The sequence below is a fragment of the Falco punctatus genome (assembly GCF_963210335.1).
Source record: "Falco punctatus genome assembly, chromosome: 1".
NCBI classification, from domain to species: domain Eukaryota; kingdom Metazoa; phylum Chordata; class Aves; order Falconiformes; family Falconidae; genus Falco; species Falco punctatus.
This window is the reverse complement of record NC_137580.1, coordinates 45848478-45960257: the sequence shown is the minus strand read 5'-3', so window position 1 is coordinate 45960257 and position 111780 is coordinate 45848478. Positions and strand designations below refer to the sequence as shown.

General features: G+C 41.1%; 1 protein-coding gene across 2 annotated transcripts; it reads left to right on the top strand.

The window, feature by feature from the left end:
- Positions 1 to 34951: 34951 nt before the first annotated feature.
- On the top strand, positions 34952 to 108896 carry FAM53A (family with sequence similarity 53 member A). Of its 2 annotated transcripts, none has more exons than XM_080366852.1 (5): positions 34952 to 35068; positions 57084 to 57331; positions 64136 to 64190; positions 68881 to 69680; positions 107715 to 108896. In XM_080366852.1, exons 2-5 carry the CDS (start codon positions 57182 to 57184, stop codon positions 108036 to 108038), a joined length of 1329 nt encoding a protein of 442 aa, XP_080222978.1. In that variant the 5' UTR covers positions 34952 to 35068; positions 57084 to 57181; the 3' UTR covers positions 108039 to 108896. The 2 variants fall into 2 exon arrangements, with proteins under 2 accessions (XP_080222978.1, XP_080222977.1); XM_080366851.1 differs by having other exon boundaries at positions 68878 to 69680.
- Positions 108897 to 111780: the final 2884 nt, after the last annotated feature.

Sequence of the window (111780 nt, the reverse complement as noted above, 5' to 3'; positions counted from 1 at the left end):
CATTGCACTTGCATACATGACATCCCTGTTGTTGCTTTTCACTGTGCTGCACTCAGTTCCATCTGTGTTCCATCCTTCCATCTTTCAGAGCTATGCTGTGTCACTTCTGCTTCAGGGTGTAAGGTCCTGTGTTACTGTTCCTTTTATGTGCTAATTTGTCACCTGTTTTTTTTCCTCTGATGTGTTCCAGGAAGCTTACAGATAACTTAATTCTGCTGCCTTCGTTATACGCAAACCTTAGGTGCTGCTCAGCTTTTCAGGTGTATGCTGTTCAGCATGTGTGCTTACCCAGGAGCTAGGTATGTGTTGGTAAAACATTTCAGCCTAGAAATGTAGCTGGTCCATGTTCAGTAGCTGTTTGTGAGACAGGCTCAGATTTTTTTAATTTATCCTGAAGCAACCGGGAATCCACAGTAGTGTCTTTAATCCCATGAATTAGTCCCTTTTGCTTCAGCTACTTAGAGAACTTAGTTTTTATGGATTGCATTTAGCGGGAGTGCTTCTGTTCTCTTGAGCTTGGATGTTGTTTCAAAGGTACCAAACACTGAATTGGAAAAGAGCTTTTTTTGCACTAGAATAAAGCCCTCTGGAGGTTATGTGTGGGATAGCGTCAGTCATTCGGCTTCGCGTCTGGTAATAGCCTAATCTTAGGGAAAAATAACGTCGATATGCTCAGTTGTGCATAGCTGCATACAGTGGAGTTTGCTTCAGATGGAGCATTGGCATGTACCGCTGTCAAGATTTAGACTTATTAGGTTAAATTCCTTTAAAAATAAAAATGAACAGGTTGTTAACGTAGGCAGCAGAACCTGTCAACCCTGCTTTTTATAGATTTGTGCCTTCTGTTTTAAGTTTCTCTTACTCCCTTCACACCGAGTCCTGTCTTCTTTCAACATCCTTCATACCATGCCTGGCTAACTGACATTAGTGTCAGCTATGGCTAATTTAAAGCTCCATCTGTTTTGACTGGGTAGTTGGTATGCAAGTGCTGATAGGATAGCAAGCAGAACATTTAAGAGCTAAGCTGTCCCAACTTTTCCTTCACTTGGGCGTTAACTGGGTCTTCCTTTGTTTACTTAACCTGTTGTCACGTAAAATTTAACGGAACGTATATACCTTTTTGTTAAATACCTTGAAAGCTGGTTCAAAAATTAGAGGGGCAGAACAGATGTTTTGGAAAAGACAAGACAGTGCAACAATTTAAGCCTCTAAGTAAGCCAAGCTAAAACCACCTTTGTTCTGTGGATCCATTTTTAAGTCAAAAATACCATTCTAACAACATGTCGTTCATGCCTGTATTTACTGAAGCTGTTTTGGGGATTATCTGCTTTGTCGTGCTGCTAATGCAAATACAACCCCTGGTAGAGAGGCAAGGCATGCATAGAGCAACGGTGTACACTGGAGTATGGATCTATGTGGAAGTCTGCTGGGGGATCAGGCATTTCTTTATCAAAACTGGATGGGTAAAAAAGCCATTTTGAAATAATCTTGAACTTACTGGAAGTTCTTACTCATCTGTGTTTTCTTCTTCTACAGTTTCTCAAAATGTGAGAGGATTGGTGACTAACTCTGCAAGAATAACTTTTTAAGTGCTTCCTGATAAACAGGCGTAATTTTGGCAAAATATATAGATAGTTAAAGAGATTGAAGTTTGGGAAGTGTCAAAACCCCATTTTATTTTCAAAGAAAACAGCATAGTTAGGATGTAGTGCATATACTTGGATTGGTTAGAAGAGAAAGTGGTATTGCTGAGCAGAATTTATTCTATACATGTAGTATATAATTTTGTGGCATCTGGGTAGTACCTAAATGCAAAACATGCAAGGAATCAAGATCTAGCATCTGTCACTTCTGGTCCCTGCTGCATTTTTGGATTACCAGTGCTATTCATTCTTTGAGTTTGCCACTTACCTCTCTTGGATTGTGTTTGAGCACAAGAGCAAACTAATTTATCCAAGAAGTGCCAATTCATGCACTTGAGAAATAACTTAAAGTGGGAAGTTGGAACTTGTTTCGTGGATTAAACTGGGGTTCAGCTGTCTATGCTGGGAGCCTTCAAGCTATTCAAGTTTCTATTGAGAAAGTTCCTGGGAGGTACAGGAATGGCTCTAATTATTAGCCAAAACAACGTTGTCTTTTGTGTTTCTTTAGAAAGGGGCTATTCCATTTCTTCTGAAAAATGCTTTGTTTTCAGAAATATGAGTGCAATATAGAGATGAAGATTTGCGCCTGCTCTTTCAATCAGCTTTCATGTGCTAGAATCAAAGTAACTTTGCAGTACTGCAGAGGGCAGTAACAGTGCGTGTTTAATTACATGCACACAAAAGAGATCTCAGAGTTGCTTTACATTTATTGTAAATGCCAGGAATCTAATTATACTTACTGATTCTGACCTTAGGAGCAACTCACAGTTCCAATAAAACCCCTTCAAGTCTGTCATCTTTCACTGTTCTTTCCATTTCCAGTTTCACTTGATCTTAAGCCCATTATTACAGGGAATGGGAGATAATAGTAACTTAACAGCAGAAATGAGAAAAAATGGACTTCAGGGGGGTAAAAAGTCCTTCTGACAGATAGTACTAGCCTGCTTGCATTTAAAATCCTTAGTGCTATACAGCAGAATTATCTGAAAATGCTTATTTAAATTGCTTGATGAAGACACTTTTTTACTTTTGTAAAGAATAGAGAAAACTGATTTTTTTTTTTCCCCGACGATTTGAGATTTCCCAGGGAAGATTAATTTCAGGATTTTATCCACAGCTAACTACTTTCAGAATATTCCTGAACACTGAATCCATATTCTTTGACATTTGTCAGAACATGTTTGTCTCTTGCACCTACTGAATCAGCAGTGCTGTAAAAGCATTGCCGTCTGAATTAAAATTATACATTGTAGTTGGGAGTGTGGGATGGGAAATCAAAGCAGGGAATTAGCAGCAACTGAAAAGAGTATGTTGATCAGGTTATCCCATGTGGTACACCGAGGAAGGGCTGCCAGAAAAAGTAATCGAGAGAGTCAGTCCCATCTAGAGTCTGCTTGTAGCCTGAGTGACTGGACATTGTATGCAAGGACACGGTATAAGGAATGAAAGGATGTTCTGGTGGTCCTCTGCAGTTCAGCACTTACCTGGAATGAAAAAAGACATTGTAAGCCAGCCAGGCTTATCTGGAAGCAGACTCATGCCTCAGTATTCTGCTAGAATTTCTGGAACAGTGTACTCTAAAGATAAGACTAGTAAGAAAATACACAGTACTGACTAACAAAGAATGGCTTGAGGATGCTTAAACACATTTAATGCTAAGTCTAGCAAACTGGTTACCAAAATAATCAGTTACAATTTTTCTGACATTTGCCCATAAAACTCCTTATCCTCATTCTTATTGGACAAACTAAATTGGCAGGAACAATCTTTATGCTAGGCCAAGTATGGCAGGAAATGTAAAGCACAGAGCTGAGGCTTTGCCTGATTCTTTATCTGTTTGTAATGGCATTCTGACCCTTCTTTAGAATACCTATAGAGATGCATTCAGGCTTGGTCAGTTTCTCCTCATGATAGTAAACATAGACACATTAATTATTGAGATGAAAATATTTTATAATATTTTTTTTAAATCTGCTGAAATATTGACATAAGTGCTTCCAGTATTAGTGGATACCATTATTTATCTGAATAATAATCATGCCATAGATTAAGTGAGACCTAATGTGGTTTTATTGTCGGGAACTAAATAAAGGATGGCTGGGTGGAATCAGGGTTTGCAAATCATAATCTGGGCCGGTTGAAGTAGTTGTATTCAAGCAGGTGCTGAGTTCTTCAGGAACTGTCCAGAGTTGGGTAGGGACAAGCTTCTTATGAAGTGAAAAATTTCTATGTATGGATTTTTTATTTATTTATTTTTTATGAAAAAAGTGAAGATGTCACTCTGGGGAACATGGATTCAGATCCTTGCTACGCCTGCTGTGGAGAAGGCGGGCAAACCAAGGACTCGCATCCCTGCAGGCTCTGAACTGTTCTTCACTTGGGGACCTGGTTCTCCTTGTGATCAGCAAATATTCCTGAAGAACCTTCCTGTAAAAATGTCATGAAGTCTATGTTTTTACATCAGTAAGTAAATTAATTTTGGATTATGCTAAGATATTTCATCCAAAAAACTCCTAAGCAAATTAACATAAATTTTCAAGCTATAAATCTTGGCGAAGTGGATTTGAGTAATGTGGAGTAAGATACCCTTAGTCTTCCAGCACCAATCTGCTTCACTAGAACCACCGATAAGATTTAGGCCCTTTGCTGGAATTCAGCATAATTTATTTTTTTTTCCACATTAGTACAGTATTTTAAAAAGTTATGGAAACTCAATGTATGTGTCTAAAAACAGAGACACCTAAAAATGTGACTGCTTTCATTGACAAATGCAGTTTTTCTTGCTTTCATAGCCTCTCTTGGTTTGGTTTTGATGCATTCATAAAGAAGAAATAAAAAAAGAACTTTGTACAGATGTGTTTTACAAATTAAAATGGGTATTGATGGGGGGAAAAACACATTCCTATGGGTCAAATAAGTATGTCTGACTACTAACAACACAGTAGACCCCCTGTGTGAACTTCGTTGTAAATCAACTAATAATATATTAAAGCTGAGAAGAGTATTTTCTTTCAGAGTGTTACTGCTGTGAGTTCCACGTTTCCCAAGGATGCAGATGAAAAAGGGATGATCCCTTTAAGAGTTTGATAGGTTAAGTCAGGAAATTCATATCTCGCACACCAGGCAAAAAATATGCTAGCAACTGCTGGGAAAATGACAACTGCAGTGTGTGATCGGTTGTCAAATCAATGAGGCTTTTCTCTCCTTTTGGTGAGAATTTATTTGCAGGGGTTGGTGAGCTGAGAAAATAAGATTCCTGACCTAATGGTCACCCCCATTGGTATCTCATTGTGGAAAATACTCTCTGCTGCAGTCCATTCAAGTGATTGGCAATGACAGCTTGGATGGATATTGTCAGTTGACAGGGCTTTGCACTCTCTCTGTTTTAAAAACGATGCGAAAGATCCCTTCCCCAGTGTGCAGTGCCACAAGTTGAGTTTATGAATGAATGGATGAATGCATGCTTCTCTCCTGTCATCTGCAACAAAAAAAAATATTCCAATCCTATCCCTGAAATGATATGCTAAGTAAATTCACACACATGCATTTAACACTCAAATGGTGCCTGAAGGCAAGCTGAGCAAGTCCTTCCAAACACTGTGGCTGTATTTTTTTTGTAGTCATTAGGAATTTCATGGAAAATGTAAAACTGCCCATTTGGTATGGAAAATCTCCATGAAAAATGTGAAATTCCAGTGTTTCCAGCAAGGTTTTGCTGACAGCTCATGCATGGAGAATAGCCTGAAAGACATGCATGCAATTAAGGGATCCATATAGCCGAGCTGGAGAGAACAACACAGGCAGTGGGGGATGTGGCCTTTGCTAGGGCCAGCTGGTGTCTGCTCCTGGACTCGCTGAGGGCACCAGACCATTGAGAGAAGTGGGGCGAAAGGGGAAAAAAGAAAACACAGAAGCTTAGAGAAAATGAACCAAGTCTATCGGAGAAAATCCTGAAGCTCCTAGGTAACACTTTCCCTCCCCGCGCCTCCCCCTTTCTAGATGCTATTAGATGCAGTTCAGAGTGTGACAGAAGTTTCTTGTTTTCGCAGACCTGATAGTAATGATGCAATACCGAGTATGCAGAGGTACTGGGGAGCTTAGCCAGGGAGCCAGGTGCCAGGTGATGAAGATGAGAATGGTTTAGAGGGAGGGCATTTAAATTTTGCTCTGTAATCACATCAGGCACGTCACACTGCTGCTTGTTAGAGGCGTGAGCAGTTGAGGAGGTACTTTTGCGCTGTCTTGCCGTTTCTTTGCTGTGTTTCTGAATGCTTTAGCCCCATCAGGAAAAGCTCAACTGTTGTATTTATTCTAGAAGAGTGATTTCTGCACATCAGCTTGAAACACCGTTGTGCATGTTATTGAATATAGAGGGTAAAACTGAAAAGAGAACTGCAAAACCTTCCCTGCCTCCCCCCCGCCCCGTTTCCGTTGCAATAAAACAGCGTAACGCTGCAGGTAGCTGACTCCTCGCCTTGCCTATGGTCATTGATCTGAGAAACTGCAGCCCACCGACACCAGCCTGGCGCTGGAGCGCTTTTGCATTTTCACCTTAGCTATTGATTTAACCAGCGTTAAAGGGAAAGGGTTGAATAGATGGTGTGCGAGGGGTTGCAGGTTCGCCGAAGCAAACATTGGAGCGCAGAGAACTGCCTTGCAGTGCCTTTTGCTCTGAAAACATCCCCTGTAACACCACTTGGCGCGGTTGCTCCCATCTGATGGGGCAGGTATTTCACCCTATTTGACGGAGCAGGTAGGGAGAGAACTCCTCTGTGCGAAAGCGTGATGTAGTTGAAGTCAGCAGTGATCTGCACTCTTGGATGAGCAGGTCAGCGTAATGCCGTGCACAGAGGTGCTCGGATCTGAGGCAGTACAGCTGCATTATCCAGATACCCTACTGCAGTTCCTGATGCCGCTGAATTGTCCTTAGCTGGGGCGTCTCTGCTCCATGCTCCTTGCACTGCGGAGCCCAGGATTAAGTGATGCACCCCTAAGGCACAATGTAAAGGAGTGTACACACATGTAAAAGGATTGGGAATGAACCAGGAAGCAGGTTGCCTGATCCCCAGGCATAACACCCTGACTCACCTCTCATTTGGGGGCTACGGTGCGGTTTTCTCACAAAGCAGGCAGGGCTCGTTCTCACTGTTTTGCTCACACTAGTAGGAAATACTTCTTGTATACAGTGTTTGGGGGAGAAGGTGGGAAGTGGATGGGGTCACAAGAAAGGGGGAAAATGAAGCGTGGGTTATTGTTGTGGATGAACGTAGAACAGAGGTCTGCTCTGCAGACAGGAGAGATGACTTGAGGAGAGGCTGGCTGTGGAAAAATGATTTCTATGCTGCTTCTGAAGGATATTTAATAAAGGACAGTAAAACCATGCAGCCTCTGAAATTTCACAGCAAAATAGTCTCAGATAGTTGCCCTCTCATAGCTGCACCATCAAAGGAATTACATTTAAATGTTTTGTTTGGACTATTCCCCCTTCCCCCTCCCTTCCCAAATCCCCGAGCACTCACTCCCACACACACAGAATATATAAACCATGCGGCAGGAGTATAAGGGTCCTGTCACATGAGCTTTGCAATTGCAAAGAAAGAAGGTAAGAAGCTTTCACTGTATTCCAAGTTACTTTCGTTGCAATCTGAACAAAACTGTTTGCTCATTGACTTAACCAACTTTTTCCAGAAAAGCTTGGGCATCCTGTGAGGCAGCAGTGCTTTGTTTGTAGAGATCCGTTTGCTTTACCAGGCTGCCTGCAGCGCAGGAAAAATGGAAGCAAAGGGGACTCCTTGTTAGACCCCGTGGGCTAAGGCTTCAGTACGGCATATATCCTTCTTCTGGGTTTTGTGGAGTCATTTACTTCCACCTCTTCTGTTTTTCAGCTCCGCTGCTGTTTGTGTTCTTTTAAAGAGGGTATCTCATGTGGCCTGAGCACGACAGTCAGTGACGTGAGAATGCAAAGTGCAGAAGGCAAGAGCGCTTGGCAGCGTTAGGACAGAAATTAAAAGACCTACCAGGTATTTCTAGTAAAAGAGAATTATGTGCAATACGTGATGACTGTTTAAGAAGACGCTGGTTGCTGGAGAGGTCCTTGGGGAAGAAAGTAAATCCAGACTTACAGCCCCTTCTCCCCTGCACAGCAGTATCTCGGTTCATGCGCTTGCCCTGTGTTGCTGCTAGTTTGCAAGTGTTACAATGCAGCATGCCTGCTAGGTTAGCGTATTGCCTGGCAGGGAGTAGCATGCCTTTATTAATGTCACATTCCTCACATTTTGGAAGGTGGTATTTTTTTTTTGATCTCCGTGGCAATGTAGGACTGTGGTTAACTGTAGAATTAACTCATATTGTAGGTATTGTCAAGGATTTGAGTGCATTCACATACAAAACCCATGGAGTAAGGTGGTGGCTTATATACAAGTCAGCTGGGCCATTATCAGGGTTTGGCTGTGGATTAGCGCATCTCATCAGCTGAGTGTTTTATATTGATAAACAACTCGGTGCTATTTTGTGCTTTTTCTTGTTTCGCTTGCAGAAGACAAACCAGCTTCACAAGGCAAAATTCACTGTGCCTAAAGAAACCAACAGCTCTGTAGTTCTGTAATATTAATATTGCTTAAATACCTGATTTCTCCTCTTCCATGGGGAAAAAGCAGAATTGTACCAACCAGGGCCAAATAATGAGAAGCAGCATGCTTTCCTTCATCATTTACATGTACATGACTGGAATAGCTCCATACAAGACTAGTCTGGAGTAAAGGTTTTTTCGCTCTGTAGATAAAAATAATTGTTCTCAGAATAAGTCACTTATATTCTGGGACAGAGCCTGGATTCTTCTATAAAAAAGGCGTTTTTGCTGTTGCTGCAATAGCAACAGCCACAAATAGATCTGTCCAGAACCAGTTGCACCAGCCAAGCCTTCTTCCCTTGATTAGTGGGCAGAATGTGGGTGAAATGATAAGGAGGGCATGGCAAATTGAAAATAAAAATGATGCATTGTTCTATAATTCAGAGGCTTCACTTTCTGCATATGTGCCCTTCGTGCTGTTGTCTTTTCAGGGGAAAAATATTCTCATTCTCTTAAAATGCTGGTGGTCACTCAACCATGGTGAATGTACTTGAATCTTAAGATTTATGATCACAATCCTGTTATCTGCAGTGTCAGGATGATTATTCCAGCAGTCCTACGGGATCAACCTAAAAATTGTTGGACAAGAAAATTATTTGTCAGGAATTATAGCAAGAAGATGATTTGTTCTGAATTTGAAACAGACATAGTTATTTGCAGCTGCTCTGGCTGCCCCCCTCATCATTCCCATGCTGTCCAACAAGATGAGATACAGGTTCTTGTTTCTTCTGTCAGCACGTGTAGGCTGACTGGAAGAAACTGTTTATATTGTCACTTATTTTCTTCATTTCACATCTGCTAGTATGCAATAACTGCACCATATGTTAAATACAATTGAAATAGATGTTATCTCCTGTGTTCAGGGATTTAAACTCTCGTATTGGGGTGAGTATATTTAATGGAGCAGACATAAAATACTGAGAGGTCTCTTGTGTGTACAAATAGGGAGAAAAGTGTCTCTCTGCCATCAAAAGTTTACCACTGCCTGAGTTCTGATCTCTTTAATGAAACAAAAGACAAGCCTAGTGACAGCTCTCTTACCTGTTCCAGTATAATTTCTTAAAGCCTCTGTCAACTTTCTGCAACACTTTCTGAGCAAACAGAGACTGGCCTTCAGACCAATGGGGTATGAAAAATAATGACGTTTCTCTGGCAATAGACGGATCACTGTTACACTTCTAAAAATAATTTCATTAAGATTCCTCTTCTAGGCACCTTCCCCTCAGCTATGCCTAGACCTCATACTAGAAAATACTTCAGCACTTGTACAAACTTGACCTGGTAGCTAGTTCAATAGGCTTTGAGGACTGAAAGATACTCATATCAAAATGCTTTATAGATAACTTGTCTGATACAAGATCTGCTACAGTAAATGGAAATCTCCCACTGACTTGAAATGGCTCCCAGATTAGGTGTTTGGGGAGGCCACAAATGCCGCCTGTGACAGAGAAGTTATTAAAGCCATATTATCTGGGGTTTTCTGCCTCTGGTTGCTCATTCTCGGCCACAGAGGTGTGCTAATTGTGCCAGGCTTCTTTTCTTGTGGACTTGCTGAGTACGGTTGCTGAACACAGGGCCTTCGCCAGGCACCTGGCTGGCCCATGCAGGTGGTCAGGTTTGAATTCTAGCATCTGCAATTAGAATGTGCTTGTCTTTAGCATCTTCCACGAACAGCTAGGGGCAAGACGAGGGTGCCTGTGAAGCATCTTACAGCAATTACCAGAAGACTTTTGGAAAGCTCTGTGAGATCTCTGGGAGCTTGCTCCTCCATCCTTTGCAGCTATACCGTGTCATTAAAGAAATAGAGCAGAGCAGACGGGTTTTCTGTTCACGTTACACAACCACGAAGGACCATGTTGTGCTGAAGGTCACAGCCACTTGCAGATTGCTTACATAAGTCACAACCCAACAGAATTTACAACCTGTTAAGTTGTTCTTGCATTCTTACACTCTTTACTGATCCTTCTCATCTGGCTATCATTTACAACCACATCTGTTTTGTGGAGTGGGGTGGAGAGGTGAGTCAAATTCAACAGCTGAAACAAGGTCTAGATAATGCCCAACATCATTTAAGACTGGAAGAGACCTTGCCCAAGGTAGGATCAGCTTCACCCATTGCACAGCTAGACCTCTTCCTCACTCCAGATGTATCACTGAGGTTCTGAAACTTCTCCAGGGGATCATTTCCAGTACTTCAGTATCTTTACTGTTAAGAAAACTTTTTCTAAAGGTGTTCTTCTTTCTTGTGGCACTTCAATTACTTATCCTTCAATCCACCATGGGCATTGAACACTGTAAAACACTGTAAAGCACTTTATCATGTGGGAGTTGTACTGAGACCACTAACTCATCTAACAGATGCACCGAACAGACGACTTTGCACGTTGAGCCTGCAACCTATTTATTAACCTACTGCTGGTGCCTTGCCCCTTGCAGTTTCTGTGCGGTAAATATTATACAAGGAAATGTTTTTCTTCTTTTCTTGGTTTAGGCTCTTGCAAGTGTAGCAGTTCAAGGGCCATGGTTTAGGTTCTTGCCAGTGTAGCAGTTCAAGGGCCATGGTTTAGGTTCTTGCCAGTGTAGCAGTTCAAGAGTATTAAGGTTGTCAATGCTGCTGTGATTTAATGCCCACTTGTGATGCACCAGCCCCTCCCTGGTGCATCTCATCTCTTTTATAGGATAGCTTCCCTTATCCTGACCAAATGAGGTCTTACATGGCACCTTGTGCCTGGAAGAATTACATGTGGCCTTTCTTCTCCAGCTTGTGTGAGAAATTTTCAAGCCTGGAAGATCTGATGCAATTTGGTGTGAAGACTGGTGCTGCTTTGTTAATGGCAAGTGACTTTGGGGCTGTCATGCTAAGATCCTGCCCCTTGTAAATGGGAAAATATTTAAAAGACAGATAGAGATGAAGTTATGTATGATCAGATAACAATTCATGGCTGCTGTAAGGGAGGACCTCATTTTCTCCTACTCTTCCCCCTCTCCTTTCATCTCCAGCCAACCACATTGTCCAGCTACTTATTTTGTACCATCTCTAGTAGCTGCCATACCCCTTTGTAAGCCAAATAACTGGTAGATCAGCCAGTCGATTTAGCTCAATGAAGGTCACAAAAAGGCAGAGCCAGTGCAAAAATGGAGAAGGGCCAGGAGGCTGAGGTGCACTGGAGATGCACCAAAGATCTCTAGGTCGGGTGGAGCTGTGCCTGAAGGCAGAAGTTCTGTTATGTCAAAAGCAAATTTAACAGCTTGTCATGGCGAGGGAAAATCTTGCTCTTCTTCCTTCTGCTTCCAGCTGCGCCTTCCCTTCCTCTCCCTTGGGCCAGCTCTGGCACACGTTGAATCAACTCGTTAAGCTGGCAGAAAACCACACAGGGAGTAAAAAAAGTGTTTGCATCTCGAAAGGATCTCAGTCAACACAGCAAAGGGTCAACGTGAGGGAGGGGTGTGGAGAAAGGGGGAGGCTGATCCCTCAGTCTGTGTGAGCTGAGGGTACTGCAGTATGGACAAACCACGGGAGTCAGTCGCAAGGGTGAGTGGATGAGTGAAATCCAGGGAGTATTCTTCATCACCTTCCTCTGATCAAAGATGTAAGGAGCTGGTTACGAACATGAAGGTAGCATGTAGCCAGTATCCTGTCTTTGCTGGATGCTGGTAAAGAAGGTAAGGACAGACGTACATTCTGAGATTTCTCTGGCACACTCTCCTAGCTTCCAGCTATCTGTGGCTGGAAGGCTTCCTGAGTTAGAGATTATGCTTTTGTGTTTCATGGCCCTTGGCATGCCTTCCTTCTGAAAATGTATTTAATCGTGTCTTTGAATCCATGAAAACTTCGGCATGATAGTTTCAGATCCCTGGATGAAAAGAACCACAGTAATATAAAAACAGATCTAGCAGAAAACACCAGGATTTCTCCAGTAGGATGAAAAATTCATGTAAACAACAGTATCATTTTTTTTCCTGAAAAAAAAAACACTATAAAAAAAACCCGAACAAACCCCCAAATATTCAAATACTGGTAAAATTTATATACTTTTTGCAAAACCATTCCTCCGTTTTTCTCTTCTTCCTCTTAAATAATGAGAATTTTGTTACATTTACACTGCCTCTACACAGCCCTAGGGGTTTTGCCCATATTAGCAGTGACTCTGTTTCTCTTCCTGCCTTGAGTACTCGCAGCGGTGGAAATGTAGGAGCTGTGGCTGCTGCTGGAGGTCTGCGCAGTGTGGCGTGGCGCTGCCCAGAGCGTGTTTCACTGAGACAGCTTTGAACCAGCCAGCAGCCACCTACACCCAGAGTCCCGGTGCTTACCAACACAGGGGAAAGCCGGCTGGTATTACCGATATCAGCAAACATTTAGCAATTTCCCTAGCCTAGATGGGGCCCAGGGCCCAAGAGGTCTCAGTGTGGCCCGCCCAGCAGGCGGGTGGCTGCCGAGAAGCTTTCACTGTAGATTTCCACTTTCCCACTTGCGCCTTCCTGATGGAAAATCTTCTGTGTTACTTACTCTGTGGAATTGTACTGCAGCGAATGGCACCATTTGGAAGACACCTGGGTATCTTGATTTTCTTTTTACCTTTTCTCTTCAGGAAGACTGAACACCTGGTGAATAGCCAGGTGAACTTGCTAGCTGTGTGACAGCCCCGGTCTTTGGAACATGGGGGAAGCTGGCTTCAAATAAGAAATTTCTGTCTTGTTTTCCTTAAATAAAACAGAATAGTTTAGGTTGGCAGGGACTTAAGAAAACGATCAAGCCAAACCTCCTCCCCACTCAGAAGACAGGTAGCTCCAACGTCAGATCAGGCCAGCCAGGGTATTGTCTGATTTAGTGTTGAGTATCTCCACACCTGGAGACACCACCATTTCTCTGGCTCCCTGTTTAACTACTCTCATCATAGAATATATTTTCTTAATACCCACTGGAATTTCATTGATGCAGCTTGGATCTATTGACTCTCGTCCTCCCACTAGGCACCTGTGAGAGCAGTCTGGCTTAATGCTCCCCATAATCCCCAGCAGATATTGACAGCAGGTGACTTAGTCCTTCCCAATCGCTGCAAAGAGGGCAGAGCTGTGAAGCAGAAATGCTCCAGTCCTGTCCCTTCCCTCTTTCCTTTTTGGCACTGTTTTCATTGAATAGTGACTTTGCTTGGGACTTTGGATTGGTGTTCCTTGCACTTTTTTCCTTTTTTTTTGGCTCCAACTGACATCACAGGTTTTTTTAGGTGAGCTATACTCTACCTGGCTTCTTATTTAGCCCCCATGACCTGTGGTATGGAAACGCTGTTATGACTGTATTACTGCCTGCAGGGACACTGGCCGTGAAGTAAAGGCTTGAAACAGAGCTCCTGGGTTGGGCAAGAGGTACGAGGGCTCCACAATGCACTCCAGGGCAAGAGAGAGGCTTGCAGTGCTGGGTGTACATCGAAGGCTCCTGGCCATTTTTTTTTTGGTGGTTCCAGATCCCTGTCAAATGGCTGAGCTTGAGGCCAGGATCAAGGGCACGGACATATCAGCTCTGGTGAACTTTGCTGGGGTGGGACAAGGAGCTCCTGCTCCTGCTCATCTGCTTCTTGTTGTGTGGAAGGTCACGACATGTCCAGCGAGGGTTGTGTGCCAACCTTCCAACCAGCCTGCAAAGCCGGCAGGCTCCGTCCCCACCCTGTCCATGGCAGTTTGTGTGAAGGTGCTGGGCTGTGAGCTGAGCACCTGGGACGTGTGTTCCCCCCTGCCCACCTTCTGCCAGCTGAGCTGCCTGCCAGGAGCGAGCAGCGGGGAGCAGCAGCACTTTCAGCAGTATGTCCAGATCTGCTGGAGCTTGTCTGCTGAAACGAGTTTATCCGAATGCCTTGAAGAATCCTCTCTAAAGCATTAAGATGGAGACAGATTGCTTCTCTTCTGCAAGAAAGGAAAGTCAGGTCTTTCACCAGAGACAGCTGGGTTGGAGTGGAAGGCGTTCATTTCAAGTCATAACTTGGTCCCTGCAGGCGAACAAGCAGCAGAGCTCTGCTGAGTGAGAACTCCCTGGTGTGATTTGCATCGCTCTTTTCCGTATGTTCAGTAAAACCAGAGCAAACCTGTCCATGGGTGCTCCTTCCTTTGGTTTAGTTTCTCACCAGATTAAAGCAAACCAATAGGAGTCTGGTTTTAATATGGTGCAGGAGCGTCCACCCCTCCACTTGCTCTGGGGTTTGTAATAGTTTAATGAATTGGTTTAAATTAACATCTAGTTGAATGGGTGCAACTCTTTCATGTAGATGAGGCCTGAGGCTACCAGATAAACAAGGGGTGGGGTGAGAGGACCTTTAAATTCTTCAGAGCCCAACAGAAACCTGTATGAATGAACTGAAATCTATTTTTGTCTTTATTTTTCAAGCTTTTAAAAGAAACAGTAAAGTGGCTGGAACAACTCTTAGCAGAAAGACAGGGCCAGGGAGCGGGTGGACAAGAGTGCCAAGAGGTTACAGGCACAACTTGTGGAGCTTGTACCTGTTTTGTACCCCAAAGCTGGGGGAGCTGCCAGCAAGCTACACATGTGTAGCACACCAATGGGTGAAAAGAGGAAATAGAGGGGAAGGCTGCAGGGCTGAATCCCAATCCCGTTTAAAGTCAGTGGCAAAGCTCCACTGACTAAGGTTGGCCCTCAGCCCTGCATTCATTTGTTCCAAGGGTTTACTTGTGCAATTGTTAATCTGTGCTGATGAGCAGTAATTGCTACAGGAAAGGAAAAGTGAAGAGGAGGCAGGGGTGGCAGCACAAGGGCCATGGAATCCATCCTGACCCTGCCTGGACTCAGCATTTCACTGCACGGTTTCACTCCGTGCATTGCTGGAGGGGAGCATCCTCCTTGTGCCAATGCCACATCAAAGTGCAGTGTGTGGTGCAAGTTTTCAGCATCCCAGGGCAGCAGACAGTAACAGCCTGAGTTGCCTGTGAAATGAGCTGGGATATGGGACTACAGCTGGACAAAGGCTCATGTTCCTTTTGAAAGCGTTTGGGGAAATGTAAAATCTAATCAGTCATATGAAGTGATTCAGGAAACTCTTACTGTACGGAGAAAATGCATGTGACGGTCATACATGGGTTTTACATACCGGTGCTTCCCAACAAGGTGGTTCACATCAGCCCTGATTACAGATGGGGAAGCTGAAGCACAGAAGAAAAACAACTTGCCTGATGTCACGCGGGCAGTTAGAGGCATGGCAGGGACTGCTTCCCTTGTTGCTCTTGTAAGACAGAAATGACCTTCTGTCTTAGGCAGTAAATATCTAACTAATACAGATGCTTCTTTTTAATACCACAATATAAATAAAAAAGAATTTTAGTTTGCACCACAGACCAAGGTTGGTTTTTTTCTCTTCCAGGTGTAAACAACATGGTTCTGAGGTGGCTGGAGCACTGGGGTTTTTTCCTTGCTGTTTAGGCTACAGTGGGGCATTTATAATGACTCTTCCTAACAGATCTGTTCTCATTAATCCAATAATCTGGGAAGCATTTCACGTAACATTCCTTTTAAAGATAGTTGAAGAAACCGAAGATGAAGCATCAGTTGTCCATAGCCCTGTTAAATAATATCAGGATATGAGGATGTTTTTTTTAGAGGTCTCTTGAGCTCTAGCCAGTACTGCAATTGAAACTCCTCTTAAAAAAAAGAAATCAAGCAAGGCTGGTTATGAACACTCTGGGGAGGTTAATATTGTCTCATTTTGCTGCTCTCAGTGGCTCATATCCTTAATTTAAAGGAGATATAAATCTCATGTTTGTAAATGAACAAACATCTGTGGTGGTTACACTGATCCTCCTTGGTTTCTCTCCTCTTGTTCTGAAGCACCTAATGCTTGCAGCTGTTTAGAGGTAGTCCAGGAGACAAATACAGCACAGCTCTTCAGTCTGCAAGTCAGCATCCATGCCAAGACATGGCAATGTCTGTGGCAACTGAACCGACTATCTGGTGGGTCCACAGACAGGAGATCCTATCTCACACACTTACCTTCTCCAGCCTTATAAGCTGCTCTCCTTTCGATCTCTCGGGCAAGCCTTGTGTGCTCTCCGCAGTGCAGATCACAGTGATGCCTCAGCCATCACTGCTGGCTGCTGTTTTCAAGGCTGTTTCCCAAAGTTTCTAACTATGTTACTTGCCCTTTGCCCCAGGTGAAGGATGTGGGTGTAACAGGAGCCAGCTGTTATTATCACGGAGGGGTCAGCTGTAGTCTGGTAGTCTGTGACAGTGACATGTCTCCTGGCTGAGATGATGAGATTGTCCAGTGTCACCTCTAACTCCAGCAGCTAGCTGGGTTTCCTTGTTGAGGATCCTTCTCCATCTCTGGCTGTGGTCGGCCAGCGGCACAACTTACGTGGCTAGGGAGGTAGCACAGGACAACAGCAGCTGTTTTCCACTTTCAAACCTCCATCCCAAATGTGGAAAAGCTGGCAAGCTCCTCGCTTTTATGAATGCCTGAGACTGCGTAACTTCTAATCTTGGATATCTGGTGCATTTTCTTCTGCATATCTTCCCTTCCTCCCTCCAGCCAGCCAGACTTAACATCTGGACTTGAGTTGGGAAGATTACCAGTGTGCAAACCAGACAAGTAAGCACGCTGTCCCTTACTGGTGCTTACCCTTTTCTCTGAAAAATAACCCAAGCAGTGTTTGCTGCAAAGAGTAGGTAGCTAGTTTTGGTATCTAATGTGATTTCTCATCCAGCCTTCATTTCCAAACTGGAATGAAAATGTCAGCATTGCTTTAATTTGCACTGATAATCTTAGCAGCAAAAAGACTGGGCAGAACTTCTGCAGCTGTTAGTTCTAAGTGTTTTCAGACTTCAGGGTCTTCAGAGTAAACACCCAGGACAAGTTTTTCGCATGTTCTCTCTCACTCTCATTTCAAGCATTGAAAACATAATTAATACATAACTGATGAAAAAAACCCCAGAATTAAACACTACTAGCTCCGTATTAAACCTAGAACCTTCTGGTTTGCTCAGAAGAGATCTGCCCACTGAAGCAAATGTCCATAGTTACGTATCACACAGATTGGCAATTAATACTAAACAGCTATACAGAAGTGTACCAGAATTTAAAAATGTAAGTTTACTTACATTTTTTTACAAATCTTTACAGTCTGTTATTTACTTTTTGGCTTCTTGCAGGGTTATACATAGAATAAACATCTGCTAGATCAAGAGATTAAAGGGAACATTGAGTGAGGGTTCAACACTTCACCTATGAATCTCTAGGTTAAGTCCAGCCCAGATGATTGAGGTCTTCACGGCCACTCTAAAATATCAAAAACACTCACCTCTCATTATTTGCAGCAGGGATCACACACCACCTCACACAGCTGGGACCTGTTATTTTTGCCTGCTTCCAGTAAAGCTTAGCGATTTCAGTCTGGTTGGTGAGGAGGCGAAGTGCCTTGGACAAAAAGCCCAGCTACTCAGAGCCAGTTTGATCCTTAGGGCTGGCTGCTTCGGGAAAGGGCACGAGAACATGGCGATTGAGTTAGATTCCTACTGCTGTAACAACGTACAACTGTGTGGGACATCTGCTCTGCTCCAATATGGAGTAACTGGGCTATAACTCTTCGGACTCCCAGGCCTGGTGTTTCATAGCTTCCATCAGTGAGGCTGCTGCAGCTGGTTTATTTGGTTTATTTGGCAGTATTTCATAGAAGAGTAGAGAAAAGATCTTTTAATGATATTTCTGGGTAAAACAAAAGGGCAGGGCAGCAGGGATATTTGTGAGGGTAGAAAAATGAGACTGAATGGGCTTCCAACAGACATGGAGAGCAGGGCAAGGAGGAAGGTGACAGTCTTTTGGAAAACTGCAAGCTGGAGAAACAGTGTGATACTGGGTGCAGGTTCTGGACATCCTTGCAGAGGCTGCCCGCCTTTTATAAACTGGGAAAATGGTGGCGGTTCCCCTTTTACTGGAAACTTCATATTCTCTGGAGAGAGAACTGTGATTTATAAATATCCAGGAAAAGACCAAGGAGCCCACCCTGTCACTGCTGTCCAGCCTGGTGGCTCCAGCAGTGGACAGCCATGCCATCGTATCTCAGGAGCACGCAGTGCCTTCCACATGTCCCTTCCCTCTGTCACTATCAGACCTGCTAGGGCAAAACTGCTGCTCAACATCCTCACTGCTCCCCTCTCACCCCAGTTCCTGCAGGTCAGCTTCTGAAGGCCACATCCTTTTTTTCCTGCACGAAACTAGCAATATTAAGGATGGAGCCAGAGGTGGCTGCAGAGAAATGCTAATCTAATGAACGCTTCCGTGCACTACTGAAATGCTCTTTCCTGGTTGTCTGACTGCCTTTCACTCCCACCTCCTCCTGCTTTTGTGCAATAGGAACTGTTCTTCACCAAAGGCACTGACTAAAAATAAGCACTTCTCTTAGATACCTTGTTTTAAATCTTGTTATCCCAAACTGACTTGGGTTCTTCTTGCTCTTAAGAGTATGCACACCTGGTAAGGTTGACCCACTCAGTTATTGAGGTAGTCTTTTTATTATATACAACAGAACAATTCCGGAGCACTTTCAACAGTTCTGCAACAATTTCAGCAATTCTCAGTTACAAGCAAATAAAAAGCAACCAAATCTAGAGCTCAGGATGCCAAGTATGCTTAGCTTCCATTTGTTCCCCAATGCATTGTTTCCCTCTTTGTGCACCTCTTTCAAACCTTAGCTAATTCAGCAAAGGGTCATCTGCCTCTCCGTACAGTCTAAAATACTTCAGCGGACAGTGTTGTCTTCAGTCAGATGGTATCTCATTTTCAAGGTCCTTCGCTACAGTTGGAAAATGCAAATTAAAATGTGAAGACCTATAGGTGCTGTGGTACCTCCCTTTGCATTGAAGTCTGAGTGGTTTTGCAGCTTTTATTCCTTTTCGTGCCTTATCCTTCCTTGCTTAGCGACAGCTGAGGGGCAAAAATCAGTGCAATGCCCAACTACGTGCAAAGGAAGCTGGTGTGACTAGAGAGAGATAAAGGTTACGATCCATCCCTAGATGGATCCATCTCTGAATGGACAAAGATCCTCCCTTGCATAGTAAGTATGCAATGCATTAGCATACCAATGGCTCTCTGTCATTTAGTAACACCATTATAAAATATTTTTTCTATCACTTTTCCATTCATCCTAGCCTATTTTTCTGGCATCAGTCAGATGTTGTCTTTTAACTTCCCTGCTCTCACTGCCTCAATAAACAGAAGATATCAAGCCTTCCACTGTGTTTTTCAGTGTTTCAGAGTCAGTGTTAAATCATAACAGAGTTTATCATATAAGACTTTGCCCTCTGGTAGGTCCTAGGAGGTGGAAATGTTCCTTTCCTTGGTGACATCAATGTTGCTGTATGAAATAGGAGCAGATGTTGTTTTCTGGCCCAAAGGAAAGTGTCACAGCCTGGCTACATGTGGTATGTCTGTGGTGCAGTGGTCTTCTCTGGGCCCATGTGGGGGGCCTTGTAGGACTAAGACATCATACTTTGAGGTTCAAAGTGTCCAAAGCAATGAAATGGCTGTGCTGTATCCCATCAAGATGGTGTTTTCACAGTATGAAACTGAGGGTGTCTATGTTTGGTGAGCCCTGGCATGCAGCATGAGGAGGTGCCAGACATCCTTGAGGATGCAAAACCTGCTGAAATGATGCTGGAAGAGCATGGAGGGAGCCAGAGATGGCTCTGGACTCTCCATACTGCCTTTTAGGAATGCCTGCTATCCCCCAGGCCATGCCAGGCGTTCTCTGGGAAGGTCCTTATGGGCACAAGCTGCAGCTATACAACAACAGGGATTGGCCAGTTTAGCAGGGTGCACAGTTAATAGTCCAGAGCTTGAGTTTGATTCAGCTCTGGAATTAAACATACCTGATATATCTTCAGTATATTTGTGTATCTTTACATCAGTCAGGCAGACTTTATGTCCCTCCACATGTTCATGTGGGCTGATGCAGCAGTTATTTTCTGTGTTGTGGCTTTGGGTTGTTTTCATCACATGCAGCATTTTTGTTAGTGGCACAGACTGACCCCGAGCATGTGGCGAAACTGCTCATCTCAGATATTAGACATTTCTGTGGTCATCTTATGCTGAAAGAGAGGTCTGATTGGGGTGGGGGTGGGTACCTCCAGCTGCCCTAAAAATTGCTGGAGTTGTGAGGAATGGCAGTTCTGAGGACCGGGTCTGAAGAAATTATTGTTAAGCATTCTGCTGTGCAAGGGAAGAAAAAGGGAGGGGATGGGAAAAGTGAGATAAGGTTTGTCATTTAATCCTAAATACAGAATAGCCTCACCTTATATCTTTAAATCTGCATCAATTATAATGCCTTGTTCTCTTGCAAATTTCACTTCAAGATAAAGAATCATGCCTGGTTTGTTTGCCGTTCCTATAGCCAAAGACAAGCTTCACTTACCCCCCTTTTATTTTCAATGACTAAGACTGAAAGAGCTAAATTACATTTCCTCCCCCCTATGGAAACCTGATGAACCAGTGTGAACCTGCACCTGAGAACCCCCGGGAACACGAGGATTTGGCCACACAGATCGGACAGTTGGATGCATAATTGCATTCCGGGCACAAAGCCTGCTTGAATGTGTGTCTTTTATGAAGTGCGTGGGAGGCCAGCTCAAAAATTAGACCCCATTAAGGTGCCAGAAGGAGGAGAGTGGTGCAAAGGCTTTTGCAGTGCCTGTCTCTGCTGTGCTGGAGAGCATTAAGCTGCCCGTGTCAGAAGCCCTCTGAAAAATGTACCCTGAGCATCAACCCGGAACTCATAAGCAAGACGCAAAGCCTTGCTGTGGGCGCTGGTAGAGACCTGAATGAACTGTTATTTACGGAGCTGGCAGATAAGGCTGGTGCCAGGAGTAGAAGCAGAACCGGAGCTAAGGGAAAGAGCACCTGAGAGGGCACGAGGGGACCAGCAGAGCATGGGCAGAGCAGCAGGAATAGCTGAGGTGTGCTGGGAGCATGGATGCCCCGCAAGGGAGATGATGCTTCATTAAATGGGTTCAGCCAGAGATGGGGGTAAACCCAGGATTTTGGTCAAGACAGGGAAGTGGTGAAGAACAAGGACCCGCTGGCGCAATGGGATGAGTCTGGGAAGTGAGAATTTTGTTAGCTAAAAGGGTCATGATTTTTCAGTTTGTTGAAAGATTAAATTAGTGGCATGGCATTCACTCCAGATCTGTGTTTGAATTTTCCCAGGCTTCACAAAGTAGATGATTTGGAGCCTTTTTCTGGATGGGGGCCTCTTTACTATTCTACACATCTTTGCATGAATTGCTACAGATGATGAAACCCCTGCTTGTGGAGGGAGTAAGATCTGGGCCTCCCTTGGAAGTAAAGTAGCCACTTATGTTTCCCTGCCTCTTATCATCTTGGTCACTTAGTGAAGATGCATTGTAGCACCGGCACACAATTGCTTGTAGCTTGCATCAGTTGTGAAAAAGCGTAGTGCATTATAAACACGACATTTTAGTATTTTGAGTATCAAGACCTTTTCAATCACCTCCTCATTATATTTTGTAGTTGCAACCCAACTGAAGCACAATAAGCCAGTATAGTTAGTCTCCAATATATCTTACGGTGTTCACTTAGGATTTGTAACTCGGGTCTGTCCTTGGACTCTAAATCAGAACATGAGTGAAACGCATTGAATGATCCCATTAATATAAATAGCACTAAAGTTAAAAGCAGGGCTCTGTGAAAGGACTTTTGATACACTGGCTACTGTCGCCCTCGAGTCAGCAGGTGGCATTATAGAACAATCGGGAATCACCAAACCTTCGCCGCTTCCCGCTCGCAGCCCCAGACCTGAGCCTACAGGGGAATGAGCATGAAACCCGCCTGTTCACAACACACGAGAAGGCACAATGAGTAGTTGCCAATTAGGGCCGCGGCTATTGTCTGCTAAAGGTCAAGTATTGGCCTTGCTGAAATCTTTCAACACTGGCTCCAGCGAGATTGGAATTTAATATATTTTATACAGCTGAAAACTTGCTTGGCCTTACGCAGGGCAGAGCCAGCCTTTCCTCTCCCCTTCCCGCGTGTTCCCCAGCTGGCAATACGTGCTGGGAAACCTCCGCGAGGGAGGAACCTGGCTTTTTAATCTGCTACCACCTCCTTCCCTGTAGGTATTGTGGAAGAATTGAGTTGTTGGCAGGGCGGTAGAAAAGGAGGTGGTTTGGCAGCATGGGCAAGGGGAGGGTGTTTGGGACTGGGTTTGTTTTACCATCTCCCAAGAGATTTTCTTTGTAACTCTGGTGGTACATGTTTTTACAGCTTACTACTTTTAGTATCTGTCACTTGAAAAGAATAGATGGTCTAGATACAGGGGAAAAAAACATGTGCAAGCAGCAACACGTAGCCAACAAAAAGAAAACTTTCCCATGAAATACCCAGGTGATACAGATGTTGCAGGGTGCTTTAACGAACCACAGGTTGGGGAAAGACTCAAGACCTTCTGGATAGCTTCTGCATCCAGAAGCTGCAGATGAGAACCTTCAGGCTTCCTTGGGACCGATGCCAGATGATCCATCAGTTTAATGACCATGCCAAGACACTGTACCTTCCAGCAGCTGCAGCTGGCAAGGATCTCTTCCCAGGCTCCAAACCAGAAATTAGAAGTCCATGTTGGCCTATATCCCCGATGCTGTAATTGCTGCTGCATGGCAGCGTATTGCCCAGTGGGGTTCTCGGCAATGCAAGGGTTTCAACTTGCACAAAGGCAGAGGTGAAACCCCTCCCTCCGTTCCCATGAGGTACTGATGTTGCTGCTTTTGCCCCTCCATTTGTGGCCCACATTTATTAAAGGTGACTTTGCTTCCCAGGCCACAGTGATTAGTGACTGCAGTGTGCCTAAGAGCTCTGGGCTACAATGTCCTCTGGGGAGTGCAAGTTCAACTTGTAAGCCCCTGCACAAGAACGGACCTTTGTTTCCACCACGGGCACAATTAGGATGAGCTCAAAGTGGTCCTGGGGAGGACCTCAACCTTGCTTTAATTGCAGGTGACAACAGCCACAGGCTGCCACTGGGTGTTGCCCACATACTTCTGTAGTCACCGATGTGCTTGTGTGACTTTGTAAGGATGTTTTCCAGTGGACATTGGCATGGAGCTGGGCCACAGCCCAAGTAATTGGTTAAACCCATGGTTTTAACATGCTAATCCCCAAGTTTGAGCTACCTGCACTCTGCATGTGTGTGGTCTTGAAAACTTACCGGTCTACTTGAAAAAAAAAGAAAAACAAATTTATAACATTTGCCCATTTGCTGCCATGGTGATGAAGCAGTGTGGGACAAAAGAAAGATATTCTGGTTGCCCCAGGCCTGTGAACAAGCAGAATCAGAGAAGGCTGGTGAGAACGTGTTGTTAATTGTAACCGGAAACACAGTAGGGCCACCATCCCTGCAAAGTGTTCTTCAGACCCCCTTTCATGTCCTGCCGTAGCAAAATGACATCCTCTAAAAAGCTGGGTGACAAAAACCACTGACGGCTGGACTGCCATTGTACCAGGCTGGACTTTGGCCCATAAATCAAACCAAACAAAAGTCTAGCCTCGCTCCCTCAAGGTACTCATTTTTCTAACTTTATCGATAACCTGTCCTGAGCAGATCTTGAACGTTATCTCAGCGCTGCCAGGGCTCGAAGGGAGGCTGGGGGGGGAAGGCAGTGCTGCTGACTCCCGGAGATAACAGGTGGAATGCAACACTTGCTGCTTTTGTCTGCCCTAAGTTTTAGTTAAAGCTCTCAAATGCTGCTGTACTCTTTGCTGTCCCAGCCTGTAGACTTTGCTAGATAGTCTTGCCTTCTTGCCAGCCTGCACAAATGCATGCAAAAGAAATCTGAGGCAGTTCACAACTTCCAGGTCCTGACAGTATTGAAAAAAATGCATAAAACCCCTATAAAACCCCTTCCCCTATGCATTTTGTGGCAATATGGAGGCACATTGCTGCTTCCTGGGGATGGAATAAGGGCTCGGAAATTAATTGTAATTGTTGGTTCTCATTCTGTATGTGCACAGCATTTGGCATGAAAAGTGTCTGCATCTTCTGTAAATCCCTCTTCAATTATGTGGAAGTGACAGGTTTAATTTAAACCATGGCTGCTCCTAGCTAGCTTAAAAATAAAATAGCATAAAAATAGAACCACCCAAATCAGTCATAGTATGTTGGCCATGTTTGTGTTACATACGCATTTTTAAACTTGCTGCTATACAGATGGAAGTCTGAAGCCCACTGTCAGAGCTACCTAGTTAGTAAAGTTTCTAGAGACTGCTGGATCCATGTGCGCGTGGCTCTTCTGAAAAATTATTTTCCCTGTCTCATCCTGCATTCTTCTATTTCCAAGAGCCCAGAAGATGATGCAACCTTTAGATCAAGTCCATAATCATGAAAAATCTAGTACACTTGGTTCACGGCCATAAGGATGCCTAGGCACAGTATTTTTAGAGGCAGTGTTATATAGCTCTTGCTAAGTAAAATGGATTTTTCAAGCAGTGAAAGGGCAGTGGCTTAAAAATGTGTCCAAATTAAATGCGGTCTTATGGATGTAGCTTTAAATATGAAGCTGGTCGGTATGAAGATCGCAGGATCTGGCTTATAGTTGTCAGAGGTGGAAAAATACTTATCACATAAAGCTCTGCAAGGGCAGAATATAGTCCCTCCTAACAGAGGACTGGCTCTCATCTTTCATTGTTCTGTCTTCCATTAACTTGATCTTTGATATCGGTTCCTGTTAAAAATAACTGTAAACAGCGATGATGTTCTAGGCCTTTAACCGGTTGTACAACATAGCAAGATCCCTGCCACTAACAGACCATCTGAAAAAAAGATGCATATGAGAGTAATGTTTAAGAATATTAATAATATTCTTCAGGAAAGAAGACACAGCATTTTCATTTCCTGCAGGATCTGTCTGTCATGTCCGAAGCAAATAAAGGCTGCTGGAAATGTGGTTCACAACAGCCCTTTCAGGCTCAGGCCCAAGCATCCAAAGCCAAGCTAACGTTCCAGTTTAACAAATACAGGTGCTCAGTTCACCTATATTAGTAATTTGGTACCCATTCCACCAGGAAGTTCCTGACAGAAAAGGTACTTGCATAACAGATATTACAGAAACTGACTTTATAACAGGGTGTTGTCATGACTTTAGTTTAGCACTTTCAGACGGAGCTGCCCTGGAAATCCTTCCCAGAAAAGATCAGGCTGAGCCCAGGCTGACAGTGTTCAGATAGAATTGCAAAGTGCATCTTTTAATTCATAAAGTCTTCTGCTGATTTAACGGATAAATAAACCCACATAGGTAGTATTCTTCACGGCAGCAGGAACATCAGAAAAAAGCCAACAGTTTTACTTCAAGCTTTTATAGCCTAATAATTTTGTACAGTATGATAGGCTATATATAAAGGAAAGGTGTGGAACAATCAGGTTAGAGACTTAAATTGTATGTATTACGTATCCATTATTTATAGGCTTTTGCTAAAGCATTATTTAGTCCCATTCACAATCCCGAGTATTTGAAAGTTGAATGTAAAGCCTCTTACTGGAAAAAAGATGCAGAGAAGGAGATCTGCTTTAAATGCACTCTGAAGTACTGCTAGAGAGTTTTTATGAATAACAGATCATAGCACTTCCTATTGTTTTATATTTTGTCTTGCTTTAGAGACAAGAGTGATGTCATAACAGGGGGAAACTTGTCATGGACACACATTAATACCTGAACACAAGGAGAAGACCTTTGATAACAGATATTTGGATAAACAGATGGGTAATTCAATCAGGGGAGAAAATGCTGAATTAAAGACATTGTTAGAGTTCTGCATATGTCTCAGAAATTCTACCTCTGTTCAGAGAGACACATGCTAAACTGCAATAAAATTACTATGTCCAGCTCTGCAATTTCAATCATTCGTCCCATTTATAGGGGTCTTTTTGTCTTGAATTAGGCAAAATGTGAGCCCAACAGGAAATTAAGCAACCAAGCAAAATCAGGAAATTCACTCAAGTAGCTTAGCCAGTGGAATGCCACCGCTATCTTCAAACTAAAACTCCAAAGAGAAGAGGTTAAACTGCAGTCAGATTTATTTTCAAAGTAGCTAATGTGCTTTTAATTTGTACAGGGTTGGTAACCAGGAAAAAAAACAGGCAGAGCTTTGCATTGATGTTGTGACATTTGCTTTTATTTTTTTTCACATAAGGCTTTACCATACAGACATACATATCTATGTAATGAGTTTAAAAATGCACCATTTGTAAAAAAAATTAGAATGACAAAGTTGGAGATGCTTGTTATAAATTAAGTACGTGCTGGCTTTAGAACATTAAAAAAGAACTGAGACAGCAAACATATACTCAAAGATTGCACTTTTTCTTCAAAAAACATATTTGATGATAGCTGACGGGGGGAGAGGGAAATTCTAGCTGTTTACAGTGGCCTCTCTGCATCTGGGATCTACACATCCACGTGTGGAATATTTTAACTGATTTTTGTGGGGGCAAGCTACAATTTTTCGTTCACAGAAAACACCCTCCTCCCTGACCCCGAACCCTTAAAGCAATTTCTTGCTTGCAGAATACCATTATTATTTATCTACCAAAGTACCTAGGAGGTCTAATGATGGTCTAGGTCCCTGTTATGCCAGGCAGTGCACCAACACAGATTAAGTGTACAGTCCTCCTGAAGAACTGTCAAAGAAAGGACGAGGCAAGAGGAAAGAAGCAGGCTGCTACCAAAGTTAAGGGAAAAAGAGTATCTGTGTGGTGATCAGCCTGGTTAGCAGCATCTTCAGCACACCACTGGCAGGCTTTGTCAAGCTTCTGTAGATCTCGGAGTAAAGTCAGAGCTTGCAATGGGACATGAGAAGACATGATGATATAACTTTGTAGATGCCTAGAGGCAGTTTCTCCAAAGCCTGAAGACTGGCACAGGAGAAAGCCAAGAGGTGTCCATCGGTAGTCTAGTAAGAAGACAGAGGTTCCACAGCTGATCTTTGTTATGGATTCTGGTGGCCCTTATTGTGTTAGATACATTGCAATTTGAAATCACATTTTTCAATTGTGTTTGTAAATATGCGTTGCTGCTTAGCAATGCACTGTGCTCACCATTGATTTAAATTAAACCATGAGATGCTTCATTAGCTTCAAGAAGAAGCCGTGGAGCCTCTGTGGGTGCTAGGTTTGGGGCTGGAGGGCCTCACTGGTTCTTCCTGAACCCAGTACCTGTATCACAATCTTCCTGCTCACTTCCTCCTTTATGGGAGTAAGGCTTTGGGCACGGCCTTCAACGTACTTGTAACAATCTCAGTTCAGTATTAAAATAATGGCTATAATCAAATTGCCTGTCTTTAGCCAATAGTATTGAAGATGAGGGAGAAATTATTGCTGCCCCGCTTTCCTTTTCCCAACACATAGCCACCAAAGCATGTCATTTGTGCCTGTCCATGCATATCTGTATATGATGTAATACATTTAAAACCAGTTGGGCAGCTTCAACTGGATTTGGTAAAGGTTTAGAGGCCTTTTGGAGGTTGTACACAATTTATGGAATTATCCAACTGAATAGAAGACACCCTACAAGTGTTCCCACTGAAGAAAAAGCCACTTAACTAGCTCCTACAGTCTTAAGGCAACAAAGAATACAGAAAAAAAACCCAAACTTGTGAGGCTTTCTCCTACCCCAACTGCAGGAATATTCAGTCAGGACTTGCATCTTAGTCAGTCAGCCTTGAAACATCCAAAAGACACCAGGTTTCATTAAAACAGAGGGTTTTTTAAATTTACTAGCTCAAATATTATCACCTTTCTTCTTCAGAGACATCTTGGATGTCTCATAACTCAAAACACAGAACAGTTTAAGCGAGTGCTTTGAAGTGATGAGGAAACCCTTCTTTCTATAGGACTGATGGATGTCTCTTGCCATTTCCTTCCCAGTCAGGGGAGCAGGGACATGAAGGTTCATTTGTCTTTTTCTATCCTCTTCCTCTACAGCCAACAGCCTGTTTGACCTCCTGAATCATTTCGGCCATCATAAAAGCCTCAGGCAATGGTGATCATTTGTGTTTTCTGCTTGTGAAACACAAGTTAGTCTCCTGAGAATTAAAATGCTTTAATTTAATTGAAACTTCTGGATTTAATATACGAGCATCTTTGCTAAAGTTAAAGGCCTGAGGGAAGTAGAAGTGATCTTATGGTGCAGTTCATAGCATCTGGGGGGCTCAAGAGGCAGAAGCTGCTATTGCTTTATTGAAAGGTACATAGAGGTAGAATAGGCTATGAAGGGCTTTGAATGGAAAGATGGGGAGCATGTGGTTCATACAACAAAAATAAAGCCAGTGCAGAGTTAGAAGGAGAAGGCTAGCCTGTCTAAAGGATGTGGCTAGACAACCATTGCAACAGCAGCTTGAATGGATATGAATGAGACGAGATTGTATTAGTCAAGGAGAAAAGTGAGAGAAAGTTCTATTTGAGTCACAATGGGTTCGACCTGTCAGTTACTTGTCTGGGACAGGATTTCTGAGAGACAGGCTGCAATTTTAGTTTGAGCAGAGGAGGCAGGTCTGGGAGCATGAGTAGAAACATGGTATTTGAATTGCCTTCTGCAGGAGGAATTATCTAGAAATATAAGATGTAAAAGAAAACCTTTCAATACTTGAATATACCTGACGATTATTATGCACAAATCTATGTGAAGAATTAATCTTTAAAATCTTGGGTATATATCACTTTGCTCAGCTGAAAGGCAAATGAAAATTCATTCTTAAATACCTGTTTTGATTTGACGCCTAAAATAGTTCCTTCTTTATCTAACCACAGACAATTTAGGAATGAAATTCAGTGAAATACAGATATTACTGGTTTGCAACCACTTTGTTTTCCAGTAAAGTTTCATGTTTGAAAGACCTTTTTCTGGAAACCGGTAAAAGGTATTAAGGCCTGATACAGTGCCACTGCCCAATGCACATCTTCCACCACTTCTCAGCAAATTTCGAGGTAGAATAAAAGAAAAAAATATTTATGCAGGTATCAACAATTCTTACTCAAAGAAAGTATTTATCCATCGTGTTTCCACAGAAAAATTAGTTTCTTGTTCCCTCAGATTTCTGGAGAAGTAATAACAGAAAAGTACCAGAACAGTGCTAACTACTAACTCCTTAAAACAAAAACCCAAACCAAACCCAGCCAAAAACCCAAAAAACCCTCAACTCATAAAAAATGAGAAGCAGATGAAATGGCTTATACAGAAATTCTGTATTAAGGATGGTGAAACATAACAAGTGTGAGATGTTGTGCAGAGCATGCTTTAAGTAACAGTGCTTGTTAATCAAATTTATTTGTTAGTGATCTGTCTTCCCTATGCCTTGCATTGGAAACCACTAGAGGAGCTCTGTAAGCCCAGCCGTGGCAGAAAAAATGCAAACCACAGAACTCAAGCAGGCCTCATGGCTGCACCAGGATGCAGGTAACTGAAGCACCTTCACTGTCCCTGGCTTTTTCCAAGGAGAGACAAGCTAGGGAAACGTTCTGGGCTGAGAAAAGGCTCGCTTAGGAGGTAAGACGTTTGGTAAGGAGGGAAGTGTAGGGAAGGTCTAGGAGGGAAGTACTGTATATTGCAAAAAGAACAAGGCACTTGGAAACGTATGTAGGAAAGGCTAGAAACTTGAGTAGGCAGAAGATGCTTTGGCTGAACTCTTAGCAATTCAGAGTTCTCATGAGTGGGGCTGTTCCTAGGGGACCACAGTGAAAAGGAGAACAATGCTGTATTGGCTCAGCACTTGGAGCTTGATTTGCCCTTTTTGAAACCCTGTGGCTAAGTCATACCCTGAAAAATGAAGTATATCCTGGCCAGATGGCTCAGTTTAAGAAGAAGCAGGCAACTGTGTAGCTGGAATAGCAGGTAATGGAGGTGAAAGGCTGGGTGTAGGAAAAGTCAGCTGTGTACAGGGGGCATAGGATAGAGACACCCTTCCATGAAATCCAATAAAACCTGATCTGGTCATGATTAACTCAACATTTTCAAAATCCTTTTAAGAGCTCACAAAGAAAATAATGTCTAGCCAACTTGTAGTGGTATACGAGAGACCCCCTGACTCTAATATCCCAGGATGTCAGCCCTCTACTTGTTACAAATTTTGATGCTGAACACTGCTTTGCTTCTCCATTCCAGCTTATTTATTTAGCACACTTATGGCTTTATCTCATTTATAACAAGCCCTTGATCATAAGGAAAAGGACATTATACAGAAAACTTAAAATTTATCTGTTTGAGCAGCCTGAACAAGGTTTACATTAAAACCACCAACTGATACACAAAATTAGTGGCAGAACTTCCTCTTATGCCCAGAACCTGTATGCTCAGCTGTGAAACTGCTGAACAGAGAGAATGGAGAAGTGTGAAAAGCATTTTTGATGAGGCTCAGCCATGCTCAAACAAAAATATGCAGGGTATCACAGGACCCCTCAATACCTAGAGCAGTGTCTCCTGTACCCGCTCTATGGCAGACTCCAAAGTCAGTCCAGTTTCTTTCTTCACCTCCTTGCATGGGGACTGCCTGGGATGGGAGACGGAATCCACATTGCCCCCTTGCTCCCAAGGGCAAGTGCAAAGTGACCCTGAGGGAAACAGGATCAGTACAAGATTTTATATCTTTCTGACAGGCCTTCATAAATTTGTCTTTTAAAACAGAGGCCCCTTTTCCATCATACGTATTTTATGGGGAAACAGATGAAAGACTAACAGTGACTGCTACAAGAAGATAAATACTGAGACTTGCTATCCCAACTCACTTGTCTTGCTTCTGTAACATTACAAGAGTACCAGGGTGCGTAGGAAATACACCAACTTTTGGCTTACTAATGCTGTTCTAAGTAAAAAGTGATCAGTGTACACAGCAAAATACCTTTCCACCCATTTGAAATAGAGTTGGAAGCACTCATCTGAACCTTATGAGCAGCTGTGCACATTACAGACTGTCTGAACTATTTTTGCACTTCATTTCTTTAACAGCATCAAATAACTGCTGGGCTCCTTATCTACAAACAGTATGAAAATGTAACAGAAAAAAACAATGTGAAAAGTAACAAAAAAAGAACCGAGTTGTGTAATGTCCTCCGTTTCCCTTCTTGATCTTAGGTGGTAATTTGCCTAGATTGGCAGCAGCTTAGTAGTAACACACACATAGTGTAAAGGTCTATATTTTTGTGTGAGAGGTAAAGCCAGCGTGTCACTCATGCCTATCTACCCTGTTCTGACTACGAAGGGGGAAACATTTCCTTTCTTGAATAATTGGATCTAGGACATAGGTGTCGAGATGGGATTTAAGAGCAACTGCTATTTCTTTTTGCAAAATAGGGGTCAAGATGGACCAAACTGAACATATCACCTGTATATGCAGGGAAGTCTTGTGTATGCTTAGTCCAGTAGTTTAGGCACATAAAATCCCCCAAAAGGTATCTTAGAGCAATCATGCTATGCATCAGTTCCCCAAGTGAAAGCTTTCTCCTGAGGTTCATTCTGATTGCACCTATTTCATCCTGTGCTTTATTGTAAAGACAGCCTTGTGTCTCTCTTCAGGTTCGTTGGGGTTTTTTTGTTTTGTTTTGTTGGTTTTTTTTTTTTTTCCCCAATTCAGAAACCTGTCTATATTCAGGTCTTGCTGTTTTGCTCGAAACAGATGGCCCTTCCCGGAGACACACAGTTGAGTGAACAGTCACCGACCACTTTAACATGTGGTAGCATGTTTGTAATCAGATATTTAAAGTGCTAGACAACTACTACTGAACCTTGTCATGAGGAAAATGTAGGTCTGTGTTTACGAAGATCTGAATTATAAACTGGATCCCTGCCAGAGCTTTACTCTTGGGTATAAAATAAAAGATGACTAGTTGAATACTGAATGACATTGATTAAAGCTACCACCTGCCCTGTCTCAGATATGATCGCTCACTCCTGTCTCCCACCCCAGTCCCTTAGTGTTTGTTGACTGTTGTATGATTTGCCCATGTAGTAAGTTCGGGATGCAACCAGCTGATCATAGGAGGTACCACCTCTGTAACATCACTAGTTTAGGGCTCAGCTTCCTACCTGTTTTTGCACTACAGAGAGGTAAAGGCACCCCAAAAGAAGAGAGTATCAGCCACTGTCACAATGGAAAAAATCTGACGAAGTTGGAGAAAAGAATGGCAAGTGACAAAAGAAATCTGGGCAGAAATTATGGGGGAGCATTACATAAGAAGAGAAAGAAGATTTAAGAGTTATCTAATCCATAAGATAATTTAAGTGTTTACCCTAGGTGGAAACAGCCAGCCTATGGAAGTTGAACACAGAAGCTCTGACTGTTGGGGGAGGTGGCTGTAGCTCCTTTCACATGCCTCCCCCTTCGCTACAGCCATGGCTGTAAGTAAATAGTCGCAACCAAGAAACAATTCAGTTTCAGAAACACAAAGTTCTTTCTGGTTTTACCTTTACTTGCACTAGAAATACTGCAGGAGGCTGGAAGAAAGTATTGTAGCCTAACCGAGAGGGACATTAATGTTTCAAAACTATGAAAATGGTTGAACTTGTAAGTGAGGGAAAACCAGCTTTACATCAAAATCTCACGCCTGAGCTGCTAAACTCCAGTGGAATAGTTAGATATAATGGTTGTGAAAGACAAAATTATATTATGACTTCATTTTTTTGAAAGCTAAATTGTTAATTCTAAGTTTGGCTAAGGATTTAGCAATAAAATGCTTCAGGGATAACTTGTTTTCAATGGGGAATTCTGTGTACAAAACTGATTACAGGATGGAGCCAAATCCCTGCCAAATATATGGGCAGGACCATGAAAGCAGATGAACTACGATTTCCCATGTACTAGAATTCACAATAAGGCCAGGAGCAAAATGAGCACAACCAGAAAGTATTTCAAGAGCCAGGACTGAGCTACGGGAGAAAGCTGTGAACTTTTCTCTGTGTACCTTTAATCGCTTGCAAGATCTTTCTAAAGAGAGGTAGGTGTTGATCTTACAGTGAACTAATTTAAATATTTATTTTATAATTTGGGAAAGGTATCTTGGAAAACTATAGGAAAAAAAAAGTCAGCCTAAGGTTTATCAAAATAAACACGCAAACTTTTTCAGAAAACTGGGTACTAGTTGGGTTGTACAACACGCAAAAGATGAGAGGACAGTGATAAAAGACCAAGCAAAAAAACCCAGTAATGCTGTTTGAAGTAAAATTGTGTTTAAGTTATCCGTCTCTTAAGGTTAAAGCTTGAAAGCTTAGAAAGTAAGCAAACCAAAGTAAGGATTTCCCAGGAACAGGGTTTTGGTTTGGACTCTGCATTGCAACGGTAACTCAGGTAGCTATTGCAGCATCGGCTTGTAATTGAGCAAAATCTTGCAGGATAATAAGTAAAGCCAGCTGAAAAACTTCTAGGTCAAAGGAAAGGTGAGGGAGTTAAATAGAATTCCATGTGCAAACGCTGAAGAACAAGGTTGCAGAACACAGAAACGACAGATGCTTGTTAAGGGATGAGAAGAGCTTGCTAATAGTTATCATTAATAAAAAATATCTGTACCTCAGTAATGTTAGGCCTGTAGGCAACAGTAAATCAGGGTTTGCTTTCTCATGATCTTAAGGATTATGCACCCACATAAAGCAGGCTCTGCCTTGACAAGCATACAGTGTAATTGTTGTCCAAACACATCCCACTTCCTCACTACGGCTGACTCATAACTGCTTCTGAAAAACTCCCATAGGAACATTTCTTGCAGAGTGAGAAGCAGATGTTGGGGCTTTTTCTGCCCTCCATTTAGCAAGGCAGAAGACAGCACCAGTTCGGGACCACACGGGACCCCTGCGGGCGATGAAGCTGAGGTATTTCCAGCAGGTCAGTCTGGAAGCTGCCAGCCAGCTGAGGGAAGCAGGGAGCAGGCAAGCAGAGGGCAGTGTAAGCACACCGTTACAGGGCGCAGGGCAGCACGTCCGCGGAGGAAGCTGGAAGAACCAGCTATGGGGGAAAAGTAACGTAAGCAGCGGGAGCTGGTGAGGGCAAGCCACGGCCAGGGTTTCTGGAAGAAGCCCCGGGTGCTGTTCCCGCTCCCTCAGGGACTGCCACAGGCCCAAGCCCCCACATCCCTGCCTTTCCGAGAAGGGGCCCTGCCAGCGTTGCCAAGCGGGTGCAACCAGCTGGGCCAGGCCTGGCCGTGGCCGATGTCGCGCACAGACCGACAAGACCCAAACCCAGCAGGACAGCACCGGCTGGCACGCCCGGGCCCCGGTCCCGAGGAGGAGCAGCCCCCACCGGCCAGGCCGCAGCCCCAGCGCCCTGAGGGAAGCGCCGCCGCTGCTCCCGCCCCACCCCGGGGCGCCCCCGCGCATGCGCAGCCCGACCAGCCGAGTCCCGCTGGCTGCGCCAGCCGCGCACCGCGTCTGTCCTGCGGCTCCATCCGGGGACGCGATGACGTCATGGCCCCGCGGGCCACGGGCGCCGCTCCCCCCCCTCGGTACCTGGATAGCCAATGAAAGCAGGGCGCTGCGCCGCCGCAAGGCCTGCTGGGGGCTGTAGTCGGCGCAGCCTCCCCGTTCCAGGCGGCGCCGCAGCTGTGCGTCCCTGCGGGAACGGGCCCGCCCCCCGCCCCTTGTGGGCCGGGCCGGCTCGCCCCGCCGCCCTATGGCAGAGCGGGTCAAAGTTCGGCGGGCGGGCGGTTCAGCCAATGGGAGCGGGCGGGTGCCGGGCGGGGGCGGAGCCGGCTGTGTTTTGTTCCATTGCCGTTGGGGAGCCCGGTCCATACGCGCAGGGGAGGCGGCCCGGGCGGGCGCGCGCAGGTACCGGCGCTGCGGTGGGGGAGGCCGAGGGGAGGGGGTGGGGCGGGCAGCGCCCGGCGGCGGAGGGCGAGCGCAGCCGGCAGGTAACAGACGTTCCGGCGGCAGCGCCGGGCGGAGGGGAGGCGGCCAGGCCCGCACCGCTTGCCGGAGCCCGGGCGGCGGGGCGGACCGGACAGCTCTCGGCGGGCGGGGGAGCGAACTCCGCCGCGGCGCGGGGGGGACCCTGCGGCGTGGAGGTGTCACCCTGGGGCGGCCCTTCCCCGCGGCAGCGGCGTCCCGGTGCCGCAGAGCTGCGGGCTGCTCGCCTCTCCAGTTATATCGATAGATCATATCGGTAGGGGTTATATTTGCGACGGTGTCGGGACCGGGGGCCGCGCTCCGCCGGCGGAGGTGAGCGTTGGCTGCCGCTTCCCCTGCCCGGAACGGCAGGCCGCCTTTGGAAGTGGAACGGCGGCTGCCCGCGGCCCTGGCAGAGACAGAACACCCCAAAGCCCAACTTGGTAGCGTCAGCCGGTGCCGCCACCCGGGTGGGCCCTGGGCTGGCGGAGCGGAGCCCCCTGGCAACTAGGGCCAGGGCCCTGGCGGCGGGAGGGGAAGGGCCGGTGCCCGGGCTCCGCGTCCCTTTGTGCCGCTGCCCGGCGGGACACATGCCTGCAGGGTCGTACCTCGGAGGCGAGTCCCCCCGCTTGCCCCAGAGCAGGGTTATCTCGGCGCAGGGGCGCGTTTTTCCACGGTAGCCGCCCGCCGCCGCGGTTCCGGGGAGAAAGCCGTCATCTTTTTCTCCCTTCCCCTCCCTCAGCGATAGGAAAGTTGGTTTCTAATTTATGCCTCCTGAGTGTAACGACCGGTTGGGTTCAAAAGTCCGGGATCGGCGAGTGAATAGGCCCTTTGTGTGAACCCGGCTTTTTTAAGGGCAGGACCGTGGCATTGTTCTGATTATTTGGCTTATTAAACGTCGCCTGGACAGCGTGAGGGCGAGCAGAACCGTGTGCCCGGAGGGAACGCGTGCCGCACGTTCTGGATGCTCTCGGGAGGCCGCAGTAGGAGCCGCGAGGCGAGCGGAGAGCCTGGCCGGCCTGGGGGACCCGCCGGTTTAGCCGTGGTTATTTCAACTTCTCTGGCACGGAGCTGGACGTTATGGCGTTTTTCTCTTTAGGTGAAGGAGATGTCTGTCATAACTGTCCAGAAAACGGGTTACAGAAAGAGTGCTTGGGGGTAGTACCCTAACGTTCAGGTTTGGAGGGTTGAGAGTGGTGATTCAGACCAGATAAACCAGTGGCTCTTCATGTGCATGCCGAGTTCTAGGCCTCGGGATGAATTGAGCCAGCTGGTCAAATCTATTTTCTGGTTCACTGTGCTTACATTAAAATTAGCTCCTGAGAACAGTTATTACAGCCTTTACTGTTACATTGCCTCCCATTCATATGCCTGACTGCTAGAAAATATTTTTGTCAAAGCCATTTTTGGCAAGAGCCAGTAAGTTTGTGTATCTTGTGGCACTGAAGTGTTCCTGGATGTGTTTTAATTGTGAATAGTCTGTTTGCTTCAAGTCAGGCTTATGAAGTCTGGAGTATGATGTTTGCTGAATAGCAGAAACTTTCCTGATGAAGCATGTAGCTTGATCTGGTTTTATTGGACATGCAACGTACATTATCAAGCCCAAAGAGCTTCTACCTTTATAATTATTGTGCTTCTCAGAAAGCCTGTAGAACTGCACTCAGAGGCAGGAGATCAGTATGTGTAAGGATGTAAAATGTACATTTCAAGTAGTTCCACATAAGCTAGTGGAACTCCTAACTAGAAAATGGCTTTACTACTGGCTCATTTCTTAATTTCTGGGAAATACTACTCATATTAATAAGTCTGTTATTTTTAATCATCCCTATTTTTTTTTGTCAGTTACAATATGCTACCCCCCATCATATGGGAGCACATGCTGCCTATTGGACATAAACTCAAAATACTGATTTGCAAGATCATCCCCCTCATGATATCCTTTCAGGATGTTCCATGCTGTGGTAATCTGGCTGTCCTCTAGCAGCCTTTACCGACCAGTGTGTAACCCGTGGTTATTGTCTTTTCAACTTGAGAATTAAAGTTGATTAAATAATTGTAAAGGGATATTTTAAATTTGGTGTAGTTAAACGTCCCTACTTCCTCTTGAAAAGCTGTTCTTCTGCAGGGTACTATGATTCAGAAGAATAAGGAGGCTGGAAGAAGGAATGCTGTTTGCATTTGCAACCATTGTGTTAAGCTTTGAAAGTTTGGTAAAGGCATAAAACTGTATTTATGAAAATATAGGGGGCAGATAAACTGAAAGCTTAACGTTACTGAGATGACTGCAGTTTGTTGCATGGTTTGCCTTATTTAAAAAGACACTAAAACACAATCATGAAAGATTTATTCCTTCCTATAGGAATTCCTTGAAAGTCTGGTAGCCATTACTGTAGCTCCTTCTTTTAGTTCCTTCTCCTTTTCCCTTCCCTGTTCTTTCTCCCCCTTCCTCTGTTGCCTCCCACCAATCTACATTCCTTTGTGTTAGCAGTGATGATGGCAGTTCTAGTCACCTCCTGTGGTTTGATAGATTATTCCCTTTAGAAACATGGTGTACTTAAAACTTTCCAAACAATTCTTTCCTTGCTCCTGCACTTTTTTGATGCTGGTTTTGAGTTTTGTTCTAAGAATTTGTCCTTTCTGGTTTGAGTTTTCTTAAATACTAGTAAGAAGTCTTGTTAATACTAATATTTTCCACTAAATGTTTAGGATTTACATTTCTTTTTGTGTCATTTCTTGGTCATAATATAAACAGAAACTTTGCCTGAACTTCCCTCTCCCCTTTGAGCTCACAAGTTTTGTGCTTTCTTTTCACAGAAAACTTTGCTTGCTTAAAACTTTCATTTTTATTTTTATAAAAAAAAATCATCGTGGACTATTTTTAGATTACTGTTCTTGAGATTTGGTATTTATGTGAAGAATGATCTTGAAAGTAAATGTTCGTAGAACCTTGTCTTTAATCTTGCACAATCTACATGTAAACTTAAATTTTGCAGTATGTTGTGGTAGAATGTGTAAGAGATTCCTGTCCATTGCGGAAGTAGCTGTAACTTTTATTCTGGATGCTGTAAGGAACGTAAGCTTACTGGAGGGCTGAAACTACACACAGAAACCTGTGAAGGGCTTTATGGGCACTCCTGAAGGGAGGGTTAATTGAGCAGAAGGCGGCCCTGTTGATTAGTTCTAGGGAAGGAATTCATGGTTAGGAAAACAGCTGCTTGAACTCAGCATAGTGGGTGATGCTTTTTTGGTAGGTAAGTTGATTTAATCTATTGACTGTGTATATCTGAGAGGTAGCCATTTATGTTGGCAATGTGTTTTTTACTATGTCATGAAGTTTGTGTGCTTGACAAGATTTTAGCAGTGTTGTATTACAATCCAGTGATGAAATAGTCTGTATAAAAGGTCTGTGCTTTGTTGCTTTCTTCTAACTGTAAGCACTGTGCTAGGGGGATTGAGACAGTCATGTTTTCAGAAAATTACTTTCTTTAAGGGTTTTCTTTCCCCCTCAATAGGAGGTCTGTAAAAATAAAAAAAAAGGAGGGGGAGGACGGGGACTGGCGGGCGGTGATGTGGGCATGTTTTAAACTCCTTTCTAGGCAGTTTTATAAATTTTTCACTGATGACCCAACTGGTTATTGGAGTATTGTTTAGTATTGAAAAACCTGAAATCAAGGTAATTTACCATTTCTACATTTTCTGCTGTTTGGCTTTTCTATTTTGGGAAAAATCATTAACAAGGTGTTAAGAAACTCCTTGGCTAATTTCTGATGTTTTGTAGTGGGCACAAATAACTTCTGAAGGCCATGTTTCTGCTAATTTTTAGGTTGAGGGGAGGAAGTAGGCAGGGTTGTTACTAAAATTATCTGGGTTATGGCTCTTGGTTTACTGACAGCACTATTTTTTTATAAGTAAGCAGTTGAATATCATGCTCTAGAAAATATGAAATTTTAAATTGAGAAGCTTCCTGAGTTACAAAACCAAAACTAATATAATTGGCTTTTTGCTGTTGGAGCTTGATCATAGTTTAGTGAAACGCAGGCCATCACCTAAGTTTTGCTTGTTGGGTGTTAACAGTAAGATCAAGATCTGATTACCTAATGTTAGCATTATTGCTCTGAATTTAGTATGACAACATTGGTTTAAGTTCCTGTGAAAATAAAATGGTAGTAAAGTACAGGGAAGAATACTGTCAATGAGATGCCAAATTGCAGGCCTAGAGTTTTGGACATACGGTACCAGCAACGGCAGTTGCTCTTTAGCGTGTGTAAGTGGCTGTACAGATAGAGCTGAGAGTGTTAGACAATATTTTACCTAGAGCTGTCATTAGAAGCGTAATTTGCAAAACCTACTTGGTATACTAAGACCTACATGTCATTGTGGGAAAGGCATCTGAGATGGAAGAAAACTGTTTCTGCATTTGCTGAGTTTTAAAATTGGAACCCAGCTGGTAGAGAAAATAGTCGAAGAAATAACTGTAGCAGCACTGTCTGTACCTTCACTTTTGTGTTTTAGACAGATCTGCGATGCTGGAAGACATGATCTGAATTCTCTTTTTTTCCCGAAGAATATTTGCTTATCCTTAACACTCCTCTCATCCAACCATTCTTGGCAGCTGGCTTGTTGGTTATTTGTTAATGCACTGAATTTTTCTGGGTTTATGAAATGCCACATTTATGATTTGGCAGTTTTTACCCTGAGGTTAAGGTGGATTGACTTCAAAAATAAAGAAAAACCTTTACTGTACTAGTAAGACCTCATACAAGGAGGCTGTGGCTTCTCTTCTACTGTCGCCTCCCCTTGAGCTGTGAATGAGAATAATAGGAACTTCTGTTGTGTTATATTAAGTTTAGGTCTCTAATTTGCATCTGAAATAACATTGTGAACAGCATTAATGCCTTTGAGGGGTTTGGGAGGTTTTTTAATCTGTAGGGTAAATGTGTTTTTTAACCTAATTGGGCAGTTCAAATTATTATTGCAGCATGTTTAATTTTTGCTCAGTGCAGTTTGCATTGTTAGTGGCACTAAATCTTTCCTTCAGTGCTGTGCACATGTATTGTGGTTTACCTTCTTAATGGTGGCATTAGATTTTGTACTAGTAAACTATTCATCAGTTTCATACAGTTTCAAACATTATGTAGTATCCACTATTCTTTATTCTACCCTCCAAAGTTTATTTATAGGGAGGATTCTTGTTCTAAAGGTAATGCTTCCTTTAACTCCCCCTGCTTTCCCAATGAAAGATGTACTTTCCTGTCTGTCTTCAAGATTTCTGTTGATTTGACCTCTTTTGGTTTTAGAAGAATGAAAATTTGTCATATTTAAGGGATGATGCAAGTGATAAAAGCTGTATGTCATTTGGATCTTGTCAAACCCTGTTGCTTTATCAACTTCCACAGTCCAAAAGTAGTATACAGAATATGAGAAAGGTTAAAAAGTTGGAGCCTCAGATGTCATGTAGACTACAAATCAATAGAGTTGTGGAAACATGCTTGAGGCCTGATGGGTCTAGATCTGTGGGGTTCTGTCTCTTGCTGCTCAGCATTTATTTCTTGGTCAACATGTAGATGGCCACAGAGGTTGCAGCTGTTTTTTGTATCACAGTAGTCCGCTTGAGCTTGGCTATGTGCATGCTTGCTTACCTCATCTTCCATGGCACTACATTCTGAGCAGTCCTGTCTGGTTCAACATTCAATATTTTGAAGCTGCTGAATTCCCGGAGGGTAAGATGGACTGTTGCTGCTCTCTTACTTTCATGTTTCACAAATCAGAAGGACGGCATTTAAACAAAGCAGACGAGTACCTGGATAAATACTTATAGTACCAAAACCACCACAGAGAATGGATTAAGGATAGTATTTGGGGTTTGTTGTATGTTGCTTAGGTGTCCTATTTGTGCTTGAGTTCTTACAAGTTAATTCTTTCCTGGTTTAGTGACTTTAGATTTTGCTATTTAAATGTAAACATGTAACTTCTCAGGTGCAGACTTCCTCTGACTGGCTGTAGCTAATGCTGTCTGCTTCAGCTCCCCATCTGTAAAATCCTGCATATCTTAGTTTTTATTTTGGAGTATTTGGTTTGCCTGCAGCACTTCCCATGCTCAGGAAGTCCTAACCAAGCCTAAGGCGATAGTTGCAGTAAGAGTTGTGCGCATATGTTTGTGTGATGGTGCTTTGTGACACTACATCAATGAAAGCTATTACATCGCTGTCCTAGGCTGTTAGAAGGCTAAGCACGCTTGTCTTTCTGAAGTAATCAGCTTCTGCTTTCTGTTGGTCAGGAGAAAGATACGACAGGATTCTGCAAGATTGCTGAAATTTGCATACTGCCATGGGAGATAATTGGAGTTGAGTTATTTTGTGTGAAGAAAGTATGAGGCAGGTGTGATTTTTTTTTTTTTTTGTTGTGTGGTAAAATAACTTGGAACATGTAAATCCTGAAGTTTTAATTTGAAAAATCAGAGAAGTAACTTCTAGCTCACTGAAACTAAAAAGTATAGTGTAGGAGGTTAAGCAAAGATATTACAGTGGCTTGAAATTGAGGTAGCCTTTTAAGAGGGCTGAAAGAGGTGTAGGCTGGTTGTAAGAGGCCCTTGCCCTGTAGCGGTATTGCACATCTAACGTGATTCATACAAGAAGCTTGAGCAGCTCTACTTTCTATTCAGTCCAGTGCTTTCCTATTCTCAGCACTGAAACTTATTCTGAATATGGTATTAGACATGCTCCTGACTGCAGGTCAAGCTGATTGCCCAATTCCCTACATGTGAGGGACACTTTCTGCTGTAATAATCATAGAATCATTTAGGCTGGAAAAGACCTTGAAGATCATCAGGTCCAACTGTTAAACCAGGACTGCCAAGTCCCTGAACACCACATCAACATGTTTTTTGAATGCTTCCAGGGATTTTGACTACCACCTCCCTGGACAAGCCTGTTGCAATGCTTGACCACCCTGTCAGTGATTGGATATTAGGAAAAAAATCTTCTAAACCTCCCCTGGTGCAACTTGAGGCTGTTTAGTAATAATAAGTAATCTTTTAAAAATATTTGAGCTGTTCTTTGTCATGTTCCTGTTTCGTTGTGTTTTGCCCTCCACCCTGGAGCCTTGTGATACTTGTGGCCTAAATAAAATAGGGTATTCAATCCTTCCCCAGAGGTCATGTGTTTTCAGCTCTAATCATTCTTGTTCTCTCAAATTGGTTCACATTGGTCTTTGAGTGTGGTGCTTAAAGCCCAACTTTGTACTACAGCTGAGGCTTTCCTGTGCTGAATGGAGTAAAAAGACTGTTTCATATGCCCTGGAGCTGGTATTCCTGTTTATGCATCCCCATACATTTGACGTTCTTACAACAGCTTAACACTTGTTTCAAGGTCAGTTTGTTGATCCAACCTAGCCTACAGCTTTCTTCTGAAGAACTGCCCTCTGGTTTGCTCGGTTAATCCTGCCTGAGCATACCTTTCAAACCTGAATTGTATCCTGCTTCTCACAGAACAGTTTTTCCAGTATGTCGGAGTTAAGCAGGATTTTAGTGCTGTGGTGCAGATCTTCTTGCTTTTCTCCTGCTTCAAACAAGCCTACTTTGCTGGGGGCAGATGATGGGAAACAAAGAAATCTGTGAACTGAGATGTTTGGTGTGCTCTCCCATGCACCATTGATAACTGCTCTCTAGGTATGGTTATTCATAGTATTGCATTCATTGTACAGCCTTTGCTTACCTTCCAGTAGCTGAAGTCTTTAAATCTAGGTATAAGACCTCAGTAGGTTCTCCTCTGTCCCTAAACCCTGTTACTCTGATGTCAAAGTGAACCTGGTGGGTGCTGCTCACCACCTTTTACTTTTTAGTGCTCACAAAAGCTTCCCTGTTCTCCTCTAGGATTCTGCTGGGATGTGGGCAATTGGAGACCTTTTTTCTGAAGATAATGTGGAACGAAGGCAGGCCTAGCTTCAGAAACTGATGTCTGAACTTTTTTTAAAAAGCGTGGTCTGTTCCTGGCTGTACTCAAATATATCACTTAACACCCTAATTCTGGTACCTTGCAGGTAGTTCCAGGTGTTGTAGAGTGACTCTGAAGTAATCATCGGTGGTTAGGGTTGTTTTAAGCTCTCTGTGAAATGAAACTTCTCTTGCATTGTAAGCTAGGTGGCAAAGACTAAGCCCTGCTACTTGGAGCTAACTTTTCTTTAGGGTACCTTTCTTGGATTTTTATTTGGAAGTATTTGTTGACATCTGAGTGCAACTTTCTCTTTGAAATCTTAGTTCTTGTAGTATCTTGCCTGCTGAATTTGATTCATAATGAATCTTGCACTTCATAGAAATTGATTTCTGAGCCCTGTCTCTACTCAGATTGTTTGTGGCTCTGTAAATACTTGTCTTTGTTTCTCCAGCATCTCTCCCTGTAAACTTTCAAACTACTTGGCATTTCCACCTTCCAGTAATTTCTTTAGTCTTGTTCTAATCATTGCCCTGCTTGTAGTGCCTGCATATGTAACAGTTTATTCTCATTGCATAGATATATTTGAGTGTAGTTAAAGTTTTGATGCCGTTGCCTGCAAGCTGGCATAATTAATTTTCTAACCATTCTTTCTACTGTGTGCTTCAGGGAGACTGACAGCTATCCTTTGAAATCACACTGTAGTCTTAAATTGAGCAGAGGTTTAGAAAGTCTGATAATCTGTCTTTGAGGATGTTGAATGTTTGTTAGCTGAGATGACTTGAGTGATTGCTTTTAACCCACAGTATCTTGCCAGAAGAGTAAAGCAGCATCTCCTGGTGTTTGAGAAGCTAAAGGCGATGTGGGTTGTGAAATGTATCTTGAATGTACTTTAGAATGTTAATACTTGTTTGAATTCTGATGCACAAGATGAAGTATAGTTGCTTATTTTTAATGTTATGAAAAAGTAAAAGGGCTTTTTAATGTCTGTTTGCATAATGCCTTTTCTTAAGATCACTACATCTCCTCTTCAAGCTGTTAAGAGCTTCATGCTGTTATCCCAAAACTTCCATTTTTGCTGTGTAATAGTATAACTGAGAAGTATCCCCCACATTATCTGTGAAGGACGTGGTGCCTGGTGTGGATTGGGGGTGTGGGTAAAGGGGGATGGATGCTGTGCTTGAGTGCAGTGTTTGTACATTCACTACTTGTAAACCAAGGCATATCCCAGTTCCTGCCCTCAGGTTAGATATTCAGGGTGGGATTTACTTGCTTAGCTTCTTAGCACCTTTGGCTGAATTAACTGTTCCAAGCTTATAATAGGCCATAGAAACAGGGATATGTTTTTTTTGTTAGGATGCTTTTTTTAGGCTTGTTAAATGCATCCTGCTGTCAGCGATGCTGCTAGGCAAGCTTGGCTATGGAAACTGCAACTGAGGGTGGTACAGGGGGAACTGTGTTAAGAAAGGCTCTCTCAAGGTGGGTTATACTTGGTTGTGGAAGGTTTTTCTGTGGTGCACGATGCTCAAATTTTGGTAATGTAATCAGTTGCAAAACGCCATGTATCCTTGAAACTCTAAAGCTCAGTCCTGTTAAATATACAGTCTTAAATGTTGAAACTGATTCAGTGGGACCTTTCCTTCTCTGGGAGGATCAAATAAAACCAAACCGATTTCTAAATTCTAAACTAGTTGTTTAATTGTTAAGCTGAGCCAAACTGAAATGAAGTAAATGCCTCTTGCACCTGCAGAAAAGGATGCAGCTGTCAAAAGTGTTTATCACTTCAGTACTTCTTGGGTCCAGGTGCTGTGGCAGTGACTTCCCCTAATGCAGTGGTTTGTTTCAGATCTTCAGCAGAAAAGATGTTACTGCTTTATGCAGACTATAGTATGCTTAAACTTTGCATGAGTGAAGATGCCAGAAACACAGATGTAATTTCAGCAGCTTGTTTCAAAAAGTGTGCTTTATCTAAAACATACTTTATCAGTATTGGAAGATCATTTGAAATATGAAGCGTCTTCAGGTGAAGAAGACCTGAGAGGACATGCTTGCATCTCTTTTACTGTTGACCTTATCTGATAGTCTTTACTGTTTTGTCCTTCAGCTTGGTTACTAGAAACTGATCTTGTCAGAATGCAGTAATCTGTAAAGTTAATTGCCCAAGTGGGAGGACACAGATTTCCCTGCTGAACAGTCATGGTCCTGTCCTTTCTTGCACTGTTGTCTGCAGATGTTATGTGCTTGACTTGCTAGTCAAGTGACTTACCTGCCGTCATTTAAAGCTGCTAAATTTCTGTCCCAGTCCGTGAAGATTAAAACTAGAGGCTCTTCTCTCTTTTCAACATTCATTTTTCAGCTGGCGTTTTTGGGTTGAAATAAAATGGAGTTACTCTGCCCTATAGTAACTGAAGTGTGGTCCATAATACTTGTGTACTGATTGGCACCTTCTGCCCATTGGCTTCCCATACAGGGGTATGGTTTTGAATTACAGGTTCTGTTAGCCCGTACTGTGTGAGTAAACTGCATGATTTGGAGTCTTAATGACTTCTAGGAATCCACTTTGGCAAATGAGTCTTTCCACAGAACTTGCTCGTAGAATTAACGAGTCATTCATTAAACATCTGATAGTGTTGAGGTACCACACAGTGAAATACTGAGCTTTTCCATCAGGCAGAAGGTTTTTATTTCAGTATTAAAGAAAAAAAATCACACTGATGTAGTTAGAGATCACTGGGGTTTTTTTCTCTGACTTGAGAGTCATCATCTCTTACATGGTGTAACTTTGTCTCTTGAGATTTCTTTTACTTCATGTAATTATTACAAATGCTTTTTCCAAATACCTACTGCAGTTGGGTACCTCTTGGTTTGTGTCTTGACCTCTAGCACAGCATTTCCTGCATCCAGCTGTTCAGTGTGCTGTGGGAGGCTGAATGCATAGACAAAGTAGTTATCTTGCTTTTGGAATGGTCTGCTGAACTGGTAAGAGCTGCATAGCTCAACTGAACTAATTTTTATTGAAGTGCCTTAAGTCTGGCAAGAGGGATGTCCCTGGTGACACTTGAATTAATATCTGAATTGAGTGCTGAAAGCACACACGATATTGATATATATACTGCTTTTGTCTTTGTATTTCATTCCATTATTTTAATGGACTTTAATTTGTGGTCTGCTCATACTTGGAGCATCGTAGACTGTTACTGAGGGCTCACATTTACTAGAGCGTACTGCTCTATGAAGTGCACATCTCCTCAGAGACACTACCGTTCAAAAAGTCATGGGATGTGCAAAACAGAAGTTGGAATGTGATGAATAACCAAGTCAGTACGAACTGTAACTTAGCAAAGTAAGGAACAGCCACAACAAATTGTCCAAACTGACATTCAATTTTGGTATTTGTAGTGCGATACCTGAGACCACTTTCTGTTAAAGAAAATTCTTGCTACTTGAAAGCTGTGAGGTATTTAAGCTTTTTTTTTCTGATGGATCACGTTCCTAGATGGGTGTTGTAAAACTTGAGGTCTTTAAGTGTGTTGCCTCCTGAGGTGGTGTCTCCTGCCAGACAAATTCAAGTTTCTTGAGTAACAAATTACAGATGGTCAGCCATGATAGAGAACAAGTTTGGGCCATGAGCAGGAACTTGGCTGGCTGTTACACACCATATCTCCTATCTGTTCAATGCATTTCCGTGCTCGTTCAAGATAGATAATGTAGCAGAAAGCTTTAACTACTGTATGCAACCTACACAGAACTATACTCTTGTGTAGCTCTTCCTGTAACTTTTCTTTTTTAGACTTCTGGGTTTTATATGAAAATCTGTAAACAGTGTATTTGTCATAAACTCCTAAAATAAGGATATGCACCTACATATGCTCATTCAGTACAGTGGCACAATGATATTCTAGAGTTACAATTTTGAGACAAAGACTGAAACTGTTCTTACACCATAAATTGGGCATAGTACTTTGTCTTGAGAGGGAAATATTATTCATAGTACAGAGAATTAGGACAGTAAGGCTCAAGAAGTGCTTCATGTTACTGTAAGCATTGAGATATAGATATATACAGAATGCTGCTAAGCACTTGAGTTCTATATTTAGCAGTATCTGCAGTTCACTAGCTGTACTATTTATTGAAAACTATTTGGACTAGCATAGGTTTGTTGTTTTTAACTTCCATAGTTGTACGCAAGCTAACGTTAGAGAGACTGCCCTGTGTGCAGATTATGTAGCTCATTAGATCCCTGAAATGCCATGGAGTAGCATCTTAACACAAGTGTTTTTCATGTGGCCTGAGGCCTTCACCAAGAACATTTCACACTTGGGATCATAAAAACAAACTTACTAGTTGGGCTTTTTGTTTTAAACAAGCCAACCAGATGTCTGAAACTCTTCAGAATGAACCTGAAGGCAAATAGGAGGTTTATTAGCAGTGTCTGCTTTGGGACCATAATGTATGGAGGAAATTTGTATAATCCCTCCGCTCCAAGTCCATAGGGTTTGGTAATAGACTAGTGCTTCAGTACTGATACTGTTTCAATCTGTCATGGGGGAGCAGGATGTGTGTGGAGTAATCATCGTTGTCACTGCCATACAGATTAAAGGTCAGTGCTATGTGTTTTTCAGGCCTGAGTATTTTTAAAATGTGTACATGCCTCTTCAACCTTTCTCATTTTTAAGGGCAAACACTATGATCATGCAGAAAGGTGCTACTGCTTATCTTTATTTTGTCCTGGGCTTTTATTATCTAACTGATGGAATGAAGCAAATATCAGTAGTAGGACCAGTTGGTCCTCATCTATGTGGCTGTGTTTTGTTTGGGTTCCCCCCTGCAAGCCTTAGAATAAAATAAAATTTTGTGGGTCTTATAATCTGGATCACTTGCTTTGGTGGGAGTGCTGAAGACTTAGGCTGGTGGTATGTGTATTTCTTCAAACACTGATTTTTTTCTGTATAAATTATTACTTATGAGTCCGATTTTTTTTTTATCTTGCTGGAGGCTTTGTATACTAAATAAATACATCCATTGGTTTTAAATAAATATTTATACACAGCATGTGGAGGTGGAAATAATTTGTGTAGGACCTGAGCTCCAAGCTTCCAGTAATACCATAGACTGAAAGTTGCAATAGTAAGCAAAGGGCTTGGCATTCACGTCTAAAAGCCTCAGTAGACCAGACTTCCTGATCCTCAGCACTGTGCGATGTCGTCTTGTGCTTTCTGCAGCAATGCCGAGAAGGAAAACAGTCCAAATCACATGTTGCAGGGAGGTGACTGGTCACAGACCAATGCTGATGGCTTATTCAAATGGAACTCCAAACATAGTAGAGATGTAAATATCCTTCCGCAAAATTAGTGAAATACTTGCCTGTCAGTTAAGTAGTGGTAGATTATTTTAGGAAAGAGAATCTAAGTAACAAAAGCATCTTGGAAAAGCATCTTTCTGAAGCGTCTTTGTACAGGATCAGGCACAAGGCACAGCTCATCTGCACTCCCGTCTGACAAAGATACTTTAAAAGATGCAGGATGACTCGTCTGGGATGTGAATGTGAAGTCTTCAAGTCTGAAAGACAGGTTTAAACCTGGGAGACTGAGAGACTTATTACTGATACCAGCTTTCAATAATAAATGCTTTAACCTCTGGCTGGGTTGAGTTCTTAGCCCTAGTTTTCTGTGGTGATACATTCCCTGCTTTAATTAGGTATAATCTGGAAAAGAGTCTCTTGAGCTTGCTTCTCCACCATTTCTGTTGCTTTGAGAAATATACTTTATAAACTGTGACAAAGGCTTTAACATCTCCTGTCTCAACCCTTCCTTTGCCTTTCTGGGAGGGGGCTTTCCTCTTTATTTAAAAGTAAAGCCAAACAAGCTAATAGTAACTTGAGAAATACAGAGTAGTATATTTATTGCAGTTAACATTCATTGTATAACAGAGTAAAATCTTCCATTTCTAATGCAAATTTTATTAAACAATTTTAGGTTTGTATTTGGTATGTGCTTCTCAGCCAAGCTGAATGAATTCTGCATCTGAAGAATGAGAAATTTGTACACCAAAGAATTACCTTTAACCTCTTTCCAGCACATAATCTGGCTGTGAGTTTTGCAAACTGGAAACCACCATCTTAAGCCAGGATATTCTCTTTAGTTTACTTCTGATGCATCTGCCGTAGGTTTTCTCTATCTCTAACTTTTTGAACAAGGTCTGTTTTTTCAATTGGAAAACTCTTGAGTACTACTTGTTCCATTTGAGTTCAAGGGATTTGCCGAAACATACTGTATTTTAAATAAAACAGTGTCCAAATGCTGTGTATGATGGTTGAGGCTTTGCTTCCTTCTTATAGGAGCTCTCACATCTGAAGTGTGGGAGATGGTGTGGAAATGAGTGTGTAGGGTGCAGCCTTATTTTAGTAATGGTTTATATTTTGTCACAGCTGTCTCAGTGACCAGTTGGTATTAGAATAATCATGCTTAAGGGTCAAAACAGTGAAATGCTGAGCTCTGTAGTGATTTTGAGCATTTGAGGCAAGTGGACCTACTCTTTATTCTTGTGTATCTCTGGGGGCAGTAACAAATCAAATCCTAGTTTTTTGACCTTAGAATGGTGAAATATAGTCCTGACTTGCACATTAAGTGAGGTATGGTCTTCAGCAGACAGCTGTGAGCTCTTAATACTGCTTGTGCTTCCTGAGCCTGTGGAATAGCTGAGAAACTTGACTCCAGTGGCCCTCAGTTAATATAAAGGATGCCTTCTAGCATATTTTTCTTGTCCCCTTTTGCAGTTTTGTGCTGGAGTTGTGGCAAACTTTATTATAAGGAAGCTTCAGTATTATGAGGTGTTCAAGCCTGGATTAAAACTGGCTTATGAAATGAAGACCGCATGGAGAAAGCTAAGAGATGCTGTAGCTCAAGGAATATCTCTTTAGTCTTTAAAAGAAACTCTGAATTGCAAATGCTGGAACTAACTTCTTTGGCTTTGTTTTGAGTTCTAGCATGTGTAGTGAGTGTTGTTGAGCCTTACCTTAATTTTTCACATCTGAACTCTGCAGGGAGAGGAACTACTATTTAAACAGGATTTGCTAGATGGTTGTGAAATGACTTCCACAGAATACAAACTAGGATTATAAACTCTACACTTTTTGTCCCGTTTGGTCAGAAACTGTTGTTCTAATGCACTGTTTTTTTAATTTTTTTGTAGAGAACCTCACAAAATAAAGGAGTGATAGTTAATTGTGCATTAAGAGAGGATCCCTATAGTATGAGATGCTGGAAACTGAGGTGTCCCCCCCCTCTAGTACCTGTCCCCCAAAACACTGATGGATAATTCTATAGCTGCAGGAAACTTTTAATTAAAACTTTCTAGACTTGATGTGAAATTTTGGAAAATTGGAGATTAGTTCTGAAAAGGGTAGAGTCCAAATAATTCTCTTTAAATGCCTGCTAGTGAGATCCTTTCTGGGCTAAAAGTTATTAATATACTTATGTTACAAGGAATGCTTAGCCTCCCTGTGAACTTCTTAGCGCTGTGGTAAATGTGTAGTTTTAGGAGTAGAATGTTTTCTTTCTGTTTGGAAGCTGGAATTTTGCATTGCAAGAAACTAGACATTATGTAGGTTTTTTCAGATGGTGTGAAATATTTAGCAGTTTCTAAAACACTGGTCTTCCATGGTCTTGCTTCAAGCATAAGTAGGATAGGACAGACCATGCTTTGTTAGACTTGATCGGTTTTGTATAATGGGTCAATTTTGAAATGCATCTTGGATGCTGCAGAAAGTGCAAAGAGACAAAAAAATCACGACATTTCTCATCTAGAGTCTAGTAACAAAATCATCTAGATCTGGAGTTAGTACTGCTGGGGTGATTAGCTGCTTTGGCTTGCTGAAGCAGAGATAATATTTTAAAGGACCTACTTATCCGAATTGGAATTTTGACTCTAGCTAATCCTTTTCTTCTGCTGGGATCTGGCTAAGTATGTCTTTATGGGATTGTTGGTAATAAGGGTTCCATGTAGCACTCTGAGGAAAGAGTAGGGCATAATGTAAAGGAACAGAAAAGAGGGAATGACCTTTTTTGTTCTCACTGGGTAATTTTAGTCCCGTAGACAGAAAAAATGGAATTGTGATCGTCAAGAAACACCTACATTTTTTTGTTATGGGGAAATAGTCTAAAATCTCGTTATCTTTTCTTCTTCATCATCCAAGTTGGAGCTTCCAGAGACAGGAGAAATTCAGAAGTTTCAAACAAATGTAAATTTTCCCAGTGAGATGAGCTGTTGCTGGAACATTTTGTCCTGCAGGATGCAGAGGAGGAGGAGTGGGTTGGAAATGAGTCTGGCTGCCTTACTTTCTTAGAGCCAAGAAGAGATTTTTGAATTGGCTTTATATTCCTCATCAGGACTCTTCATCTCTTTGAAAGTAGGTTGTCAAATTGGATGAGCCTCTGACATCCTTTAATTGACTGGGGGGTGGGTAATCCCTATTTTTAGTAATCTTCCCCAAAAAGACCCCAGTGATGTCACTGAGAAGATACAGAATTTGTGACATGAGCATTTACTTTCTTCTACCTCCACCCTTAATTTTGGCAGAGATTTTACAAGTCATTACTACTCGTGGCTAAACTTTTAATGAAATAAAATCATCTCTTTAGTAGTACTGTAGGGATAGAATAATAAACCTTTACTTTCCCTCAAACTTCGGAATGTCATAGAGCAGAACTTTAAATCGGAGATAATGGTAATACTGATTCCATCGCAGCTCATTCTCCAACTGTGAGGAATGTTAGCTTTGGCTCGTGTTTGGAGTTTGATTTTTTTTTTAATATTGTTTGTCTTATTCCTTTTCATTAGTCTACCTTTCAGCAATAAAAATAGCTTCTCTTCCCTCTACCTCTCACCTCTACCCCCCAGCCTTAGGGAGATCCTAGTAAGACCAAGTCTCTCCCAGGACAGGAACTGTCTAACTTCTGTTACACATGTTTATCTTGGATGGTTCAACTTTCTCACTCTAGCTAATCAGGCTCCATAAAAGATGGTGTGCTATAGGAAGGATGGCCATAATCTCGTAGGACTTCATCCAACTTGGAGCACCAAGGGCCATTGTTATTACCTCAGACTTGGAGGATCTTAGTGTTTGAACTTGCATGCCTGGCTCAGCTGCTACCTGTAGAGACTTGTGACAGCAGAGGTGTGTATGTTTGGGGTATGCTTACAGGTTATGTAGAAAGCAGGGCACGTACTCGCAACGGTAGGCAGAACTTGATTGTGCTGAGATCTGTGCTGTGGGGCAGCTGGAGAAATGCAAATTCAGCAGGATCCATGTTGCCCTAACAAGGATGGTCAAATGTTCCTCTTACTGAAAATCCAATTAGTATGAAGTTCTGAGCAGTTTGAGAGGGATTCGGCCTGATGAGCATAAAGGGCATGATAAGGAGAAACTGAAAAACAAGTTAGCAGCTTTTAATTGGTGCTGGAAAGAGAATATGATGGGAAAAGTCCATAAAATAAAACAGCTTGCTATCTCTGTGTTTAAATGCATGTCTTGAAGCAAACAAAAAAAAGCCTAAAACATGAAAATACCATGAGGAGTTTTCTGTAGTGTAAGGAACTTCTTTCTAGGAGGCATTGAGGGCCAAAAGTGTGTAAGGCTTGCAAATACATACTAATGCAGTTTTAAAATTACAACAGCGTAGTGAAGCTAGAGTGGCTCTTGGGAATGTCTTGCCTCCTAACAGCCAATATTAATTAGCAAAGATGAGGAAGGCAATTCCTGGTAGAGTATAAATAGCTCAACTAGAATGAACCAGGACTTTGGTGACTTTGAATTAAGGTGCTGAGGCTGCAGGGGTGATTTCAGATCACTGCAAGCTGGTGAGTTTGACTAGTCAGAGGAAATATGAATTGGAAAAAGGAGCAAATCATGTTCAAACCATGCTTTGGAAGGTAACATATAATTCCTAATTATAGTAGAATCTACCTGGCTCAGTGTAGGAAATGCTGATGTCAACTGGTTCTCATGTGGCTTTTTCTTTTTTTGTTTTCCTGACACTGCAGTCAGACAGGTACCTCAATAAGCAGCATTACCATCCCACAGTGTGCCCACACAAGCATTTGTGTCCCAAACTGGGGAACTGATACTGCTGGAAGACAGCCTTTCCCAGGAAACAAAAAAGGAAGAGCTCTGGTTTTATCCAACTATAAACATTCCTTGATGTTACACTTGATTCTCAGTGTAGTAGCAAAATCACTTGCTGGTATACTGCTGTGGGCAACAAATAGCCAGAGAATAACATGTGTTGGCAGTTATGATGGCAGCTGAGGTATGTCAAACTGCAACCTGGAATTGGTAGGAGTGCGGTGGCAATATGGCTGCATCTCAAATACTGGGTTCAGTTTCGGGAGCCTTGCTACAAGAGAGGGACCTTGAAGTGCTGGAGCATGTCTAGAGATGGGCAGTGAAGTTGGGTAGGGATCTGGAGAACAAGTCCTGTGAGGAGCAGCTGAGGGAACTGAAGTTGTTTAGCCTGGAGAAAAAGGAGACTCAAGGGGGACCTTATTGCTCTCTACAGCTACCTGAAAAGAGGTTGTAGGCAGGTGGGGATTGGTCTCTTCTCCAAGATAACAAGTGACAGGGCAAAAGGAAACTGCCTCAAGTTCTGCCAGGGGAGGTTTAGATTGGATATTGGGAAACATTTCTTCACTGCAAGGGTAGCCAAGCATTGGAACAGGCTACCTGGGAGGTGGTGGAATCACTGTCCCTGGATGTGTAGATGTGGTACTTAGGGACATGGTGTAGTAGTGGGCTTGACAGTGCTAGGTTAATAGTTGGACTTGATGATCTTAAAGGTATTTTCCAATCTAAATGATTCTATGCTTCTATGACAACAGTTTGTCCATTTAAACATTCATTAAGTCATCATTGGCAAGAAGGATTGCCCAACAGGACCGGATTTGTAGTGTACTAATGTCCACAGCATGGAAAACCTAGTTGACTCACTTTGGACCAGTGTTGGTCTAGTGCAGTGTGCTGAATGCCTGGAGGTGGCTGTAGTGCACCTTCTGGCTTTGTTTCAGCATGGATTACTTCTGGATGAGACTGATGATCCATAATGTGAGATGAAGCAGTTAAAGGAGGCTGAGAGAACTGACTTTAAAAGCATGCTTCTGATCCGAACTAAAATTTGTGCTCCTAGGGTTGGGACTTGGTATTGAGAAATGGAATTTGCTGATGGGGGAGTAGTTGATATATGAAGGCTTGTCTGGGTAACACTGCTTTTTCACCGCTGTCCCATGTAACCCTTTATATATACACTTTTTAAAAAAATCTTTCTCAGTGGAGTGTGTTTAAATTTAAAATATTGTTGGTAAGTGTGAGTTGCTAAAATGAGACGCTTCTTGGAATCTCCACTTTGCTGGTGTTTCAGAACTGACTGAGTTTCACACTGTCAGAAAGAGCCTGAATGGTTGCAACTCTCAAGTATTACTTTCAGTAGCTGGTAGGATTTAAGAATGTGGGTAACTGTACAATTCAGCTTGACTCTGATAGTGCCATGCTTCTGTGATTTCTTTTGCCTCCCCTTTATCTTTTCATGCAACTGAAACTATTGGTTCATTAACTAAAAACTAATATTCTTCCATCTATTCTTTCCTTAGTCTGGCTGGTATTATGCTAATTTACGATGTCAGTGAAACACTGGAAGATTAAAAGAACTAAGAATCTAACTACATTATGGTGAACTGATTACAGAACAAGTCCTTGTTCCTCCCTCATCTTTGGTAGTTTTACTGGATTTGCTTTTTTCCTTGAGGAAGAACATGCACAAATTCTTATATGGCCCTTCCAAACAGAAAAGCTAATTAAACACCTGCTGAACTTTTCAGTTGGTTTTTAGTAGTGGCCTCTTAGTTGTGGAAGTATTAATCCTTAAAATGAATCTGAAAGTCTTTGTGCCAGTTACTAAGCTTCTCAGCTTTGGTATGTTTTCAGTCTGTATGTGGACAATTCCTGACCATCAATCAGCCTTTCTTTTTACTTCTGTTCTGGATTTCTAGATCTAGTTTAAACTTTACCAGGTTTAAAAGGGACATTATGATGTGTGGTTGTGCTGTTCTAAATATTGCTCTGTTCACACACTTGTCCTTAAATGTGCATAGCATTTCATGAACTCCACTTTGCTTTGGCAGATGCTGCTTACATTGAAAAGGGTATTTGCAACTTTTACCAATGAGTGTTTCAACTTGAGTGGTTTTGATATTTGAGTTGGTGTGATTTCAGATCAAAATGTGGTAAATATTTCAAGTTGGGTGCTTTCCTGAAAGATGGGGCATGTTCAGTAAAAACAGACCATTATTTGTGGTTGAAGAGCACTTGTAAGCATCCTGTCTTATAGTAAATAGAAGTAGATGTGAGATTAAGGGCAAAAGATGGGTAGAAATTGTGATTGTGGAACAGCTCTGAGGCTGTTGCCTAACAGATTCCTGTGAAGGTGAAATAGTGTATTGTTAGCAGATGAAAATCATATTTGAGGATGTACTCAAAGGCAACAGGTTTAAAAGATAATCTAACATACCATTAATACTATTAATATCTTAGTTTTAAACGGGTTTAACTTGGGTCATGGACTCAAGTGGCTGCTTTTTGCTTACTACTACTGGGTATTTAAACAGCTGGTAAGAAGCAGTGTGGAAAAGAGGCAATATTTTATAGAAATTTTCATTTATAATTCTGCTATTGTATTTTTACCATAGACTTCTGTTTGCTAGGTTTTAAACTTCTGGTCCTAGCAGCATAGTTGTTCTTTCCTCAAGAGTCATGCTGCTTTGTTAAAATACAGAAATTTGTGCATAGATCTTTCCTGTTTTTTTTTTTTTTTTTTTTTTTAATTCCTTAAGCAGTCACTGAGTACCCCTGACCAACTTAAAGCATAAGCAAGAATGGTTAATGTCACTAATGGATCCTCAGCATGACTTGAGGAAAGATGTTTATTAAGACAGTAAGGCAAAATTATGGGGAGTTTGTTGAAGGTACTATGAAGAAATTAATATTAATGTAGCCTTAGTTTTGAAAACTGGAAGTGAATTTGAGGATTGTGGTGAGCCTGAAAGGTGTGATGATAGAAGAAGGAAAATGAAGAAGCTGAAGTCCAGTGGTTTGGTTCTGTTTCTTCTTGAACTGGAAGAATGGGGTGGAGTTCAGGGAAGTACAGAGGTCCATTTGCTGTGGTAGAAATAACCAGCTAATAAAGACTGCTGGAAGACTGTGAGGAATTATATTGTAGCAATTTAAGGTTACTGATGTTGAGGGAAGAGAGAGGGAAAGAAATAATGTAGAAGATCATTAGGATTGAAAGAGGCAGCTGGTGAACCTGGTGCTTTTGATTTAGATGACTGCTCACAGAATAAAGATATCTAAGCTTTTGTCAGTGATGCTTTTACATGTATGGTAATCTGTCCTGCTTACAAGTTTAAGAGCTGGTGTTTGCTGACAGGTAGCAATTACGTAACTTTTTAAAAATAAAACCCACAGGGAATATATTAGAAATAGCTGAGAGCTTGGAAAGTGGGTATAGCATATGAGCTACCTGCTGCTCCACCCTCCTTAAGAAAGGTTTAGCAATGAAACAGTATGGTAGAATGTGTTAAATGTACAGAAAGGTTTGGTAGGTATCTGCATGTTTTGTATGCTGTTCTGGTGTACCTGGCTAAGACTTGAGTAGTTAAATGAGGGAAAGCTGAAGTCTTTCCTTCTGCCTTGGATAAAAATCCTAGGTAGAACCAGTTTAATACTACAAAACAACCAAATAATATCCTGATCTTTACTATGAATATCACCTCCCTTTTGCAGTTGTAATCAATGAAATCTCAATAGGAGTATTCTTTCATGGATAGACATGTCATCTGAAATTCCAGGCGATGGCATTGGTCAAAGAGTGATATTCTTGCATAAATAAATGATCCAAACGCGAGTCCTGTTATTAAAACAGTAATTATGAGGTAAAAAGATTTTTTCTGACTTTTTTCTTTTTTCTGCCCCAATTTTACAGAAAATCAGACATGATACACTGACAGCAGTTGGAAATAAACTTTGGCAATAAGATGGAAGCATAAATCTCAAGACTTTAAACCAAAACAGAAATGGCTCATGAGTATTGAAACAAGAGACCGAAAGAGCCTCCAACACTTCTGTGTGAGCAGTGGAAAAGGAACAACTACCATGGTAACACTAATAACAGAAAAGCTGCAGAACCAGAGCTTGGATGATCTGACATGTAAAACGTACAATATTAATCTGGTAAGGATCTGTCAAAATAATGTGTAATAAATGTGAAATGCAAAGTAGATTAGAAGTAACTCAAAACTACGTAACAAATTTAAGGATGTAGATCAGCCAGAATTCAACTCTTTAAGTTAGGACTGGTTTGCAGGGTTGGATGAGAGCTGTATGGGGGGGACAGGGGAAGAAACTTCAGTGTATGGCCCTTGTTGGTGTGATGCTTTCTTATTTTAGTAATCTTGTTAACCTTAGTTTCATTTTTGAATAAATAGCAAAAAGCCTGAATTATCAAAACCTCCTCAGGATTCCTTTTTCCCCTAATGAAAAACACAAGTACTGGTATGTCATGAAGTTTTCTTCACTTCATATGGCCAAGTGCTCAATATCTGACAACAGTATTTACTTACAAAAATCAGTGACCACTGTGTAGGTAACTGCCAGCACCTGGCAGAAGGAAAACAGGTCATCAAGTAAATACAGTTGAACTGAAAGTCAAGTTACTGACAACCAGACTGGTGCTAGTAGATCTTTGCTTTTGTCAGTGTGTCAGATGTCTGGTGCTCTGAAAAGTTTTGTAATATTTGTGATTCAGGCATGCTATTTGGACACGAAGGAGTCTGTTCTTTTGCATTTAAATTCTGAAAAGAGCTATTAGCTGGTCCAGAGTGAGTAATGCAAAATAGTGTCCTGTCAGTTTGGGGTGCCCACCTGAGAACCCTGGGCCCATATTATTCATGTAATACACTAGCCTCATTTCACTGACTCTAATTGTAATGGCACCCTTCTATAGGTCAAACTTCAGGGTACCAAGGGGACACAAAAAAAAAGATGACTAAATGTCAAAGTATTTTTCAACTTGAGTTATATTTAAAATTACAGTAATGCTAGCATTGAAACTGAAGCATGTTTAGTTACTTTAACAATAAGATTCTGCCTCTATTATGACTTGTACTGAAATAGCTGAACTGTTTCCTTATTTTACAAGCCCAAACTAGGTGAAGCACATCCTGATTGTAGTGGAGTTTCTGCACAAGCACCTGCAATTCTCATGTGTGAAGTGCTTGACCCGTTGTCCAATACTTTGTCCAGTAAGATTTCTAATAGTAGACATCAATCAAATGGTTTTATTTTAAAAACTGTAACAGGTCCATTTAGAGTTCTAATAACCTATTTGGCTTTAGTATCTTCAAGTAAAATACATGCTGGTTTTGAAAGGCAGATAAAAGCTCTTGGAATGATGTTAACTTTCAAAATAAAGTGCTTACTCAGTGCTTATGCTTATTTTGGCTAGCTTGGTGAAGCACTTGGGCTATGCAGTTTCTAGGAGAATCTTCTTCATTCTTGAACTGGCAAACTCATTTGTAACTAAACTCTGAGCCAAAGTGCGAGACAACAATGACCTGTAATCGGCAGCATTGCTTGCCTCCTTTGAATTTGCAGTGACATCTTGTGACTACTAGTTTTTGAGGCATTGAAATTTGCATAAATTTGAAAAATTAGCTGTCCTTTTACTGATAGTCACTGTAGGTTTTGGACCAGAAACATGTAACACATCCTTCTCTGCTCTTTTTTTATGCTGTGTGGAGTCTATACAGGACTGTGTTGGCACGCTGTCATGTCTTGTAGGTTGGTTGCTTTTTATTTCTGTCCTTACCTGTACATACAATAAAGCACACAAAAGGATGAGTGCAGTGGAAAATGTCTCATCAGTGGTTTTGTTCTCACTCTTCTGCTCCTCTCCTCTGTTCTATCAAGTAATTGGTTTTGTAAATGCTTTAGTTCTTGTAGAAGGTGGGTTCTAAGGCCAGGAACAGGTTCTAGTGGCACACAGTGGCCACTTGAAAAAGTGTGGAAATCAGTGGGGTGTGAATAAATGTGCAACTGTTTTTTTTTTTACTGCCAAAAAGAATTCATGGGAGCAAATGATGGCTCCTTGACTAAAACATGAATCTAAGATGAAAAAGTACACTTTTTTTTCCCCCTAGTAAAGACAGCTGCTAGTGCGGGTCTTGAATCTGCTCTATAGCATGTTTAGACTTTTTGGGAAGAGGTTCAGGTTAATGCTGTAGTTTCTTCTAATAGCAAGAAAGATTTAGAGTAATTCTGAAATGGTCTTGCCAGAACCTTTCATTACTTGTGCTGGCACAAAATCCTGTGAGACCATGTGGTGAATCATATTGTGCACTGATCGAGGATTAAGACTAACCTTTCTTGCCCAAGTTATGTTAAACCTTACCAGTTTCACAATACCTTTCACAGTCCATCCACACAAGTGCTCCTCTTGGTACAAGCAGATAAAATAGCTGGGGAAAAAGCTATGCTGTAATGCTGCTCATAAATGAGGGTTACAAAAGAAAGCAAGAATGGTGTTGAAAGCTATTAACCTTCCAGCTAGCCAAGCTGGGCATGAAGACAACAGGTATAGGATACTTTTTCAGTTGTGTAAGCTGTATTGTGACCACCCAGTACCTTTACCTGTTGCCTGAGTATATTGTAGAATATTAGCTGTAGCTTTTTAGTGCTCTGTTAAATGGCATATTAATTTTCCAAGTGTAATTCATTTGGCCTGTGCATTCTCAGTTACATTGTACAATCTTATGCTGCACATGCCTTCAGAAACAAACAAATGATTGGGTTTCCTGCTGTAGAAGCAAGAAGGTTGTCCTAGGCTTTTTTCTCAAGTGGGCACTGAAGCTCACAAGGTAGAACAATGTCCCTGGTTGGTTCACTCTGCTTCACAACAGTGAGATGTTCTGTGAGCATATTAATGGCTTTCATGAGTTGACAGCATGAATAATTCAAATAATTGGTCTCTCTTCTTGAACATAGATCCCTTGAATCTTAAGAGTCTTGAGGAGTTTTTATGTTTGAACTAAGCTTGCACTTTTTTGTATTTGTGTAGAAGCTAGTGTTGGTTTGTGAAGTAACAGTGTGTGAGCTGCATGACTTCGAAGTGTGGTGTTGAGAAGGAAATGTGAGCATCTCCAGACAAGCATTTGTGGAAGAAAAAAGCTGTACTATAAACCCCTTCTGTACATGTTGGTCATCACTTTTAATTTTTGTGAAGCTGACTTGTGTTGAAAGACAGAATTGAAGTGACTTCCTTGGATGGAAAGCCACTAGCTGAAATCCTTGAGGGCTGAGTCTAAGATGTGACTTCATCATGTCTTTGCATTCCAAGAAAAGGTCAAATGCTTCTCATCACGACTTCCTATTTGGTCGTATTTGGAGGATATTTGGTAAGAGAGATAGAGGTCTGGCATGGCCTGCTTGAACTGTGAAAGTCACACCTGTGTGGTAGTTAAATTAGTACTTGAATAATAAATACTGGCTTTCCTGTGGTTTGGTAAGAATGCTGATAAATTGGAGGAACCCAAATATACTTGGAAACTGGAGAAAATGCCTTGGAATTAAAGAAATTAATTTTAAAATTATGAAGAACAAGGAGTCATTCAGGGAATGAGGAGGAGAGTACAAGCTGTGAAGTTATTAATGTAATGGCTTGGGGTGTATGTAGAAGAACAGCCAGAAGTATTTTTGTTACAGTTAGGTTTTCACTAGCAAAGAACACTTATGTAAATTATAATTGTCAGTCTCACTTGCATGCCTCTTTTGTTTAGTCAGTTAAAGACTAGGTGTTGCTGTAAGTGAATATTTTAATGAAAGAACAGCTGCTAAGACCTGGTAAACCAATGGAAAATGGCATTGCTGTCCTAAATGTCATACCATGCAATTCCTTTCCTCTTGAGCATAGCCTCTCCAAATGCACAAAAGAGGTTCTGCTTTTGAACAAGCATTTCAAAATAGATCTGCTCTCTTGCATGAAGTGATTACAACCTTAAGTGAAACTAGTAGACTCATTGTTTTGTGTATATCTATCTTGAAATGTGCCTTTTCCTGGAAAGTGCTCAAGAGGCATCGGATCTTGGTGGCTTTTTGATACCTGTTCAAAAAGGAGCAGTTGGAACATGATGTGCATAACCTCCTGAGTTTTCTCTTCAGGAAAATTACCTTATTGAATAATTTGACCTTATTCTAAGGAAATTTTTTCTTCATGCAGAGGTTGGCAGACTTCCCTGTCAAGGTTCTTAACAATTGCAATCTCTTCTTGAGCATAATTATAAAAAAACCCTCTTAATTCAGGAAGCTTCAGGTACATCATAGCACAAAGGGAATGAATGTGGGAGGGCAGAGCATGGCCAACCCAGGAGGGGTGATAAACTGGTTCAGTGACCTGTCATGGTAATATCTAGTGGGACTTGTGCCATGTGCTGTTTAGAGCCTCGTTCCTATGAAAAATTTACAGCCTGATAGTCTACTCAAGTTTGTACTTCCAGACATCATTAAAATATACTGCCAGATAGTGTTCCCAAGTATTTTTTATATGTACAGAAAACCAAGTACATATAATGGAGATTTTTTGCTTATTGTTTTCTTAGTCACCCCTTATTTCGCTGCATTGAGCTTTTACTGAAAAAATTGCAGCTTACTCTCTTTTTTGCATGTGAGGTGTGACATTCTTAGTGAGGGATTTTGGTCTCAATATCTATAGAGAATTAGTACTTTTTCTGTAACTTATAAGAATTCTGTGTAAATGATTACTTAACAAGTTGTAGGGGTAGTAATGTCTGCCTTGTCATAGAAGTGAGCTCACGAATAGCTGTAAGGACAGGGTTGCTGTCTGTATTAGAACACTGCAAATGCTCTCTGTAGTACGGATAGTCTGTGTGTATGTCATCCCACTTTTTCCATCCTTTCCTTGAAAAATGCTTTCAGTGCTTTGCAACTGTCAGAGATAGAGTAGTTTAGACTCTACCCAATGGATGAGGCTTTTTAAGGTGGTCAAAGTGCAGGTAAAGAACTCAGGCATTCATGAAGAGAATCTTGTTAAAGGTGCATTTATCTTTAAATGAATTGTAAAAAGTAGATATCAATCTATTTTGCCACATGGGGTTGTCCTTGAGGTTCTGTTCTAAGCAGCAAAGATCTTGTAAATAGTCAATAGTCTTTTAAACATTGCTAATAATTATGTTACGATTCTTATTGCCGTTTTCCATGTAGTTCAAGATACATGGGAACAGAATTCTGTACCAAAAAGTCTTAAAAGCCAAACACATGTTTTCCATAACTGCTGATAGTTGAATAGGTTGATACTGCCTTTTATTTGGGAAAACTGGAGAGGGAGGAATTTTCTGCAAAACCTTAAGTTTTTTAATTTGTTTCCCCTTCAGAGACACCTGAAATGTAATTAATACTGTTAATGTGCTCTTGTGTTCTATATGACACCTTAGTAGCTGTTTAGGGTAAATGGTTGATACTAGCTTTTTAAATGTGTATGCAATGTAACTGGCAACTGCAGCTAAAATCAAACTGTTAAAGTGACTGGGGCTCCTGCTGTCAAGTAGCAGACTTCACATGATTCGGATAGGGCTAATGAACTGTAAATCTGACAGATTCAGACTTGAGGTTCTGCTGTTTACTTAAGTAGCCTTCTTTAAAAAGTTATAAATGCATCTACAGATGCGAATGTGAAAAGCAAATGGCTTGTCTTGTATGCAGATGTTGATAAAAAATTAAGATAAAAAATCAGATTGCTGTGCTGTCCTCTGTTTCATTATTTCCTACCTCTAAACAATAATACCAAGGGAATATTGCCACAGTTTAGCATTTGTATCTTGTGTGGGGCTCAAACATATAAAATTGTCACTAGCAGTTTGTGTGCTGCCTTACAGCAAAAAAAAAAAAAAAAATCTTTGTAGCCCAAGGATGTTTAAAAATCGACTTTGTATCTGGAAAGGAAGTGCATGTACAATGCCATCTTCTTTGGCGCTACACAAAAAACAATGTTCACATAGAGCGTGTTGCTCTCCTTAAAGCGGTCTTCCTCTCCATCCTGAGGTGGTGATGGGGGAAATAATGACCCTTGGGCTCTGATGGAGCCTTAAGCCATTTATTTATAACTCCATTATAGACGGCAGGATAACAAGCTCTAATCGTTTCTGAGAAATTGAGACACTTTAAGAATGCCTCTGTAGTAATATTTGCTAGTTAAATTAGACAGAAAAACATTATACATGTAAATGTGTCTTACTGTGCAGATGCTACTGCTGAAGTTTAATCATGAAATCTGAGGCTCTTTACAGCCAAACATTGTTTTAAGTATGGCTTTTATATTGTTTCCAAGTGGTGAACAGTCACCAATAAACCATGGTTTCCAAAGGTTGTTAGTTTGCAAAAGATGGTATTTGGTTAGGAGAGATGTTTTAAATGCCTCTTGTACTTTCAAGATTTAAGATACTTGGCAACACTAATTCTAAGAAGATGTATACTACTAGTAAAGCCTGACTGGGACAGTGCTCGTGGTGGTGACCCTGAAGAGCTTCTACGCTTAGTTTAGATAAAGCTAGTCCTGTCAGTTTAAGATGAGGTGTTTTGCTTTTTAGCCTTAAGATTGAAAATGGAAACCCAATTGTCAGATTGTAATTTCCTCCCCACTGAAATGAGAACTGGATCAAAGCTTTTTTGTTAAGGGTGAATTATCGCTCTTAATTTTGCAGCTTATTCACATTGGCTAATGTTGTAATTCTTGAAACAGTTTGAAACTTAGCATTAAATTAGAAAATACTACAAATAGCTAGATGCCAGCAGTTTTATTTATGAAGATCAGCTCTTCAGGAATTTCTGGAAGGTACCCAGCAAACCTCATCCTTTTAAAGATGTTGTTAAATGTACAAATAGGGAAACTGAAAACTGCATGCCGTTTTCTGGAAGTGTATGCTGACTCTTTCACACAGTTGAAACTTTTTTTCTGATTGATTTCAGTACTCATCTGAGAAGCTGAACAAAAGTGGCAGCTTGTTCCCTTTCGAAATCAATGGTAAGTTCTTCAGAAACCTTAGCTGTGTTTTACTGAGGTAATTGGTATAGCAAGCAGCCTTTCTTTTGTAAATAAGGTGAGGGGGATGGAGCATGCTGTTGTAGAGCCTGCTGGTTTAAGCTGGTCTTTGAACAATACTGGGAATAGCTGGTTGTTAGTTCTGTACTTGTGATCTGCTTTGCATAGTAAAAGCTCTTGTAACACATTTTTTTGGTTCAATATCTGCTATGGTGTACAGAAGCACAGCAATGCTGGGTTTGATGCTACACATCTCTTCAGGTTCCTCAGCTAGCAGAAATCTTTACATACCTTCTTACATGTCTTGCCACATGGAATATTCAGCATGATGCAAACCCTAAGTTGCCAGTGCCTTCATACAAGTGTTACTTGTTTTTTCCACCTTGGTTGTCTTAGAATAAGAGTAAAGTCTATCTAGCAAAAATGGAAATGCCACTTAGATGTAAACTTTGTACTGCTTTATTAAGGGATGGACTTGAAATTTTGCATGTTCTGTTGTGTCTGTAAGCATGGAGGATTTTTATTTGCTGAGATGCCCCATAAAATGTGAATCCTGGTTGTTGTAAGGTTTCAAAGAGAAATGGTATTTTTATCTTAAATACTGTTACCAACAAGGCAGGTATCATAGTGGGAGCCTCTTAGAGACCACCCAACCAGGATGAAGAGGCAGATGAAAAGGTCTATATGCAGCTGGGAGAAGCCTCACAATCACTAGCCCTTGTTCTCATGGGGGACTTCAGCTTACCAGCTGTCTGCTGGAAATACAATCCAGCAGAGCGGAAACGGGCTAGGAGGTTCCTGGAGTGTGTGGAGGAGACCTTCCTGGCACAGCTGGTGAGGGAGCCAGCTAGGGAAGGTGCCCGCTGGACCTGTTTGTGAACAGAGAAGGGCTGGTGGGTGACGTGGTGGGCGGAGGCAGTCTTGGGCATAGTGATCATGAAATGATAAGAATTTTTGATTCTCGGAGAAGCAAGGACTGGTGTCAGCGGAATTGTTGCCTTGGACTTCCAGGGGGAGATTTCATCTGGTTCAGGAGCTGGTTGACAGAGTCCCTTGGGAGGCAGTCCTGAAGGGCAAAGGAGTCCAGGAAGGCCAGACATTCTTCAAGAAGGAAATCTTAAAGACACAGGGGCAGTCTGTCCCCATGTGCCGAGAGACCAGCCAGTGGGGAAGACCATCCTGGCTGAACAGAGAGCTTTGGCTGGAACGCAGGAAGAAAAGGAGTTTATGACCTTTGGAAGAAGGGGCAGGTGACTCTGGAGGACTACAAGGGTGTTGTGAGGTTATGCAGGGAGAAAACTAGAAGGGCCAAAGCCCAGCTAGAACTTAATCCAGCTACTGTTGTAGAAAACAAAATCTTTCTATAAAGACATTAGCAACAAAAGGAGAGCTAAGGAGACTCTCCATGCTTTATTGGATGCAGTGGGAAACATAGTGACAAAGGCTGAGGAAAAGGCTGAGGTACTCCGTGCCACCTTAGCCTCAGCCGTTAATAGTCAGACCAGTCATTCTCCGGGCACCAGCCCCCTGAGCTGGAAGACAGGGACAGGGAGCAGGATGAGGCCCCCATAACGCCAGGGGAAATGGTCGGTGAGCCACTGCACCGCTGTGACACACACAGGCCTGTGGGGCCAGGCGGGATCCCCCCAGGGTGCTGAGGGAGCTGGCAGAAGAGCTCACCCAGCCTCTGCCCATCATGTAGCAGCAGCCCTGGCTCACCGGGGAGGTCCCAGCAGACGGGAGCTCAGCCAGGGTGACACATTCACAAGAAGGGCAGGAAGGAGGATCAGGGGAACTACAGGCCTGTCAGCCTGACCTCGGTGCCAGGGAAGGTTATGGAGCAGGTCAGCCTGAGTGCCATCGTGTGGCACATGCAGGACAGCCAGGGGATCAGGCCCAGCCAGCACGGGTTCATGAAAGGCACGTCCTGCCTGATGAACCTGATCTCCTTCTACAACAAGTAGATGCGGGAAAGGCCATGGGTGGTGTCTACCTGGACCTGAGTAAAGCCTTTGACACCATCTCCCACAGCATCTCCTGGAGAAACCGGCTGCTCATGGCTTGGGTGCCGTGCTGTGTGCTGGGTTAGGAGCTGGCCGGGTGGCCGAGCCCAAAGCGCGGTGGGGAACGGAGTTACCTCCCGCTGGTGGCCGGTCACAGGGGTGTCCCCAGGGCCCAGCGCCGGGGCCGGTCCTGTCTAATGCCTTTATGGATGATGTGGGCGAGGGGATCGAGTGCACCCGCGGTCAGTTTGCAGATGGCACCAAGCCGGGGGGAGCGTGGCTGTGCCGGGGGCAGGGGGCTCTGCGGGGGGCTCCGGGCAGGCCGGGCCGAGGGGCCGGGGCCGGTGGGGTGGGGGTCCCCAGGGCTGAGTGCCGGGCCCTGCCCCTGGGTCACACCAGCCCCCGGCAGCTGCGGGCTGGGGGCAGGGGGCTGGGAAGTGCCCGGCGGGACAGGGCCCGGGGGGGCTGGGCGGCAGCGGCTGGGCATGAGCCCCCAGCGTGCCCAGGTGGCCCAGGAGGCCAGCGGCGTCCCGGCTGGTGTCCGAAACGGTGTGGCCGGCAGGGCCGGGGCAGCGCCCGTCCCCCTGCCCTGGGCACCGGTGGGGCCGCCCCGCGGGGCCTGGGCTCAGCGTTGGGCCCCTCACGGCCAGACAGACACTGAGGGGCTGGAGCGTGTCCAGAGCCGGGCAGGGGCTGGGGCACCAGGCCCGGGGGCGGTGAGGGGGATGACCTGGTGGTTCTGCAACGGTCTGAACAGAGGTTATAGCCAGGTGGGGTTGGTCTCTTCTCCCAAACAAGAAGCAATACCATGAGAAGAAACAGCCTCAGGTTCTGCTAGGGGAGGGCTAGATTGGATATTGGGAAAAATTCCTTCACCAAAAGGGTTGTCAGGCATTGGAACAGGCTGCCCAGGGAGGTGAGGGGATCACCATCCCTGGGGGTATTAAAAAGCTCTGTAAATGTGGAGCTTAGGGACAGGGTGTAGTGGTGGACTTGGCAGTGCTGGGTTAATGGTTGGACTGGATGATCTTTTAGGTTGGAGAAGACCTTCATGTTTCTGTGGTTCTGATGTGTAAACAATTAAACACATATGCAACCTCTAACTTTTTTTACAGTAAACCTTAAACCAACCTCCCAGCGTGGGAGAAAGCTTCCTAAAGATTTCTAAAAATCGGGCCAGTCCAAGCTAGCGAATTGTCCTGCATTAGATGCTCAGTTTCAAACTTTATCTGGATCCCATTGTGTTGGCTATTTTATTTGCATTGAATTATGGTCCCTGCCTTGAAGAGCTTACGTGCTTAAGGCAAAGCACAGTATGTGGTTGTACCCATCTGAAAGAATGGAGGAGGAAGGACAGAGGAATTCTAATAAAACATGTTGTTTGAATAGGCCAGCTGTCTGCACAGTTAAGTGATTTTGAGACAATAGTGTTCTTTAAGATCCAAATAAACAGGATAATCCATGACATACTTTGGGCATGGAATATGTACAACTATTTTGGTTAGCAACTTTTAAAGCTACTCAGCAAATCTTCTATTTGTTGATTACTCTAAAACTTAGTTTAGACAGTCAACTATAAGAAAGCACTAGTATTTGATTTTTAGGCTGTATCTACAGACTTAAAATAGGTGTCAGATTAAAGCTTGGTATTTTAAATATTCTTTTTTTTTAAAGCTGGGATAAGTGAAACTTACTTGGCTAATTGGTTTAAATTAGCAAATTTTCTAACCAAGCATGAAGCACTGTTAACTGGCCAACAGTTTTGCTGCTTTTCAATTTGCAAATCCCAAGTCTGCTGTAGTTATTCTTATACTTCATTGTATAATGTGGAGGAACAGCTGTAAAATGTGCAGAATGTTCTCAAAGAAATGCTTTACAAAAGAGTGAGAGGCTTCGCTGGCAGACTGCTTTTAATGTGGCATTACCACTTCAGATGAGAAGTTGTGCACTATGGGTTGTGTCTGTATTCACAGTAAAACTTGCAGGTGGTTCTTAAAGGATACTCACTTTATGTATTGAATTAAGATTATTTTTTTCCCTTGTACTTTGAATATGAGCAAAAAAAGGGAAACAATCTGCAGTCTGATTTAACTTTATACTGTTTCTAATTTTAATTCTTTCACAGCACAGAATGTGAACACCCATGTCTTGAAACTTTTTCTTTAGTAAGGTATTCTTAATAGGAAAGCATAACAGCCAAATGAAGGACAGCAGTCTTAAGAAGAGATTATCCTGCTGTCTTATTAAAAAAAAAAAAAATTCCCTGCTAGGTTTTCACATTGTTAATCCATTTTGGCTGTACCTTAGGTTGTTCACTGTTACAGGTTTTAATTCTGTGATGGGCCATGCCTGGGAAGCTGTCCCTGTTCCTTGCTAAGAAACACAATGCTGTAATCTTTGAGTATATGGGATTATGTACAGCATTAACAAGGTACATATATGCTGGAATGGCTCATGAAATACTTTGATCTCCATGTTTTTGGAATTTACTACCTTCTTAAAAAACTAATATGTAACTGTAGTGTGAAATCTTGATTATGAAGAGCTGGGTATTTATGGCTCATCCTTCTATGCTTGAATTTGATTTGTTGTTTTAAATTCAACTGGGTTTAAAAGAAATAGTCTTTTCTTTGCATCTTTCACTTGTATCTTTCTTTTGTTTTCAGAAGAGAGTCCTTGGAAAGCTTTAAATGGGGGTTACCCAATCCAGACTGACACAACAAGGAATTCAGCTTACCCTTTCCCAGTGTGCCCATTCAGCACCAACACTGCCAGTAATGGTAGTCTGCAGTGGCAGCAGGAATCTTCCAGTACATCTATGGTGTCAGGATGGATAAGTGAGTTAAACCTTAACGAAAACTCGGGTCAGCCCTTGGCACCACCAACAAAACGCCATTGTCGGTCCCTCTCTGAGCCGGATGAGCTGGCTCGCTGTCGATCACCGTGGAAGCCTGGCAATTCAAAGGTTTGGACTCCTGTGTCAAAGAGACGGTGTAATAGTGGTGGTAGTGCTACCTTGCAACGCTGTAACAGTCATGGAAGTGCAACCTTACAGAGAAGCACAAGTATCAGTCTGCCCCAAAACATACTGTCGCTAAATAATGTCTTCACTATCACCAGCTTCAACACGTCACCAGTACCCAGACCTTCCTCTGCTAGCAGCGGGTTTGTGGACAGTAGTGAGGGCAGCACAAGCTCGAGTACCCGCTGGAATTCTGGAGGCCCTTGTGACTTTAACCCAAGGCGCCGCCTCTCCCTCTCACAGGAGCACATCACTGAGACGGGAAATCTCTTGCCTTCAGCTAACAGCACTCCCACCTCCACACCTGAGCTCAGCCGGCGTCAGGGCTTGTTGAGATGCCGCTCTCAGCCTTGTGTTCTGAATGAAAAGAAAAGCCGGCTAAAGCGCAGACGGGAGGAGGATGTACGATGGAACAGACCATCATTAGACTTTTTTAAAATGACACGGGTGAGATTTTACTTTCCTTAGTGTATGAAGGGAGCTCTTGCAGAAAGGCTATTCCTAGATAAACTGATTTGTAGTTGTTACAGATTTGCTTGTGTTCTTGTACTGAGACACACAGATACATATCTCTTGCCTTCAGCAGTATAGCAGGCTTCTTATACTTGCCAGTGCTATACACTATAGCAACTTTCTGCTCCTAAAGCCCAATTCTTGAAGTCCAGTCTACTTGATACAGTGTTACAAACAGCTATGAAAAGATGCTTGAGGCAGAGGCCAGAGAAAAATGGCTAGATTTTAAAATGCAAGGAAGCCATGTGGAAGGCAGGTGGACAGGGTAGCACAAGTCATGCCACTGTGTTCCTAGAAAACAGCATGCAATGATTTCTCAGTAGTCTTGGTGCAAATCTGTTTGGTTAAGCATCCCCTTTACAGTTTGAGTATTTCTGTAAAGCAAAAGAAGAACAATCAAACCTCTATATAAATGAATTAAAGAAGCTGCTAATAAGCAGTCAGAAATAGAAGGTGTTCCAATGCAGCAACTGCAGATGCTGTAGCTGAGTGGAGTGGTGTTTTACTCCAGTTATTCAGAATTCTACTTCCCTCCTCGTGTGAGTAATGGTGCTGATTTAAGAACTAGTAAATGTCATGCCTATACTCTGCATGTAATGCAAATGCATGTGCACAGCTCACTTTTTTAAAGCTTCTGTGTTCACAGAGGCAACTGCTACAGTTTAAAACTGAAGATGCTCATTTAGTTAATTTCTGTAGATGTAAATTTTGTGATATGGTCAGAGAACACTTTCTGCTTATGAGAATATAACCTTTCAGTAGGTACCAGACTCGGGAGGTTTATGTGAGTAGATTTTTTAAGAGTAATGGGGAGGAGGCAGTTTGCAGAAGTAGCAACAAAAATACAAGGGAGGGGAATAGTTCTGCACCAGTGTCCCTGCATTTCATGCACTGTGCCAAAGAAAAGCTGAATAGAATAGGGTGCTGGCTAAAATGTCATGTCTGTTGTACTTTGGTATTAGTAGACTTTACATAAAAATGTGTAGGAAAAATACTAGTAAGATACTGGAACTGAACTGTTTACTGTGGGGTATTCACGGAGTTAACTAAGTTATGTCCACTTTACTAGGCTACGAGTCTGCATGATGGCATCTGTCCTTTTATACTTTTGAGACAGCTTAGCTTAAAGGATTTTCTTTAAAAATACGGCGCTTTTGATGAAGCTGTGGGTTAGGTAATTACAGAATGATCTGTTTGCTTATTGGCAAGGTCGGTAACCAGTTCTGTTCTAGGGATGACTAAACGCTATTCTGAGTTTTGATTGAGAAGCAAGTTTACTAGTTAGCTAATCAGATCTTTACCAGTTTCTGTGTTAATCACAGCTGAGATTAGTTTGCTAAGCTACTCCAAAAATATTAGTGGATTTGCCTTTCAACTGCCTGTGTGGTCTAATGCAGGTTTCTGTATTTAAACTGAATGCAAAAATGTAAACCTGCTTGGTTTTTGGCTGGTCTTGCTGTTTGCCGCCTTCAAGCTCTAGAGGTGAGATGCGGTATTTCAGACTTGCAGAATAGTTTTGGTTGCTCAGATGTTTTATCTTCTAAATAATGCATGTAATAGTGTGTACAGAGAAAACAAGATATAGTCCCCATCTGCAGGATGTTTTTTTGGCTATTTAGTTTTGCTGCTGAAGAGTATGTGTGGCTAATATTCAGCCAGTTACGATCGCTTTATCCTGCAAGACCTATTTGGAAATGATGTCATAAGCAGAGTAGTTTATGCAACAAAGTTCATTCTAGAGTGTCAAGGCCTGATAGGTTTTTTCCCAGCTGTTTCAGTTGAGTCTTGCTATAAAGATACTACTGTGTATTTAATCAAAGACACAAAGTAGAGTTTGAAAATACATCAGTTTCCAAACATGCTAAACTTTAATGAAAACATCTGTTTAAAAACTAAGTACTGAAAACATTTGAAGTAAAAATGAAGTTTTCAAGAAATGTTGGGTTTTTTAGAATGACAGCTTGCTTACCCATTACATTGCCAGAAATCTTGCGTTTTTTCGTAGCTCACCTTTTTCCCCATGCCCCAAATCCTGGCAGATATATATGCTTTGAAACTTACATTATGGTCTTAAACGTTTTTCTCTCAACTTAAAACAAAATACTGCTGTATGAAACATTATAAGCTAATACTACAGAATACTTGTTTTGAAGTGTCATACAAGGAGATGTGGATGTGTCCAATATCTGCATATAGCTCAGTGAAGATCAGGACTACATTAAGGAGAAGTCCAGTAAGGCCTCTTTCCTGTATTTTGATGGCTCCTTATTGTTTCCAGAAATACTTTTTCTGCAATTCCAAATGCACTTCAAAGTCAGTTTATGAAAGACCTATGTTGAAAACAAATGCTATTAAGGATTTTTTGTTCTAAACTGTAGTGCAAATATTTTGATGTCTTCAAATTTTCTGAAGAAGCCGAACTTGTCAAATAGTTGCTCAAAACCAGGTCAGTAATTAGATTATTAGTATTGCTTGTGGAGATCTTAAGTCATATTTGGCCCACGTTATAGTAGAACTGAAGGTGCTGCAGAGGGAGAGTTTATTCTGCTTATTGGGGTGGTATATATTAATAGTGGAGCCACAGCTGTGTGAAGAGGGGAGTTTTGGGTCTGCAGCCATTTCTGCCAATGCACTGAAGCCCTCAGAGGCTAGCATTGAAACACCTGCTGAAGCTGCTCAAGGTTTCTCAGCTAGGAATTCTCCCAGGTCTATTTATCAGAACTAAAAGGTTTATTTACTTTAACCTGAAGCAAGTGCTGTTGTATCTGAATTAAAATCTTGAATAGCTGTGGTTGGGTGAAGCTTCACAGGAAGAAGGGTATGAAAAGTGATTTTTGGTTTGGTTTTGGGGTTGTGTTTTTTGCATTAGTGAACTGTTTTTTTTTGCTATCTGAGTTCTGGAAAATGTACTTGGTGATTGCTGCTTCGGTCCCTGCTGATTTGCTAAATATAAGTGCTAGAAAAGCAAAGTTCCTGTTGTCGTTGCTTTTTATGCTTAGAGTTCATAGGTGAGTAAATTCAGATTATTAATCAAGCCTTACATTCTATCCTTAGTTTCTCTACTTGCTTATCACTTGCTCCTTCCACTGTTGCCTCTTAAGTAAGGCACAAGTTAAAATATTAAAGAAGGAAAGAAATTGGGCAGCTCTTAACAAAAAAAAACAGTTTATGGTGTTTACTTGGATTTGTTTTTCTTCTTCCATAGACCTTCACACTTTACTTCACTGTACTTCCTGTCTTAGACTTCATGCCCTCTTGGAAAAGAATGTGCCAGATCTTCAATTCTTACTGAGAACATTACATTAATATTCAGTAAAATGAGTAATTCACGTATATAGAAATAGATTGAAATGATCAGGCGGACTGCTGTACACCAGTGTTTAGTGCTCTTAGTGCTAAATTCAGAAGCATCTTTTTCTGGACTTGAAGCTGAAAATACAAACTTGTGAAACTTCAGAACTTACAGAACATGAAGACAGCTGTAAAAACAAGTGGATAAGACTGTAGGAAAAGGTAACAAAATATGATAGCTGTTTTCAGCCCCTAAGGATTCAAAATTACTTTCCCTGCTCAGCTATGTATGCAAGAATAGCTGTATGAGTTATGGAACAGCAGAACACAGTATCTATGCCTACTTAGTATTTGTTCGCAATCCCCCAAATATGAAGCTGGCTCTGAGGGGTGTCAGTCTTCCTTGACTGCAGCAGTCATCTGATCACCCTGCCATTTCAAGATGACTGTACATGGCAAAGAGCCTCTTTGGACTTGTGTTCTTCTGCAGCTAATAAACTCCATCACAGAGCTGCTGCAGAAAAGTAAAGGTGGCATTTAGACTGGTAACTGCATGCACTAGCAGGATAGAAATGTTTCTTTACTGAAGAGGAAACTGCAAGCTTTCAGATGTTCTGCTTCATGAATTATGTCAGTCAATCCTGAGGTGTGACAAGAACAGTCAGGAGGTTGCACATGTCTTTAAGTGTATAAGTGGGTTTTATTGTGACAGTGATATTTAATTCTGTTTCAGATCAAATGCCACACTGTAGTTTGAAGTCTTTCTGGTGTTTAACATTCTTTGCTACTCCCCTCACAATGGCTGTGGTTGTGGGGTTGCAAAAAAAAAAAAATCTTATAAAAGCCCCAAACTTTAACATGTTCTCTGAAGTGGTCTTTGGTCTGTTTAAATAGTTAATACAAAATAGCTGGCTTTATCCAAGCAAGGAGTAGTTTTAACTATTCAATGCCATGGCATCTCATGTGTTAATATTACGCTAGAGAAGACAACACAATGAAGAGTTTTAAGGGTCTCTAAACAGTGAAGATACTCGGGGACTGAAGTTGTGATTTCCTAGCACAGGGTGCTTCTGCCACCTTAGAAATGCTTTAAAGTTGTGTGGATTTTCCTGGTACTGAGAGAGATCCCAAGTGCCACACCAGGTCAGGGGAAACTCTAGCCTGGCGCCTTGCCTGCTGGAGAACAGCTGCTTTGAGGCATGCAGGAACAATGGATGTGCAATGTGATACTTCCTCTAGCATGATGGCCTGGCTTATGCCAGTGTGCATCTTGGGGGCTTCAAAGTGTGCATCAGTGGTTGGAACTTTGACAGCTCCCATTAGATCTATGTTCTGTTGATAACTGGTTTTTTTAACCCTTTTTCTTGGATCTCCAGCATATTCCACAACAATTTAATTTTTGCAAACATTTCATAGTCACCTTTTCCAAACACCTGAATACTTGCTTTCTTGGAGTGTAAGGTCTTGAATCAGTAAAACACTTGGATAGCTTTGATCCTTAAAGCAAATTGATCTTTAATTGTCTCTGCTTTATGATTATTGACTTTATTTCAGGTCACAGTGATGTAGTAGCTTTGTGGATCTGTATAGCAAGGAAGGCTTCTCACAAAAGGCAGCGTCTGAGTCATAAAGACTTGTCAACTCTGGCCAAAGTAGCAAGACAAGTATTACTTGGGTATGAGGGTGCACAGAGGGACTAGTTGATAGTGATTTTGACAGCAGCTTGAAATTTGTACACACAGTAGTGATGAATGGTGGGAGTGGATAATTTCCCTGAAGGGTGTGATGAGGTGGTATTTTATGAAGGGCAGAACAGATCGGGGTGCTGTGACTGAACTTAGGTCAGATGACTGCTGCTTTTCCTACAGAGACTTTTAGTAGCTCCTGATCTTTTCTGTGGAATCTGTGCACCTGCTTACTCTGATTTTGCTGTGTGGGCCAGTTTGCAGAAGCCAATGTGAATAAGTACAAGGGTGAGATGGGATACTAATTATCTTATTCAAGTACCTAAACCAGAGTAACAAAACTTGTGGTTGCTATTTGAGAACCACTAGGCATTCATTTTGTTTTGATGCTCTTTGAGGTCACTGTAATGGTCAGTATGCAGACAGGTAAATGAATTAGCCATGCTGTAGTCTCACAAAGTTTAAGCAAAATAAGGTCTGAAACATTTTCCTTGATGATTTTTGAATCGTTGTCTGCAAAGTTTCCAGGTATGCCTTGTTAGGCATAGTTACAGTAGACATGTTCACTTTAATTATGCTGCAACAAAATGAATTAATGTTCCCAGGCTGTACAAGCAGTGTCAGTGCTATAAGTAGAACTCTAGTATGGACATAGAAAAGGCAGTATCATATGAGTAGTGTAGTGAAGTAGCTGCTCACTTGCATTAGGCTTTCTCCCAGGCTGCTGTTATAGCATGTGCAAGATAAAGATGTGATATTAAGAGTCCCTTACAATGCTAGCAGAGTAATCTGTGAGTCAAGTCTGTACTGGCTAAAGTAGGTTAAATACTGGCTTATGAAGTTCATTCAGACTGTGTTCTCTACATAGTAAGGATGTTGCTTTAAATAGTTTGAGATGCTTATGTAGAGCTTGTTCTTACAGCCCCTTCTCAAATGGGGAACAAGCAGGTTATTTGGGGTAGATATATTTTCAGTTTGTGGATACGGTTAAGTCAGCAAAGGCTGTTCTCTGCCTGCCACGCTACAGTTGTGTAGTGTGACTTCAGGAAGATACTTAATACATTTGCAAGTCTTAATCACTTAAGCTCTTGTGGTACTCTTGCAAGAAGATGTATTGCAGCATCTCTTGGTCAGAATATAGGTCTGGGGTTTTTTCTACCTGTGGATAACACTGCAGTTCAGTGATGCATTGATGTGCATAGACTGCTGCTTCTCAGTTAAAATGACTGGTAAATGTCCTTGCACTGTATGGGGATTTCTTCTGCTTCAGGGTGCCCTTGATGCCTTTGGCTTTTGGATTATGGTTAGTGGAAAATACAATACAGTTGAGCTATATATGTAGTGAAGGATCGGACTGGAGTTGATTGGGATCAATAAAATAGTGGGAAATGTAAATATGAAACATTAGTTTATTTACTAGTAATTTCCCTTTGTGTAAGATTAAGGACAAAAAAAAACAACCTAGCCATGAATGAAGCAATTGAGCCAGGGACAGAACTTTGGTTCTTGTTTGAAAATTTAAAACTTATTCCTAGGGGAGCCTTTTAACTTCATCTTTGAAAAATAGAGCTAATCCTAGCCTGCCTTTGCTTTGAAAAACAGTTCTGGGGCCTTGCTGTGTGGTGGGTTTTTTTTTTTTCCTTCCCATGGTACTGATTTTTGTGAGTCATTGTAAACAAAGAAAGCAAAAGGTAACATGACTTGTATTTGAAAAGCCATGAAGTAATTTAAGCTCAGTGGCCAATGGTCTTGTTCAGAGGAAGGGAGCTAGGTATCAAAATTGTCTGGCTAAGTAACTCAGTGATTTAAATCCACTTTGTGTAGTTCTAGAAATAAACTTATAACTGAGAAGAAATAGGCAGCAATGGACCTCAGGGAAAATGTTTCTGCTGTTTGCCTATGCAATGTACCCCTACATACAAGAAGCAAAAGACTTCAGTATTTCTAAAGTGGTTTTTTCCTTTAAGGGCAACCTTATAATTTGGAGGACAAATGTCCGAATGGTGGAAGTGGATACAATAAGATACTTGTAGGTTTTGTAAGCTTCAGCAGAGTGAAAATAAACTACTTCTATGCTTGCAGAATTTTGAATAATGAAATGCAAGTCTGCTAGATGTTAGTCAGGCTATTACTTATTCATTTTTAGAAGCTCGAGGATTGCGAAGATCAGGAAGAACCTCTTTCTGGAGAGCAAGAGGTATGTGGAAGTTGGGAACAGTTTCTTGAGGTTCCTACTCTCCTGTAGTATTTACAAAAGGGAGAGACTTTTTGCACAAACATCAGTGATGACCAGTGACAGTCCCAACACCACTGGCATTGGTGAAGCAGCACATTTGTGAACTTTGCATCTGTCCCTGGCTAACAGATGTCTGGTAAACTTCCAAGTATTTTGACTTGGATTGTGTATTAAATTGGCATATTCAAAGCTGAGCAGTATGCATCTATTATGTAGTGTGAGTGCCTCCCATACCCTCAAATGAAGTGAAAAATAATGTACAGCAGTTTGAGTTGATGTTTGTGTGAGTGACTACTTACATTTGACTTACTATCAATCTGTAAAAACGAACTGTGGAAATAATGTGTGAGGAAAGATGTTTTAAGTAATCTTACCTAATTCTCTGATGCACGATTACTTCCCACAGTATATATTTTTCCATTATTTGGTCTACTGTAGCCTTTTAAATGCCTCAAAGTATATAGTATCCTTAGGAGATAAGGAGCCTTTTGTGGGAAACAAGGGCAGTTTTGCTTAAGCTGTAAAACTCACTCAGACTCACTTAAGATAGTGGCGTGTATTTTTGGATCTCTCCTACTGTCATGATAGTATTTTCTGGAAATAAACTTTAAATTAAGCTTCCTGGTCCTCTTGTTAATGAAAATGTATGCATAGTCTGTATTTGAAACCAGCTTTGTAGGAGTGGGAGGAGGAATAGTAGATACCAAATATGGAGTCTATGGACTGGGAGTCTGTATTCGGTTATTCCTTTCTGTGTTGTGAAAATGTTAGGAATGATAGTGACTTTGTGTGGAATATTTTTTCCCATGAGTTACAGAAATTACACAAGCAGTAGTTTTTGCTATAAGAAATAATAGTCAAGTCCTCGGAAAGTTCTGCAAGAAGCCATAAGGACTTGAGTAGACAAGCTAAAGTGTTCAGCTAGATCTCCATTTCCAGTCAAACATTTAGACTATTCCTTTAAGTTATGTCTCTTAATTATTTAAAGCTCTTCAAAGTACTCCAGTAAAATAGGTTAATGAAAAAATTAATACCTTGTGAAAGTGATGAACCTTCTCAGTCATCTGTTTACTCTTTGTGAAAATGCTTGTGTTGAAGTTTTTGTTAAAAAAAAATCAACTGCTGTTTTCAAAACCTAAAAAAGAAAAAAATTCCTTTAACCTGTATTGCATCAGAACAAAAAGCCTGTATTCCTGTGATCTGCAGTGGTGTGCATTAGTAAGTGGACTTAAACTCCAACTATATTTTTTTTAAAAACAACAAAAAAGCAAACCAACATAATTTTATTCTATGCTGTTATAAATCAGTGTGTGTGTGTGTGGGGGGAGGTTATACAGGGAGATGTCTAGTTCAAATTGTGTTTTCCTTCTCAAACAAGATTCTCCAAGGGGCATCAGCAGCAACTTGACTCGGAAAAGCCAGTGCTGATTTCTGACTTGAGGAAGGCAAGCTATTCCCTCTGCTAGCTCTGTGCTTCTGCTTGGGGTATGATATGTTGGGCCTGTTGAGCTAGGAATTTGTTCCTGTATTTGAATTCATGTAGCTTAAATATTACCTGGACTTGTTAGCATTCTTCTGAACTTCTTAATCATGTATAACATCTAGTGTTTGTCTCTTGCTGTGTCCATTGCTTGAGCAGGAACTTGCTTAGATAGCAATAGTATTTCCAGAGAGACACTGAACTTTTATGGAATATGCATTTATGGCAGAAGTAGTTCACATAAGTATGAAGACAGCTTTTTACCCTTGTTAAAAATCTCTGTTACTATCTGACAATCAGTTAAGAGTTTGGATTTTGTCATTTCAGGCATAGTTGTATGACTCTTCCATCCTTCTAAACCTAAATAGATGAACTGGACATCTGTTGTGTGAAAGTAATGTAGGAAGTCTCTAAATTTTTCTATTTCAGGAGTGACTTTGTTAACATCAGTTAAAAGGCTTATCTAACTACATAGTTCTTACTAACACTGTCATGTTTGAAAACTGATGTTTGTTTTGGATAAGCAAGGTTATCTCCATCCCTTTCCAGATGGTTTTTAATAGGAGGTGCTTGAAAATTTTGAGATTTTTTTAAATCTGGGTATTGTAAGTTTAGACATTGTACCAGGTAAAATCAGAATTACTTTTGTACAAAGACCTGAGTCTTTCAGCAAAATGTGTATAGCAGCCTAAAGACAGTCTTTGTGCCATGGCTGACTTTATAGGAGGGGTTGGGCAGCAAATGTTGGGAGCTTTTACTGTTGATGGGGAGGTGCAGAGGCTAAACATGGTTTTAGCTCTTTAGTGTGCTGTGATGAATTCTTGTGGAAGTGAGAAGAGTCTACATTCCTAAAATGAAGTAAGGTACTGATATTAGATTATACCATTCTTTCAGAGGGAAGTAAACATTGTGCGAGCCTACCCAAAATTTGGCTGTGAAAAAGGCAGGTCGGGTTGTAAGTTAATTTGACAATGAATCTCACGAAGTTTAGGATACCGGATGGTGCTACAGTGTGTAGCTACTGAACTGGCTTGTCTGAGCTTTTCATGTAGAACTTGTGGGCTTTAACTGAGTGCTTTTAAGTAACATGTAACTCTGTTCCAAATGGGGAAAAAGTGCTGTGGATTTAATTATCAGAGATACTGCCCTGTGCAATTAACTTCCCTTTTGAACAGCCTTATGTGAACCTTTATGCTTGCAATACATGTAGTTGACAGTGTAAGTTGTAGGGGTTTCCTGGCAGAACAATGCTAACTTAAAGAGTGCGGTTATTGCAAAAGCAAGGTGTGGGAGACTTTAGCAGCAGAGTGGGTTGATGAGTTTAGATCCTGTTTGCTTGGTGATACATGTTGGGTCCAACAAATTAAACCGGCAAGAATGTCTGTTTTTTGAGGCTTTCAGTATTTCTTCTTTTCCTTTATGAAACTTTTCCTTATGAACTTTTAAAGTACAAGCATCTCTGACAGCAATTAGTTTACTATATAAATTTCTTGAACATTAAGGATGCCCTTTTTTCCAGCTGTATTCAACTGTATAACTACCTGAACTTTAATCAAAGACAAAATAAGATGCTGAAACTACTTCTTGTCAAGTTCCTCCACATTTTCTTTGAATCTGGGATGTAATTGAGATTGAGACTCCCCCCTGCCCTGTTCAAGAAGGTGCTTATTGGGAACTTGAACTAATTTTTTTTCCAAAAAGTTCTACAGGAAAAAGATTTTAAATTTACTTTCCTTGTTCTATATTACAGTTCCTTATTCATCACTCACCTTAATTTTTTCCTTTTTTTTTTTAGGTAGGTGAAGATGTGCTAACTGTAAAACACTTCATTCTTTTTCACTTCCAATCTTGTGTAATTTTAGCTTGGGTTCTCCAAATATTTTAATTCTTATGTTGGTATTTTAATGATATTCTTAAGCAAATGCCAGTGTGCAAGGCATTGGTGATAATGCATTATCTTCTCTGAAGCTGAGATCATCCTGTAGCGTGTTAGTGTTATACAGTCATTTAGTCTGCTTTGAAATTACGGAGGTTTTGGTTATAGAAACCACTTTATTTGTTTTTCCCCTTCCTCACTCCCCTTCCCTTGCCACCCCTGTGGTTTGAGTTTTGTATGAGGACGACTCAGGAAGGGAAGGTGAATTCCTTTTCCTTGTTTTCCTCTTTCAAATACAATGGTGATTACAATGTCTGTATGAAGCAAGGATATATTTTGGTAATAATGTTTTGTCTTAAAGCAAGTGAGTCATCTTCTGACTGCCAAGCTTCAGAATATGACAGTCCTGAAGAACTTTCCATGTGAGGAAGCCGTAACAGATTTGTGGGTTGGCTAATGTGTAATAGATATGTGTCCTGCTCCTGCTAAGCTTTAGTATCTGACAGGTATTTTGCCTTTAAGTGGGATGGCTTAAAGAAAGATTTTCCACCCAATTCATAATTAGATCTAATACATGAAGCCTTTAAATGCCAACTCTTTATATTGTGGTACAAAACCAATGTGAATTGCTCTCACAGGGTTACCTGCTGGGTTTTTTGTTCACTTAGTCCTTGTGAACTTACTCTAGGGTAGTTAAGATTATTTTTTAATAGATTAAACTTTAATCATTGTTATAGTTTGGGAGGAGAGTGATATATTTTGCCTGTATTGGCATGCATGTAACACTAACTTTGTTTTTATTTCGAATGAGCAGGAGAAATATCCTTGATATATTAAAGATTATTTTAAACTTGAAGTAGAGTTAAGGTCACCTAATTATTTTTGAGATAATTAACTTTATATAGCTTTACCTTAGTTTAGAAGTATTACAAATAATCACTTCAGCATGCTGGAAGTTTCCAGCTGGCAGTATTGGGCTTCATTTGAGTAGCCTCTGGGGAGCTTAATCATCAGAGCTCACATTGTCTATTAAATAGGAGAGTCTTGCCCATAGCACTTAATGGCTCTGCTGGACGTGAGTGGTCTTCTGAATGAATCCATGCTATTTCAGTGCATCTGATGTTGTTCATGTGTAGCTCTGCGGCTGGTATAAAACTAGTAAAATTCCTCTGTAGTCTTATGTTACTGGTGAAGATCCTTTGACACCAAAGCTGTTAATTTTGGTAACTTCTCCAAGGAATGGATATTTTGATAAGTAAGGCCTTTCAAAATAGGTGTCTTAGAGCACAAAAGCTTTTCCTAAGAGCTCTGGGGCACAGCTGAGGCTTGTATAGTTTCAGACTTGGAGGACCAAGTGTTGAAATCAATGACGGATCCTTCAGCCAGGACCAGCAGGTACTGTGTGCTGAGACCTTCAGCTTCTACCAAGCTTGAATTTTAACTTTTTCTTTATCCAGCCCCACCCCTGCAATCCTGTTCTAATGAACAGGCCCAGTTAACTGGTTTTATTGTGGTGTCAGTACAAATACCTGAAGATGAATTTGCAGTTTGCCAAGTTGTTGGAGACAATGCAAGTCTTGAATCTGATGCTTTTACCTCTTCCTGTCACAAATAAGATGAATTACCTAGATAGCCTAAAAAAAAAATAGGAGAGTGGGGGTGGAATTGGTGTCTCTCTAGGGTCTGCAATTCAGAGACATCAGAGCTTAAGTAATCCAGGTCCTGTGTAATTCTCCCCTTCATTAGGAGGGTGAAGCTCCTTTACTTATAGCTCTAATTGCTAATTAAGTCCTTCATTTGTTAGAAGTAGCTTTTTAGGTTGAGTAATATTAGAGGGGAATATTTTTTCCAGTTCTGCACCGTAAATGATCTTGCAGTCAGGAACAGATTTAAGTTTTTTGTACTGAAACAGAACTGGTAACTCTGTTCCAAACCAGAGTTGTACAGGTTGAAGATTGTCAAGAAGTGGCCTTGTGGGGTTTTTTAACCACAGCAGACCACTTTCTTATCCTAGTTATTTTTCAGAGACAGATTACTGTTTCTCTTACCTTGAACATTGTTGCCTGAAGGGGTTAGTCTGATGGTCTGACACATGGTTTGGAGAGCCTCAAGTCTCTGCCTCTTACTGTTGAATTTGGATGATATTCTGCCCAACTGTGTTCTAAAAAAAAATAATTTAATAACATAGGTAATGGAACTTGAAAAGCTCCTTTGGTAACAGGCCTTGAGAAAGGAACCTTTCTGTAGGCATGTAAGCCTTTTTCTTCTAGGATGAACCTTACATGGTACAGACCTAAAGTACTTAATTGTTCTACTGGGAATCAACATTTTTGTCAAATGGCAGTTAAGCATCCTTACAAATTACATGTCTGTTTATTGGAAATAGTCAGGAGACATCATGCTGGCTTGCCTATTTCCACATGGTCTAAAAAAGTTTTTTCCCCCCAGAGTGTTGCCAGCTTCTTTCCCTATTGCTGGATCTGTGTGTGCCTGCATGTGCTTATGTTTTATAAGGAAGTTGTGGAGTATTTGCTGCTCTAAGCTCTCTTTTTGGAGGGAGGACAACAGAACTGAATGCTTGGAAGCAGGAGTAATTCTTTTTATATTACTGTGTGAGACCAGGTTGTGTACTGAATTAAGTAGCTGAGACAGCTTGCCACTCTTCAGGTTCTGCTTCTTGTGTATTACTGTTCTAAGTCCCTTTTGGCTTTGCTTTGAGTTGTCTTTTCTGCTCTGCCTTTGCTGCTTTTTGTTTAGGGATTTTTTGAGTTCTTTGGTCTGGTGTCAAAATCCTGTTTAGATTCCCTTGTAGAGAATAACTGTCTAGAAAACCAGCTGTGCCTTCTGGTGTTGAGCATTGCTAAATCCTGCTCTATTTTCATTGTAGGAGTAAGAAATACCCTATACTTTCTACCAGAAAGATCTGGTAGATTTGAGTTCTCTGATCCTTTTCTGTGGGGTGGCATGACCAACAGATGGGTAGTATCTGCAGTTCCTGTAGAAATGCACTGAGTTGGTCTTGGACTACTGTAGACACTGCCTTATGTGAATTATTGAAACGTTGCCTGACTAGTTAGGCTTGGTATCTAGTGACCTTCACACTTGCTGGATGGCTTAACTGTAGCCATAGCATATTTGAGGGCCAGGCCTCAGTGTCAAGCATCTGTGCAGCGATGTGAACTCCCTCAACACTGCAGAACTGTTTAGGTTGGAAAAGACATTTAACATAGAGTCCAGCTATAATCCCACCCACAATTCCCTCCCGGACAGTACTGTTGTAACAGAAGGGTCATCCTTCCAGTATCCAAATTGGCTCAAATGTAATCATCTTCATTGAAATGTGATCATCACTTATTGAAACAGCACTTGTTATGGCTTGTACTTGTATTTTTCAGTGAACCTATTTCCACAATAATTGTGGTTCTGAACCTTTAACATTACCATATTAAATGGTAATCCACTTAACATGGTTCTGGCTTTTTCTGTCTTAGCACATATTCTGAAAAATACAAAAGATCTTTAGGGAGCCATGATGTAAGTTGTAAAAGTAGGATGTATGGCACAGTCAGCAACCAGATGAAGTAGCAAAAGGGTAAAAACTTCCCCAAAATTCTGTTCCCAAACACAATTTAGGGGTGTATTTTTTTTATTATTTCCCACTGTCAGCAGTTTGACATCTGGAAGTTAATGTCTTAAAGCTCTGGGTTATAAAAAGCATACTTTTATACTTCAGGAGGGGGTGCTGGCGTCTGAGGGGGGAAGGAAGGAATGTCCTTTGCAGCCTTGCTAGTTTATGCTCTTTGGCTATGAGTAGTTCTTAATGACTGTATTCCAATTATTTTCCTGAGCAGCACGATTTGTAGGACTGATGTTCTTGAGATGGCCTTTGGTTTTGAGTGTCTTATTAAGCATAAATGGTGTTTCTCCTTCAGGTGTGAGTCTACTGATACTTGCTGTACCTTCTACCTTGGGAGTTCCTCATGCACCTGTGAAATAACTTCAGTTCAGATTCTTGTTCTCCTGAGTAGTGATGAAAGCAGTTGCCAGTCACATGATGCAAAAATCAATATACTGCGACTGAGTGGCAATGTGGGGTGTTTCTCTGTCCCAGTCAGAGTGCCACAGTAACTTGTGGGAGTAGCAGGAACTGTGACCTAAATAGGAAAGAGATTCAAACTAGTGCTACAACGTATTGTCTTGCAGAGCATAACAAGTGACAGGTTTGGGACACTTTGAATTTCTGCTCTGTTTATTTTGAAAAGACCTTTTTTGCTTTGATATCTTATGGGAAAGACTGCAAACAGTGCTCCTTGGCTGCTTTAGCTGCTGTCATACATGTTTTTTTCTTCTGTTGTGGTGAAGACCTTCCCTTATTACGAAAGAAACTTCATATTGTGCCTCCAGTGGTGGGGGATCATTTGATCTATATCCAATCAGAGCAGGGGTTAAGTCCAGTTTTGTGGTGATAATGTAGTTTGTAATGCATACTAGTGGTTTTTAGTTACAGCAGTAAAGTAACAGGTTTGTGCTTGGAAACTGTAAAACTGAGCATTACAGAGAAGGAAATGAAGAGGAATGGCAGGATGTTGAAATACATTTTTAGTGAACAGTCATATTTGTAATAACCTCTAATCTGTAAGAACAAACCTCAACTGAACTGTTAGCGAACTATGTTCTTGTTAACTCCCTCTGCATTAAGGCTTCTTTCCCTTCTACATATTCATTTCAGATCAGTCATATTTAAATTCTTTAATGTGATTCATGCCTACTTTGATTTGTTTTGGTTTTTATCCCTCCTCTATCTGGAAAGGCTGTGTGTACATAGAGTAAGGCATAGGGTGATGCTCCATTCCCTAACAAGTAAGGTAAATGAATTACTGATACTCAAGTGCTTCAGGTGGTGTGAGATTTTTTCTATTAGACTGTAGTGTCTGGATTCTTGCTTCTCAAACTTAAATTTTAGGTGCTAGAAGCCTGAAAACTAGTAAGCAAGATACTCTGGAGTGTTTCTCAGAGTTGAGTATGCGTGAATGACGACTAGTGATGCCTCTTTCCCCTTTTATTTTCTGGGTTTAGTGCACATTTTGTTTCCTTTAGGAAGCTACATGGATCAACTAAATGCACTAGTTTCTAGTTAATCTATTTATTAGTTTTCTCTTTCTGTACTCCGTACAGTTGAACAGAGCTTGGGACAGCTTCCTTTTATAAATGTTTCTGTTCACTTTTTTCTAAAAAGAAATCTTGCGTAGGAGTGCTAGTCTGTCACAAAGGCTGTTTAAATGTTGGTTCCTTGTTACTGTACTGTAGTTAAGGTAGAGCTCTCGGAATACATTTTATTTTGTACTAGGCTGCTTTCACCCTTCACTTACCAACTTGCGTTCAAAGTGTGGGTTTTTTTGTGTGTGATCTACTTAGATTCAGAGGTTTATTATAAGCTTGTTCTTGTGTAACACTCCCCACCCTACCAGTTTCTCTTTTGCAACTGTCTTGGTTAGGCTTAAATTCTGTAGAAACATCAAAATACGACTAATATGAGTTTTAAGTGAAACTGGATTTTAGTGTTCATTCCCAACACAGTTGACTTATTCTTTGTGCCAGTTTTCTAATGTGAGGTTGCAAGAGGGATCTTAAACTTAGTCATGGCTGATTATATCACTTGTCCTTATGTGAGTGTGTTCTCTGGAGCTGGTTCTTTAGCTCTTCATTACCAATTGATCCCTCTACAGTATGTACATTTAGAGAACAGTTATTGCTGATTATCCTTTTCTCTGTGCTAAGTAAAACAGGCTCTTCTGAAGTAACATTTCTGTGAATCTTTCCTACCTCCACCTCCTGTCTTGGAACGCTATAATTTTTTCCTGCTTTGGGTCTGCTTTTGCTTTGTTCTGTCTCCTTTTACGGCTGTATTGTGTTGGTGACTGCAGTCACTTGTTTTTCATGTCCTGCTCTGACCCTTCCAACTGATGAATTCCTCATGATGCAGTTTGATAGTGTGACCTTGTGCTTTTCTATAAATGTGCCTATGATATCATTTCAATCAAGTTCCTGAATATTCCAGCCTTCCCTTATGTGGTTGATGCCACTCAATGTTAACTAGTGAAGTGCATTAGTACAATGTACTCTTTTGGGCTTTTTTCTCCCCCTCTTAACCAGTCCTCAGATGCATCATCTGTAGATGACCACTTCTTTGTGCAGTTGTTTTGTATGTTGATTAGGTCTCACTTCTATATGAGGTTCTTGCTATTGCTGCACTATGTCTGGCAAAATTAACGTATAATCTTTTAGCTGTTTGAGGTAGATGGCGTAAGAGTTGAGAGCAGGTTTGTGTCTCATTGGAGGTAAACATGCCAGTGCTGTTAAGTACATAAAACTAGAAGAGCCATAGTTCTTCTAAAACCATCTGATCATAATGACCACTGGATGGACAATGAGGAAAACATTTAAGAGAAAAATATTCTCCTCTGGACTTGTTTTTCTACATGCTTTTGTAGAGTAAGCAATTGAGTTTCAATGCTTAATTTTTTGTAGGCAGATCAAGTTTGTTGCTGTTAGGGTTTTTAATACAGACTATATCTTGACGTATGCCAAGCACTGTTGTCATAGCATGGTTTTGGAGAACTAACCCTTTTCCTTTTGGGATAAGGCGTAGCTTCTGAGGCTAGTTGTGTCATGCTGTTGTTATGGGCCCCCTTGGACTAAAGTCTGGTTGTTTAGCAGCCTTGCCTATCTTGTGTATGGAAAAGTGTTTTAACCTGCTTTGACTGTATCAGTGAGGGTAAGTAGAATATGTTAAGAGTTACAATTAATTACTGTGCTGAGAGGAGGGTGTGATCCCTTCAGTTCTAAGGGGTTGAAGATGTGCCAGAGCTGAGGCTTTTTTCTGGAGCTATATTCTGGCTTAGGTCTGTTTCTTTGGATAGCAGAAATGGGCATGTGCAAGAAAACTGAATTAGTACTCATAATTCAGATACAGTTCAGAGGCTTTTAAAAAACTTTTTCAAGTCTCCACCCAAGAAACTTCCTGTAAAATCAGTACACACAGAAAGAGCATAAGGAGGTCCTAGATTTTAGCTGGATTAGTGCAGAAGACTCATCTTTTGTGGGGGTTTTGATGTTCAGGAAGACCTTTTGAATTCAGTGCGGTATATAAACATATCAGAAAAAATAACTTCCTTGAAACTTTTGTCTGTAAGACTACTTCAAGTATAAATGACTGCTGTGGATTTTTGGTGAAAGACTAAAATTGGCTTACAGCAGCTGCAGCTGCAGTCCTGATAAAAATTGAGGTTTTGTTGCTGAAATTACAAGGGTGAAGACTTTTGTGTATTTGTGGAGGGGAGCTTCCAACTTCAAAACCAGAAAGGCTTAAGTTTCCAAAAACCTAGGGAAATCTTTTCAGTATTTTAGAAGAATTATCTGGGAGTAGGCAATATCAAGAAGGCCTATAAAGTTTGTGCTGCCCTTTGGTGTGGTGGAAGGGGGAGAGCGGTAGAAAGAACAGACAATGCTAATACGCAGTCTGTTGGTTAGGATTTTGAGTGCTACTGGGAAATCCCCACATAGATTCCAGAAGTCAAATACATGAATGAGGTTTTTACCATGTGTTTTGAAGCAAAGGATTAAATAATTTTTGATAAAGTTCTTTATGACAGGAGTCAACATGGTCATTTCAGGCAAGTCTATATAAAAGAAAATGAAGAGGAGTAAATGAGACTGAAGTCTTGCTAGCTTCTTTCTATCTAGATGTTAGGGGTTGTCCACCTTTCTGTGCAAGCAGAGACCAGAAAATTAGTTACTCGACCATGCTTTTCTTCAGGTCCTGGAGTCTTGTTTTTGTTAGTTCTTGCATAATTCTAATTCATTTTTATGTACATGTAGCAGAAAACTGGTTACAAACTTGCTCATCAGAGATTGAAAGTATCAGTTTGGGGTGAAAAATACTTGTATTTGGGTAACACAGGGTGAAGTTAGGACTCCTGTTGTTTTGGTACCAGGAGATGTTGCAGCTTTTTTCTAGGTGACTAGCTGTTGTCGTGGTTATAGTTCCCTTGCACTGTTCCCAGTATTGGAGCCCACACCATAGATTTTGAGGTTACTTTGCCATGTGAACACATCTGCTGTGTTGTGTATCTGACTTCCAGGAAAATACTTTGATCAGGCATCACCTGTCTAGTTTAAATAAGCAATTAAATAGATCAAATAAATATTTGCATTAACTAGCAAATAAGATGGTACCATGGAGATTAGGTCTATTGTAATAATGAAGTGATGCAGAAGAAACACAGCTCCTGAAGAGAAGTTTTTAACTCTGGAGTGCAGTGGAATGTAGTCCAAGATGAAATCTAATTTCTAGTGTCATATAGGATATATGCAGGATAAAGAGTAGATATTTGTCTCTGTATTAAGCTTAATTTTGCTAGGTCAAAAGATGTATCTGGCTGACAGTGTATTTTTGATAAACCTGTAGTGACTAAATGTGTACTTTGACTTTAAACAGTAAAACTGCAAAAATGTGAGGAGTTTGTCTTAGGCCAAGCTTTTTGGAGTCTCAGCTGTAGCACCCTGTATGAAAGATGAACCTAGGTAGCTTTCCATTAGTGGTTTTTTTTTAAGTTGCTGTACTGGTATGACACACTTCATCCCCTAGCAGCCTTTTTTAAGACTTTTGAACTTGCAATAAGTAAAAATAACTTGGAACTTGGCTCATTTAGTGCTCTTTGAAATGACTGTTCCATTAATCTGGATGTCTGCTTACTAGTGCTTCCAGTTTAACTGCCTTCATATAGCTTTGAGAAAACAGCAGACATCCTCAGTTTTTAAGATGGACTGTTTCTGCTTGCTCCAACAGCATACTAAGCAGCCAACACGGGGGTTCTGTGTGCTTCTAACTTCATTATTAATGTGGCAAGCTTATAAACTTTGACCAAATACCAAAGTGCTCAGACTTATATATAAAAACTGATAAACTGATCTAAAACAAAAATGCAATTTCAGTGAATATTTTTTTAAATGCAGTTAAAATGTTTTGGAGCAAATCTTGACAGGTCGTTTACTTTTTTGATCCAAAATCCTTTCTTCTGGGCATTATAAAGAAGGATGCTAGGGGAAACAAATGCAAAATATTTCAGAAACTCAAAAAGGAGAGAGGATCAATTTATTTCACACTTCTGCAGCTTCTTGAACAAATTTGTCTTTCTCTAACCTAGGACCATTGCTTCCAGCTGCATGAAAGCCAGCGAAATAATCTGAACTTGTTTAATTGAATTTTCCTTAATGCATGGTATACAAGATGATTTGACAAGTTAATCTTTAGACTTATCAAACATCTTTCTCCTGTAGTAGGGAAACGCCCTCTTGTTTTAATTTGAAAACAGCTCTAACATTCTTTCATGCAAATTATTTTGCAGTATCAACAAAGGAAACTTGGTCTTTAGAAATGTTTTTTCCCCTAATCATAGCTTCAGTTTGACAACTTATTGTTTTAAGTGGACAAATTGTAGCAAGGTCCTGTGTATATACAACTGAGTTGAGTCTTGCCTATATAGCACAATTCTGTGAGGAAGGGTGTGAGTTTTGAAGGACAGTGACTATTGTGGAATAACTGAATATAGACACCCTTCTAGTGCCTTTTCCCAATTCTTTCTCTGTAGGTGCAAACCCATAGTCTTGTCTGTTTTCCTCTTAAAAAAAAATAAAAATGAAGGAGCTTGTCTTAGTATCTCAGAGGGGTGCAAAAAAGGAGCCTCTTACTTCACATTCAAATGTTTTACTGATGTATCTCTAGCACAAAGGGGTGGGTCTGCTTTTTTTCATGATGTAATAGGAGAAAATGTTGAGTTACGCTTTGGAGGCCTGTTGAAAATTGCTTAATTTCTTTCAGTATTTGCTGTACCCCAGCATTCCAGGTGTTGTTACGTAGTTTGCCTTGATTAGAAATATCAGTGTTTAAAATCTTACACGCAGAATTTTTGTGTAACTGTCTGTCAGTAAAATACTGGCTTTCTTATTTCATTTTGCAAAGGACATGATGCTTTTTGCACAGGATTCAGTGCAGTAGGAAAAGAACATGCCATACATATTGTAAGGGGAAGGAGGAATGGCACATATCGCTGATAATTGGGTCTGCATCAGTACAGAGGCTTGGCTCTGTGTGTGTCCTCTTCTGGATGCTCTCACACTTCACTGAAGCCACTAGTATCTTCTCTGGGTCATGGATGTGAGTCTCTTCTCCTACCTTGTCCTTACCCAGGAAGTACGTATGCGGCAGGAGGCCACTTATTAAAAAAACTTTGTCTGGCTTTTGACCTGCTTAAGAAACTGCCTTGCCTCAGCCTAGCCTGAATAGTAAAACCAGAGGGCACGTAGCCTACACAGTCCCTTTTCTTGTGCAAGAGGTACAGTAGTTGGTCACAACTCAAACTCCATACATGATTGCTTGGGCTACCAAATACACACACGTTTTGTGTGAACACAGAATTTCACAGAGCCTTTAAAACCAGGGGTCAAGCAATTTAAGCTGTGCAAAGGTATTGTCCTTTAGGGAGAGGTTTTTGCAGATTGCAGGTTTTCTTCAAGCTGGCTTGTTCATACTGTATGAAGCTACTTTTTTTTTTTAATTTGTCTAGTTATATTTTAAGTGTCTTGGCTTTCAGTTGTTTTACATTGATCAGTATACACTTTGGCTGTCTTCTGCTGCTTACTGTTAACAAGCATTAGTCAAGGAGAGCTTTGTGATATTTGCAATAATCAAACAAGAATACTGTGGTGTAAATTGTTTAGCAGGAGTAAAGTTCTTCTGAACTTGCTGAGCAACTTGATTTCAGATAGTGTGTTAAAACTTGTCCTTTTTCAAAGGTACACGTTACAAAAGTAGATTGAAATAGTAGGTTAAAAAAAAGATATGAAGTAGTATTACGATGTACAAGTAGTATGAAAGATCTTAAATGAGATCTTAAAATGCATGTGACAGGTGCCTTGTGGCTTAACTGTCATGTCCTATTTTGTAGTGTTTCAAGGTTACTTATAACTGCTATAGTGTGTGCTTCGAGTGGCAGAAGTCAGATGTGCTTGAAGCATAGTCGACGCAGAGCCTCACTGGAAATTCTTCAATAATAGAATTGATATGGAGGCTAAGACTCCTGATGTGCTCTAAATCCTTAAAATGTACACTTAGCGTGTGGGGATGTTTTTTTGCCTTCTCTCCTTTCGGCTCTTATAGTTTACTTTTGTGTAATAGCTTGCCTAAGCAGGTGGTTTTTTGAGTGTTATTCACTATACTTGTTTTAAGGATACTTACCTGAATCAAAATACGGTCTTCAATGTTTCAAAGTGGTTGTATACCACTAAGTGCTCAATGCATAGCAGTCACTGTGTTAAGCGTTTAAAAATAATATTTGGATAGGGTATGTAGCCCTTGTAACTTGTGTGTGTGTTACTATAGAACCAGAAATCATTTCAAGTTCAATTACCAAGGCTTATTAAAATTGCATGTCCCAGAATAAAAACCTTGCTTTTTAATTTTGTAAAGCTCATGTAGTTGGCACAGGAAGGTATGTTTTCAGGGCATGCAAGTGTGTGGTTGGGTTGGTAAATGACCCTTAAGCTTCTTAAATTTAAGTACTTCGTACTTGTGTACTAAATCAGGTGAGTAGAAATGAATTAATGGGACATAATATGATACAAAAATACTTAACTTTGCAGTGGAGTGTTTGACCTCTAGACTCACCTCAGATTTGTAACTAAAGAATTACATACTCATGTTGAAATACACTACCTTCTGCTATTCATATTCTAAAATAACTGAATTCCTTCTGCTGTCCCCTCTCTGAGAGGGGGTATCTCCTGGAGAGTTCAAAAAACAGTGTGAAGAAGTAAGACTCTTCTGTTCTCTCTGTTACTGAGCCCAAGCTACTTGTAACTGTAGAAAGCATAGACCCTTGGTAGTTAAGTAGCTATTAATGATCTTAAGTGGCTTGAGTATACTGGAAAGAACTTAACTGATCCCTATCTTTTGATGAGCTATGGAGTTTTAATTGAGATCCAAACTATTTGGTTGCTAGCCTATCCCTGAAAAAAACCCCACCTTCCAAACTCAGGTTAGCTTACCCCTGCACTATGGTATTTGAGCTCTGCAGGAAGTGGGCAGCAGAAAGAATTCAGTTGTTTTAAGATAAACTCAAGTCAACCAGTACCTAGATGTCAAGTGTAATGTTTTTGTTGTCTTGTAGTGATACAGTCTGATTTCAAAACCAATTTGGTTAAGCTTTAGGGTACACTTCGATCTAGTAAGAATGTCATGTTCTTGACTGTTTAAGGGGAGTAGGAATCCACAGTGTAAATGCATACTTGCAATACCTGGAATATGCATCCACTTCTGAAATCTTAATTGCTAAAGAGCTTGAATCCCACGTTATAGCTTAAATATAATAAACTTGTTCAAAAGGTCACCAAATGCTTGTAGTAGACATAAGCCAGCATGTTCTTGTGAAGATATACAACTTTGACTATTTGTAGTAATTTAGCGTTTTCTACAGTTGCTGTGTCATGTTCCTAGCAGAAGCATTTTATCAAGGGCCATACCACTCCATACTAGGAGGAGTTAATGCTGAACAACTTCCTAGCCTACAAGGTCACTTACTTTATTGATGTGTTTTTTGTAACTAGCTTCAGGAGACAGCAGTTTGTTTGTGGCTGTTTAAAGAGCATATGTATATATTTTACACACACACATATATAAAGGCTTTTTAGTACCTTTTCCCCTGTGCTCTGCTTTTGGAGGCCTTGACATGGGAGCATGTTGCTGAATGGTGATTGTCATCAGGACTGAAGTAAAACTGTTCAAAATGCTAAGTAGCAGTTACAAGGTTATGAGGTTCAATAATTTGTTGCATGACCCTTTCCTGAAATCACACTTTTAGTGAAAACTACCTTGATTCTTTTGGAGCATTATTTTTAAAATCAAGGGTTGAAGGTAAACTCAGACTTCACTTACATACTATTAGCTACGTAAATTGCCAGTCTCCTAATGGTATCAGACTTTTGCCAGTATATGATTTCATACAGCTAGAACCAGATGTAGATCACTTTAACTTAGGCATGCTATGTAAGAATATTGGCTGAGGAAAGGTTTTTAGTGTTGGGGTTGTACATAAAAATTGCTTAGACCCCCCTTTCAGGCACTGGGGTGGAGGGGAGAGATCACATGGCTTAGGATATAAATGGAGTTTGTACAGATTCTTCTGACTTGCTACAGTTCCCTTCACTGGCATCCAGCCATCTCTCAAATGGGTATGGACTTGAGAGTTAATCACAAGTCCTTTCTTTGTGATCACTGATGTTTAAGGACAGATAACTGTTGTGTTTCTATGGCCATCTGGTGTGTAAGGGAAGGGTGGATGGGCAGATCCTAACAAGCCTCATCCTGGCTCTTTTTGCCATCATCTTCTCCAATTGCTTTCTGAGTCTAATTCATGTGACCCTATAGTCCTGTCATAATGCATAATCTAAATATGCATATGTGCTAGCTAATAAGGTGTGAACTTTGTAAGGACGAGTAAGGTAGGTTACACATTCTTGAATCTGTGTAAAAGTGCATGTGTAAGACTGATATTGAGTGCAAACAAGTGAGTGTCCTTGCCCATATGCAAGTTAGATGCTTTAGTACAGTGCTTGCAGCAAGCTACATTTTGAAGACTTCCAGATCTGTCGATGACATTCCTGGTTAATCACCAGTATTAATTTGTTCTCATGTTGTAATGTATTTGCAGGTTATGCAACAGCCTTAGGGAATTGAACTACAAGTTGAAAGCTTAGTTTTTAAACTTAAACATACTTGGCAATAGCTCTTAAATTTACTGCGACAGTTACAGTATATGTTGGCTTTTGTCCACATGCTTTATATGGCCACTGAAAGTACCACAGACTTTGATTCTTTCCTTTGAACAGCTTTATTGAACCTCTCTCGGTTGAGGCAGACTGTCCTTTGAAATGTGTCCTGTCAAAGTAGTACAGATTTGGAGCTGCTTTTTCCCCTTGAAAGGGATAGACCACTCGGCACATTGGTTGGTAGCAGCCACTGAGCTTTGCCTGGCAGATAGGGTGCAGCGGTTGCTGCTGTGTGTATGGAGATGCTTTTCACCAGGAGCAGGCTTCAGCATCCTGGCTCTGATCCTGGGAATGGCCTCACTGTATCACACTACCAAGTAGCCCTTCCATCTACCTGGCAGCTTGTTGTACTTGCTGTTGGAAGTGATGTGCCCTATGTTCTCCAGTGGAAAAAAAAAAAAAGCAGTTAAGTGGAAAGAAGCATCCCAAGGGCTGCTAGTTGGACAGCGCTGTTGTATTCCCTTCACACTCTAAACTTATTGTCACATAATGCCAGTGCCAAGTGAACATTATTAATCAACAATATTGATTGAAAGTTTCACAGTCCTCAAGACCTGGTTGGAGCCCATTGTAATGGCTGTATGTCTGTCTGTCTTTGCATGTTTGTAGAATTAATTTTGACCTATATGTGACACTGTGTGATTTATTCTTGTTTTTTGCTGCATGTCTTCTACTTCTCAGGAATTCTTGACTTTGCACTCCAAGCCCTAGTAAACCAGCTTGCAACCCTTACTGCTGCTGCCCTTTGCAAAGAGTAATAGCTCCATGAGCTCATATTTTGCTCTAAAGCAAGATTTCTTAATCTGACACAAATAACAGTACAGCTTTCAAATACCTGTGCTACTATTTTGGGTAAAAAGGAAACTTCTGAGAGTCAGGAGGACAAGATGAATATGTTGAACTTAATCAGTATGCGAGTACCCAAAGCCTTGCTTCCCTCAATTCAAGGAACTGGCAACCCTTCACTCTGTCCATCTTGTCTTGCAGCAGGGGCTACCAGTTATTATATCCCATACCAAAACCAGAATATAAATGTAAGCTTGAAGAGGTAATTTAAGGTTTGGGGGAGCTTCTGACTGGGTGGCAGCTGCAGCTTGAAACCCCTCATCTTGCAGAAGCAAGGTGCTGGCAGCAGCTGCTTGTGATTTGTCTCCCCCTCTAACAGCAGCCTAGCCTGACAGGATGCACTTGTGACAAAATACCTGTGCGTATTAATGATGGTGAAATTTGGCAACTGTTGCCCAGAAAAGCACTGCCAGGAGTATGAACACTTTTCAGATGGCTTAACGCAATTAATGATCAGTTGTTTCTTTCCAGATAGTAACCTGTTTTGTGTGAAATGCTTTGCCCCTGCATTAAAAAAAAATCTCCTCGATTCTGTAACTGAAGACAACAACGTTTACTGTTGCATCAGCCCAAGACTGTCCTTAGCAATTTGATTTCCAGAACATGATTAGGAAGACTGCAGGATGGTAAATATTTGGTGTGAACTTTACTTGTGCTTTGGTTTAGGCTCTGTGAATTCTTTTAAATGGGCAAGGAAGAGGGAACTGTGTAGAACTATGCTCTTGCCGAAGCAAGGGAACAAACTAGAAAAACAGATGGTGCTAAAAATAGTTTATTACTAAGGTCTAAATATGGGTCTGATTTTTTTGCCTTACAAATAATGCAGTTATAAATCCTGCTAGATATCAATAAGTATTGAATTAACTCCAAACTGCTGAGTGTTACAGAACTTTCTGGCAGCTTTCCAAGTTGGTGTTGCCCTTCATTCATAGGACCAACATTTAATTCCTTAACAGGGGAAACATGAAGAATTCATCCTCTTTGAATTGAAACATAGATGCAGGGAGCTTGAATGAGTGGCTACAGGGTAAGGCCATCCCATTGCAGTGGAAGGAGAGCTGTGCTTGATGAGTTCCTGCTAGGTCGCAGCCAGGATGAATCTTTCTTTTCTGCAACGCATGAACAATCAAAGGCTCCTTTTTTATCTATTGTTGCCATGGACGGCATCCATTTAAAGTTCAAATTCCAGGAGGCTTGGGAAGAACGAAAGGAGATAGGAGTAGGCTGGGCTGGGAGATGACAGGCAAGCATCAAATGTGAGCTGAAGACAAGCCAGCATTTTGTCCTGTGACGGGATAGACCAGGCTGGTGGTACTGTTTTGAATGGATGGCTGGAAGTTTTTTTGGACTAGTGAATGAAACTCTACAGAGATATCAGGCGCAGAGAGCATCTGGCATTTTGCTTTCTTTGCATCAGCAGAGTGGGTCACAATGAAATTAGGCCTGAAATGGCATTTAATGAAGTGAGCCCTAGTGCTGGAAGTTCCCTGTGCTTTGACAGTGAGGGGGTATAAGCTTTGAGGATAGTGAAGGAAAGGAAATATTAAGGGTAGAGTTGTGTCCCCCCCTTTATAAATGGCATTCTGTAACAAATGTCTTGCAAATAGCTGGAGCTTCTTGGAGCTGTTCAGAACTGCTGCTTTGTCATACCTGAATCTCGTTTTCTATGTTTATAGTACTTTTGTGCAAGCAATGTGCTAATAGGAGGAGGAGGCAGCTTAATATTTACTGCAGTTTTGCTTTTCCTTTCTGGCAAGTTCCTGTATGTACAAGTAAGTATGTGATGTTGAAAGAGCTAATGAGTACCAGACCAGCTGCATTTGACATTATGAGAAAAGGGGCATCTATTAACCCACAAACCAGGTTTCAGCCAGCTGTGGATATTTTCATTTTTAATTACTTAGCCTGTCATAAAATTGGATTATGCTAAAATTATTGGTGATGTTGTTCAGAATACAATACAATATTGATTTAAGAGCTATGGTTCAGTGTTATATTTAGGGTACTTAGAGTTAATGTGCATAAGCTGTGCCAGAGGGTTTAAAGAGAGGTGAAAGTACTTTTCTCAGGTTTTACCATCTGGGTTTTGGCAGGTGGCAAGGGATCAGGTTTTTTTTTTTTCTTTGCTCTGAATTGCAAGAGATTGTGGCTAGCAGAAGAGTTGAGTAGTGATTCATCATTGAGATAGAACTTCTTCCAGATCTCTTGGCAAAAAAAAAAAAAATCAATGTATTTTTTTAACTTTATTAGAAAATGAGTTCTACCTCTTAAGTTTAACTTTGGTTGATTTTTGGGTGAGGAGGTTCTTTAAATATTCGGTATTCTTGTAATATATTGATCAAATTAATAGGTTGGTGTGTCTTTGTGGTACCAGAATGGAAGGACTACTTTAATTCTGAAACTAGGCTTTGGCCTTGTATACTCTGAAAATTCTCTTGTGAAACTTCCCTTGCTTTTTGACAGTCACTTCCTGACTTGATGCATCATCTTCTGAAAGAGACCTAAACCAAATTGATTCACCTGAGGCTTTTCTCTGCAGAGAGGTTTATTAAAATCACTTTGAAAAGTCTTAAGTTTAACTGTCACTTTGTCTTTTGTTAGTCTTGCACTGCATAGATCAGTTCCTCCTGCATGTATATACTGGTACATAGCTGTGATAAAAGCAAAACAGATGTCTCCAAACATGTGAAAATGAACTGATTTGAATTTATCTACATCAATTACTGATGTCAATTTGTTCTTCCATTAGAATGGGAAATACAGACTTGTTTATATGCTTTTTTCAAGTATATACAAACTGAAGAGAAGTTTGTGTGAAGTTTTTAAAAGTTGTTAGGTGTGACTTTTAACAGAGTACAGTCATAAGCAGATATTTTCTGCGTAAGTGATCTGGGAGGTGATGGTTTAGTTTTAAGGTTAGCTGTAGAAAATTAAATAGCTTGACAGTACTCAGTTCTTTATGTGCTGCTGCTGATACGTGCTTCTGCAATAAAAATTGAGTATTACCAGAAACTGAATTTTAAATAAATGAGACTTCTGACAGCTTTCCTGACTTCAGTTTTCATTATTGTAGCAACTATGTGACTAAAACTTAAGACTTTTATGGTATGCTAGGAAGCTTGCAAGTTGTGGTAGTATAAACAAACTTGAGTCTTGAAAAGAATGTGTACTACTTGAACATATAGCCATCTGAATGTTGCAAACTGATTTTATTATGAAATATTACAAGAGAGAAGAAAACTGAAGTTAGCTTAACTGTATGGTCCAGTTGTAGTGTTACCATAATGCTTTGGGATTTTGAATGTTGATCCTGTCTTACACAGAAGTTGTGTATGCTTTGCTTCTCTTCTGCTATGTAAATCTATGATGTATTTTAAAACATGCATTGTTGTTTTTTCAGTGCATGTGAAGGATAGAGGGCCACATACATAAGTCGGTTGTTTCCTGACTTAACTTTTTTAAAGCATATTTAGCATCAACTGCTGAAGCATTGTCAGCTTTGGTATTTTGACCAATAAACAAACTTGTCCAAATTGTGTTTATCACACAGAAGCTTTAGCACAAGTTGACTCAGTATTAAAAGTATGTAGCAGGCTTGCCATTTCCTGAGCGACAGCTTCAGAAATGTTCAGAATGGTCCAAAATCAGATCCTAAGCTAGAAAAATGCATTACATGTATCATTGAAGGTGAATAGTGCTAATTCTGTTCTTTCTAAACAAATGTGTTGTGTTCAACTTCATATGTCTCTGGAAGTAATTAGGGGCAAGAGTCCACCTACAGTTTGAGTTAATGCTCCCACAAGAACTTATTGTTGTGATTTTTGTATTGAGTTGAGCAAAAGATTGATAATAGCACTTGTGCTTTGTCTGCGTGTGTATATACCCATGCGTGCCTGGGTGCACTTGTATAACAAGATCTTATGGCTTTGTTTTGGACAAGTATTTCTGTAGTGGAAAATTGGTCTGAAGAAGGGGGAGCTGTTCCCAAGCTGAGGCAGTGTTTCCCTTACTCTCCCAGCCCCCTCCCCTGGTAGAGGTGAACTTTATGGCCCAATTATAGAATCCCTTAAAATGTTAGTTATGATGGAGTGCCAGCATAACCCAATAACATAGGTGAGGTTGACATCTGTCAGTAACTAATGAGGGCAGCCTTAGAATCAGGATTTGGAGTTTACTTCTCTAATTTCTTATAAATTTGACCCATCATTTCAACGTATTTGCCATGAGGATTAAAAACTGAACATGCTAGATTTTTAAGAGAAGTTGGTACATGGGTGTGCTCTGCAAAAGTCAGTGCATATGTGATTCAGTTGTGAAAGTAATTGTTTGCAGCTCATAGCAAAGTCATGAAGGAATAAGACCCTGGCTAAGCTGCTCAGGAATAGAAGCTCCCTATAAAAATAGATGACACGTAAGTGGCAGGAAATGAAGCCAATATGGTCATGTTTTGAAGGCATAAGGGTCAGATTCTGTCCTGTGTTGCTCTGGTGCATAGTCGGTCAACTTAAACCCTGTTACTTGAGAACAGTTTGGCATGGTAAAGTAAACTTCAAAATGTGACTGATTATTAGGACTTTTGTGGAAGCACAGCTACAGCTTTTTCCTCTTCTTGTTTGAATGCATCTAGTTAGAAACCTAGTAAAACTCCTAGGTTTGGAGGTAACTTCTGTTTGTTTTTCAGAGCTGATTGTAGTGTGCAAGCCTGTTAATTCCTCTGTCAGAGGAATAACATTAGAAGGCTTTGGCTACCCAGGGTGGTCTTTCATTTTGGATCCTGAATGCTGAGATGATACTGCAAGCAATAATGTCTTGTTAAACAGTTTCTTGTTCTGCAGCTGAAACATGTTAGTGTATGCCTATGAAGGGATGTGTGGCTCATGTTAATGATGTGTTTCCATATTTCCCGGTGTAAAATGCAGAAAACTAGATGCATCTTTCTAAAATCTGTATGAATTAGATACTATTTAAATTAAATCTCAGTAAAATAATTTGTTATTGGTGAAGATGGTAATATGCACTTTGTTTCTTGTTTCTGGAGCCTGTGTTTCTTTTCTGAAAGGAAAAGTAAAAATAAGGTCTTGAATTGGGGAAGGTGGAACAACTCTGGCAAAACATGAATCATTTCTGTTGGGAGGGAGCACATGCTTACATTGTTTTCCTCTGTGCCCTTCTACTACAAAACCAGATGTGTTCATCACCCCTGTATGAACACAAATGGTGCAGCTGTTTGTTCATCACGCCATCAGTCATCAATGTAGTTGGCTGATCTGAATTTGCCAGGCTGAAGCTCTTGAGCTTGTGCATTTCAAGCACAGTAAATGCCCAGTTCCATACTGTCCAGCTCTTCAGTTCATCCATAAGGTGGATAAATCCACTATCCGTATTAGAGATGTGCTTAGGGTCAAGCAGGGTGTAGGAAAATAACTAGATGATGTGCAAAGATAGTTTTTTCCCTTAAGGCAGAGCAATTGCTTCGGTCCTGCAAGAAACCCCAAACTGCAGCTGCTGCCTAAGCAAGAGCAGAGCTAGAACCCATCTTCCAGGCCACTCTTCCTGCTATCTCAGTGCCCTTTTGAGTCTTTCCTGTGGTGCTGCTCTCCCTTTGAGGAAACCTCTATTCTAATGCATCAGTGCATTTCAGACAAACACTGCAGCTGTATCTATTAGTTGTCTTGTTTGGCTTAATCTTCTTTCTCCCTGGCCAAAGTCTTGTACTGTATTATTCAGCTGAACAAAGCAAATGTCATTATGTTCCACTTTGTTTGACGTGATATTGATTATTAGCCAGTTCAGAACAGTTAAATCTACTGTGTGAGCCTCTTTTGTAGTTAATGGAATAATTCATAGCATCTGTAGGTATTTATGCTTGCTGGGCTGGTACTAAGAATAGCTGAAACTTTTCCTACTTAATTACATGCAGGTGAAATAGGTAGGCCTGGTGTTTGTAGAATATAATTCCACATTCTTATAATAAAAAGCTTGCATGATTTATACTCAAACAGGAAAAGTAAAAGGTTGTAGTTCACAGATATACTGAATTAGAAAATGTAAGATGCCAACATCTTAATTAAAATTCCATACTGTAAACTTAAAAATGCAGTTTAATGTTGGCCTGGGTTTTATATAAGGGGAAAATTGCCATGTATGTTCACCCTCTTTGTTAGTATTGGTGGTGAAGCATATTCTTCACTGTATTACATGGAGTACTGTGTTAACTCACTTAGCTTCCATTTTGCCTTTAAAAACAAAGAAAAAAGTTAATTCCTGTGATGAATGGTCCTGGACTTGTAGAAGCTGCTAAGCCCCAGCATCTGTGTTTCCTGCACTAAACTGCCCTTATCTGACCAAAAAGTAATTTAGGAAGGAAGGAGTGAAAAATAGCAGTAGTGTTTTGTCTGCTTGAATTCAGTTTGAACACCTTTTAGACTGACAAACTTTTCTTTAATTTGCTTAAATTCCTTAGTTTCTTCTGTTACATAATGTTGGAACTTAATTGAGCATGTGCAGGCTAAGCACATGAAGTGAGATAATTGTGCTGAGGGGGCCTGTGGGTTTTCTTCTCAGTTGTTTTAGATCTTTGCAAACCACTACAAGGCCAAGATGTAGAGAGGGTATTTAGCTTGTGTGGAAATTTAATTTCATATGTGGGGTGCCTGTTATGAATAATTTTTATGTCTGAATTTGGGGCAGGGGGAAGCAGGTGTTCAGGTTGAACTTAATCTGTGGTGGTAGTAATAATCCCTGCTGTATTTGGGATCTGCCATGCCTGGGACTCCACATGTGGCTGTTTGGAACTTGGTGTGATAAGGATCATTTTAATTGGATCCATTTTAATTGAATCTTGTGAAGTTTCCTAGCTAAAACAAGTAGGCTATTGAAGGTCTGAAGACTGCAGTGCATGAGTTACCAAAATCTCCCCACTGGTGTGGGTGACCAGTGTGTGTGGACTGCAGTGGTGCTCAGGCAGAGAACTGAACCCCCAGCACCCCCCCAGTCTTTGTGCATTTTGTTTTTCTCATTTATATGCTTTAACTGACAGAAGCCACTGGAATAGTTATCTCGTGTGATGAAGAGCCTTACATTCTTGTGTATGTGAGTATAATTAGATAGATTCAGCATTTCACTTGAATACTTCTATTTCATTAAACCATAGTATTTTCTAACTAATAGCACTAAATAAGCCATATTAAATCACAGGTTCTTACAGCTCATAATCAAAACTTACAAGGATACTGTGGCACAAATTAGAATGTAAGTGTAAAAAATCTAGGTCAATAAATAGATCAGCTTTCATGGCAGACTACACCAGAAAACTGCATGCTTAAATCTAGAACAGTCTGGCTAGTCCAAGATGAAAGCCTGTTACTTCATGATGCTGTTTAGCATCTGATGTGAAATGAGCTGATGTCGGTTTACTTCTCTTCCTGGGCACCTACATCTAAAAAATTAAAATAACCTTTGAAGATACAGCAGAGACAAAGTACTGAACAACTTTCATTTCAAGTCATAGCCATATCGCTGCATGTCAGCTTGGATAGATTTTTAACTAGGTTTTTGGCTTTACCTTATTTGACTACAAGAATTGCAGCAGTAATTTAATCTCTGATGTAAGGAATGGTTATTACAATTAAGAGTCTAATTAAATGGCAAAATAGTAGAGGTTCTTTGTTCTTTCTCATTCATGTCCAGTATTCCATGTTTTTTCTACTTCCTAGTTACAGATGATGAAATGAACGTTGCCTTTTTGAATATAAAAATACATGTCGAATTTCCAGGAAAATGAGGGATAACTGCAGAGCTGTGAAAAGTAAACAGCATTTTTTATTCCCAGAGTGAATTTGATCAGAGATTAGATTTTGCCCATGAAGGTGTCAGGAATTTTCTAGGGATTTGATTGTTTCCACAAAATACATAAACAGAAATGGTTTTGTAACTACTTGGCTTGTAGCTCAATGCAAGAAAAAAAAGGCTTTTGATTTATTTCAAATGTATAGTTTAAAAATCTGAAATGTTTTTTGACCTGAAGTATTTTTTTTAGACACTTGAATTTAAAAACTTAATGTATTTCTACACCTTTGATTTCTCATTTGAGCAGGGAGAAATTCTTTCCCAGTTAACTTTGTTTTTTAACTTTTAAGAGTGTATTAGCAAGCTTCAAGCATGTAACATTATGAAGAACACTGTTTTCCTCCTGTTTCCTCTCAACTGCAAGCTTCTTAAAGCTAAGGGTATCTGTGAATGTGGAAGTGTTCACAAAATGCTCAGTGCATTTCAAGACAGAAAAGTCAATCCAGTTGTCAAGAGCTTTACTCCACAGATAGGCTAATAGTTTGTTATATAAGCATGGCATTTTTCTTACTGTTTTTTACTTATGTGTAGTAGAAGATGCAGGGATGAGGCATAGGATATTTTTTAATCTATACAACCAGCTGATACTTGTAATGATTTATAATAAACACTGTACATGTCTCTAACTTGAACTGTCACAGGTAATGGTATTAATGGAAGTAATTAGATGTGTGAAGTGAAAATTCAGTTTATAGGGAGGGACACTGTTCTCATCTGTCAGTCATGTGTTGGCATGTTCAGAAGGCAGTTTTCAAACGTGATTCACTGAGCTCCTTAGGACCAGCCTTTTGTGACAGTTCATTCTTATAACTTAAAGTCCTTCCTTAGGTCTCCCTCTTAGCTTCATTAAATGAAGTTCCTTCAATGTAATGGATTTGTACCGTGGATGGACTTAATAGTTGCTGAAGCTAAACTGTAACCTCTTTGGGGACTGGTTAGTGTCTGAGATAAGAATTCATCATGCTGTACTTGGTGCTTCTGATCTAAAACTTTGGTGTGAGATACCATCAGTAGAGGCATTTGGTTTTGAACCAAACCATAAGAAACATTAAGTCCAGGAAGTGAAATAAGGACCTGTGAAGCCCTTAAAAGGGAGAAATGCAGTGCCTCTAACTTGCTTCTTCCCTGTCTCCATTGACTGCCTAGGTACAGGGAAGCACGTGTTGCTCCGTGCTCAGGCTGCCTCTTCAGTGTTTTATGCTTAGACTAGTTGCTGATGTTCCAGGAAGTTGCAGGATCTCCTCCTCATGAGGACCACTGCATGACCCACAGCTTTCATATCACTGGTAGAGACCTTCACAGTCAACAGTACCTCTTAAAGGAGAATCTCCTGTGTTGTGCAGTCGTAGGCAAAAGTCTCAGGATGGGACAGAAAGCAAGCCAGATAACTAGTCTAATTAGTCTGATTTCCCTCTCTTCCTAAACCTATGGCTTCACGGGGCAGCTCATCACGTTGTGATGAGTAGTGCTGAGAAGCAGTAGGATGAACTTAGGGCTTCTGGTGGTTTCAGGCTTCCTCTGTTCCTTGCTTTGTGCCAGCTGCTGCAGCTGCACCTCTTCAGAGCAGCTGTATCTTCCACCCCCATTCAAAACCGAGGGAGAAAATGGGTGGACTTGGTGTGTGATGGGGGCATGGGGAAGAAGCATGAGAACTGCTGCTCCTATTTTACACTAGGTTTTCATGCACATAAATGACTTATTTTCCCCTTGACTACTGTAGCAAATGCTCTAGTTCTGTTGCTAAAACAAAAACAACCTTTTTATTGCTTTTTATATTTGGAAAGTGATGTATTATGGGTTTCTGAACTAGAGGTTTAGTAAAGAGTACAGACATTAGCTTCCTTTCAAGCTACTCTGGCCCTTTCTTGTTTGCTTTGTATGGCGAGGGTCTAGAGAGATTTCTTTTATTTCCTTCCCCACCATTGTTTTCGGTACAAAGTTGTGGGTTTTTTTCTTAATATTCAGACATTTTATCGCCTCATTTCTTTTAAAACTCCGAGTTTCTTTTTTCTTTTTTTCATCGCACAAAAGAATACTTTTAGCTGATTGAGTTCTATCCATTGCCAACTGTGGACTCTTTTGTCTTTAGTCCAGCATCCTTTATAAAATGAGGACCATTGAGCAAGTACTCGCAGGCTCCCCACTGAGCACAATTGTGCTTGAAAGGTGTGGTACTGTACCAGTGTAACATGTAAAGCTGCAGTTCAGAGGGCTTGAATGCATTGCAATTTCTACCTTTTGCTTTGTGAAAGAAGTGGGATTGTGCTGTGAGATAATAAATCCACCTATTTTTAGTTTGGTGAGGTTGTGACAAGTGGGTGAACAAAGAACCAGTTGAATGCACTTGCTGTTGTGTTGAAACCGGCTAAAAGTTCCCATTCAAGTGGTTTCAGCACAGTACAGCTAACAGGCAATTTTCCATTTATGTACACAAACCTTCTAGAAAGACAGCTGTGTGGTTGGATTAATTTCTAGCAGTAAATTGAATAAAAGATATTTTGAAGGGAAACTCAGGAATTCCTTTCTAAAACACTAAAAGCAGAACTTTCAAAGCTTTCCTTTATTTGATCCCTTTTCTTCCCAGAACTTACTGTAAGATTTAAAGAACTGAAAATATTGCCCCCTATATGGAGATACACAATGGGAAGTGTGTTCTTTTTCAAAGCTATGAGATAGAATTGGGATTAAAATATCCTTTAACACTTCAAAAATATACTGTTTTGCTTTTAAGTAAATATGAGAGAAATTCACACCTCTTAGTCATAAAAGAGCTCAAATGTTTGTACTTGAATAAGTGGTGAGCTGTACAGAAATGTTTTGAAAACAGGAATGTATTTTATACCAAAACTGTTTTCATGGGGGAGTGAATTTCAGAAATAGAAGTCTACTTGTTCATGCAAGGTAATCGGTTTTGTTGGTGCTAGTCCCAGGCAAAATTGGATGTGGGTTTTAACAATATCTAACAAAGGCTTTGGTGAATCCCTCCTGCAGAACTATGGTCAACAGTCTTTCCCTGCCACACACACACGCCTCCCCGCCCCCCTGCCCCCGAAGGCTGATTCTGTGATGCAGGTCTTGGTGTTACGTAAATCCGTTCTTGTTTGTGTCTGTCCAAGCAAACTAGATTATCCCTTATAGATCTGTCTGGCTTGAAACCTATAACTTGTTAATTAATCATATAATATATAACATAAGATACGAAAGTTGAACAAGAGAAGGGCTGTGTGTAATACAGGTATAACAAACCTCTGACCAGTAGTGAAGAGTGTTGCAGAGTGTCTTTGTGTGGTGCAGGCTTGGGGGATGCTGCTGCAGTGTCTAACCTGTGAAGAGATAACAATGGTCAGCCACCATCTCACAGCAGTACTGCTGTTTGCTCCTCAGCCTTGCTGTGCTGCAGCTGAACTCCAGAACTAGAGTCTTTTGCTTTTTACCTTTACCCAAGCTTTTCCTCCAACTTCCTCTGCAGATTGGATGTAGGGATATCCAAGGAACTGTACGAACTTACAGAGTGGCAGTGGGTTTGTCTGCAAGATGTTCCATATATAACACTGACCCTAAGGGGTCAGGCAGATCACTTCATGTCAGTGAGGTTTCCACACTCTCCTCTCCTTCATCCAGTTGCATAAAAGTAAGGCTGTCTAATTCAAATTTTTTCTGAATTTGTGAAGTTTGGTTTAAAAAACACCCAAAGATACTAGTGAGCTGCTCATGTGGCTGCTGATGTGCAGTGGTGAAGCCTCTGGAATAGAGCATAACTGGGAATGTTACGGCGTTCCTGTTTCCTCCGAATCAACAAATATGGAATACTTAAGAAATTACAGACTAGGGGAGGAAGCTGAAAATGGGTGTGAAAGTTCCCTGTGGATGTACGTAAGATACTGAAAGCTAGCACGACTTTATTCTTCTGGCTCTTACCACCTCTGAGAGGAACCCTATTTCACCCTCCTCTCGCTGTGTGCTTGTGAGACGTAGAATTTAGAAGTTTCTTACTTGTTATAATCAAAGTTCAACTGTCTGTATAGTTCAGTTCTTTCTTAAATGCTGTTTCTGGATTCTAGTCAAGGATCCTTCACATGAGCAGCCTAGGCATTTCATTCCTTTATCTGGGGAACAGAGGTAGCACACTTACTGAGGTTTTCTTTTCTTTCTCCTTTGTCTAAATAAAGGTGAGTGCCCCTGTTTTTAGTATACTTCTCATTTAAACAGAATTGCTCAAACTTCTGAGCCCTTGTTCAAACAGTACTCAAATGTAAGGCAAACTAAGCTGACTCTGGAGCAAGATGCTTCCGGTAGAAGCTTGGTTTTCTCCTGTTTTGATGTTACCTAAATGTGCCAGTTGCAGCTTCTTGCTGAGGTGATGCCGAAGGGCTCATTGTCTGCACGCTTGGGAACTTTGAGAAATTAATTGTTGACTAGGCTGCAGTGCAGCTGTCTGACCTAAATGCTGATGTTACCAAATGTTATGCTCTGGATTTGCGAAAGCCAATACATCAAACTGGACATCTGTAGCTTCTCACATAGTTAAGTAAAGCTAGGGGTTTGGATCTTTCTGCATAAAAAAGGGGACTGGTAGTTTGGTAGTTTTTCTCACTAATGGGGATCTACATAGGCAAAATACCTGTGCAAAACTAGATTGTGTAGGAAGTAAATAGCATTCTTCCTTTTTCTGTGCCCCTTGTTGTTTCCAGGATTACTCTAAACATGAGGCACTCTGATTTTGAGTACATACTCTCAATCCATTCAAGAATTTAAGGAATTTATTCTGCTCCTCCTGTACAGTCATGGTTAATGTACTCATGTTTTTCTTTTTTATTTGCAGACTTTAAAAAATTCCAAAAGTCTTTGCTCCCTTGACTATGAAGATGATGATGATGACACACAAATGAAGACAATTGTGTCATCCCCATGTGACTCAAATGATCTTATGAACATCATCACCCCCGGTTCCAGTCCAATGAAAGAACAGCTGGATGAAGTAAGGCATCATGGGTCATGCCAAGGTAGCATCAAAACAAGGGATTATAAGAAAGCAGCTGCAGTATGTGAAAGCGATGAGGACACAAGTGATTGTGAGAGCACCGAAGAAGGCATCTTTCCTCTAGACTGTGGGGACTTGGACCTAGAGCAGATTGAAAACAACTGAGACTCAAAGTTGTGTGCTAGAATAAGAGTTGTTCTAAATTAAAATGATAGAGGATTACCTTTGCCATGCATAATCCATGTCCCTGAATCTCTGTATTGCCTATGTTGGGCCTGTGTTAGAAGAAATGTTTCAGGTGGGGGAAAAACGTGAAACATTGTTACCTGTTTAGTCTATTGATCAATATGTGGATGACAACAAAAAAGTAGGAGGTTAAATGTTATTTTGAACATTAAGGAATAATTTTGATTAAAAATTTCCTAACAGATATTTTGCATTTTTATGGCTTTTACAGTTCTGGAGAAAAAGCATCTCTATTTTGAAATGAATTTTCAGAAGGGCATTCTATAAAACTAAATCTGTCTACAGTGATTCTGGTGCGGGTATATGTTGCTTTTGTTAAAGAGCTTAATGTGAAAAGTGAATTGCATAATGAAATTGGTAATAAACCTTCAGATAGTACTCTTAAATACCTGGTTGACAACTGGTCCAAAATACTTAACTGCCATCTTCAACAGTGTCTGGTTAAAAAACCTTCATAACATGTACAAATGTTCTTTTCATACATTCAGGACTTTTTGATCAAAATATGGTAGTGACCTTAAAGGTTAACATTTTCCATTATTTTACTACTTGAATTGTTTTCTAGCCTGAAGCAATGCTAATCTAGGTGGGATAAAACTGCAAGTAGCTGCCCACCTACTTGGTCATTATGTTTTCTGTGGTTCAGAAGAATGTACAAGAGCACTTGAACTTTTAGACAGGGACTTCGTAATGATCAGTTCCCCAGGAGGTCATCCCTTCAGCAATACTAGAAGGAAAATAGTCCTTGAATTAAATAAAATGACATTTTGCTTTGCACTTTTGTCTGCTTATGAATTTTACTAGTGGAAATTGTCTTCTGTAGCAGATTCTGTAATAGGGTACTTGCAGAATGGTGTGGAGGGCAAGGGCAGATTTCTCGTCATCTAAAAGTGACATCAAGTTAGTCTCAGGAGCTGGGGAATAACTCGTGTCGGATCCCAAAAGTCTGTCTCAGTGATTACATATGATGTAGTCATCTCAAATGTAAAACTGTATTCATTGCAGACTATTGCAACACATAATTATTTTGTTAGTTCTGCTACAATAAGGATTTTCCTGAGTAAGGGGGAAATTAATCTCCAAGTGGTTTTAAATGGAATAGAAATGGGGAAGCTTAGTTTATGGCATTTCAGTGCATCATGTTAGTCCTAAATGAGCCAACTCCTACTGTAGCTTGTGCCATAAACCCAAAATACAGTAACATATTAAGTCAACTAATGGAATGTGATTAAAATAGGAAATAAGTATCTTGAGGCATATGACGAAGGCTGTGGCAAGGTATGACACAGGCTCCAGCTTTGTGATTAGGGTCAGCCTTTGATCATAAAGAGAATTGGCCTTTAATTACTGAACCAGCTTACATAACTCAGTATCTATACATAACCTTAAAAGTTTGGGTAGCCAGTAAGAAGCTCTAAACTTTTATTTTCTTGCTTTTGTGACTCCTGCTGCATATACAACTACGAGTGGCAATGATCTGTGACACTAATACTGGTATAGGTGTGTAGTAAGGTGCAAGAACACTGCAAAGACTTGCTGCATTCTTGATATGTTAGTATATACTGTGTAGGAGAAAGCAAAGCTGCTCACTGACAAAAATTATTCTCCTTTTTCTAGATCAGTAAATAAAGGATTTGCTGTTGGAGCAAAGACTTCAGGTCCTTTAGAAGCTCCTGCTAACAGTGTGCGTCTCACCTCACAGGTACTTGCTCAGGTGTAGCATGGAGCGTACGGATGGTGGCATACACATCCACCAAGCTTTTTGAAATAATCTTATGAGAATCGTTATTCTTGCTGCTCCTTCAAGAAACAGTTAATTCAAGTAGTGAGGTACAGCCAGTTCCCCTTGAGTAGATGGGGAAATGCATTATAGTGTGGTGATCAGTCATTGTGGGTAATGGAATAACCCAGCTCCCTCCTGGGCTGCAATTACTAGTTACAGAACTCCCCACTTCTCTTTGTATATTCTTCTTAATTGAGCAATAGAGGTAAGTAAAATTGAATCAGCTTTAATGCTGGATTGTAGCAAAGGCCAATAGTACAACTGGGATCACTTAGAAGCTAATTTAGCTATTTGAAAGCACTCTAGTTAAAAGTGTAATGGCATGGAATGAGATGGCTAATGTGGCTCTTCTTCCCCCAAGGAAGGCAAGCTCCTAAAAGAAGATACCTCCTTTTATTCGTGCCCTCTGAGGTAACATGTGCTTTGTTCGGGGGGGAGCGCAACCAAGAACTGAAGCTGTTGAAAAGATGAAGGTAGAGCAAAGGCAAGAGTAGAAGACCAGGTGATATTTGTCCTAGCTCTGAAATAGTCTAGCTGTGATCTCAGTGAATTGACTTCTGTAGCCTTAAAGGTATTTAGGTTCTCCGCTTACCCTTTGTAGGTGTGCTGTTTTCAGTCATAGTCATGTTCCCACCCAGATGCTTAGGGTAGGAGGGGTTTCCTGACTGAAGGTACAGATACATTTGCTTACGGTAGCACAGGACTTGGTCTCCTGGTTAGCCAGCTATTAAAAACTCTAAATAGCCCTTTTGTGGAAACAAACAGAAAGGAGTGGGTTTAGATACTGAAGAGCAAGTTTCATGAAAGTAGGAAGTTATAATTATCTACTTTAGACTCTTACTAGTGGGTGACAGGAAAATTAGTTGAACAGCTGTGCAGTAACACTGGCAAATGAAGAAATCTGCTGAAAGGAATCTGTGCACTTTGTCTACAGATGCTAATGTAATCCCCTTACGAGAACCAAAAGTAAAAGAAATTACTGGTTAAAACTTAACTTCAGCTGGGGCAGGCTTTGGCTTTGGCATCCCCTACAAGATCTGAAGTCCTACTCTGAAAGAAATCTTGATTAATTTGGCTCTTTTGTTGCATTTGATTATAGGATAAAATCCATCGTGGCTGTTGGGCAAATACAGAATGTGGTTTGCAAAAAGGGAAAGCATGGTTTCAGAGATTGAATTGTATTTGGAAATGGGCTGAGCTAGGCTGTAAGCAGCTCTGCTCTGGGAGTGGTTTCCTTCCATCTTGCACACAGTGTCAGAATGGAAGACTCTTGCACGGGGTTGTGGGAGTTGCTCTAGGTCACTTCTTTCATTTTTATTAGCAAGAAGTAGTATGCACATTAAATTTGCAGTCAACAGGAAGCTGGACAGATGTGAAAGATAAGATAGCATTAGAATTCAAAATAGTCTTGGGAACTTGTAGAAATGGTTGTGACACAGAGGAGATGGTGAGGAAAGACAAGATCCTTTTCAGCAAAGCGCTAAATTTAGATTGGGTTAAACAACTGTGCAAATTCAGAGGTGCCAGCTAGTTAGTATTATTTCAGCAAAGGAATCTGGTAGTTTGTCCTGGCTGGTGGTAGAAGAGCAAACTTCAGGCTAAGGTTCACAAAGGGTGATGTGTTTGGTGAGACTCGGTATGATCCTGTGCAACACAGGAGCACCCGTAAGTATGTGGCTTGAGATGCTGCAGTTTGGACCAGAGTGTGCAGTGGGGAGCGGTATGACTGAAATCTTGAAAATGTGGGAAAATGCACTTGGTGAGGATCCACTGAAAGAACTGAGTCTGAAATCCTGTGGCAGACTTGGCTTAAATTGTGGTTAGGAGAAGTGATAGTTTCTTCTAAGGTCAAATGTAAAAAAGTAAGGATAGGAAATC

What these genes read in the sequence shown, in the direction of transcription:
- FAM53A (XM_080366851.1), top strand. Translation starts at nt 57,182, where the DNA reads ATGAGTATTGAAACAAGAGACCGAAAGAGCCTCCAACACTTCTGTGTG. An exon ending in GTTCCCTTTCGAAATCAATG is followed by an intron (nt 64,191 to 68,877) that starts GTAAGTTCTTCA and finishes TTTTGTTTTCAG; the next exon opens with AAGAGAGTCCTTGGAAAGCT. An exon ending in ACTTTTTTAAAATGACACGG is followed by an intron (nt 69,681 to 107,714) that starts GTGAGATTTTAC and finishes TTTTATTTGCAG; the next exon opens with ACTTTAAAAAATTCCAAAAG.